The sequence below is a fragment of the Macaca mulatta genome, chromosome 12 (assembly GCF_049350105.2).
Source record: "Macaca mulatta isolate MMU2019108-1 chromosome 12, T2T-MMU8v2.0, whole genome shotgun sequence".
NCBI classification, from domain to species: domain Eukaryota; kingdom Metazoa; phylum Chordata; class Mammalia; order Primates; family Cercopithecidae; genus Macaca; species Macaca mulatta.
Genome location: NC_133417.1, coordinates 111,990,641 through 112,134,819, shown reverse-complemented (window position 1 = coordinate 112,134,819; position 144,179 = coordinate 111,990,641). Strand labels below are relative to the sequence as shown.

General features: G+C 40.1%; 3 protein-coding genes and 1 long non-coding RNA gene across 14 annotated transcripts; 1 reads left to right on the top strand and 3 right to left on the bottom strand.

Annotated features, from left to right (window-relative positions):
- Positions 1 to 7,735: 7,735 nt before the first annotated feature.
- Positions 7,736 to 9,867, bottom strand: LOC144333578 (uncharacterized). Its single transcript, XR_013402334.1, has 2 exons — positions 9,732 to 9,867; positions 7,736 to 8,068 (listed from the first exon to the last, which is right to left on the bottom strand). It is a non-coding gene; the product is annotated as an uncharacterized LOC144333578 (long non-coding RNA).
- A 60,982-nt stretch (positions 9,868 to 70,849) lies between these two features.
- Positions 70,850 to 95,366, bottom strand: FASTKD2 (FAST kinase domains 2). 3 transcript variants are annotated; one of them, XM_015110788.3, is made up of 12 exons: positions 95,315 to 95,366; positions 93,489 to 94,316; positions 90,784 to 90,887; positions 89,982 to 90,090; positions 89,275 to 89,398; positions 88,980 to 89,119; positions 86,908 to 87,080; positions 76,429 to 76,595; positions 75,172 to 75,393; positions 74,446 to 74,530; positions 72,672 to 72,786; positions 70,850 to 71,681 (listed from the first exon to the last, which is right to left on the bottom strand). In XM_015110788.3, the coding sequence occupies exons 2-12, from the start codon at positions 94,215 to 94,217 to the stop codon at positions 71,565 to 71,567; spliced, it is 2,085 nt and encodes a 694-aa protein (XP_014966274.2). In that variant the 5' UTR covers positions 94,218 to 94,316; positions 95,315 to 95,366; the 3' UTR covers positions 70,850 to 71,564. The 3 variants fall into 3 exon arrangements, with proteins under 3 accessions (XP_014966274.2, XP_014966273.2, XP_077812769.1); XM_015110787.3 differs by having other exon boundaries at positions 95,207 to 95,357; XM_077956643.1 differs by lacking the exon at positions 93,489 to 94,316 and having other exon boundaries at positions 71,414 to 71,681.
- Positions 95,367 to 95,653: 287 nt separating this feature from the next.
- MDH1B (malate dehydrogenase 1B) lies at positions 95,654 to 134,466 on the top strand. Of its 9 annotated transcripts, none has more exons than XM_028831042.2 (11): positions 95,654 to 95,703; positions 99,942 to 100,054; positions 103,601 to 103,735; positions 103,934 to 104,076; positions 105,477 to 105,973; positions 109,901 to 110,042; positions 111,737 to 111,900; positions 114,519 to 114,658; positions 115,580 to 115,631; positions 131,112 to 131,162; positions 133,719 to 134,466. In XM_028831042.2, the coding sequence occupies exons 1-11, from the start codon at positions 95,682 to 95,684 to the stop codon at positions 133,745 to 133,747; spliced, it is 1,488 nt and encodes a 495-aa protein (XP_028686875.1). In that variant the 5' UTR covers positions 95,654 to 95,681; the 3' UTR covers positions 133,748 to 134,466. The 9 variants fall into 9 exon arrangements, with proteins under 9 accessions (XP_028686875.1, XP_077812770.1, XP_077812776.1 ...); XM_077956644.1 differs by lacking the exon at positions 133,719 to 134,466 and adding an exon at positions 132,561 to 132,748; XM_077956650.1 differs by lacking the exon at positions 99,942 to 100,054.
- LOC144333325 (uncharacterized) lies at positions 124,190 to 125,963 on the bottom strand. The gene is given in 1 exon segment (XM_077956651.1): positions 124,190 to 125,963. A coding segment is annotated over 1 exon segment (1,101 nt). The 5' UTR covers positions 125,816 to 125,963; the 3' UTR covers positions 124,190 to 124,714.
- Positions 134,467 to 144,179: the final 9,713 nt, after the last annotated feature.

Sequence of the window (144,179 nt, the reverse complement as noted above, 5' to 3'; positions counted from 1 at the left end):
GATAGAGATTTTTTTTTTGACTTGTACTGACTTTAGAGATGGAACTTCTTAAGTGAAGGATGGTAATTTGAAATAAAGCTCCTTATGTCTATTTCCAAAGAATTATGACTTGGAAGGTTCATGTGAGGTGAAGGAGAACAAGAAGAAATAGACATCAAGTTGAGATGCCGTGCCAAACATCTGGAAGAGGGAATGAGAGCATTATGGGAAAACAGATGGAGGGAAGCTTGGCCAGATAAAATTAAAGGCAACGCCGCTCAGCATCTGATTAGCTAAGAGAATTCTATTTAAAAGGAAAGTATCTATAAAACCTGTACTTTAAATAGTCTTTTGACAGGAGAACACTTTAAAAAATTAGGGCTCTTATCGGGCCTTGAGGTTTACTTTGAAGGTTTTAATTTACTAATTACTGAGTACATTGTTGCTTTTTTCTTTTTATTAGAAATAAGACTCTAATTGACAACCAAAAGGCTTATAGATAAAGACCTACACTAAAAATTATTTCTATGCTATTTTAATTAGCCTACTGAAATTCCATTTGAAAAATTAGGGTCCAAATCAAGCATTTGTCGGTGTGAGTTAATTATCTGTGTTTGTCGAGAGACGCTGATAAGGCCTCTTTGGGAATTGGCTTTACCTCTGCAAGAAAGAGCTTACTCTGGTGTATGAACATTTTATCCATTAGCTATATTGAGCACAGGGCTGAAGACTCATAAGCTTTGCAAAGGTACAATAAAATTTTTAAGATCTGATCTTAAAAAATTTATTGGGTTCAAAAAAAATTAAACTCTAAAGTGGACATTGATAATAATAGCAAGACTATATCAGAATATCAAAAGCAAAGTTACAAAGATGTTTTCACATTTTTACACCAAAATACTGTGTTGTATTTAATGTGACAAATGTGATACTAGCCCTCTAAAATCAAGATGCCCAGGTAGTAAAATAGCCTTGCCAGAGTGGGGAAAAGCATCCTTTTGAGACAGCATGCACATTCTTCTGCTATACATTCCTTTTGTAGCCCAAATTTCCCCAAGTCCCCTAGCTTCCTGGGGCCACTCTTTCTTTTACTATTCAAATAAAATGATTGAGTCCCCAATTCATGATCTGGGAGGTACAGAGCATTCGCCTAATGATTCTGTGGTATTCCCTGGAGGTCTATTGATGTTCTAATGACCTCTTGTCAAGACTTTCTGCTTCTTGTGAAGTTTTTATCCTTGCTTACTTTCCCACCTCCTGTAGCTGCTCTCTCTCTCCTCTCCCTGCTGTTTGCAGCCACCCTTCTCTTCCATGCTTCCATAATTCACCACCAACTAAAAGCCATTGTGTATGATGGACTTTATTTGAATGTTTGGGATTAATGAAGAAGAACTAGCACTGCATGATATAATAAACAACTAAAAAGTGCACACAAGAGAATACTATACTTACATTTCCTCCACCACCACCACCGCCCGCCCCCCCTTCCCCACCACCAGGGGAAACTGCTTACTAGAACTTTCTGGCCTTGGCCTCTAGCCTGCCACCATGTTGCTGCGGCACACTGTACCTATCCAAATTCGCATTTTCCAACTCTCCTTTTCTTCCAGCTCCAAAAGCCCCCTGCCTACCAGAGAATAAATGAGCTTTTCTGTTACAGACTACCTAACTCATCACACTTAGTACTTTCTTTTGCATTCTGAATTATGCCCATTATTGGACTTTCTAGCAAAGACATATTTGCCCTTAATTAAATTTTGCCACATCTTTAAAATGTGGAAGCTGCTATATAGCTCTATAATTTTCCTTTTTGTTTTTGAATAGCCATCTTTCCCTTCCTATAACACTTCTAAAGAAGACTCACATGGGTCAAAACGACAACTGGCATATGCTTCAAAATGACTTATTTTCCTTGAATAATTTTTTTTTTTTTTTTTTGCTACGGCTTTGGAAAAAAAGAGTCCTTGGAGATGCAAATCCTTCATTACCTCAAAGAGGCAGAGCACTAAAGACCATAGTACCCAGCTTTTGCTTCCATAGATGAACATAGTTCAACTCAAAATCTTGATTGAGTCCAGAATAGGGAATTCAGGAGTGGATGATGCAGTGGAGAGGATCATCATCAGATGAATTAAATAGAGACAAACATGGGACTGAGAAGCCAATGACGACCCCCAGGGAAAAGGAAATATGTGAGTTGAGCCTTGAGAGAGAAGGAGATCATTTCCCAGGAATGCTAAGGAACCATTTTCTTCTACTTCTTTGACTCTGGACATCTTGACTGAAAATGTAGCCAAAAGAGTCCATTTTGTCTCAGTGATGTAGTTTAAAGGACAAAACTGCACTGTTGATTTACTCCACCATTAATGAAGAAAATGCTCAGTTACTTTCACCAAATTTGCTAAGCTATAAATGGGCTCGAAGTAATTGTTTATTCTGACATGGGCTCAGTGCATGATTTTTCCCCATTTAACAAACAATGGTCATTTATAACCTATGATTTTTAGTCCATTTTCTGTTGCTTCCCTATAACTGGGTAGTTTATTTTTAAAAATAATTTATTTCTTCCAGTGATGAAGGCTGAGAAGTCCAAGGCTGAGGGAGCTACCTCTAGTGAGGGCCTTCTTGCTGGTGGGGACACTCTGCAGAGTCCTGAGGCAGAAGAGGGCATCACGTGTTAAGGAGGCTGAGTGTGTTAGTTCAGGTTTCTGTTCCTCTGCTTATAAAGCCACCGCTTCCAAATGTAAATTAGTTCAACCATTGTGGAAGACAGTGTGGTGATTCCTCAAGTATCTAGAACCAGAAATACCATTTGACCCAGCAAACCCATTACTGGGTATATACCCAAAGAAATAGAAATCATTCTATTACAAAGATACATGCATGTGTATGTTTATTGCAGCACTATTCACAACAGCAAAGATATGGAATCAACCAAAATGCCCATCTATAATAGACTGGATAAAGAAAATGTGGTACCTATATACCATGGAATACTATGCAGCCATAAAAAGGAATGAGATCATGTTCTTTGCAGGGACACAGATGGAGTTGGAAGTCGTTATCCTCAGCAAACTAACACAGGAACAGACAACCAAATACTGCATGCTCTCACTCATAAGTGGCAGCTGAACAGTGATAACACAGGGACACAGGGAGGGGAACAACATACACCAAGGCTTATTGGGGGGGTTGGGGAGGGAGGACATCAGGATAAATAGCTAATGCATCCAGGGCTTAATACCTGGGTGATGGGTTGATAGGTGAAACAAACCACCATGGCACACATTTACCTATGTAACAAACCTGCATATCCTGCACATGTATCCCAGAACTTAAAATAAGCCACCAGTCCCTCTCTTGTGATAACCCATTAATCCATCAACCCATGAATTCATTAGTCCATGAATGGATTAATTAATTTATAAGCCAGAGCCCTCATGACCCAATCACCTCTTAAAGGCCCCACCTCTCAATACTACCACATTGGGGCTAAATTTCAACATGAGTTTTGGAGGGGACAAATATTCAACCCATAGCACACAGTAAGACATGGCGTCTTTGGCTGAGTGAGGGATGACACTGATGCAGAAGAAGACCTGCAAAGCAATCTAGTAAATGGCATAATGGGGGTGGACAGAGAGAGCCATGGACACAGAGGGTGAACAGCTCTCACAGGGGTGTTATAGATGATTCTAAGAGAAAGTGACTTCTGAGCTCCTTCTCAAAGGCTGAGTGGGAAATCAGCAGGTGAGAGGAGGAGGAGGAGAAGAGCAAAGAAGTGAAAGGAGGTAGAACATGCAAGGGCAGGAGGAACAATAAGAGGCCTGGAGTTTTAGCCGCGTAGGGCAAGGCTGAAGGAGAGAGTGGAGAAGCGGGCCATGGGCTTGAGGATGCTCACGTTCAAAACAGGTTCTATCAGATCCTGTGGTTGCCACTGACAGGACGGGGACTGGTCAAGGTCAAGGGGGCAAAAGATGTGGTGAGACAGGCTGAGAGGGCAGGACTGTGCCTGCACCCAACCCCACTTTCACAGAGCAGGGCTACTTGAGAATGTCTTACCTATTGAGATTCCATACTACATTTTATTTAAGATAGAAAAGAAACTGAAAATTTTTTTTAAAGCAGATGACAAAAGCAAGAAATGACAATTGCAGACTCGTGGTTTAGAAAAACAACTCCAGCATCAGTTAGAAAGTAGATTGGAAGGCATGAAAACCAATAAGGTGCCTACTGCAATGGTTCAGGCAAGAGAAGATAAAGCATGACATAGATTAGAAACAAAATGTAGCCATCACAAGATGTTCGAATATACTTTAGGGCATTTTGTAAGGCAGACAAGTTCAGTGATCTCAGATTCTGTTGGGTGAAGGGGGAGAAATGAATAGTACATAAAGCTACTGATTTCACTTAGACCCTGCACCCCTTACCATAGCAGGACGGGTGATACAGTTAGCAACAAAAGTGGCTGTCAGCTGGTTAAGCAGATCCAGGTAGGACTGTCTTCATGTCCTTGTCTTCTTTATTGGTGGAATTCAGCTGACAGTTGGTCATGGTGAGGGTCAGGGATGGGAGGACTTGGGTGGAAACAACAAAAAGGTGTCAAACAAAGATTTGGAATTACAAAAGCGTTTTGTCACTTCTCTGCCTCAGATGCAAGCAAGGGTCTCCATGCAGAACCAGAAGATCGCCTGCTCTGGGGCGTGGCCTCCCTGGTCTATTTGAGGCCTCCTGGAGTTCACCCGGGTAGGGGCTAGAGGCTTCCTCCTTCTTGCTCTGGTTGCACTAAGTGGCTCCCCACAGCCTCTCCCACAGTTGTGCTTCTTCTCAAACAGTCCTTTGGCCCTGCTAAGGCTGCTTCCTTCCTCTCCCTTCCCTAAGTTCCACTCCCCACCCCAGACAGTGTGATCCATCCTCTCTCTACACAGTCTGTTAAAGACTCTGAGCCCAAGGTGTATTAGTCTGTTTTCACACTGCTGATAAAGACATACCTGAGACCGAGTAATTTATAAAGAAAAATAATTTTAATGGACTCACAGTTCCTTGTGGCTGGGGAGGCCCCACAATCATGGCGGAAGGCAAAAGGCACGTCTTACATGGTGGCGGGCTACAGAGAATGAGAGCCAAGCAAAAAGGGAAACCCTTTATAAAACCATCAGATCTCATGAGACTTATTCACCACCATGAGAACAGTATGGGGGAAACTGCCCCCATGATTCAATTATCTGGGTCCCTCCCACAACACGTGGAAATTATGGGAGTAATTTGAGAGGAGATTCAGTGGGGATGCAGCCAAAGCATATTACAAGCGTCAATGTGGAAAAGGAAGGAGAGACCCTTACTGTGGCCAATGCTAAGGTTAGAAAATGTAAAGCATAATCTGCAAATCTTTGTGAACTACAGAGATTGAATTAGTGCTAGCCAGTCTCCTGTAGCTTCTAATGCCAAGAGTGTTTGCTTCCCCAACTTCTGTTGTGTTCCTAGATGGAGATGGAAAAATAATACATACATATATACATACAGTTTCCCTATTTCCTTAACTTTGAGAGGATCCTAGTTCTCTCAGAGAGAAGAGCTGGTACATCCTTCCTACCACATTTACAAACATTGTTTCTGACTTAAATAAATGAGTTACATAATTAAGTGCTAAAATATTAGATTTTTAAAAATTCACGTGTGCATTAGCAAGTAAAACCTAAAATAAAACAAAAGAAACCACAATCCAGAGCACCACTCTAGGAGATTTAGGGAAGGGCAGGAAGCATTTTTGCCCATCCCCAGTGATGGGCATTTTAACTGCTGTGTCTTCTTCGTTGGAAAAAAAGGAAACCCAGAGGTAGTCGTTAGGCAAAGGAAGTGGGGAGAGGCACTTTGTTAACTCTAGATCTTTCTACATTGAAGCCTAGAGTCACCATTTCTTTTTCAATAAATTCTACTCCATCCTTCAAACTCTCTCACATTCTCTGTAAATCTACCCCTTTTTACACTAATCCATAATGATTTACTGCTCTCTGAACAACCATTACAGTGAAGTTGTTAAGATCAGAGGGCCTTGGGATCAGTCGGGTTTGAGTGTGAATTCTCGTTCTGATATAAATTTATTGAGTGAACACTGGCAAGTTATTTAACTTCTCTGAGCCTCAGGGTCATAAAATCTAATATTTATAGGTCATTGACTCTATGTCAGGCACTGTTTTAAGCACTATACTTACATTATCTCATTTAATATAAACCCTATAAGGTAAGTTCCACGGTTATTATCCTTATTTTATAGACAAGGAAATGGAAACAGAGAGAGGGGCATCTGCGCTCAAAGAGTCACCTGGCTGGTAGCAGACGCTGGCACAATGACTCAATGTCTAGGAAGGAATATTCTCTCTCTACAGTAGGGAATGCCAAGAGACACCAGGGACCAGGACCTTGCAGTGTGATTCCATAGCCTGGCACCCACCACTGCACTTTACTGCCTCCCAACACCTGTGTACTGAGGCTGTGGGTTGTGGTTAGAATTCAAAAGAGCTAAGGATATAAAGTTCTTAGCATGGTGTCTAGAATTGAGCAAGCACTGCATAAATGGAAATGATTTTTATTAAGAGTAACTATTTAGATTTTATTAGTACCCACTTATCACTTAGATGCTAACTTGTATTATTAACTCTATCTCTGTCCTATCTTCTTCGCATACTGTGGTATCCCTGAGAGAAGGAGCCAGGTCTCCTCTCTAATTCCCCATAACACAATACTGGAAACCATGTGCTGATGTATATGGATTACAGATAATTCTAGACTGAGGCAGTGTCTGTTGCTGTTTTTTTCCCCCAGTTTAATCCAAAGAAATCAGCATTATGGCAGAGTATGTGTTTATACACATTCTTGTCTTGTGTCTTCATAATATGCACTGGCTTGAAAACACATATGAGTCATGGGCCCTGCCATAAACCAGAGATATCCAGAGAGGGAAAGAAATGAAATAAGAAAGGAGGGAGAGAGGGAGGGAAGAAGTGAAGGAAAAAAAAAAAAAAGAAAGGAAAAGAAATTCTGCCTCCTTTTCAAGAATTTTGAAGCATCCTTAAGACAAGCAGTGACATTCCTGTTTGATGACATTCCTCTATTTGTCCCAAACCCTAACTTCCAAGGGTGATTGCAAGTTGCATCAACCATGATGTGGGGAAAACTCTTATCCCTTTAAAAAATCAGGCAAAATCAAATATGTGACAGGTCATGAAATTCCCATCCTGCTCCAACAGAGTCAGTGTTGCTACCTTAGGAATCGGGAATGTAAGTCCTCTGCAGAGTTGTCAAGGAGGTTTCTATTTTTAGGCCTCAGTCTGTTGCAGCAGCAATGAGAAAAAGCAGGCCAGAAGAACACAAAAAAATAGTCGAGGGCATCTGTAATATCTGTGAAAGGGACACGGGAGGCACTTGCATATGTCAGTTGGAGGGGAAAATTGGAAACAAAAGGAAAATCTGGAGGCAGATGATTTAACATTCATTTATGCATTCATTCAACAAATATTTGCTGAGTGCCTACTTGATGCAAACCCTAGCACAGGGTGATCTTATGGAGGGTATAAATATTAAAGAGGCCCAGCTCCTGCCCTTACCTTACAGTCAAGTGGGGGAGGCAGAGCATGCACATATTTTTTATTTAGTGGTGTCATGTAAACATTTGAGGTGGGAATCTGTGAGCTAAAAGGCTGTATTAGCCATGTTCCTGACAGTGAAGACACAAACCAACCTGGCCCGCAGCATCATCTGCCAGCACGAGGCACCACCTTCCTGCTTTATTGTAAACCAACAGCACCAGGTCCTGTGCCGCGGGCCCAGACTCAGGCAGCGCAGTTACGGGAGCCTCTCGCCTTCAGGGGTAGCAATGTTCCATGATTTACACTGAAAAACCTGCATTCAGTGTCAGAGGCTTCCATACTCCAAGATAGGTGGCTTCAGAATTTCGGGGAAGTGGTGTTCTGTGGTGGTCAACACAAAGGCTTTGGAAGCACAGTCATGGGTTTGCTTCTCAACCTTGCCTGTTGGTTCCTTGGCAAATGAACCTCTGTGTCCTCCTCTGTAAAATGTCAGTTGAGATTCTCTGAAATAATATTGCAAAGTGTCCATTACAGAGAGCTCAAAAGACAGACATTAAAGTTGTCACAGTCATCTTGTGGTCAAAGAGCCCAGCACTACTATCCCAGGTCCTAGTCCCACAGCTGACTCCAATCTTCTTTCCGTCTTGTGTGATGCTAGGTTAACTATTTCATTGTTCTATTATTTCCCTTTTTTAATTGTTGTGGTAAAATAGACATAACATAAATTTTACCGTTTTTAAGTTCATTAAGTACATTTACATTGCTATACAACCATCACCACCATCCATCTTCAGAACTTTTACATTTTCCCAAACTGAAACCGTGCCCATTCATCTGTTCCCCATTTTTCCCTCTCCCAGTCTGCGGCAACCACCATTCTACTTTCTGTCTCTATGAGTTTGACTACTCTGGTTTCTCATTTAAGTGGATTCATGCAATATTTGTCTCTTTGTACCAGTCTTATTTCACTTGGATAATGTCTCCAAGGTTCATCCATGTTGTAACACAAATCATAGTTTCATTACTTTTTCAAGCTGCATAATATTTCATTGTATGTATATAGCATATTTTGTTTACCCATTCACCTGATGGGCATTGGGTTATTTCCACCTTTTGGCTGTTGTGAATAATGCTGTCAGAACATGGGTGTAGAAACATCTGTTCAGATCTTTCTCACTTAAAAAAATGTTTTAAAAATATTAATACTGTAACTTCTTATCCCTCTAAGTGACAATGTAAGAACTGATAAAGTAATTCTTTAAAGTATCTGTAGTCATGGTGGGAATATCAGGGAAGCTAATTTATTTGGTCCTATAGTTTTTCCACAAATCTTTGTTACCAAAAATAAGCACCCTTATAACCAACATAAGTCTTATCCATACAGGTTGGCTATGTTTAAAAGTAAATTATTAAATGTACAAACATTAGAAAATACACTATTGTTGAACTTTTAAAAAGCATTATATGTTCCCTATAAGGAAATAGGGCATATATAGAAACCTTATACTCTGATGTAACCATAGAGAACAGGGATTGGCTAATAATAGCCCATAGGCCAAAATCCAGCCCACCACTGGTATTTACAACCTGCAAACTACGAAGGTATTTTACACATTTTGAATGGTTAAAAAACATAATGAGAACATTACTTCATGATACATGAAAATTGTACTAAATTCAAATTTCAGCACGTGTAAATAAAGCTTTTTTGGAACCCAGCCACGCCCATTCATTTTTATATTGTCTATGGCTGCTTTCAAGCTACAATGGCAGAGCTGAGTAGTTGTTACAGAGACCATATGGCCCACAAACCCTATGTATTTATGATCTGGCTCTTTATAAGAAAAAAAAAGTGCAACTGCTGATATAAATCATTGATATAATCTCACTTCATAATTTGCAGTGGAGAAAACTAAGGCCCGGTTTTCTGAAGTCTCATGTCACACCAAAGATTACGAATCTAAGAGTGGCCAAAAGCAATTCAGCTGTCCTGAGTCCCCACCTTGAGTCCCTAAACCAGGTTCCAGTGTATTCCTGGGATACAGCATAGCAGCTTATCTTACAGCTATAGATCACAGACCAAAGCCACCATTTGTTCGTGTTAATAATGAAGACAGTCTGGTGCTGTTAATTTCCTCTGCTGGAAATAAACAGACGTATTCTTACCTTGGGAGGGCCTTTGGCGGGGTTGCGTTGGTTCATATCTCTATGTGCTGACCTTTGCCTATAATTTCTTAAGAACGGTGTCATATGATGAAACACTCCTCGTTGCTTTCAGGACAAAGTCTAAAACAGCTGTCCCCAACTCTTTTGGCACCAGGGACTAGTTTCGTGGAAGATAGTTTTTCCATGGACTGGGTCAGGGAGTGGTTTCGGGATGATTCAAATGCATTACGTCTATTGTGCACTTTATTCCTATTATCATTACATTGTAATATATAATGAAATAATTATACAACTCACCATAATGTAGACTCGGTGGGAGCCCTGAGCTTGTTTTCCTACAACTAGGCAATTCCATCTGGGGCTGATGGGAGACAGTGACAAATTATCAGGCATTAGATTCTCATAAGGAGCACACAGCTTAGATCCCTCGCATGCGTAGTTCACAGTAGGATTTGTGTTCCTGTGAGAATCTAATGATGCCACTGATCTGACAGGAGGCAAAGCTTAGGCAGTAATGCAAGTGATGGGGAGTGGCTGTAAATACAGATGAAGCTTCTCTCACTTGCCCCCGCCTCCCTGCTCACCTCCTGCTGTGCCGCCCAGTTCCTAACAAGCCACTGACGGGTACCAGAGGGCACCCTGAACTAAATGACTTAATATGTCATAAGGCTCTTCTTGACATGGCCCCAACTCACCTCCTCAGTTTTCTCTCCCCATCCTTCCCTTCCTCCCTTCTCCCTTCGTCCTCTACACTCACAGGAATGTCACAGACTCTCAGGACACCCTGCAGACACATCTCACCTCTCAGTCTTTGTTCATCATGTGCCTCCACTAGGAAAACATTTAATCTTCTCGTCTATCTAACAAAGTCCTCTTCATCCTCTTAAATGCCTTTTGCTTTGCATGGCCTCACCAATTCTACTACAGGCAGAAGTAATAACTCTCTACTCTGCACACTTTGGACAGACTGTTAACCATCTCAGTCATGAACTTGTATTAGTGTTTTCTGTTTACATTTCTGTCTTTCCTCCTGCATGTTGGAGAGAAGGAAGGCTGGAAGGAAAGAAAGAAATTCGACTGAACAACAGGTCTTCAGCCACCACTGGTCTTGTTATATATCATGATGTATAACTTCTGCACAAGTTTCACTGAACTGTAACACTGAGGTCAAAGAGAATAGAAGACAAATGTAAAATTGTAGACAGAGTGAGAGAAATTTCAATTCTTTATTTTTTTCTTTCTCTCAATTCAAGACTCAAGAAACATTTACTGAACATCTACAATGGCATCAGAAACAAAGAATAATAAAACTACTTTCTTGATCTCTAAGAGCTAAGGGTCTCGAAAAGGCAAATTTGGGTCTAAATTGAAAAAAGGGATCATCCACTAAAACAGTGTTTTTAAAACTTAGGGTCACAATTCATTAACAAGTGTGAAATTCATTTAGTAGGTAATAGCTACCATTATCTACAAATATAATAGAATACATGAGAAGCTATGGAATGCAAGGTACACAGTGTAAGTATTGTTTCATAAAGCATTTTTAGTGTTATGTATGTGTAGTTTGTATGTGTGTGTCCTGGATTGTAATGAAAAATGTATTTCTCACTGGGGATTATAGTCAAATCATTTGAAAAACATTGTATTACAATATTTGAATTTAATATAAGAATAGAGAAGTTATTGTTTATAAATTTTAGATCAAAAGGGATGGTCCATAGATATATCCACAGCTCTTAATTCAGAGAAACATGACTCAATGCTATTTGTATGGTTTTGAAAACACGTCCAAAAAATCTTTGACATTGTTTTCACTGAGAATTAGGATCTACATTCCCTTTCCTTAAATCTGGGTGGCCTCTGTGACTGCTTTCACCTATGGCGTACCATGGAAATGACACAGTGGGACTTTCAAGGCTAGGTCATAAAAGATCATAGAGCTTCCACCTTATTTGGTGGATTCTTGGGCCATCATGTAAATTCAACTACTTAGAGGTCTCTAAGCCAGAGTAGGCACATGCAGGCCCTTCTATTGGCAGTCCCACTTGAGCCAAGTTTTTTAGCCATCTCCAACAACATATGAGTGAAGCCATCTGGGGCCCTTAAAACCAGTCATTCTTCAGCCAAATGCTGCCAAGTGAACCCATTAATGCCATATGGAACATAAAAATTACGCAGCCAAACACTGCCCAAATTCCTGACCAATAAAATGTTGAAATTTAATAAAAACTGTTTTTGTTTTCAGCCACAAAGTAGCAGTTGTTCACTGCAAAGCAATATATGCCCAGAACATCCTCTAGGAGAGTTTTTAAGCTTATGCACACAATCCATGAATGGGACATGAAGTCAACTTACCGGGTAATGACCAGAATTTGTTTTAACTAGTGAAATAGAAAAGAATAAAATAAAAAATACCAGGATACGTGGTACACAGCAAAGGTATCATCGTAAGACACAGTTCCAGTTATATATACATATGTATGTGAACGTTGGGTTCCAATGTAGTTTTCACAGTGAATTGTAATCAAAATCATTTAAGAAACATTGTATTAAAACGTCTAAATTTATCATGAGAATACACAGGAAATTGTTTATAAAGATTAGCAGACAATACATCAAAGGGGAAGTTCTATAGACATTTCCCAAGCTTTTAATTCACAGAGACATGAATCAATGCCATTTGCTCATCATAATTCATAGAAGCTTGTACTATCTCCATGTGTTCTTATAGCAATTTTTGCCATAATGTTGAGATATGGTAACTAGAATTTCTGAGTCATAGTGCTTTACACTAATATGTATAAAACATTATGTTTTGAAAATAAAATATTTTCTAGTGTTTATTCTGACAGGGCATTCTAAAAACTAGAATAATGAACTCAGAGCCTCATTTTTATTGGCTCCTGCCCAATAATAAATTCTTGACCGGATTGAATTTCGCATTTGAATTCTCTTCAGTCTTGTTGGACTGATAAGACCTCAGTGTTGATGCTTATCAATTCAACGAATAAAAAGCTTCCTAAAGATGTGATGGCACACATATGAGACTACAGGGAGTTTATTTTTTGGTGTGAATTAAAGATTTGTGTCTTATTGTTTTATAATAAGTTACTACAACAACTTTAAGGAAAAGCCGAGTAGCATGTTCAATAGTCTGGATCATTTCTACCATCATTTCATTATCATCCTGTTGATTTTCTTTCTCTTCCCTAGAATGCACTGGGCAGAGGGACAATAGAATTTCCACCGGGTGACCTTTTGGAATAGCATTCCATAGTTTAGCACTCCTGAAATTTTCTCTAAAGATAATTGTAGAAGTAAAAAAACTGGTTTTCTCTCAGAAAATCTGGGTCTAAGTCTTATTTCTCTCAGTGACTGGGATTTTCATCAAGTCAATCTCTCTTTGGGCTATTACCTTACTGGTAAAACAGCAATAGCAATTCACACTTTTCAGGTTTTTTGTTTTTTTTTTTTTTGAGAGAGAGAGAAATTACGTGATATTTTTCAAAGTTGGGCATGCCAGTTAGTAGTATGAAACTTGGAGGGTATTTCAACCCAAACACAACCCAGCAGATGCTCATCAGGTACCTTTGAAGCACCACACTGTGTTGTGTGCTTCACACAACAGATAGAATAGGCACCGTCCCCACCCTTGCAGAGCTCATACTCAACTCTGAGAGAGACAGTAAAGAAATAAATATATCAGTAAAATTGTACTGAGTGCTACAAAGCAGGGGTCCCTAACCCCCAGGCTGCGGCCTGGTACCAGTCTGTGGCCTGTTGGAAACTGGGCCACACAGCAGGAGGTGAGCAGCAGGGGCAAGCATTAGCACCTGAGCTCCACCTCCTACCAGGTCAGTAGCAGCATTAGATTCTCATAGGAGCACGAACCCTACTGTGAACTGCATATGTGAGGGATCTAGGTTGCACGCTCCATATGAGAATCTAATGCCGGATGATCTAAGGTGGAACAGTTTCATGCCAAAACCAACCCCCCTGCTCCCTCATCCCTGGAAAAATTGTCTTCCACGAAATGGTCCCTGGTGCCAAGAAAGTTGGGGACCGCTGCTACAAAGGAATGAACAGGTTGTCCAGAGAGACAAAACACCTCTGAGGAGGTGGCATGTAAGGTTTAGTTCCCACAGGCTGAAACCAATGATTAAAAAATAATCGAAGCCAGGCTCCAATGAGACCCAGAAAACATTCTGCTCCTGGGACAGGTGAGGCGTTTGATCTCTTCATCTAAGCCACATACAGAGGAGGGGTTTGTACAACACACTTGACCTTTCCAGGTGGGACCTGGGGGAAGGGAGATGTACTTAAAACCCTGAAACTTCATGAAGCATGCCACTCATGCACAACATTATTTGGGAATCATGTGTGAAGAAGGATTTTGTACATATTCTGTAATAAAGATATTGAGAGTACTGAATCTGTCTTCCTGAGGCAACCCCAGGCCATACCTCTGAGACCGTGGCCTGAGACTTTGTAGCTTCATTCCTTCATTCCATAAACCTTTATTTTGGGCCCCACACTATATATGCCCTGGCACAAAGCTAGTTTCCGGAGAAAGATAAAGGCACAGTCCCTGTCTTCTGGAGGCTGAGATCCTAGCTCTGAATGCACAAGTAAACAGAAGCATCCGGTGGAACGCATCACAATGTAATGAAAGAAGTCAGTTCCAAGTGTGATCAAGGAGGGGAATCACTCAAACTAGTCAGGACTGAAGTTGGACAGAGACTTCCAGACCAGACATGCTATAACAGTACAAGGCATGAGAGAACACACCTGGTTAGTATGGTATAGGTGGTTCCATACAGATGGAGCAGGACCTCTGCATTTTGGAAAACAAAGAAGAAAAATTGGCTGGTGGAGAAGGCTGAAGAGATGGGCCTCCAATTTCCTTCTAAGGATCTGAGATTATTCCCTAAATGTTATGAATTACTAATAAATGAGTTTTTAAAAAATTTTTTTGTATGTTTTTGTAGCGATAGGGTCCTTTTTGTTGCTTAGGCTGGTCTCAAACTCCTAGTTTCATGTGATCCTCCCGCCTTGGTCTCCTGAAGTGTTGGGATTACAGGCATGAGCCACTGTACCCAGCCTAATAAGTGGTTTTAAACAGGCAAGTGATGCATCTCTTTTGCACCTCTGAGAAAATGTTACCATATTTTATATTTAATTTTTAGAATTTTACATACCAAAAAATGTATAAATCATAAGCTCAATGAATTAAAAATTATATTTTAGGGGAGATTTTCCTGTTCTATAGTAATTTACAGTCAGATGGCTGTTTTCTCATATTTTGGTACAACAGGTGTTCATTTCTTTCTGTGAAGGCAAATTTATACTAAAGTTTCAAATAAAAATGAAGACATTATTCTGGCCTAAACAATGATAGAACAGTGTTAAATTATAACAAGTTGTACATCTGAGGGCTGTAAAGGAATTCCAGTAAGCAAGGAGGAATTTCCATTCCTAAATGCGGTGTGGGTATCAGTGTTCATTTTAGCAAGGGGCTCGGGGCACTGTGTGTAATGAGTGTGGGTAGGACGGTATTACAGGAAATGTATAGAAGGCAGAGAAGCCCAGAAAAGGCAGGCCTGAAACAGATTACCTTGAGGACTCTGCACTCCTCTGGAAACCTGGCCCTCTTTGCTTCCATTCATTCTGCTTCCCAGCAGCAGAAGTTAATGGACTCTACCAGGTTGGGGACCCCAGTGCTGCTTTGCCTTGGCCTCTGCCTCTTCTGCCATCACCAAGCAACCCATTTTGCTCTGGGGTATTTTTCCACTGGCTTTTAGGTTTGCCAGTAAGTTCTGCTCACTTCTGACTCTAATTCATAACCTCGCTCTTGTGGCTCCTACAGCCTCATGATATTTCCCTGCGCATAAGCGAGTCCTGCTACCATCTGCTACTGCTGCTGCTGCTGCAAAAGACAGTGTCTGATGGGAGTGGTTTGTTCACTATCATTAACCTTGCTAGGCAGAGCCCTGTGCCGGGCCACCTTGCTAACTGCAGGCTGCATTCTGGCCACCCTGGTGTCTCTCCTGGTCCAACAGCTGGGCCAGAGCAACAGGATAGGTGAGGCAGAGTACAGAGTTCCCCTACACAGAAAGAGGCATGGGCTGCTCCTTAGACAGGGACTGTGAGCTTGAAGCTTTTCCTCCAAGTTGGGAATTGAGGCAGACGCTATATTCATTTGTTTGCTACAATGGCAACCACCTACTTTAAAGGAGTTCTATAGAAGCTCTAGAGCCTAAAAAATACAGTAGGCTCTGTGGGAAGTCAGTGTAGACAAGAGGTTTGCTTCAGAGGAAGGAGTAGATTGAATCTCATTACTGAACTTTTGCCCCTTTACAAGGCTCTGTCCACACAGCATCCTGAGTGATCCTTTAAAACAATGTGAACTTGATTATGTTTCTCCCCTGTGCAAAGTTTTCTCCGAACACAAACTACCCTCCCCACAGGGCCAATAAGCACTGTCTGATCAGACCCCTGCCTCCTGTTCAAGGTCAGCCTGGAATTCTTTCCCATTCTCCCTCCAAGCTTTAGCCATACTCACCTTCCTTCTGTTACTCAAACACTCCTATAGCTCTTTCCTCAGCTCAGCTTATTGGCACTTGCTGTTCCTACTGCCTAGAACTCTCATCCTCCAGCTCCCATGCGATTGGACTTCTTCTCATCCTTTAGGTCTCATCCTTGAATGTCACTTTCCCAAGGAGATCTGCCCTGGCCTACCAAATCAGAAACTCTGGAGATAGGCCCAGCACACACTGAACTTGGAGAACCACCAGCCAAGAGAGCATATGGAAAGAATGACAGTATCAGCCAAGGAGATTCTGAGTTCTAAGGGACTTATGCACCACTGCAGATTTATTCAGATAAATAAATATCCTGTGTGTATATTTACGCGTTGCTTAAGGGATAAGAGCTATAAAGAAAATAGAATAAAGCAAGGACTAGTGATGAGAGTGTGCCATGAGCCTGAAGGTTCACAAAATTTCATTCACTTATTCATTCAGCAGGGCAGTGGCAACAGCCAGGTGCAACTGAGATGGGGTAGTCAGGGAAGGCAGCCTTCGTTCCTGAATCTGCCTTGAGTTGGCATGTGAATCAGAGGTGCCAGAGGATCTGGGGGAAGGGAGGTCCAGGCAATGTCCTTGAAGCAGAAAGGAGTTTGGTGTGTTTGAAAAACAAAAAGGAGAGCGGCGTGCTTAGAGCACAGGAGCCAGGCACGGGTGAGGAGAGAAAGATGAGTGTGCAGAGCTAGGCACAGTCTAGAGGACAGGCCTGGCCATGGTGAACGGTTTGGATTTCAATCCCTTGCCATGGGCAGTCCCCAGAGTATTTTAAGCAGCCAGGTGACATGAAGGGATTCTCTGTTTTGAAAGTTCACTTTGAGTGCTGCGTGGAGAATGGATCATGAGGGAAGGAGTGTAATTGAGAATCATGTAACATACTTCGGAGACTCGCAGCATGCCCCGCACTGCATCAAACCCTTTACAAGCATTAACTCACCAAATTCTATAACACCCCATGATGTAGATACTACCACTCACCTTGCTTTATGAGTGAGACAACTGAGGCACAGAAAGGTCGGTAACATTTCTTAGGTCACACAGCTGGTAAGTAGGAGCCAGGACTTAAATCCAGGCAGCATGAATTCAGAGACTGAGTTCATAACCACCACGCTAAAATAGGCATACTGTTCCTGCCTCCCCATGACAAAGGACAGCTTTGAGCTTAAAATAGTGTGCTCTAGTAAAGTGCTTTGAATATTAAGCAGGGTACTGTGTGAATTTAACAATGCCATTATATAGTATAAATATAACTCATTAAATAACGTATAATGAATTGCCTCCTAATCTTCTGTATATTGTGGTTAAAAGCAACACTAACATTTGCAGCAAGGAAAACAATTAGCACATTCATTCAGTAGAGTCCTGCTTACACTTCACTCATTAACTTTAATCATCTATGAAATGTGTGAACTAAGCTAACCTGTCACCACCAGAGTCATTAGTGCCTGTCAGCAAATGATAATGCTTTAATTTTTTTTTCTTCTGAGATGGAGTCTCGCCTTATCACCCAGGCTGGAGTGCAGTGGCACGATCTTGGCTCACTGCAACCTCCGCCTCCCAGGTTCAAGTGATTCTCCTGCCTCAGCCTCCTGAGTAGCTGGGATTGCAGGCATGCACTACTACACCCAGCTAATTTTTGTATTTTTAGTAGAGACGGGGTTTCACCATATTGGCCAGGCTGGTCTAGAACTCCTGACCTCGTGATCCACCTGCCTCGGCCTCCCAAAGTGCTGGGATTACAGGCTTGAGCCACTGCACCCAGCTGATGCTTTAATTTTTAGGGTATGTTTTAATTTTATAGACTAACAACAACTTAGTCACTGTTTTCCCCTAATGGTACATATGATCAAGATATTGAATATTATTTAACTAAAGATGTATTACTCTTCACAATAGTATCATAAACTAGATCCTAATTAATAGTTGCATTTATTTTCCTTCACTTTCCCAAATTTTATAACTCCCTTTTGCCCTTTAATCAGCAATACACATTCTGAAATGGAACATATGGCTATTTCTCATTTGGTATAGTTCCTCTGTATGTCAACACAGAGAACTCCACGTTTCACACTGGATAACAAGGAACATTTAGAAGAGTGGTTCTTAATCTTTTGGGGTATCACAGACACTTCTGAGAACCAGAGCCCACTGTGATTTTTGGGCTCTAGAGCTCCTATAGAACTCCTTTAAAGTAGGTGGTTACCATTGCAGCAAACAAATGAAATGTTTGTTTGCGCACCAAAAAAATGTATGTATGTATATACAATTTAAAGAGGTTCACAAAACTCCGAAATGCGTCCTCTGGTCACTACAAATCCCAGGTTAAGAAATTGCATTTTAATTTAATTTGGCTATTTAGAAGCAACTAATGTTTACTTCTCTAGTTAGTGATAAAACCTCTGCTTTGGGTATATACCCAGTAATGGGATGGCTGGGTCATATGGTATTTCTAGTTCTAGATCCTTGAGGAATCGCCATACTGTTTTCCATAATGGTTGAACTAGTTTACAATCCCACCAACAGTGTAAAAGTGTTCCTATTTCTCCACATCCTCTCCAGCACCTGTTGTTTCCTGACTTTTTAATGATTGCCATTCTAACTGGTGTGAGATGGTATTTCATTGTGGTTTTGATTTGCATTTCTCTGATGGCCAGTGATGATGAGCATTTTTTCATGTGTCTGTTGGCTGTATGAATGTCTTCTTTTGAGAAGTGTCTGTTCATATCCTTTGCCCACTTTTCGATGGGGTTGTTTGCTTTTTTCTTGTAAATTTGTTTGAGTTCTTTGTAGGTTCTGGATATTAGCCCTTTGTCAGATGAGTAGATTACCAAAAGGATTATAAATCATGCTGCTATAAAGATACATGCACACGTATGCTTATTGCGGCACTATTCACAATAGCAAAGACTTGGAATCAACCCAAATGTCCATCAGTGACAGACTGGATTAAGAAAATGTGGCACATATACACCATGGAATACTATGCAGCCATAAAAAAGGATGAGTTTGTGTCCTTTGTAGGGACATGGATGCAGCTGGAAACCATCATTCTCAGCAAACTATCGCAAGAACAGAAAACCAAACACCGCACGTTCTCACTCATAGGTGGGAACTGAACAATGAGATCACTTGGACTCGGGAAGGGGAACATCACACACCGGGGCCTATCACGGGGAAGGGGGAGGGGGGAGGGATTGCACTGGGAGTTATACCTGATGTAAATGGCGAGTTGATGGGTGCTGATGAGTTGATGGGTGCAGCACACCAACATGGCACAAGTATACATATGTAACAAACCTGCACGTTATCCACATGTACCCTAGAACTTAAAGTATAATAATAATAATAATAATAATAATAATAAAAGAAAGAAAAAAACAAAAACAAAACAAAACAAAAAACCTCTGCTTTAAAGAGCAATGTTGGGTAATACAGAAGGAAGAGTAGAAGTAGAAAACTCACCAATGGGAAAAGTTTAATATGGACTTGATATTGGATGGTTTTTGGACTATCATTAACACTTTCTTAGGTATATAATAGCATTGTGTTATGTAGAAGAATGTCATTTTTAGGAGATGCATGTTAAAGTATTTAAAGATGAAGGGCCATAATATTGCAACTTATGTTGAAAAGGTTCAACAAAATAGATGATTGATAAATAATAGAATAGGAGACAGATGAAGTACATAGGGGAAAATACTAATACCTTAAATGGTTTCTACCGGTGGTAGGTATATGGTTTCTATTTTACTGTTCTTGCAATTTTCTTAATGTTTGAAAATTGTTATAATAAATATTTGGAGGGGAAACATCCTTGTTTTTGATCATTTGAGGTATTGGGCAAGAAAGCATTAATGTAATTTTGAAGTCTAGTGGGGAAAAGTAGGGTTCACATGGATATTCTAAAATAGAAGATGATGTTAGAAAATTTCAATGGAAAATAAGCTTCAGTGTTGCTCTAGAAGTAAGATTAGGGAAGAGGTCAATAAAAAGGGAATGCTTCAAGTGAGAATCATGAATTATCCCAACACATCTTAATTCAAATAAACTGAAAATTCTTTACAGATTTAGTTGATTTAATCTTTTCTATGTGTAGCTATAGCTATTAACCATTATCACTAGATTATACATTTCTTGAAGAATCTTGTTAAAAATACAGATCTGGTTAATAGTATTTGAGGATACTACCAGTCAAGGCAGATGGATTGATGTAGAACGAGGCCCTCTCACTGCAAACACAGAATCACTGCATGAAAATAATTTTAATGCATTGCCAGGATATATAAGAAAAATTGAATAAATTTAAATATATAAGAAAAATTGAATAAATTTTGGTGGGGTGGGGTTACTAAATATTGTAAAGATATCAATTCTCTCTAAATCTATAGATTCGATGCAATTCCAGTTAAGATCTTAACCAGATTTTTTATAAATCTTGATAAGCTAATTCTAACATTTGTGCTGAAGACCAAGATTGCCAAAAATAGAAACAAAAACTTCTACATAATGAGAAGAAAAAGATTGGGTGACTCATCCTAGCAGATACTAAGCCCCATTTACAAAAATAGCACAATAGCATGATATTGGTGTGGGATAAATAAATAAACCCATAAAACAAAATAGAGTCCAGAAACTGGCCCACACACATATATGTAAAATTAATATGTGATAGAAGGGAGTTTGCATACTGGAAGAGAAAAATGGACTTTTGAAGAAATAGTGCTTGGACAATTGGGTAGGTATATTGAAAATACAGAACCAGATACCTTAAAATATAACCAAAAATATATTTCCATTCGGGTTAAAGTTTCAAATAGAACTTTCCTTTATACTCTTAGGTTAGAAAGTAATTTTCTTCAATATGACTTTTAACAAACCAAAAAAAGAAAATACTGACATTATTTAACAGGTAACAACAATCCACCAATTGGTAGATGATATTTGCAATTCATATAATAGACAGAGGATTAGTATGCAGAATATTTAGAACCTCCTAAAAGAAAACAAGACCAATACCTTAATGGGCAAAAGGCATAAATACAGCTATGCAGGAAGCTGAGGTGGGAGAATCACCTGAGTCCAGGTGTTCAAGACCAGCCTGAACAACATAACAAGATCCCATTTCTAAAACAAAAAAGTTTAAAAATTATTTGGAGGTGGTGGCATGGGCCTGTAATCCTAGCTACTCAGGAGTCTGAGGGAGGAGAATTGCTTGAGGCAGGGAGTTGGAGGCTGCAGTGAGCTATGATCACACCACTGCACTCCAGCCTGTGTGACAGAGGGAGACCCCATCTCTAAAAAAGTTAAAATAATAAATAAATAAGGCATAAGCAAGCATTTCACCGAAAAATAAACACAAATAACTGATAAAAATATGAAATGTTCCCCCCTTACTATAAATTTAGGAAATGAACATTAAAATCACAAAAAGATACCATTTAGACTCACCAGATTAACAGAAATTATAAAGACACAGAGTCCCATGGATGTGGAGCATCAGGAACAGTTACACACAGCTGACAAAAATGAATATTAGCTCATCTGCATTTTCCAATAAAGTAAAAAATGCATATACTCTGTAGCCCAGCAGTTTAATTCCAAGCATATACCATGAAGAAAAGCTTTTCCATGTGCACCAAAAGGTGCATGCAACAATGTACATAATAATGTTGTTCATAATAGAAAACTGGAAACAACCTAAATAATCAACATGACACTAAGTAAAGTAGTTAAATTCACCCAATGGAATGCTATACAACAGTGAAAAATGAATGAATCAATTGAACTACAACTTCACACTTCAACATACATGGATCCTGTAAACATGGTATGAAGAAGCAAAATGCAGCAGGATTTATTTTATAAAGTATACAGACATGCAAAACTCAACCATATGTTTTTTAGGGATGCATGCGTATGGAGTCAAATTATAAAGAAATGCAAAGAAATGATAAACTCAAAATTCAGTATAGTGGCGACTTCTATGGTTAAATGAATTTTTAATTTAATTTTTTAAGCCAGATTGTGAGATGTGGTATTTATTTTATTGTTATTCTAAATCACTTCATATCAGAGTTCTCAAACTCAAATAAATATTTGCTGTGGGTGGTAACTGAGGCCAGGAGTCCGAGGCTACAGTGAGCTTAGATCACACCACTGCACTCCAGCCTGTACAACAGAAGGAGGCCCCATCTCTTTAAAAAACCATTAAAATAAAAAATAAATAAATAAGGCAAAAGCAAGCAGTTATGCAGTTGTATGATGGTCAGCGGTACCCTGGCCTCTACTGACTGAATGACAGCAGCACCATCCTCCCAGTTGTGGCATCCAAAACTGTCCACAGGCATTGCCAAACGTCCCCTAGGAGACAAAAATCACCCCCAATTGAGAACCACTGCCCTACACACAAATCTTTCATATATATTCGTTTGCTATGTATGAAATTACATTTTTAATTATTTAAAAAAATTTAAAGCTTTCATGATCTAACTCATATAACTAGCTTATTGACTAAATTAGACTTGAGAGGACAGGCAGAAATATTCTATTCTTTCTCCATTGTTTCTTCAACTCACTATGTGAACTTGATCATCTTTTCCTGTCTCTAAATGATACCTCAGACAGGTCCTATGACTTTTTCAATCTACAAAAAAGTGGTACTTTAAGATGGCTAAACCTAATAAACGGAGGAGATTTATCATGCTTTTGGATAAAAGACTCAATATAATGAAGATGTCATTTTTTCTCGACTTAAAGCACAGATTTAATAAAACTCTAATCAGTCTCAGCAGCAATTTTGTTAACCTTGATAATTATTCAAAAATCCATTTGGAAAGATAAAAAGACAAAAAAAGACAAGAAAGAGGAGGATAGAGACTTGCCCTATTAGAAAGCAAGACTTTATACAAAGCCAAAATAATTAAGATAATGCAGTAATGGTATTTGGATAGACAAATGAACCAGTGGAAGAAAATAGAGAGCCCACAGTCAGAACCATGGGGTATTCATCGAGGTAAGCTACAGTAACACATTAGTCCTGACATCTGAGGTTTAGCATTTCGAAGTTAACTTCTTACTCACACAGGACCTGCTGTTAATACAGATGAACACAAGGTGATGTAACAATCCAGGTAGCTCTATCTTGTGTGGGCTCTCTCATCCCAACATACATTCTTCATGCTTTCCAACACATGAGAAGAGGGAAACTGAAAGATAGAACAAGGATGTTTCACAGTCTCATCCCAGAGTTACACACATCATTTCTGCTCACAGGTCATTGGCCATTTCTAGGTACATGGTCCTGGTGAAGAGCTGAGAAGTAGTCTTTGGGATATCCAGGAAGACAGAATAGCCAGATATTGGTGAGCACTAGTCATGTACCCCTTATACGAGAGCTTGATATGGGAAAAAGATGACATTACAGATTATTAAGAAAATACTGGATATTCAAAAACTGGTAATGGTTAATTATTTTTCATATAGAAAAAAAAAGCATTAAATTAAATTAGAAACTCCCACTACGGTCGAACATTCCAAAGGAATTAAATATTTAAATAAGAAATACAAAATTGTAGTATTTTTAGTAGAAATTAGAGGTTATAATCCCTACTAAATCTTAGAAGAAAAGATTTCTTTAACAAGACAAAAACACCAATTACAAAGGAAAGGTTTGATTAATTTGACTATAAACAGGAGAGCACAATGTTTAAAAATAAAACACACACTTGAAGAAGATATTTGCATTATATAACAACAATAACAGCAGATTGTATTTGAAAACTTAAATAGCTCCCTCAAGTGAATAAGAAAATGAAAATTTAAAAATACAAAAAGTTGATATATGAATAGGTAATTTCTCTTCCAGGTACAAAGATTTTTTTTGAAACTTTGTTATAGTAGAGAAAAATTAGAAACAATTAAAATGTTCCAGAACAGAGAAATCGATAGGTGGATATATTGTGGTATGTCTCCAACAATGGAATTCCAAACCAGAGTTAAATAAGCCTTATTTAACCAGACAAAAAGCACATGATCAAGATGCACTTGTACTGATGTGGATAGGAATTGGAAAACATAACATTTAATTAAAAAGCAGGTTGTAGAATATGTATAGGAATGATGCTATTTATGTATATTTTTATTCCATATGCTGTTTATGCATACACATGTTTGAAGTCAAATAGAAAATCATGGAAAGGAAGGATATACATCAACTTTGAGATAAGAGTTGCTCTTGAGGAGAGAGAAAAATGAGCTCAGGAAAGTCCTTCCTGGATTCCCTATTCAATAAATGGTGCTGGGATAACTGGCTAGCTATATGCAGAAGATTGAAACTGGATCCCTTCCTTACACCATATACAAAAACTAGCTCAAGGTGGATTAAGACTTAAATGTAAAATGCAAAGCTATAAAAACCCTGGAAGACAACCTAGGCAATACCATTCAGGACACAGGCATGGGCAAAGATTTCATGATGAAGATGTCAAAAGTTATCTCAACAAAAGCAAAAATTGACAAATGGGATCTTAAACTTAAGAGCTTCTGCACAGCAAAAGACACTATCAATGGAGTAAACAGACAACCTACAAAATGGGAGAAAATATTCACAAATTATGCATCAGACAATGGTCTAATATCTGGCATCTATAAGGAACTGAAACAAAATTTACAAGAAAAAAAAAGAAAGCCCTATTAAAAAGTGGTCAAAGGACACGAACAGACACTTTTCAAAAGAAGACATACATGTGGACAACAAGCATATGAAGAAAAGGCTCAACATCACTGACCATTAGAGAGATGCAAATCAAAACCAAGATGAGATACCATCTTACACCATTCATAATGGCTATTATTACAAAGTCAAAAAATAACAGAATAACAGTTGCTGGCAAGGTTGCAGAGAAAAGGGAATGTTTATGCACTGTTGGTGGGAGGGTAAATCACTTTCCATAGCCATTGTGAAAAGCAGTGTGGTAATTTCTCAAAGAGCTAAAAATGGAACTACCATTATATACGCAAAGGAATAGAAATCATTCTATTGTAGATACATGCACGCATATGTTCATTGCAGCACTACTCACAATAGCAAACACATGGAATCAACCTAAATGCCCACCAGTAGTACACTGGATAAACAAAATATGGTACATATACACCATGGAACACTATGCAGCCATAAAAATGAATTAGAGCATGTCCTTTGCGGGAACATGGATCGAACAGGAGGGCATCATCCTAAGTGAACTAGCACAGAAATAGAAAATCAAATACCACATCTTCTCACTTATGACTGGGAGCTAAATGATGAGAACACAGGGACACAAAGAAGGAAACAACAGACACTGAAGATTACTTGAGGGTGGAGGGTAGATGGAGGGAGAGAATTAGAAAAAAATAACTCTTGGGTACTAGGCTTGGTACCTGAGTAATGAAATAATCTGTACAACAAACCCCCATGATATGTGTTTACCTAAATAACACACGTGCATATGTACCCCTGAACCTAAAATAAAAATTCAAAAAAAAAAAAAAGAAAAGTCCTTCCTAACTTTACCTAGAGTGTTTTGTTCTTCCCACTGTCCCCAATCCCCACCCCAAGATCTGAAGCAAACATGACAAAATATTAGCATTTATTAAATCTTCGTGATTAGTAGCTATGTTTGTTTTATATCATTCTTTATACTTTTCTAATGTGAAATAAAAGGAAGCAGAAAGTACTAGAAGATGTGATTTATTAAAATATATAAGCTTCTGTTTGATCAAATCAGAGATCCTAAATTAGGACTGATGTGCAGCCACTATATTTATCAGTAACATGATCTATGGGAGACAGATCTCCCAAACCAAACTGGGAGTTAAGAAGCTGACTTTACTCCTCTTAGAGCAGGTCTTAGTTTTCTCATTGGCTTCCTTTTAAGGATACAGCAAACACTGCATTGTTCGTAAGAACAGATTCTGCCTGGGCACTGGAAACCTTCAGAGGTGCATTTATGTTTGCAGGTCACTGGAATACAATTCCGTCCAGAGGAGCAATAATTTAAATAAAGTACCCCGATGACCTATGCAGAGTAAGCAATCCCACATATAGCCCTATTTTATGGTTACTCATATGCATGGGTCATGTTGCTGGTAATATGATGTTTTAAATTCTGAGAGAAAAAATAATTATAAAGTACTATTTGACATACTTTTTTTTCTATTTTTGGAGATCAATGGCATTTTAATAGCTGCCATCATTCTAGCCACACTATAAAGTCATCCATATATCATTTCTGTTTATGAGGCTCCCTGGACATCTGTTTCTTGCATTAGGTAATTAGTTTAGACCAAGTTATGGTGAATGACATATACTCAGTTGACCATCTGCCTCCATCATACAGCTCACTTTCAAGAGCCATGCTCTTGTTCTGTCATGCCATCAGTATTCACTGCATAGATATATGGCCCAAAGTTCCACTTCCACTCACTGATCATTTGTATCTTAACTCTTTCCAATAAGATTTACAGGGCAGACCCACAACTGCCACAAGAGAGATTTCGTTTCAGAGAGATTTAGTAGATGTGATCAAATCCCTTTAAAGACAGACTAGCCAAATGGTTACAAATGGATGTTTTTATACGTAATGTGGTTTTCCTAAATCAACAAATCTTATTTTCCATTATACATCACCATAACTATGACATCTAAGAGCGCCGCTCTGAAACAATTCTGAAGTGTCATGGCCAATATTTTGGCATCTCTTCTTGGGAAAAACAGTTCTTTTCAGGATAATGCAGTGACACCAGCTTTGAAATCATCTTGAATGTCTTGTTATTCTCAAAACTGCCTCACAAGTGCTAGGATAGCACATGGCTCCTTGTTCTATAAACCTTGTAAAAGTGGATTTCATATTATTCGCAAGGGGTTAGTTTATTGAGAAAGATCAAAAAGGAGGGGAGGAAGGAAAGACTGAGGGGGCAAGGCAGTCTTATTACTGTTTTCTAGAAGATTTGAGCTATAGAATGAAGTGTGTGTGTGTGTGTGTGTGTGTGTGTGAATCATAACATTCAAAAGTCACTTCATGGTGGCACTGTTCCAATTTTCAATTGCCAAATTGCTCTTCCTACCTTACTGAGAAGTGTACATGAATAATTCATCCCAATCTTCATTTGTCTATATTTTCTAAATTTCTTACAATGAGCTTGTATTAATTCTATAAGCAGAAGAAAGAAGCATTTTAAATGGAAAAAATGCTTTAAGGTTTGCCAAAATATTGTGATGTCATCATCTAAATGTTCTTTCTTCCTTATCTAGTTCTACTACTCACAAATATGAAATGTGGTGGTAACTGGGAATTACTTTATCTCTATCACTTTACTGTGAATTTGAGGTAAGTATGTAATACTGGCTACAAAATTATTATTTTTGTCCCTGTTGTTACTAGGAGACTACAACACTCAACTGGCAAATGTTAACAAGTAGCAAAGCAAATGTAAACACCATTTGCTTTACTGATATTTTAATAGGTTTACCTTGCTGTAAGGTCTCTTGACACCATAACATGATATATATGCAAATATCGTTTAAATAGTTGAATAAAAATACAATGTAAGTGGATCAATAATTAGATCCCTACAAATTTAATATACTAGGAGACTCAGCTAAAACAAAGAATGGAACAGAAAAATGTGATTTTATCTGCCAGATTAGACCAGCCTAAATAGATAAATATAGATGTTTCAAAGGTCAACGACCACAGAATTACACACATATGTAAGTGTGTCATACGTTTTTTTCTTCAAGGCCCTATTCCAATTGTACCTCTCCCCTGAGGTTTTTCCTGTTTTTTTTTTTTTTTGGAATGGCCTCTCCATGGCTTTTCCCATATTTTCTCCGTTTTTATCATAACATTTACTCCTGTCTCTTACTGTATTGTTCCCTTCCTGAGGCACATAATTACACACATTTTAACATTTCTGAAATTGAGATGCATCCTATAATTTATAAGTGTATTTAATGTGGTGTTGTTCTCCTTCCTTCTTTCCCTTCTGCACCCTTAATCAGTTCTCATTCAATCAGCGGCGGGACTAACAATTGATCAAGCTGGGAATAGCCTTGCAATCCACCTACCTGGAGGACAGGTAAAATGTCTGCTGATGCGTGTATTCTCTAAGAAGATGGACCAGAGTGCTTTCAGAATAGAGACCTGGGGGAACTGCAATTAATAACCACAGGTTCTCTTAGATGGAGAAAAGAGAAGACTTAACGAAATGATCACCATCAGGAGACATTTTTGGATTTGTATAACTAAAATGATATCTAATGATTTCTCCTTCATCTTTCCACATTTATATTAGCATTCTAAGTCTTCATCTCAGACAGCTCTATAATATTTGTCCTTATAAAAGCAAACAGAACAGACTTTGTATGTTTTCTGTAAGTGACTCAAAGTTCAAAGTCCTAACTTGCTTTTCTTTCTGTAGTGGACATTGTGTTGGGCCATCCAAATATCTCCTCCCTTTCAGGACTAAGACACTCATTTTCCCAGCTCCTGGGAGTACTGGTAGCTAACAGCTCATAATAGAGTCCTGCTGCAGAGATTGTTCTCTGCTAAACCTAAGCTCATCACCTACCTGGGAGCAGCCCCCAGTGAATGACTGGTCAGGTATATAAAGGCTGGGGCCCCTGCCCCAATTGGGGATGATGATACAGAGTGGCCACAGCTACACAGCAAACAATGGAATGGGCTGAGGTCTTGGTTGTGAATGCTTCACAGACCAGTTTCTTCCTCTATCCACTTTTGCTTTCTTCTCTTTCCCACAAAGGTTGAGCCAAAGATTACCAGCTCCCAGGGAACCTGATCTGCAGCAGGTAGGGTATTAGAAGTGGTCAAAACAACGACTCACAAATAAGATGTTGGAGCTGGATCACCCATGAGCCAGGCAGCAATAATGACGGCTGCCACCGATGGCAGTTAGATGCCAGCGTGAGGGAAGACTTTCACTGATGGTGAGCCAGCACCATATACTAGTGAAATGAAATGTTCAGCAGGTCCAGTGTATGAGGCATTTGAGAAACACGGAGGAAATAGGCATCATATGGGTAATTCATCAATAATTAAAATTGAGTACAAAAGCCAAAGGCGGCTTTGCAGCATTATCAAGTGACTCTCATTTCCCGCCACTGCAAGACAGACAAAACTGAGGATCAAGCCCACGATTTATAAGAATAAGAGTTGTGGCCAGGCGCGGTGGCTCACGCCTGTAATCCCAGCACTTTGGGAGGATGAAGCGGGCAGATCACGAGGTCAGGAGATCGAGACCATCCTGGCTAACACGGTGAAATGCCATCTCTACTAAAATACAAAAAATTAGCTGGGCGTGGTGGTGGGCACCTGTAGTCCCAGCTACTCGGGAGGCTGAGGCAGGAGAATAGCGTGAACCTGGGAGGTGGAGCTTGCAGTGAGCCGAGATTGCGCCACTGCACTCCATCCTGGGTGACAGAGCGAGACTCCGTAGCAAAAAAAAAAAAAGAATAAGAGTTGCATCACTCCCAATACCTCAAGATTCCTGGCAGGTCTATATACCCAGGTCAAGGTCCTGATTATGAAGGAATGAGACCTTGAGATATGATATAGAAATGCTGGCATTGATGCATTTAATCTGAGTCCCCAGATTTTTCTGAATCTTCTGCAGAAGTGGCCCCCTCTTTCTTTCCAATGTCCTGCTTGATGGACTACAAGGCAGAAGGACTCTTCTCTTGCTAGACAAGACAGATTCCACCCAGGATCTGCCCTAATCACCTACCTTCTGACCACTAAAACAGTAATTAGGTTTAACTCATAACAAAATTTGGCCTAAGAAGTGCTGGACATGCTAAGCAAGGAAGGACTGACAGGCCGCAGGAGCTGTAGAACCTATACAACATACATCAACAGAGGCCAGGAGAACATGTATGGGGCTGAATTCTAAGGATTAAGGTGGAACATAAAAGTGGATAAAGGAGAATTTATAGATATGAGAGTAGAGTAAGACTCAATTAACCCTTGGCAAGAACCCAGTTAGACGGTGATAATATGCTACCAGGAGCATCCTTAATAGCTTAGAAAAAGCAATGGCCCACACTAAGTAGTACAGAAATACTGTGGCATAGGTGAAAGGAAAGATTTAAAGCATCAGAAGAGTGGCAATCATGGGTATAGCAAATAAAGCTGAAAAGGACACCAGATGACTTTGATCCACAAGAGGGCCCAGAAAGCGTTCTATTAACAAATCCATAAGGAATGTCCCAGGGCAAGGGGCAGCAGTATCACCGGGAAGCTCAGTGTTGAGCAACTTCTGTAGTTCATGGTTGACAATAGGAGATGCTATCATAGAATTGAGCTCCCTGGCAGCAATGTAGATCACTGGATCCCAACATAATACAGATGTGGGAGGGGAGAACTTAGACATCAGGGACAAGGTAGATGCAATTACTGACCAAAGAACAGCAAGGACAGAGTGGCTGCCAAGAAGGACCAACCCTTAGAAAGATGTGGAGATGCTTAAAAGAATAAGGCATCCCTATGGATGACAGAGAGTCATAGGGGTTATAGTTCATCCCACTAAACTTCTACTTATAAGTTCACCCCAGGAAAAGAGGGCCACCAGAATCTCAAACGGGCTGCTCCCCAAACATATATGAAGCAAGTCAATATGAATGGGTCAAGGGGTGGACTGTACTGTATGCTGCCTTGTGCTATCCAGATCCTACTTTCCAGCACTGAAGGTCTCATTTCCCCAGCTGCTCAGAGTATCAGCAATGGACAGCTCATGCTGAGTCCCTCTCTAGAGATTGCCCTCCACTGAAGAAGGCCACACCCTCCAAGATTGTGTTCCCCTCCAGTGACTGGTCAAGGAGGAAATAAAAAGGCCTATCTCCCTTACCCTAATTCAGAAAAATATGCAGAGCTATTTCAAAGTTCTTCTTGGAATTGACCAAAGTCCTTTTCAATGATTGCTTCACAGTCTGACTTTTTCCTCTGCCATATTTTTTCTCCTTCACTCCCTACAGGTGTTGATCGCAAGAGTGCCCCCAATCAACTTTCTGCATGCAAATCTCTGTTTCATGGAGAACCTGACCAGCAACATGACACCTCTCACCACATCTTACATCAGCAGTTTCTAAATGTGTGCTGCAGACTTGCTATAGCAGATATGTTTTTCAGATTTCTCATGTTCACCCCATACCTACAAAACCATAATCTCCATGAATGGGTCCCAAGGATGTGTATTTTTTCAAAGCTCCCCCTCCGCTGATGAATCTGGTGTGTAGCTTGATGTAGAAACTACTGCTATACCAAAGGCTCAGCCTCAAATCAGCCTACAGCTTCTATCTTGCTCCATCTTCCTGTCTCAGCTAACGATAGAGTGGAGAAGCAATAAAAAGGTCAAAACTAGGTAAACAAAATGTGAACCAGTATATAAAAGTTCTTCTGAGCAACCGGTATGTTTTTGGCTATTGGCAACTAATCCCACTTCCTCCTTTACCCAAGAAGCTCAAAACAAACTCTGTGGCCAACCTTTGGCTTTCAAATAGAACTTTATCATTTCTTCTGCCAAACATTAACCTCACCCCTGGCTGCCTCTCATTTTTGCAATCCAATTTTCCTTTCACCTCAATTTCTTCATCTATTTCTTGTTTTTTTTAATATTTCCCATATTTCTGTAGGCAGCCTCAAACCCATGTTTTGTTACTGTGGGGGACAAGTGGGGAATCAATTAAATGAAGGAGAAAAAGGGAGGAAAAAGAAAGGGAAAGAGGAAAAAATGATCCTGTCAGTCCTAGGAGAAATGGAAGCAGGAGTGTGAATGTATAGGACTCAAATTATTCCAGGATACAGATTATCATGAGCTGCTTGTATAACACCATTATTTTAAAATGAGAACTCACCACTGAGGATTTTTTAAAAAATCGGATAGTTAAATTTGTAAGATGCATACTAAGGTGAAAGGGAGAGAAGGAGTAGGAGGATGAATTTGGCCATGGTTTGTTTGTGCCATTGCCCTAAGTGAAGTTTCTGGTTTCAGTGTTTGTCTTCAGGCATTACAGTGTTTGTCCTCCTGCCTGGCATTGGTCCTTTAGATTCAGAGTACTCACAACATCTGTACACAAGGTAGTCAATAGGGAACGGAAGGTGTCAAGGCAGGGATAGAGGATATGTTTAGAAATCATTCTCGCCTTGTCTATAGAGTGATCTTTATTATAATTTCAGATCTTTAAATTCCCTTCTGATTCTGTCCTTTCTCTACCCAGTAGCCCCTGTGTGTTTTATATTAAAATTCTGTGTCATGGGAGGGAAAGTGAAAAGCTTTCTCTGGAACCAATCTGGAATGGAAACCTAATAATGTTTTTTTCAGGGTGGATAAATGTCTTAAACGAAAGTGCCAAAAAGGCTGACGTTGCGTCCCTGATTACAAGCTTTTTCTCTCCTTCCGTAGTTGGTAATTATTAGGAAGAATGAAGCTATGGTTTCCAAATGTATCCGAAATTTAGAAATACAGCTTGCACACGTTGGGCTTCATTTTTTCCTTTTTGGAAGGTAAATGATCATGATTAATAGCAATTCCACCTGTGGGAATCCTGGGCCACTTGGCACCCTAAGGAAAAATGAGAAAATAAAATCAAGCTAAAATGCATTTGTCTTCATTTGAAGCGTATGTGTTATTCGTCTCTATTTATTTAATGGTGTGTTCTTCCTATCAGTCTTTCCAACATTCTTATGCCTCCTAGAGGACATGCAATGACCCTGCTACATTCCAGGGTTTGCCCCTGGACTAAGCTTGCCATGCAGCTTAGCTTCCCACCCTTAGGTGCCTTTTGGTACTTTAGGAACATCTGCTTTACAGGGAGAAGCAGGTTTGAGCCAGTTGGCCCATACCAAAATATGGGGTGAATCTCAAGGGTTCTTTCTTAAGCCCACAAAGGTCCTTGACTGCATGTAAGGGCTACCCTAGTCTGGGGCTGGGGGTCCATATGTGCTTATTAGAGCTGAGAAATCTAAAGCCAGAGGGCTCTTAGGACAGAGGATAAGCTCCTTTCTTGAGTGCAAATGACTTTTGAGAAAATTGCTCAGTATTTACCTGTCTTATCTGGAGCACAGAGATGGCCTCGCATGTGTATGGCACATTATGATTTATCATGAACTTTACAATATTATTCATGCCATCTAATGATAGAACCATAAAGGTGGCAGAACTGGTGTTATCATTTTCTTTACACAACCACCTCCCTTGCCTCAGCCCCAGATATTTATGTCTCTTGGTCTATGACATTTATGAATTTATGTTTAGAATACACAAAATAATTTATTTCATTCATCAGAAAGAATTCATTCCATTAGTAGAGCTGCTAAAATGTCATCATCACATCCCTTTGCATAGGATGATCATTTCTAGGCTCAGCCTCCTTAGCCTTAAAAATAAGGGGTTAGTTGTTTCCATATCTTGGCTATTGTGAATAATGCTGTAATAAACACAGTAGGGCAGATATCTGTTGAAGATGCTGATGTGGCAAGGTTATAGATATGTTAGCTTGATTGTGGTCATTATTTCACAATGTATATGTACATCAAAACATAAAGTTGTACACCTTAAATACATACAATTTTAATGTGTCAACTATACCTCAATAAAGCTAGGGGGGAAAGTAAGGGGTTGGAATTGTAGGATTGCTTAGCATTCACCTAGCCCTAATACTCTATTTGCTTAGAAAAAGGCCTAACCATAGTGCAGATCTCAGACCATCAACAGCAGAAAGCACATGACCATAACAGGAATTAGGTGGGGGAAATTCCCCCGAAAACACAGAAAAGCAGGATTAATTGGACAGGTGATAGCCTGTACAGGAAAATAAGCACCATAGAGAAGAGGGACAGCATGTGGTTAGACTGCTAATGATGCCACACATACCTTCTGGTTTGGGTGACATATCCATGAAACTTGGAACAGTGATGGATTAAATCAGAGACATTCGAATACATAGGGAGGGCAAGAGTGAATCCAACTTCTATTTATTTACTTATTTATTTATTATTATACTTTAAGTTCTAGGGTACATGTGCACAACGTGCAGGTTTGTTACATATGTACACATGTGCCATGTTGGTGTGCTGTACCCATTAACTCATCATTTACATTAGTTATATCTCCTAATGCTATCCCTCCCTTCCCTCTCTCCCCACTTCTTTTGAGAAGTGTCTGTTCATATCCTTCACCCACTTTTTGATAGGGTTATTTTTCTCTTGTAAATTTCTTTGAGTTCTTTGTAGGTTCTGGATATTAGTCCTTTGTCAAATGAGTAGATTGCAAAAATTTTCTCCCATTCTGTAGGTTGCCTGTTCACTCTGATGGTAGTTTCTTTTGCTGTGCAGAAGTTCTTTAGTTTAATTAGATGCCATTTGTCAATTTTGGCTTTGGTGGCCATTGCTTTTGGTGTTTTAGACATGAAGTCCTTGCCCATGCCTGTGTCCTGAATGGTATTGCCTAGGTTTTCTTCTAGGGTTTTTATGGTTTTAGGTCTAACATTTAAGTCTGTAATCCATCTTGAATTATTTTTCATATAAAGTATAAGGAAGGGATCCAGTTTCAGCTTTCTAATTATGGCTAGTCAGTTTTCCTAGCACCATTTATTAAATAGGGAATCCTTTCCCCATTTCTTGTTTTTGTCAGGTTTGTCAAAGATCAGATGGCTGTAGATGTGTGGTATTATTTCTGAAGGCTCTGTTCTGTTCCATTGGTCTATATCTCTGTTTTGGTACCAGTACCATGCTGTTTTGGTTACTATAGCCTTGTAGTATAGTTTGAAGTCAGGTAGCATGATGCCTCTAGCTTTGTTCTTTTGGCTTATGATCGTCTTGGCAATGCGGGCTCTTTTTTGGTTCCATATGATCTTTAAAGTAGTTTTTTCCAATTCTGTGAAGAAAGTCATTGGTAGCTTAATGGGGATGGCATTGAATCTATAAATTACCTTGGGCAGTATGGCCATTTTCACGATATTGATTCTTCCTATCCATGAGCATGCAATGTTCTTCCATTTGTTTGTGTCCTTTTTTATTTCATTGAGCAGTGGTTTGTAGTTCTCCTCGAAGAGGTCCTTCACATCCCTTGTAAGTTGGATTCCTAGGTATTTTATTCTATTTGAAGCAATTGTGAATGGGAGTTCACTCATGATTTGGCTCTCTGTTTGTTTGTTATTGGTGTATAAGAATGCTTGTGATTTTTGCACATTGATTTTGTATCCTGAGACTTTGCTGAAGTTGCTTATCAGCTTAAGGAGATTTTGGGCTGAGACGATGGGGTTTTCTAAATATACAATCATGTCATCTGCAAACAGGGACAATTTGACTTCCTCTTTTCCTAATTGAATACCCTTTATTTCTTTCTCCTGCCTGATTGCCCTGGCCAGAATTTCCAACACTATGTTGAATAGGAGTGGTGAGAGAGGGCAACCCTGTCTTGTGCCAGTTTTCAAAGGGAATGCTTCCAGTTTTTGCCCATTCAGTATGATATTGGCTGTGGCTTTGTCATAAATAGCTCTTATTATTTTGAGATATGTCCCATCAATACCGAATTTATTGCGAGTTTTTAGCATGAAGGGCTGTGGAATTTTGTCAAAGGCCTTTTCTGCATCTATTGAAATAATCATGTGGTTTTTGTCTTTGGTTCTGTTTATATGCTGGATTACGTTTATTGATTTGCGTATGTTGAACCAGCCTTGCATCCCAGGGATGAAACCCACTTGATCATGGTAGGTAAGCTTTTTGATGTGCTGCTGGATTTGGTTTGCCAGTATTTTATTGAGGATTTTTGCATCGATGTTCATCAGGGATATTGGTCTAAAATTCTCTTTTTTTGTTGTGTCTCTGCCAGGCTTTGGTATTAGGATGATGTTGGCCTCATAAAATGAGTTAGGGAGGATTCCCTCTTTTTCTATTGATTGGAATAGTTTCAGAAGGAATGGTACCAGCTCCTCTTTGTACCTCTGGTAGAATTTGTCTGTGAATCCGTCTGCTCCTGGACTTTTTTTGGTTGGTAGGCTATTAATTATTGCCTCAATTTCAAAGCCTGTTATTGGTCTATTCAGGGATTCAACTTCTTCCTGGTTTAGTCTTGGGAGAGTGTATGTGTCCAGGAATTTATCCATTTCTTCTAGGTTTTCTAGTTTATTTGCGTAGAGGTGTTTATAGTATTCTCTGATGGTAGTTTGTATTTCTGTGGGGTCGGTTGTGATATCCCCTTTATTATTTTTTATTGCATCTATTTGATTCTTCTCTCTTTTCTTCTTTATTAGTCTTGCTAGCGGTCTATCAATTTTGTCGATCTTTTCAAAAAAACCAGCTCCTGGATTCATTGATTTTTTTGAAGGATTTTTTGTGTCTCTATCTCCTTCAGTTCTTCTCTGATCTTAGTTATTTCTTGCCTTCTGCTAGCTTTTGAATGTGTTTGCTCTTGCTTCTCTAGTTCTTTTAATTGTGATGTTAGGGTGTCAATTTTAGATCTTTCCTGCTTTCTCTTGTGGGCATTTAGTGCTATAAATTTCCCTCTATACACTGCTTTAAATGTGATCCAGAGATTCAGGCATGTTATATCTTTGTTCTCATTGGTTTCAAAGAACATCTTTATTTCTGCCTTCATTTCTTTTTGTATCCAGTGGTCATTCAGGAGCAGCTTGTTCAGTTTCCATGTAGTTGAGCAGTTTTGAGAGAGTTTCTTAATCCTGAGTTCTAGTTTGATTGTACTGTGGTCTCAGAGACAGTTTGTTATAATTTCTGTTCTTTTACATTTGCTGAGGAGTGCTTTACTTCCAACTATGTGGTCGATTTTGGAATAAGTGTGATGTGGTGCTGAGAGGAATGTATATTCTGTTGATTTGGGGTGGAGAGTTCTGTAGATGTCTACTAGGTCCACTTGGTGCAGAACTGAGTTCAATTCCTGGATATACTTGTTAACTTTCTGTCTCGTTGATCTGTCTAATGTTGACAGTGGGGTGATAAGTCTCCCATTATTATTGTGTGGGAGTCTAAGTCTCTTTGTAAGTCTCTAAGGACTTGCTTTATGAATTTGGGTGCTCCTGTATTGGGTGCATATATATATATAGGATAGTTAGCTCTTCTTGTTGAATTGATCCATTTCCCATTATGTAATGGCCTTCTTTGTCTCTTTTGATCTTTGTTGGTTTAAAGGCTGTTTTATCAGAGACTAGGATCGCAACCCCTGCCTCTTTTTTGTTTTCCATTTGCTTGGTAGATATTCCTCCATCCCTTTGTTTTGAGCCTATGTGTGTCTCTGCACATGAGATGGGTCTCCTGAATACAGCACACTGATGGGTCTTGACTCTTTATCCAATTTGCCAGTCTGTGTCTTTTAATTGGGGCATTTAGTCCATTTACATTTAAGGTTAATATTGTTATGTGTGAACTTGAACCTGTCATTATGATGTTAACTGGTTATTTTGCTCGTTAGTTGATGCAGTTTCTTCCTAGCATTGATGGTCTTTACATTTTGGCATTTTTGCAGTGGCTGGTACTGGTTGTTCCTTTCCATGTTTAGTGCTACCTTCAGGAGCTCTTGTAGGGCAGGCCTGGTGGTGACAAAATCTCTCAACATTTGCTTGTCTGTAAAGGATTTTATTTCTCCTTCACTTATAAAGCTTAGTTTGGCTGGATATGAAATGCTGGGCTGAAAATTCTTTTCTTTAAGAATGTTGAATATTGGCTCCCACTCTTCTGGCTTGTAGAGTTTCTGCCAACAGATCCGCTGTTAGTCTGATGGGCTTCCCTTTGTGGGTAACCCGACATTTCTCTCTAGCTGCCCTTAACATTTTCTCCTCCATTTCAACTTTGGTGAATCTGACAATCATGTGTCTTGGAGTTGCTCTTCTCTAGGAGTATCTTTGTGGCATTCTCTGTATTTCCTGAATTTGAACGTTGGCCTGCCTTGCTAGGTTAGGGAAGTTCTCCTGGATAATATCCTGCAGAGTGTTTTCCAACTTGGTTCCATTCTCCCCATCACTTTCAGGTACACCAATCAGATGTAGATTTGGTCTTTTCACATAATCCCATATTTCTTGGAAGCTTTGTTCATTTCTTTTTACTCTTTTTTCTCTAAACTTCTCTTCTCGCTTCATTTCATTCATTTGCTCTTCAATCTCTGACACCCTTTCTTCCAGTTGATCGAGTCAGTTACTGAAGCTTGTGCATTTGTCACGTCATTCTCGTGTCATGGTTTTCATCTCCATCAGGTCGTTTATGGACTTCTCTGCACTGGTTATTCTAGTTATCCATTCGTCAAATCTCTTTTCAAGGTTTTTAGTTTCTTTGTGCTTGGTTCGTAGTTCCTCCTTTAGCTCTGAGAAGTTTGATTGACTGAAGCCTTCTTTTCTCAACTCATCAAAGTCATTCTCCATCCAGCTTTGCTCCATTGCTGGCGAGAAGCTGCATTTCTTTGGAAGGGGAGAGGCACTCTGATTTTTTGAATTTTGAGCTTTTCTGCACTGGTTTTTCCCCATCTTTGTGGTTTTATCTACCTTTGGTCTTTGATGATGCTGATGTACAGATGGGGTTTTGGTGTGGATGTCCTTTCTGTTTGTTAGTTTTCTTTATAACAGTCAGGACCCTCAGCTGCAGGTGTGTTGGATTTTGCTGGGGGTCCACTCCAGACCCTGTTTGCCTGGGTATCAGCAGCAGAGGCTGCAGAAGAGTGAATATTTCTGAACAGCAAATGTTGCTGCTTGATCATTCCTCTGGAAGCTTCGTCCCAGAGGGGTACCTGGCTGTGTGAGGTGTCAGTCTGCCCCTACTGGGGGGTGCCTGCTGGTTAGGCTACCTGGGGGTCAGGGACCCACTTGAGGAGGCAGTCTGTCCGTTGTCAGATCTCAAACTCTGTGCTGGGAGAACCACTACTGTCTTCAAAGCTGTCAGACAGGGACATTTAAATCTGCAGAGGGTTCTGCTGCCTTTTGTTTGGCAATGCCCTGTCCCCAGAGGTGGAGTCCACAGAGGCAGGCAGGCCTCCTTGAGCTGCAGTGGGCTCCACCGAGTTCGAGCTTCCCTGCCACTTTGTTTACCTACTCAAGCCTCAGCGATGGTGGGCACCCCTCCCCCAGCCTCGCTGCTGCCTTGCAGTTAGAGCTCAGACTACTGTGCTAGCAATGAGAGAGGCCCCGTGCGCGTGGGACCCTCTGAGCCAGGCGTGGGATATAATCGACTATTGTGCTGTTTGCTAAGACCCTTGGAAAAGTGCAGTATTAGGGTGGGAGTGACCCGATTTTCCAGGTGCTGTGTGTCACGGTTTCCCTTGGCTAGGAAAGGGAATTCCCTTACTTCTTGCACTTCCCAGGTGAGGTGGTGCCTCGCCCTGCTTCAGTCTCACTCAGTGGGCTGCACCCACTGTCCTGCACCCACTGTCTGACACACCCCAGTGAGATGAACCTGGTACCTCAGTTGGAAATGCAGAAATCACCTGTCTTCTGTGTCACTCACGGTGGGAGCTGTAGCCTGGAGCTGTTCCTATTCAGCCATCTTGGAATCACCCCCAAATCCAACTTCAAGACAACTAAAGCAGATTATGCATTTCAAGATTGAACAGGCACAGGAGAAGATCTGTTACTGATAATAAGATTTGGCGGCTTCTTCTTCTTCTTCTTCTTCTTCTTCTTCTTCTTCTTCTTCCTCTTCCTCTTCTCCTTCTCCTTCTCCTCCTCCTCCTCCTCTTCCTCTTTCTCTTTTTCTTCTTCTTCTTCTTTTAAGAGAAAGCATCTCACTCTGTCATCTAGGCTGGAGGGTAGTAGTGTAATCACGGCTCAGCCTCAAACTCCTGGGCTCCAGCCATCCTCCCACCTCAGCTTCCCAAATAGCGGGGATTATAGGCATGTGCCATGATGCCCAGCTAATTTAAAAAAAAAATTTTTTTTGTAAAGAAGGGTCTCACTTTGTTGTCTAGGCTGACAATCTGGCTTCTCTGACAATGCTGGGAAATTTCTTTTTTTTTTTTTTTCATTTACCTTGCTGGCCTCCCTTCTCAGCCTCTTTGCAGACTCCTCTTCCTCTATTATAATCTCTAAGTATAGCTGTGTCCCAGGGCTCAGTCCCATGGCTTTCTCTCTTCTCTACCTTCCATCTGTCCATATGTCATATCATCTAGGCTCATGACTTTAGCATCTCTATGCTGACGATTCCTGTATTTATATCTTTAGACCTCACTGCTGCACTGAGCTTCAGATTCATATCCAGTGGCTGATTGTGCATCTCAAATGTACTATGATCAAAATAGACTCATGCTCTCCTGTCTTTCCCCCAAACCCCACTAACATAAATCTCCCTCCTTACACATTCTTCCAATCTCAGTAAATGGCTCCACCTTCCACCAGTTAATTTGAGCCCCAAATCTAGGCATCATTTATGATTCTCTTTCTTTTTCCTTCCACCTTCACAATCACTTTATTCTATAAATCCTGATAGCTTCTGCCCATGAACATATTCATCCACTTTTCTCTGTCACCACTGCGACTATAACCCAAATTACCATCATCTCCTATCTAGACCACTGCAGTGGTAGTTACAGTAGCTCTAGTTTCCAGACCCATTATCCAACCTGTAGGTATAGATATTTGAACCTACTTAAGTCAATCTGATTCTGTCTCCCAGGAGTCTGAAATTTTTGTGTAGGTAAGAACACTTTAAAGATCCACCCGCTTAGTTACTTTTTAAGTATGTAATATAGCATTATTAGCTATAGGCACTACAATGAACCATAGACCTCTAGAACTTAATCATCTTGCATAACTGAAACTTTGTACCCTTAAAGAAATTTGAATCATCATCAAGGAAACACATAGAAATCCCCCTCCAACATATCTTAATTTTAGGAAGCTAGCAGGAACTGAGACATTTCAAGGTTAGCACCAGGTGGAGCCGATCCAAGGGTTCCTGACCTTAAGATCCTAGAGCTTTCTCGGGTATTGTTTCTCCAAGGTTTTGTCATTCAGTTCTCCGTTTAAATTGGTGAGCCACCCAGTGTCTCCCCCTAGGGAAGGGTGTAGTGAAAAGTTTCCCTTGGGGACCTGTGAAGAATCCACAAAATGAGCCCTAGTTGGATGTTTGCATGACAGATGACACAAAAGCCTGATTGGAACATCCATAGTTCTGATATTGGTAGACAGGGAGTTTTCTATTTTATTCACTATTATCTCCTTAGTGCTTAGGATAATACTTCCCTAATTCGACAATACATTAACCAAAAAAGGATTGTTAAATGAATTAACGAATATTAGCCAGGCAAAGAAGGAGGGAAGAAAGGGATTTCCAGACAGAAGTGTCATGTTGAGATGAGAGAGAATGGTATGTTCAAGAAACCGAAAGGAGATCAATGTGGATGTGGCCTAGATTGCTGGGGTGGTGGTGGGGAAAGGGGTTAAAGATACGGCAGGAGAGATAATCAATGGTCAGATTATGAAAAACTCTATGCCAGGTAAAAGTTTAAACTTCCTGGAGAAGGAAAAGGGGACATCTTTTTAAAAATTTAAGCAGGAAAGAAAATGATAAAATTTGCATTTAGAAAGGTCATTCTAGCTGCAATGCAGAGATCTGGGTTGGGAGAGGAGATGAACTGAAAATAGGAAAACCAGTCAGAATCTGTTGAAGTAATGTAGACAAGAGACTTTGGTGGCTAGCCTAGGGCAGCATTAATGTGCTGCAGGATTTTGAGAAGAAGTTTTAAAAGGGAAAATCATGGTGATGGGGAACTTCCAGGTGGGGACGATGTCCTCATTTCTGGCTTGTTTGCCAGATGCCATTCACTAAACTAGGGAACATAGGAGAAAAAGCAGGTGTTAAGTGAATGGTGATGAGTTGAGTTCTGGACAGGAAGAGTTTAGGACATGCAGGTGTGGAGGTCCAGGAAGCATCTAGAAATATGAGTCTGGAGCTAAGGAGAGATAAATGAGGTGGAGATGTGAATTCGATAGTCATCAGTATAATGATATAACTGAAAACATGGAAGAAAGAAGGCCCAGGACAAAACCTTGAGGGATACCAGCACTTAAGATCAGGCGAAAGATAAGAGATAAGAGACACGGGAATGATTTGGAAGCCAAGAAAATAGAATATTTCACGAACGAAGGAGAAGTCAAAAGCTGCTCTGAAATCAAGTGAGTAAAGGACCTCAAGTTTGCTTGGGTTTAGCAAGAGGGATATATCATGAGGACTTGTTGAAAATAATTTCAATGAAGGGAATAGAAGGAGGTCAGTGGGTGGAGTCCAAAGGGACAGGAAAAAGTCAAGAAGTCAGGACAGCAACTCTCCTTAGGAGTTTGTCTTTATAGGGGCAAGGGAGAAGGCAATTTCTGGAGAGGGATTTGGGCTTGAGGGAGATTTTTGTACATTTAATCTGCAAGCATGTGAGCATCTTTTAAACAGAGAAAGGAAGAAACCAAAAGGGAAAAGAGGGTAATAAATAGAAGATGAGACAGAAAGTGAAAAAGATTCTAAGTATTGCAAGCCAGCTCCCTATATTTCCCCATCAACTGTCTCTCCTATTTCCCACGGTAACTATTTTGAAGTTTTCTGCTCCCCAAAAGTATTGGACTCCCCACCCCCTCTCACTACCCACTGAAGATAGCTCCTCCTCCCTCTCAGAATACACAGAAGCCATCAGTCAGGGGCGTCCTGGACTTTGTATATCCATGCCCATCTTTTCCTCCTTTGGTTCTCATACACTGAAGGAAGTTTCCTAACTCCTATCTAGAGATACTGTCCCACTTCTCTTTCCCATCCATTCCCATCCAGCTCACACAGCCTCTACTTTGTGCCAGTGTGTGATAGGCCCTGGAAACACAAAGGGGAAAGGACAGAGTTCTTCCCATCAAGGAGTTCAAGGTTTATTGGAGAGAAAAATAGTTAACCATACTACTAAAAAAAAAAAAAAAAAAAGCAACCATACTACAAAATGGATAAGTGAAGTAAAATATTGTTAGTGCTGCCAGGCATGGTGGCTCATGCCTATAATCCCAGCACTTTTGGAGGCTGAGGCTGGAGGATCACTTGAGCCCAGGAGTTGGAGACGGGCCTGAGCAACATAGTGAGACCTGGTCTCTACAAATTAAAACAAACAACAACAACAAAAAATTATCTGGGCATGGTGATGCATGCCTGTAGTCCCAGATACTCAGGAGGCTGAGGTGGGAGGATCACTTGAGCCCAGAAGGTCAAGGCTGAAGTGAGCCATGATCCAGCCAGCCACTGCACTCCAGCCTAGGTGACAGGGTGAGACCCTGTCTCCAAAATATATTTATATTTATACCATTTATATTTATGCTGTTACTGCTTGCTCAAAGTGTGAAGAGAGTCCTGAATGACCCCACATGTCTCCTTTGGGCTCTCAGATAGTAAATCCTGGATGTCTCCTAAACATCCAAAGACTAGGCCCTTTCAATTCACCAGCCCCAACCCATCCAAAAGCATCATGGTAGTCCTAGGAAATATAATTTTAATATTGCAGAAGAAAACAAAACTCAGAATCCTCTGAGATGCATTTGACTTCATAGAAACAAAACTTTCTATAATATTTTGAAATACAAATGTACTCAATGTATTTTCCTTTAGTGTTAAACATACAAAGCCTCCCATTTCAGTTCAAGTGTTGTCATTATTTATTTCTTGGTAGCAAATCTTAATTGCCAGGTTCCAAGGACAGAGCTGTGGAACAACACAAGAAAATCCCCAGCGCATACATTCAAGCTTCCCTTGAATATGGCTTAGGGTAGGAAGGTAAGTATGATAGACAATGTAATTACCACCATGTTGAGTCTGCCACATTAAGAGTGAAGTGTATTCATGTATGAATAACTTAAATGTATGAAATATTCAAACTATGTCAGTTTAAACATGACATTTGAAATATATAGTTTCCAATGGTTTCTTTCTTAGTAATAAATAGTCACCATCTGGGCATCATCAATAAGATATGGGGACAGCTTCCCAAACACCCGTGAAATGAAATTTGAGAAAGAGAGCAGTCACTAAAGCAAACTGAAAGGACTGTGCAGCAGAGACTGCTATATGCCTCCCACTATCATTTTCCTTAACTTCCTTTTAGTACTAGAAAACTTTTCAGTTTTAGCTGGAGACATGGCCATCCAGCTAGAGACTTTATCGTCCAGGATCCCTTGCAGGTAGGCCATGGGACGAGCAGCTTCTGGGTTATATCATTAAAAGAAAGCTGGTTGCCCTTAATTTTCTGTTTCCTTCTTCCCTTGGGTTTGAAAGCAAATGTGATGCTTATGACTTGACTTTGACCCTGCAGCTCAGGACAATAGTCTGGGAAGGGAAAGCAACAAGTTCAAAGAAACTCAAAACCCAAGATGGCCAGTAGAGCACAATTCTTTTCCCACCCTGGACCTCTGCTCATCCCCATCTCTGGACTGTTACGTGAAAGAAAAGTAAATTTCTAGCTTACATGTGCCATGGTATGTTTGGGTCTCTTTGTTAAAACAGCGTAGTCTGATCTTGACTAATAGAAACTGGTTCTAGATAACTGTCTCCAAAAGAGGAAGCCCTGCTGGTTTCTAGCACAACCAGCTGAAGATAACCACGTACCTAGTGGAACCCAGTGATCTTCATAACCTAGAGAAGATCACCAACCCTCTGGAAATGGTCACATCTTCCTTGCTTTCCCATTTACCCTCCCCACCCAACCAGAGTCTATGGAAAGCAACTGCGACAAGGACAGCAGTAGCATGACATACACAGAGCACAATGGATTTGTGTGTTTCTAATTACATCCAATGTCATTGAAGCAGTTCAGTATTTTTCATCAAGGTATTTAAGGGAGAAAAAGAAGCGGGAATTGAAGGTAAAGGTACATTTCACCTCTTGCAGCTACATTCCATCAGTCCATCAAAACAGACAACAATCTAGCAGTGAGGGATTTTATAGGCAAAGCTTATACAGAACAAAGACTTTTAAAAGCCCACCCCTTGTGTACACTAACTTGACAGCAATACGCTACTATGTGTTCTAAGAACTATTAGCATTGTGCTCCCACACATGGGAGTTGTTCACTGTTTTTCCTAGTGACGTCCTCCACATTTTTTCTATTATCCACTGAATGTTATACTAAATTCATATTAAAATACAGTTTTTTTCTGAAAAAGAAGCTCTTATATTGCTAAACTGGTACACCAAAACATTTTCATTTTTCATAAGAGTTAGGATTTGTTGTTGATTATAAAACCAATAAACAAGCATCCCTTTATTGCCTCATTGACGGTTGCATAATATCTCTACCCTTTTACCGATTGAGTTTTATGGAAACATTTCAACAGAGTAGACATTTATCATCACAGAAGAAACTCCCATTTAGACATTAACTACCTTAGCTGTACTAGAAACTCATTCTCCACAGATGTCCAGCTATGATTTGCTCCTTTTTAATCAGGAAATAAATAAGATCCGGTAGTAGCTTCCTGTGGCAGGGGGTCCATCTTTATTATACCCCAGGAAATAGATACCAACCAGTCAGAGAACAGCCAGAGGGCTTGCCCTTCTTACCAATAAAATTGGATTTTCACTAAACCGATTGCTATCAAGCTAATTTTTAAGCAGGAAACAGACACTTAGGATACTCATAAGAAGCACCAAATACACAATCTATGAGATTTTCAAATGTGCATTGATGAATGTTCAAGTATTAATGCCACTCCTTCTCTTGTCTTCTGGCCTAAGCCAAGAATCTTGGCATCTTCCTCACCACTAAGCCAATCAATTATCAAGTCATATCGGTTCCAACTTGTATTACCTTCTGAATTTGTCTACCTTTTATATTTCCAATACCACATGCTACAGTAGTCACCGTTATCTTGTACCTGGTTCACTGAAACAACCAACTCCCATCCACCCTGTTTTTTCTCTGCCTTGCCATCCCAACGGTCTTTTGAAAATGGAAGCTGATACCTTTTAGGAAAGACTGGAATGTGTAAGTGTGGTTTTAAAAGTCTGCATGATCTACTCTCCTGCCTAGTTTTCTGGCCTCCCGTAGTACCTCCATCTACTCCCTATCCTGACCTCTGATACGATGTTCTGTTTATTTATAAAGCACTTACAGTTCCCTCAAATAGAACAAGTTCACTTTGCCTCCGTGCCTTTGCAAGCACTGTTTATTTTGCCTATACACCCTTCCCCCATCCTCTCCACTCCCTTCCACCTTTCCTTTAGCTGCTTTGCTTCGGTTTTCAGCATTCATATCACCTTCCTAATGAAGACATCTGTGGTTTTTCAAGACTAGACTAGGTCCCCTTCCTACATTGTTCCCAGGCATCTAAGTGAATGCTCAATAAACTTTATCGATAACAGCATTCCTAATATTATCTAGTTAATCTTGTGGGATCTTGTTCAAAAGATTCCCAGGGGGTTGTGCTCAGCCATGGTTATTACTCTGATTTTCAATTCTGATACACATAATGCCAGCCCATTGAACTTGATGATCTCACTAATATTGCTAGGGGCATCAGTTAGAAACTGCAATAAGCTGCTAGTATCAGAGAACAGAACTAATAGAGGCTTAGACAAAAGAGAAGCTTATTGCTCTCTCACAGAAAGGAAAGTCCAAAGATGGGCAGTTCAGGGCTAGTGCTGCAGCACACACAGTCATTGGGGGCTGCAGCTCCATCATCTTTAGTGTGTGACTTCCATTCTCAAAGCTGCAAGTGTCTCACCTTCATTCTAGATGGGAAAAAGGGATACAGTAAGGGGATTCTTCCTGATGCCTTACTTACTGCCTTGGGTTTACATCACATTGGCCACCCATGCATGCGAGAAATATTGTGGAATGTAGTCTTTTAGTTGAGCACTCTGGCGGCTCAAATAACATCTTTCTAAGAAAGAAGGGGAAAGTGAATACTGCATAGAAAACTACCAGTTTATTCCACGGTCAGTCTAGTTTCATAATTCATTCTTTAAGCAAATAATTACCCTGTTTTATAAATTCAAACTTTACATAATCTAATAAACAATAAATTGTTAAGAAAGAAGAGTCACAGCAAAGACTTTTAAAATAACACATTTCAAATATGAAAGAGGCATTAGACAATTCAAATCACCCGTGATCTTTCAGGAACACATCGCTTGTGTATAGAGAGGGCCATTCTCATACAAATACCTCGCTTATTCACCATGTGTCATCCACAGTGAACTATTATTAATGCGTAACGCTGCATGTCCCACCTTATTCGCTCCTCACCTTATGTAGCAGGATTATCATCCCGACTCTGTAGATGAGAACACTGAGGTGAGAAGAGGTTAAGTAACTTAGGCCGAAGAACATTGCTGGTGATGGCATCAGCATTCAAAGCCGGGTCTGTGTGACATTCTCTTTACTCTGCCATAGAACCTCCCTACATAGCCCACTCTCCAGACTCCTAACAAGAACTAACGATTCTGTTACTCCAAGAATAACATTTCCAGAGTGACACCCATGAACTGAGCCCACGCTGGCCTGTCCTTAGTGGAAATTATTGGCCACTTTATTGTGCTTAAGCATATGATGGGCAATTGAATGAGGTGACTCAGGGTATTAAAGCTGCAAGGGTCTGTATAGATCATGTAGCATCACTCTACTAAGTTTTGAGGTAAAAACATTAAAACTGGCCAGAGTCACACCAATGAGTCGTACCGCTAAGGATTGAACCTGAGGCTCAAGTCTCTCATTATTTCTAGGTGCTCTTCCTCTGCAGCACGTTACCTCTCAGTTTTCTCTTTCCAAATCTTTTCAAAACCCAGCTTAAATTTCATTGTGTTCTTACAGCATTGCATGATTTTCCAAATAAGAATTGGTCATTCTTTGCTCTCAGCTTACATTATACTTTACACCTTTGTTTTAGCACTTCATTACTTCTGCTTTACATTAATTTTTAAATTAAGGGTCTCCCCTTCTAGACTATAAACCTGTTAAGAACTTATTTTTGTATAACCTTCAAGTGTCTAATTCATTGTTTTGTCCATACTAGGTGTTCAATATGTACTTATTGAATAAATAATGATTTAATAATAGTTTAGCATTTCTTTAATTTAAGTGTTTCCATCAAAAGTTCTCTCTCTCTAGGCTGGAAAATAAGCACAACTGTGCTGATTTCTCTGTATTTGTTCTTTTCATATTGTGCTTTTTTGGTTTGTTTCCCCATTTGAAGCATCCTTCAGTAGAATGCAAGATCTGCACAAACAAACTTATTTACGTTTGCCCCTACCATCCCTAAGGCTCAGTGTTGTTTCTGATACAGAGCCAGCACCCAAACACCCAATAAATGATAAACAAGTGAATGAATCGTCTCTTCCATTTCACAGACACTCAAGGTTTTTGCAGTTTTGATCCAAGTCTTTCAGAAGCATGAACTCGCCAGAGAGAAATACCTCAAAACAGCCATTGCATTCTTCCAAAGAAATCACTGTGGGATGTGTGAGAACATCAAGTTGGCAGATACACAACATGTCTTAGGAAAAATGGGAGTGTGACTGTCAAGGAGAAAAGATGAGAACAAAAGTCTGAAGCTGTATCATTAACTGTTCCCACAATAATGCTGACTATCAACCAACCACAACACTTCAAAGGCATACAACAATAAGCAGTCCTTACTCATGCCTCTGGGATGGTTGATTAGGTAGCTCTGCTGATCTTGGCTGGGTTGAGTGGATGGTTCTTCTGGTCTCGGTTGGACAATATCACATGTTTAGGAAGATGTACTGATGTATACAGGTCAGCTGGTTATCAGCCAATATAGGATACTCTTAGCTGGAATGACTGTACTAATTCATCTCTTTTCCAAGTGTCTCTAATCACCCAACAGACTAGCACAGATATTCTTATGGTGATGAAAAGGTAAGAGTGATAACAAGCCTGATTTTTGCAAGTACTTTCAAGCCTTTGCTTGACCAGTGACTTGCTTTTCAACAAATCATTGGCCAAAGCAAGTCTTATGGCTAAGACCAGAGTCAGAAATGGAAGAGCACTCTAAAGTTATGAAGCAAAGATGGAGAGGCAAATAATTGGAGACATTTTTGCAAATCTACCACAAAGGCAAAGAATGAATATTACTTGCTTAAAATCTTTTGCTCCTAGTCCATACTAGTAGGCCTAATAAATATTTGTTGAACAGATACACAGATTAATGGATGTGTAGATGGCTGGATGAATTAATGAAGCTAGTTTACAGAGCTCTTCACGGAGACAAGTCATCAATAACTCCACTAGTATCTTGATGATGCTAGCAGGAAAACATTCTTCCAAAGCTATCCACAAGATCTTACAAAAACAGAAACAAGCACGAAATTACTGGGCCCATCAAGCAGCTCTGGGGATGGGTTTTCAAGGATGCTTCTGAGAGGAATATGAGGTTTTTCCAAGGTGTCCACCTTCTTTACCTCTCACAAACCTTCCTGCACAACTAAGCTGAGTTTTTCATCACACTGGTATTGAGGACATTCTAATATCTCCAATTCTTGTTTTCTTTACTAAACAAAAACAGGGCATCAGAGAAGTATTTTTGTTCTCAAAGACAAGCTCTTATTGCAAGAGCAGCAACACTAAAAGCCTCCAGAATCATAAGTAACCTCTGAAAAGGCCATGCAACATTCTCTGAAGCTTTCAGGCAGATCTCTGCACTAAAACTGGAGAATAAAATTCTCTATTGGTGATTAGACTGCAATAGAAAATTACAAACTTAAATTCAGAACTGTGATAGCCTCCTCTATACTCCCTTTCTCTAAACCCAGGGGCAGTAAGTAGCATTCTGGTATAACAGATTTAATAAAAAGTTAATTCATTCAGGTGAAAGGTCTGGGATGGCAAGACTTGACTATTATACTTAAGGGAAACAGGGAAAAATGACACACATCTTTCAAGAAATAAAACGAAGAGCTTTGGTGAGTTATATATGATAAGCAAATGGTAGTTATCAATCATCAATACTATTTCACATTTTAGATTGCTCTGAAGGACATGAAAAGTTAGATATATATTCACAATAATAACTAACATTTACTGACTTAGTATACGCCAGGTTGTATACTAAGGACTCTATTTATTATCGCATTTAATCCACAAACCACCGTGTAAGATGGTATTTTTCAAATGTTTACATTTTTTCCTACACATTTTACAGAGGAAACAGCTTATTCTACTAAGAGTTGGGTGACCATGCATTCTGGTTTGGCCAAGACAGTCCTGATTTATACATGTTATCCTGGCATAATTATTGATGACATCACTATTCACTCTCAAAAGTATCCTAGTTTGGGTGATTATTATGCTCATCCTGGTTAAGAGGTTTGTCCACATAACTTGTAAATGGCAGAGCCAGGGAGAGAAGCTGGGTCAGCCTGACACCAGAGCTAGCAACGTCACCACACTGAAAACCTCACTGTCTTAGCAGTTCAGCCATAATGATGACTGACTAAAGTCTATTCCTCTGGTATCTGCCAGCTTACATCTGGAAACTGACTTAAGATTTGGAGATACTCAAGTGCATTAAGGCTAGTAAATAAAACTTCAGTAAATTCAGGTTGTGTTTCAAAAAGGCTGGAAAAAAAAACCTGAATTGCGCAAAAACCTGGAGAAAAAAAGGAGAGAGAGAGAGATGCTATTCAAAGCAAAGTCTCTGAAATTATTGGATAGAATTTAAAACAATCATTTTACATACTTAAATATCAACTTATTTATTTAACTGCTATTGTATTTATTGAATTGGCACACTCAAGAGTCCAAGATTCTCTCCCTGTTCTCAAGTAAAAGGAACAGCTTTACAGTTGGAATATCCTTGCTCTTTTCCATTTATTTTACTAACAGTAAATAGCAACATTTATCTCCTTTTATGCAACAGAAAGGATAGCTTGTATTTCCAAAGAGGGTCAATTTGGGTAAAATGGAAGTCAACAAAAACATAAATTCCTTCTTTCACATTCCTCCCCTCTCCCAGCAGTAGGAAATATATACATTAGCAGCATAGAAATGTAAAGGACCTAAGGATGAAAACTGTAGGGATAATGCAAATAGGATTTCTTATATTTATTCATTATGAGTAGATTTCTTGAGAAAAGAGACAATCACCTGGGTTCTTTAGCTTATAATAGCTGTTCTTGCCTATTGCTTAAGACTAGGAATTCAAGCATATTCTCCTTAAGCAAATCAAATTGCAAAAAAGATAAATGAACTTAGAGAGGTGGTTGTTTGCTCTTATAAAAGAATCACCATTAAATTATTTTGATAAAATATATTGACTAAATCAAAGGAGGGAGAAATAACTAGCCAAGAAAAACGGTAATAGTTGAAGTCATAGCCAATTATGAGAACAGAGATTTTAAAATATTCATGGGGGGAAAAGCAATTTGAATAAACACTAGATGTGAAAGAAGAGGACAAGTAGAAATAAAGCCTTCTTATGGACTAATTAGAGAGTGTGGTGGTGACATTAAGACACTGCTCTCCCAAACTAGAATATACTGAGTGAAGTCAGAGAACCTGTAACTCATAGGGGATAAATCCATTTTAGACAGTGAAAAACAGATGTTTTCCGTTGCTCGATTGCCCTGGAGAGAACTGTGGAAACAATAATGTACACCCCACCTAGGAGACAGTTCTACTGAGTCCAAGGAGAATTTAAAGATAGAGATAGGAAATTCACTGACTCATAAGGGAAGGAAGGAATTGGGTGGCCTCTCAGCCATCTGCCTAACATGACCCAGAACCACACCTAAACCATCCCAAGCAGATGAGAACTCCAGAGATGTAGCTCCATGATCTCCCCTGCTCACCGTGTTCCTGGGTGGAACATTGGCCAGAACGTTTTCTTTCTTACTAATAGACAGTCATGTGCAGATTACTCTCTCTCATTCTGTGTGCTGTGGAAAGAAGAGCAGGCACGTCTCTGGTCGTTTTATTTTCTTATGGGGTCTGACAGGCACTGGCATTACTCTCCAGTGTCGAGATACCATTCCTGGATGCACATTATCAAGAGCTCCTATTGCCATCTCTAGGTTTATTCATTCGAGCCCTTTAAGGCTTTCCCCCTGAAGGGGAATTCCTAGGCTTTAGGAATTAGTGCATTTTGAGAAAATAATTTTTTTTTTTTGGAGTCTCTCTGTCGCCCAGGCTGGAGTGCAGTGGCGCGATCTCGGCTCACTTCAAGCTCCGCCTTCTGGGTTTACGCCATTCTCCTGCCTCAGCCTCCCGGATAGCTGGGACTACAGGCGCCCGCCACCTCGCCCGGCTGATTATGTTTTTGTATTTTTAGTAGAGACGGGGTTTCACCGTGTTAGCCAGGATGGTCTCGATCTTCTGACCTCGTGATCTGCCCGTCTCCGCCTCTCAAAGTGCTGGGATTACAGGCGTGAACCACCGTGCCCGGCCAAGAAAATAATTTTTAAAAGTTAACAAGAATGAAATAAAGCCTCTCATAATTAAAAACACATTAAGACAAGACACTTGGGAAATGAAACTTCATCCCAGTGGTGGCTCTCCAGGTATGGGGTCCGGCTATGGAGCCACCCAAATCTGTTAGACAACAGAGAAGCAAAGAACTACAGGCAGGCCAACCTTTGATTAAGGTGGCTGTGGATTTTGACAGCTTTTTCTCTTGGCTCAAATCCTGTTTTCAGCACCCTTTTTGGTAGAGCAAGGACTAGTTTTACTAATCCTATACATACTAATAATGATGATAATGATAGAAAATTCCATAGTTACCATTTATTTGTGCTTACTATGTATGGCAGGCAGAATAACGACATCCTCCTTCACGCGAAAGATATCCTAATTCTCAGGAACTATAAATATGTTACATTACATGGCAAGAGGAACTGAGGTTGCAGATGGAATTTGGTTGCTAATCAACTAGAAGCTTTCCTCCTAAGATAAGGAACAAGAAGCGTTCCTGCTAAGATAAGCAACAAGGCAAAGATGCGCCCTCTCACCACTGCTTTTCAACTTTGTACATTTGTCCTACATAATGCACTGAGACAAGAAAAGAAAATATGCCAATTGGGAAGGAAGAAATAAAACCATTTTCATTGGCAGACGACATGATTGTCTATGTAGAAAATCTGGAAGAATCAACATAAAAAATCCTAGTACTAATAAACTATTATAGTAAGGTTGCAGGACAAGGTTAATAAAAGCCAATCACTCTCTTATATACCAGCAACGAACAAATGGAATTTGACATTAAAAGCACGTTATCATTTACATTAGAATCTCCAAAATCAAATACTTAGGCATAAATCCAAAAAATTTTGTATAACATCTATATAAGGAAAACTATAAACCTTTGATAAAGATATCAAAGAAGAATTAAATAAATGGACAGATATTCTATATTCATGGATAGGAAGACTCAATATTAACAAGATGTCAATCCTTTCCAAATTGATCTATAGATTCAGCATAATCCCAATAAAAATCCCATCAAGTCATTTTGTAGCTAGTAACAAACTAATTTTAAAGTTTATATGGAGAGGCAAAAGACCCATAAGATTACAGGTGGAATTAAGGCTGCTAAACTGACTTTAAAATAGGGAGATTATCCTCAATGATCAGAGTAGGCACAATGTAACCACAAGAATCCTTAAAAGTGGAAGAGGGAGGCAGAAAAGTCAGTAGCAGAGTGAAGGGATAGAAATACACTCCACTGGACGCTGCCAGCCTTGAAGACAGTGGAAGGGGCCATAAGCTGAGGACTGCAGGCAGCCTCCAGCAGCTAAAAAAGGTTAAAAACCTGATTTTCTTAGAGATAGCAGAAAGGAAGACAGCCCTGCCCACACCTTGATTTTAGCCCAGTTAGACCCATTTTTTATTTCTGACCTCCAGCACTATGAGTCAATTACTATGTGTTGTTGTAAGCCACTAAATTTGTTACAACAATAGGAAACTTATACACTGTGCCAAAATTGGAGCTACACGGTTCATGTCCAATTAGCTCTAATTCTTACAAACACTGCGAGAAAGGCATAAGCATCTGGTTTATCCAAATGAAGACACTGAGGCCCCAGATGGTAAATGACTTGCCCAAGACCTCAGTTAGTAAAATGCAAAGCTAGAGTATAAGTCCAGGCTTGTTGGACTCCAAAGCCCATTTCTCTTCTTCTCCACTCAAAATTAACCCATGAGACGTCAAACCCTGAACAACCCTTGCTCCATGTCCAGATATGTACTGCTCCACCTCAGCTGTTAGACTCACTCCCTAGAAGCTGAAGGAAAAAAAGAAAAATCCAATTACCATTTAAAAATAGCTCCCTATCGAAATGGCCAAATGAAAGTTTTATTTTAGTCTAATTGGTCCAACTGGCTCTGCTTGATACTTCACTTATTCAATATATAGGATTCTTCTGAGGAAAAACATAGAGGGGCCAAGGGGTGACTCGTGAATGCAGGCTAAAAGCTTGGCTGAAAGCACTTTGAATCAATAAGCAAGCCAATGCTTTGGTCTGGGAAATTTACTAGAGTCAGGTTTGAAATGCATTTTTGTTTTTGCTCTTATCATTAATTACTGTTGCTAATGCTTTTTGTTATTATTTTTAAAATTAATTGCCAGGCATTGATAGTAGCCAGCAATTTTTCACACATTGCTTAAACATACTGAGATAAAAAATCAGAATCATAACTGGAGTGCATGTTTATGGATTACTAAAATGCTCACATAAGAATTACACACTAATTCAACTACAATAAAAAAAAAATTACACTTGAAGAGCTTATTATATACTATTCCTTCCCCTTCTGAGAAACATTTGAGCAGAAGCCTAGCATGGTTACCATAGCAACTATAATGCAAAATTGGCAGTAACTTTATGAATTGCAAATTCCTCTAAGGGTGTTGGGGAATTTTTTTCTACTTCCATTTTTAACCATCTCATATGCATTATTCCAGCAATATGTTAAACAAGGTTTTTGGGAACTCATGCATCACTTCAAAACAAGCTATGTTTTAAACCTTCAAATTTCATTATTCTAACAAGAGCAGACTTACCAGGAAACACCCAATTTACTGTCTTTTAAATTTTCCATTGTTTTTATTAATAACTGAGTTCTTAACACATTGGATCACTGTTTCTGAAGAGAATCCAGGTAGTCAAATAAATGAAATTACTATATTATTTACCATCATCTGCCCTTGAATCTTTCTGAGAATGGAGAAAGGGGATAGTCCTAGTTTAAAAAAAAAAAAAAAAAACCCTTGTAATTTCACAATCTGTTTCTCCTTCTAAGTAATATCAGTTGACATTTTGCATCAAAACTTCAATCAAACAAATGGTCAATCTTTGTTGTTTTCCTTTCTCAGTCCCATTTTCTCTCCTAGATGCTCATGAGCATGAAAATGACCCAGAGAAACAGCTTGAGTAACTAGGCAGTTAGTCCCAGGATGAATTGTTTGCTTGGGTAGTTCAGAGACTGGCTAAGGTAGCCAAAACTATTGTGCTATACTACATATGCATGTCTAAATATGTGTAATTGAGAGATGAGGTTATTCATATAATCATAAATGGTTCATGTCTGATCATTGCCAATTTCCTAGCTCTCCGACTTTGAGCAAGTCATTTGTGAGTTTTAGCTTCCTCATCTATAAAACAGGAACTTAAATTTTTCCCCAGTCCATTTCATAAGCCTGTTATAAGAATCACGTGAGATGGTATGTTTGAATAAAACATGTCCTTTTAAAATACTGCTATCAATTCTTCTCAATTTTTATTTTAGATATTCAATACTAATAATCTCCAAAAAACGAAGATTCTTTATTTTCAGAATCTAGTATCAAGAGGAAAGGTGCTAATTCACGGATTGGGTATCTCAGGGTTGGAAATAAAGGTAAGTACAAAAATGTCAGAATTAAATCCTATTATATAAAGATCTAAATTATTGCCTCTGGTCAGTTTCTCATTTGGGAGACCTATTTGTTTGCAAAACAGTAACACAGAAAATGACTGCACCCAAAGCACATCTCTCAGACAAGGGTCTATCCAGATTCTTAACGAGTCCAGGGAGCATTTTGTGGAGACAAGCAAGTCTATTGGCTTGTTCTTTTTTTTTTTTTTCTTCAACTCTTATTTTTGGTTAGGGGGTACATTTTCTGTCCTGTTTCACAGCAACTTCCTGAGGTCAAAGGAACATTAGTTGTTTTCCTGCCCTTGAACAATAGCCTTCAAAGAGGATGTAAGTATGGCCCAAACCTTTGATGGACATAAATTATGATATGCAACATAATCGGATAAACATGGTGAAGAAGGATTAAAAGATGAAAACTCTGCTTGGCTTCTGAGGACTCTGTTTATTCATACACTCTGTCATTCGTTCACTCAGCATTTACTGAGAGCCAACTATACACTGCTTCAGTAAAGAAAGGGAAGAATCAGACACATATTTACTCCTGAAGAGTTCCCCAGTTTACTGGGGGAAGATACAGCCCTTCTTTCTATCCCTCACTGCATCTAAGGGTCATGGGAACACAGAAATGGCAAAGACTAACCACAAATGGGGCAGGAACAGGTGAGGAGAGAGAACTTAGGAAAGTGCTGTTCAATCTACACTCATATAGGAGAATCTTTCCAGGTGGAGAAGAGGTGGCAGGGATTCCTCAGAGTACAAAGCATGTGAAAAGGCTCCGAAAGATGAAATCTGAATGCTGGGGAAGACCTCCGAGTAGCTAGAGCACAAAGATGGAGAATAATGACCAAGGAATCTAAAAAGTGGGTCAGGCCCAACTGGACAGTATGTGCATAAAAAATGAGGAGTCTCCTGCCTGTAATCCCAACACTTTGGGAGGCCGAGGCGGGTGGATCACCTGAGGTCAGGAGTTCAAGACCACCCTGACCAACATGGAGAAACCCCGTCTCCACTAAAAATACAAAATTAGCCAGGCATGGTGGTGCATGCCTGTAATCCCAGCTACTCGGGAGGCTGAGGCAGGAGAATCTCTTGAACCTGGGAGACGGAGGTTGCAGTGAGCTGAGATCATGACCATTGCACTCCAGCCTGAGAAACAAGACTGAAACTCTGTCTTAAAAAAAAAAAAAAAAAAAAAAAAGGAGTCCTGAATTGTATAAATAAGGGAGAAGAATAACATTGTCAGATCTGGGTTTTAGGCAGAACCTTTTACGGGTAGCAGTGACGACCAAAACAAGTACAAATAGTCAATCAAGTCACCGATATGTCCAACAGGAGAGCCTGCTCTCCCCAGGACAGAGCTAAAGCCCAGTGGCCTCACAGGCACGAGTGTCTGGGAGCACTGCAGGAAGGAAGTCAGAATCCACTGGACTCCACAACTTCCTGATGAGTGAGAAAAATTTTGGAAAACTGTCAGCATTATCTCAGAAGGTGAGCACACAGATTGCAGAGTATTTTTACCTTTCCAAGCTTGGCAATAATACAAAAATGTGGTTGATTCTCTTCACTCTGAGTAACTCACACCAGATGCTGATGCCCTTAGACTCTTTCACAGCTACAGTTCCCCAAATCATTTCTATCCAGAGGTCAGGCATATGGAGCTCATTAAATTCCACATAGCAACATTGTAACTGTGTGAAACTTTTTGTTTGCAGCGCAATTTAATGTTGAATTTGATTTATGAAGCACTGCACATTCTTAGTCCTAGGATGACAGCATACACTTCTACGAGCTTTAAGTCATGGTTTGGGGCAAGGGGGAAGGCCTTTGACCAGATGTTGGAATTGGAAATCTGGGCTTATGCTAAGTATTTGTGAAGAAGGGAGAGCGCCACATCTTAGAGAAGGTCTATCCCAACTTCATTGCTATATCACTGAGGAAACCAAGACCCGGAGAATTTATTTTTCTTTTTATTTATTTATTATTATTATTATTGAGACATCGTCTCTCTCTCTTGCCCAGGCTGGAGTGCAGTGGTGTGATCATGGCTCACTACAGCTTCAACCTCCCAAGCTCGAGCAATCTTCCCACCTCAGCCACCTGAGTAGCTGGGATTACAGGTGTACGCCACCATGCCCAGCTAATTTTTGTATTTTTTGGAGAGACAGGGTTTCACGATGTTGTCCAGGCTGATCTCAAACTCCTGGGCTCAAGCAATGTGCCCACCTCTCAAAGTGCTGGAATAACAGGCATCCTAGAGAATTTAAATGACAGAGGCAGCAGCTGGCACCCAGGTCTCCTGATCCTCAGCCCAGTGGCCCTTCTTCTCTCTCCCTTGCCTCTCTACTATTCAAAATACAAAAATGAAGGGCAATTGGGCCTTTCTCATTCATTATGAAATTCATTCCAATGTGATAGAAAGGTACCCATGTAAAATGTATTGTTACCTTCACATCCTAGTATATAAATAAGAGAAAATCGATAAAGCTTTTGTTTGAAAGTGGCTTGCTTTCTGTTTGGTTGGTACAAGTTATGTCATATATGATATATGGCTCTGGGATCAAATCTAAAAATTTAAATTACTTGCTCAAAGCCATGTGGCTGGTAAGTCTATGTCTGAATTTGTTCATCTATAAAGTGGGGATTAATAATACTTACCCCAAAGTTGAAGTGTTTCATTTAATCAACCTTTGAGGAAAAATGGTGACTACCGTATTTTACGTTGTGTCTGTAGGTTTAGGTTTCAAATAGTCTTCCTGGGAGACCTGCCTTACACTTATTCCCGTGATGCCGTCATTGTTAGAAATATTTGGGTGCACTTTTCTACTGGAACTGCCTTCAGAGTTCGTTTTTATCTGAAGAGAAAATTAACTCTTCATGCCTACATTTAATCAAAAAGAGTGTATCATTCACGAAAGCTAGATGGGAGGCACTTTCAACCATTTGTTTAAACCAAAGCCAGATATAAAAGTTGAAGATTTGCCATGATTGAGAATTTGCCCACAAAATTTTGCTTCCTTAAGCGAAGGGGAGACATATTTTACTGGCTGGACTGAGCTCAGAAACCTTGGGAAAGTCATAAGCCACAGAACCAAACCCTGTTCCAGAGCTGAGAAGGTGGAAAACGGGTGTGTTGATGACTCAAGGTCAGCCCTTGGGAAGCTGGAATTCTCCGGAACTTCTGAGAAAGAAAGACAGCCTTTCAGAAACAATTACATGTCCATTTTCACAAGCGAGTAAGATCCCTGTAGCTCTAATCAGGATTTGTTCTCATTCAGGTGGGAGGAATGGAAGGAAAAATAAGTCTTTGAGAGCCCTAAGCTCTTGAACTTGAATGCAAAGCAGGCTTTGAAAGTCAGAAGAGCACTGGGCCACTCCTATCTGGTCCTTGTTCAGGATAAATGTATCCCCTATACCATGCCTTTCCCCCAACACACACCACACACACACACACACACACACACACACACACACACACACACACACACACACACCACACACACACCACTAAAGAATAGACATCCCGCCTCTGTGTTCTACCAGAAACTTTCAGCATCTAGGGTTAGCATCTTGCCTTCCACTGGCACCTCTCAAACATTTCATTCTTCATGTTATCATTATCACCCTATCATTACACTGCTGGTTAATCATGATTAAAACAATAAACAAAGAAATAATTTTTCCCTGGTGAGCATAAATAATTGCAGATGAATACATCTTGTTCGGGTCCGTGTAACATTATATGCCATTACAGACAGTATGAGAGGATGTTTTATTGTAAGAGATAATCTTTTCTCATTGTAATGTTTACTCCCTTCAGATTCTTCCTTCTGAAGGTCCAACAAAGTCACCTAGAGGCAGTTTGCAGCTCTTGCCTGCAGTTTAGGGAAAAGTCGCTTTTTCTACTTGGAAATAACTCTAAAAGTGAAAATGTGAAATCAAGTGAAAGAGGCCAGGGGGTGTTTTTTGCACCAGATGTTAAAAGAAAAAGAACACATAGGATCTAAACTCTAGAGTAAGCCCCGCTGCTGGGGGTGACAGAGCAAGAAGAAATCCAGGGGTTCATTCGATTAACTTGGAAGGCTCTTACTAGGGGACAGTAGCTAATTGAATGGGCTGGGTCAGTAGCTCCAGCAGGCTGGAAAGAGCTCCATCTTCTTCCCTCCCCTGCCCACCATGCTGGCTCTGCCAGCTCTCCCTTCCCACCTCAGAGAGGCCATCTCCGGCATATGCCAGAGTATTTTTGGTTGCACATGGCTATTAGAAGAGCCTCATTTTAAGGTATTAAAAAGCTCATCACCTGATCTATTCTCAAAATATTCAACTCTTACCCAATTTAAGATTCCACCCAATTTAAGATTCCTTCCTTTCTTCCAACTCCGTAATGAGCAGCAGAGGGAGGAGGCCGTGGAATCGTTTTTTGCTGTTTGCCCACCTTGTTCTGTTTTCTGCTCCTCCTGCCCAGCTCACTGTGCTGCCTCTGGCGTCTCCAGGACCAGACAGGGAGGAGAGACTGGAGGTAAATGGGTCCGTTCACCGGTGACCTTTGCAGAGTCTGCGAGGATGCCCTTTGTGTGCTCAATGTCCAAGTGCTGGCTCCTCCTCACATGAGTGACTTTTGTGGGTTCTTAAGAGACACCTCTACTCCCACCTCTCTTTCCATGGCGTGTCTTTCTTACACCACAGTGTTCCCTGACCTGACCCCCACAATGCACATCAGGCTGACTGTGAAGACCCCATACAGCCTCTTTTTGCTGCGATTTCTGAGCTTGGGCAGGACGTTCCCTAGGACAGGTGCCTGCCTTGAGACAGGATGACTCAAGCCTGCTAGTTTCTTTGGCACTCGTTTAATCCACAGGAAATATTATGCATCCATGCCATTCCTTCTCCCCTGCAAAACTTGGAAGCCAAAAGCCCTCTTACAGCCACCTGTTTTTGCTCTGCCATCAGAAGCAGCTCCAGGCAGCCTTCTGCCTTTGAGTTTTTCCAGGCAAGAGTCAGGTTTCTATCTCCAGTGACCCTCCCACACCTCCTACTCTCACCCCGCACTCCCACCCCCGACCAGTGTTTGAAGGGTCTACATCAAGCTTTCAAAGGAACTTGGAGTCTAGGCTTCTGGGTGTCACTTTGTGAGTTGTGTCTCTACCCCATTAAGTGAACAAATCTAAGCCACCGAACATGCCCTCTGGGATTGGGGTCATGCCCCCATCCTTCCTCTCCATGCTCTGGGCCCTATGCATGGCAGGTGGCTCTGTTAAAGATTACAGATCATTTTTCTCTTGAGACTATTGTAGCTTTTACATTGCTAAAAATTTTCAGCAGAACACCCTTCTCTATCATCATCTTAGGCAATTTACAGAGATAAATTTATGATCTTGCATCTATAACACACCAACTATGGATTTTTAAAGATTCATTAGAATATATAATTCTCACATAAAAACATTTATACTCATAAACAGTATTTCCATAAAGATGATCCCATTAGATATAAAGTTTATCTCTGATGAATTAAAGTTAATCCTGAAAATCTTGTCAACCACACATAATATATGGCACCTAATGTACCTAATACATTCTGAAAGGGATAAGTGGATGAAATATTTTTAAAGCACCACATCTAGTAAGGCAGCAGAGAATTAGAAACGGATTTTATTTCTTATTCTTCAATATAGTAATTGGTGACCTTGAGAAATGCCATTTAACCTTTTCATGCCTCAGTTTTCTCATCTATAAATAGATATAATCATCACAAAGACCTGCTGTGAGCAATAGATGAGATAATCTTGAGAGCTCTAAAGCTCTACATATAACAGAAAGGCATCAGTGGGATTAGGGCAGAGGATCTGCAGCTCTGCTGTTGCCTTGAACAATTTCCAGGACTCTGTGACTCACTTTTACTACCTGCAGAATAGACACTGGAAGGCACCTCTCCAGTTTTCCTCAGAAGGCAGGTCTGCATAGGAGAAAAAACTGATTTCAGGGTCCAGCAGATTTAATTAGCTGTACAACCATGGGCCAACTCTCGAGTGTGAAAGAGGATAATGATGACTACCTCATAGGGTTGTTGTGGGAATCAAATATCTTAAAGAGAACAGAGCTTAGTAAATAGCTAACAGTGCTCAGCCTGTACAATTGTTAGAATCAATATTGGGTTTCCACTGAAAATTACCATGGGGTTACCTCGCCGTCTACTGCCTAGGTCCAGTTATTTCTGAATAAGATTAGTTGCTATGGTTACCTTCCCAAAACACCACAGTTGAAAATGTGTTGGGAGATGGGAATTGATGGCAGGAGGCTTTCGTGGAGGACACAAAGCAACTTCAGCCACTGAGGCATTTTAATACATGCAAACTCCTTCCCTTGGAAACCAAAGTCACATTTTGCCAAAATGGAAATGAACTCAGGAAGTGGAGTTTCAGAAGTTCTGCATTTGGCCAGCCTCCTTTCCCCATCACCAGGTCCTCAAGGACAGGTGCATTCTGGCCCTGAACCAGCTCCAGAGCATCTCCGTTTCTTCCCCCAGGATCTGGCAGTTGGAAAGATGTTGGTTGCCAGGCAGAATTCATCAGACTCACTTCCCAGATGCTATCGCTTCTGATGCCGAAAGAAAAATAGGCTGCCCAGCAATTGAGGTTGGAAAGGACAGGTGTAGCTGAGAAATGCAGTGTTGCACAGAAAACAATAATGGGTTATTTTTGTTAAAATTCATTAACATGTATATTTGTATATTTCAGGGGTCCTCACATCCCGCAAACATACTTAGTCTCTGGAGGGGCTAGCACTAACCTCCCTGGCTAAAGTGTCCCCCACAGGAGTGTTATAAATGGTATTTGATCTGTCAGAATCAGTCACGGCTCCAACAGCTCTCAGCAAATGAATACAAGTTGGCCTGACCCTTCTTCCTGTTTCCAACTAAAGCAAACCGAAGACCCGACGGGGTCTCATGGGTAAGAGTATTGTGCACCCGCTCCTAGTGAAAAGACTCTTTTCTGTCTGGTCTTTTTTCCCAGACATCCCAGGGAGCTGTCCTGCTCTTATTTGAAATTCAAACCAGAGGGAAGTCACCTCCGCAAATACCAAGTGTCCGGCTTGCACTCAAATGATGATTCAGCACCACCTAGGGGCCATTGTCATTCATTTCTTGCCACACTCATTTCTTGCCATATTCATTTATTGCCACAATAGAATTCCTTTTTAAGTATTGCAGCCGCACCTGCCACCGCCCCCTCACCACCGCCATCCACATAAGAAAAGTATAGAAGCTTCTCTACACACATTTTCCAAGACTCGGTTCCACATCTACTTTAGCTGGAAATCCTGGTCCACTAGCTTAGCACACAAGGATGACTGCTGAGGAGTGGTTCACATTTACCGTACACCACAGGGACTTTGCTTCATTGTTAGAAGAACTGCTATGAGCATCTACTACATGACAAGGCATACATAGTTATTTCTAATATATACAATAGTCCTCCAAATTGGGTATTAATCCATTTTACAGATGAAGAAACTAAGGCTCTGAGAAGAGATTTATCCGGATCCCAAACCAGGGTTGACTTACTCTTTTCACTGTAAAATGCTGTCTCTCTTAATCTTACTGTGCGTAGAGCCCACATGGCAGTGAGGCTGCTCATTTTAATGATTCTAAAGCAGAACATTCAAGTAAATCTTGTCCTTCAAAGGAGTCACTTTGAAGCCTATTCTATCATGCCAATAGCTAATGCTCATAACAATTGAGACTCTGCTATAGGAACTGCCTTCAGAGCTATTTGTGATCTGCACAACCTAATCTTATTACCTTAGAAGCTTGTTATATGTTTCACAAAAATATGGTAGATACCATTGGAGGAGTGAAGGATGTGCCATCCAAAAATTTGTATGTTGATTATTTCTAATGGAAAACAATGGAGAAATTCTAGTTTCAGAAAGGCAGAGCTGATCTGTCTCTTCCTGTATGGAGCAAGGGATAAAGAATCCTCTGGGATGGATACTCTTCTAAGGCCCTGAGATTTATCCATACCAGGGTGAGAAAAGAGGCCTTATCACCAGAGACTTGGAGACTTGGAGGCTGCAATGAACCTGAATAAACAAACACATGAACAAAATAACCTCTATCTTCCACTTGCTTTACACCCCCTCATATATCTCCTGTGACTCCCCTAGAAAATTTTACTGTCCTAGCCAAATTTTCTTTCTCCTGTTGTTTCTTCTCAAATGTATCACTCTTTGTCTAAAAAGTATATCTTACTTTGGTCACTTCTTCAGACTTCACTCTCTTGTGAAGATCCCCCAGGTACATGTAAAACTAGTAAAATTTATACATTTTTTCTCTTGTTAATCCGCCTGCTGTCAGTTTGGCTTCTAGATCCAGCTGACCAGCCCACTAAGAGCTAACAGAAGGGCTGGAGTTGATCTCTGGTTCCCCAGTACCAAGCTGTTCAAGCAGTGTAATCTCTCAGGTCCCTCCTCTGTAAATTTTGATTCAGTATTGCTGGGACAGGCCCAGCAGTTTGTGGTTTTGTCAAGTACATGTGACTGTAATCACCAGGAAAGCTTGAGTAACACTGGTGCGATGATACAAGCATGAGCTCTGGGGTCACAAGGACTTGGGTGCAGATCTGGCTCTGGCTTTTTTCTAGTTGTACACCCCTAGGAAAGGCAGTTAAGGCCCTGAGTATCAGTTTATTCATCTATAAAATGAATATTAGTAATCATTAATAACCACCAGACAGGGGTGTGGTAAAGACTGAATGCTATAATGGATGTGAAATGCTAGCACAGTGCCTGGCACATAGTAGGCACCTAATACATGCTCATTTCTATTGTTAACTTAATCACCCACTCAGCTTAATGAATTTGCCCTATGAGACTTTTTGTTTTTTCTAAAAATTAAATCCACAGTGAAAGGATATGAGGGTACATAAAATATACTATGATAACATATATTGTACTTCATTAAAACAAGTAAAGATCCTTAGGAAAAATGATAGATGACAGATCACTAGATAGATAAACTTTAGGATAGGAAAATGTTCTAGAAATGAAAAACCAAACACTTAAAACAGTTTAACACTCAGGAGAATAACAAGTTTCTAGAAATACACACACACACACACACACACACACACACACACACACACACACAGAGATACAAAAGGTAGAAACAATCCAAGGGCCCATCTGCAAATAAACAAAATGTGGTATATACATACAATAGAATATAATTCCATCTTTAAAAGGAAGGAAATTTTTTTTTTTCTTTGAGACAGGGTATCACTCTTTCCCCAGGCTGGAGTGCAGTGGCATGATCATGGCTTACTGCAGGCTCAATCTCCTGGGCTCAAGCCTTTTTAATTTTCTTGTAGAGATGGGGGTGTTGCGATGTTATCCAGGCTGGTCTTCAACTCCCTGCCTCCAGTGATCCTTCCATCTTGGCCTCCCAAAGTGCCCGGGCGAAGGAAATACTGCCACACGCCATGACACGGGTGAGCCAGAAAACATTATGCTAACTAAAAGAAGCCAGTCAGTAAAGGATAATACTGAGCAATTCCACCTATAAGGTGTCTAGAGTAGTAAAATTCACAGAGACAGAAAGTAAATGGTGGTTGCCAGGCACCGGGGGAAAGGGGAAATGAACGTTACTGTTTAATGTGTCAGTGTTTCCGTTTTGCAAGTTGAAAAGATTCTGGAGCTGGATGGTATAGTGGTTGTTACACAACAATGTGAATGTACTCACTGCCACCAAACTGTCCATTTAAAAATGGTTAAGATGGTAAATATTATGTTGCATATTTTATCACAACTTTAAAAAATTTTAACAAAATCAAGATGATATCAAACCACAGTTAAAGATGAGCTTCAGAAATATCTTGTTTGGGTTGTGTTGCTACGAAGAGCCCCATGTGAGTGGCATACTTCTAAGTGTACAGAGTACGTCCTTTGGAAAAATGAGCAAGTACATTCACAAGTAATTTTGCCTCTGTATTCTCAAAAAATGTGACCGCACTGCTTAGTTGCTGTTTTTCTTTCAAGCTACTCATTTACAAGATCACTCAAGAAATGTTACTGAGCTAAACCTGTTCTGCCTTAACCCCGGCCTGGGGGATGCTTTGAAAAATGGCTGTAGCGCATGGAGCACTCTAAGGAAAACACTGAGGGGTGTTACTATCCTCTCTTAAGGCACTGTGGTCTGTGCAGAGCTCTGCCCTGGGGCAGCTGGGTAAAAAGCAGGTACATCCAAGGCTTGGCTTGTGGCCTGCACAACGTGGAACTCCCGTTACAACAGCCTGCAACAGCACAGGAGCAGGGGCCGTGGGGGGAACTTCATCTGAACCCAAGCTGGTGAACGGGGCTTTGCCCCTCTGTTTTATCTTTAATTGATTTTCTTTAACACTAGGTTTTCTTCAGGACTCACATTTAATAAGATAGAAGGAATATTCTTCTGATGAGTATAAGCAACATCTGAGCACTTCAAAGGTCCTCGAATAGAATAGCATTGGCTCTCTGTCTAATTTAACTTAAAAGTTATGACAAGGTGAAAGCTCTATTTATACATTTAATACATTACATGTGTTTCTTCTATTCTGCATTTTTTAAGCAAAAAAGAAAGAGAGAGAGAGAGAGAGAAATGGATTGCCTGGAATAATTGGGTGAAATTTTGACACTATCTTCCCTTCCCTCTTCAGGATTAGGTGGCCCCTGGTGTAAAGAGATTGCCTGAGAGGAGCCTGGCAGAGTTGTAGTGAAAGCATGGGGAAGTGCGGTGAAAACTGGGTGCAAGGAGAACAAGTGGAAAATAAAGGCAGGTGTGTTGGCTTCTCCCTTCCTCTGCCTCGGAAGCTTTATTACTGCCTAGAGAAACCTGCTCAGGGTGGTGTGACACGTAAAAGCAGCCAGCAGTATACATAGGTGTTCCTAGTGGGTCTGCATAACATCAAGTGTCTATAACCCTGAGTGAAATTCTAATTTTTTTTTCTTTTTTGAGACACGGTCTCACTCTGTTGTCCAGATTGGAGTGTGGTGGCATGATCTTGGCCCATTGCAGCTTCGACCCCCTAGGCTCCGGTGATCCTCCCACCCCACCTTTCTGAGTAGTTGGGACCACAGGTGCATGCCACCACACCCAGTTAATTTTTGTATTTTTTGTACAGGTGGGGTTTTGCCATGTTGCCAGGCTGGTCTCAAACTCCTGGGCTCAAACAATCCTCCTGCCTTGGCTTCCCACAATGCTGGGATTACAGGTGTGAGTCACTGTGCTCGGCCCTGAGGGACATTCTTTAAAAGCAAAATACACAAACTTTTAAAGCAAAGTATCCAATTTTTTTTGATTCTATAACATATATATGTGCACATATTGTAGTATCTTTATCAATCAGGATTTACTTCCTGGTAACAGAAACCACTGTAACCTAGTTTAGACACAATGTGCTTCTGTTAGTTTCTGGCCACGCACAGAAGCCTCCTGCTTATAAGATGAATGGAAGAGCTGAAGGAGCAGCCTTTAGTCTGACTTCCAGGAATGACTCCCAGAACACAATCACAGAACTGGCTGTCCAGAAGAGATGCTATCTCTGCTTATAGCCTGGAAGCTGGGAAGTCATGAACATGCCACCCATTGCTGGCTCCAGAGCCACATTACTTTAGCCACAATCTCCACCAGCAAAATGGACGCTCCTTGTCCTGCCACACCACACCCTGGGGTCTCTGTTATTGCTATTCTAGAAAAATTAAATGCTCTGTGGCTGTTTGTTGGCAGAAACATCATCTCCATTTCATTTGGCCTTCCCAGTTTCAAGTAGGTACATCTGCATGGAGGAAGCTAAGTCACATTTGGAATTCAAGCTGAAAGGGACTCTGGGAAATGTAGGCTTCAGCTTTTTTTTGGATCCACCAGTGAGTCACAGCACACCTGTGTGCAAAAATGGGTTACAAGTGCATAAAGAGATAGCCATCTCTTGTCTTCTGGGTAGTTACTGCCCTCCTGGCCAGCAAGCTCCACACCTAGGTCTCCCTAGAAGGTAGCCCAAACAGGCTGGAGTCTTGATGGTCTACCTCTCAGGCCCTATGAATAAAGAGTATGAGAGAGATCTGTCCTTTGCTGCCCTGTTGTGATGTGCTGTGTGAAGACAAGGCTGTGTCCGGTCACCTCGCCAGCTACCTAAGTGGCTCACAGCTGAGTGAGCCACTGGCCATCATAACTGCTGGGTAATTTCATGGAAAAGTGCAGTCGGTTGGGATTTGAGGAATGCCAGCTCCTCGTAGGTACAGTTCCAAGTAGATGCCCCAAATCTCTATCCTACAGAAACTTCTATTTGCTTAGAGATGTCCAAGCTAGTTGCAGGGTGACAACTGTCACAATGCGTAACATTCTATAAATTGGAATGTCATTGTTATTTGGAAATACTCGATATGAAAACTTCAATTGTATTTGAGGTCCACTTGTATTATCACAAAAAAATACCATCACATTTTGTCAATGACAAGAAGAGTTGTTAGGTTATGTATATATAACATTTTCAATTTTTGAATGTTTTTTAAAAGTTCTAAACTGTTTCATCACCTTTGTGTAAAGAAAGTTTCTATTCAATGGTAACTACTAAGAATTCAGAGAACTGAATAAAACACCTCAATCAAGAATTGAGCTGGGCACAGTGGCTTGCACCTATAGTCAGTCCTATCTACTTGGGAAGCTGAGGCAGGAGGATCCCTTGAGCCCAGGAGTTTGAAGTCAGCCTGGGTAACACAGCAGGACCCCATCTTTAAAAAACAAAAAATTAAAATTAAAAAAATAAAAGAATCGCATGTAGCCACTTCAAGAATACAATTTTATATCTTATAGTTATATTTAGAGCAAGATCAAGCTTCTCATTAAGGATTCTGAAAAAAATTATTTGGATATCTCACACAAAATTAGTATTTAATATCTTTCCTAATACTTTTTCTATGTGTGCCATAGATCAGTGGTTTTTAGAGGACAGAGGAAAAAGCAAAGACAGAGGAATCTTTTAGAGGTGATAGATATATTCATTATCTTGATCGTGGTTTCACAGGGGTGTGTGTGTGTGTGTGTATGTCAAAACTGATCTAATTGTACACTTTAAATATATGCAGTTTACTATATGTCAATTATACTTTAATAAAGCCATTTTTTAAATTATGGGAGAAGAAAACTCCACAAAGTACATTCCAGAAAGGTATTAATTTACAGTCTACCAACAGCTTATGCAAGTGCTTGCCTCATTACACCTTCGTCAGCATTGTAATTCTTAAAAGAAAAAAAAAACCACTGCTAATTTGAAAGGCAAAACCATCTCATCTGTTTGAATGTGGATGTCTTTACAAGTAGAACTTTTTTCATGTTCATCAGCTCTTTGCCCCTTTCTCTTTCATTGCCACAAAGCAATGAAGAATGCTAACACTAGAATGCTAGTAAAAGAGGGATGCCTTTTTATCTGCCAGGTTAACTATAACAAACTGAAAATTACTACCCTAAAAAGTGGTCATAAATATTCGCAAATTTGTCAAATCCTTTGAAGAGGAGTCATAATTAGCCACCCAAAACTAATGCACACTCAACATTTAAAGAAAAAAACCTTAGTTTCTTTAATAACAGAATATTTGCATCTTGTTCTGAAGCTTATGAGGTTAAATCACTTGGCCAAGTGTACAAAACCAGAGGTTGTCCAATCTGGAACCAGAAGCCTGATCTCCCGGGACACAAGCTGAAGAGCAGGCAAGGATGAAATGATGTGGAAACCAATGGCATAGTTGAGACTTCAGGAAAGGAAAATTCTTTGAGCCTTATCTTCTTCATCCATAAAATGAGGGAAGTAACAATTAAATAATCACTACATTTCCTTTCAACCTTTTCTAAATGCAAGCTGGATAAACTGATACAACCTGGCAGCTGTTGTCATATTCTTATAGTTTTTGCATTTTCTTTTTTTTTTTTTTTGAGACAAAGTCTCGCTCTGTCATCAGGCTGGAGTGCAGTGGTGCCATCTTGGCTCACTGCAATCTCTGCCTCCCGGGTTCAAGCGATTCCCCTGCCTCAGCCTCCCAAGTAGCTGGGACTACAGGCATGTACCACCACGCCTGGCTAATTTTTTGTATTTTAGTAGAGATGCAGTTTCACCATGTTGGCCAGGATGGTCTTGATCTCCTGACCTCATGATCTGCCCACCTTGGCCTCCCAAAGTGCTGGGATTACAGGCGTGAGCCACCGCGCCTGCCCCAGTTTCTGTATTTTCTTACGAGCCCATGTCAGCTCACATTCAAACTCTAGCCCTCCCCTACTCTGTGTAGCCTTGGGCAAATGACCTATCCTGATTTTAGAGAAGAGGAAATGAAGACACAGAGGGAATCATAATAGTAGCTACACCTCAAAGGGTTCAGATCATGAAAAGACAGCACACAAATGAATACTTAGCAGTGCTTGTCAAATACTAAGATGTCTAGTAATTGCATGTCTGTGTACTTGGGGGTAGAATAACACCAACTTGCAAAACCACGCTGTAAGTTCCACAAAAGACCACACCTACTCATCACTATATCCCCAGCGAGACACATACCAGGTAGACAGGCATACTGAACAAAGTAGTTGAATTTGGACAAATATTTGAACAAAGAATGAACACACATAATTGAAAAAAGAGTCCTCAGGTCTGATTCACAACACAATTCCGCTATGTATTTAATTTAAAAGACTTCATGAAATTGTGGGACGGGTGAGGGGGAAAAAAGAGAGAGAAAGGAAGGACCCAACAACAGCAAGACTCCTTGCCATCTACACATTATCTCATCCGTGTTTCTCTTATTATAACCCATGAAATATCTCTACCTGCGGTGCTTATTACAAATACAAATACCATCCTCATTCATTTTCAACAGGCTACCTCACTAATTCTTACACACTCGACAACTTCAGAACCTAGTCCAATTATTATTTGGCCAATGCTTGAAAATGATTTAAAGGCATAACCCCAAGTCTTAGGAATAGCTGAGAGCAGGAGTATCAATATTCAGATTCCAAACACAAGGACTACTCAAATCAACCTGCCTGTGACCCCTCACAACTAAGAAACCAGTTTTTAATAGATCAAAGATGAAAAGGTGAAATGTACAGCTCACAAATTTCTCAAATATCTGGGCACTAGAGGGAATAAGTGTGGTTGGAAAAATAACCCTTCTGGAATTTTCTCAGCATATTTTAAAATGGCAGTAACAACATTTCTTCCATTCTTAAAATTAATTTTAATAGTGAACTGAGGTAAGTTTTTTTGTCTTAGCAGAGAGGTTAATACCACTGACAACTGAATTGTCGTCTTTATTATTTTTACAAATGCATGTCTCCTAATATGAAAGGTTGATTTTCACTTGATTATGTGCTTTGCAAATTTACAGCAGCAACAGGAAGAGCTTCTACTGAATAGATTTTAGTCTTCAAAAATGTGATTGCATCTTCCATCTCTAGTTTGTCCATCTCCCAGTTATTGACCTTACCAAAGAAAGAGGAAAACAATCAGTTTGTGAGACGATGCTCATATTACAGCTAGTTTAGAGATCCAAACATAGTAAATAACATGAGGAAAATAGCTTTTTGAAAGTAAATGTGACCTTACAACTACTCATATTTTAAAGGCATAAGACTACATGTTAAGGTTTAAGAAAGCTTTAACTGTGAAAATTATACAAATTTTAAAGGTCCTCTAAATGGTGCAAAAATTGCTTTTCTTGAGAAAATCTTCCTTAGAATATACATAATCAGCAATATAAAAAACAAAGTCTTAAATAGTAGCCCACTAAGAGAAAGAAGTCATCTTAATCTCAATAGTCCACACGTAATCCATTTCTAGATACTGAAGTATAATAATAGATTTGGAATGTTTACATCTTACATTATGCGCAGGACCAAATGAGTGGCATTTAGATAGATTCCAACAGCAACATATATATAAATGTATTTGTAAGGTTCCTGCTACCTAGAAACATCTGAAGAGGCTGTTCAAGAGAAGTTGTGGTGTACAAAATAAAATTGAAGCGTAAGAGGGAAGAGAAAGACCCATCCTCTTAGAACCATCCAGCCTTTTCTGGCAACAAACATCCTGTAACAGCTTCACACAGGCCATGAAAACAAAGGTTTAACATCTTTCCTTCCCTTATTCAAGATAACCTGGAAATTAAATATGGTTTTGTGTGTCTTAAATATGAAAATATATTATTTGCATTCTTCCTCTTAGCAGAAAAGGATTAAAGCTGACCAAAACAACATTTGTAAAAGCTCTAATAATGCCAGTAATCAGCTGAGCAGAACCCAAATTGTGTACTAGCAATGTTCTTTTTCAAAGAAACAGTAACTAAAGCACTTATTCCAATAATGCTGACAATTCCTCTAATCCTAGTAACCAGTCTCAACCACAGGATTCCTGGCAGCTGTTAGAATGTACATCAGTAATTAAAGAATATTTCATTTGCATTTTTTTCTTACCAAGATCACATGAAAACCCATTGCATTCAAATGCCGCATTTTCATAGCAAGGAATCCTCTGGGATGGCTTGAACCCAAACAATAAGCAGATCTAGAAACACATAGCACAGCTACTCTGAAAACAAAAATAAACAAAACAAGAACAGTTATCGATATTACCATTTAGTCTTGCTGCATTCCTGTTCTTTGGAGATTTCCAAGTTGAGCTCTCCACTGACCGCAATCCTCGATATTCCTGTCTTAGTCCTTCACTTCTCTTACTTGGCCTCTGCAGATATTCCACTATACAAGGCTACTTTATAAACCGAAAATATACCACATTGTACACAGTTACCTCTCAGTTCCCTTTAAGGATGGCTACATTTTTGAAGCGGAAAATTTTCAGATATGAAAGCACCAATTTTAAGGGTTTTCTATGCAGTGCTGATTTCTGATCTCAGTATAATTATTTATTCTACCAGTAGTAGTAATGGTGTAAATAATACCAAATAGTAAATGCTCTTCTTGCATATATTATCTCTCAGAGAAAGCAGCATGTAAAAAACAGAATTAGGAGTTTAAATACAAGAAAGAAAACACCAAGAGAAAGGCAAGACTGTTAAAAAAATAAAATCTGTAAATGTAACAAAAATGTGGAAGGTGTAATTTGTTTTTTCATTGTTTCTGGCGCTTTGGAAATACTAAGTTCACTGGGAGAAAAAAAGAAAAAAAAAATACATTTATATCCTTACTGCCTTCACCTATACTCTGGCTGTTATATGACAAATGTTATGTCTTTAAAGGAATGCTCACATTCTTCACTTCTCACGACTTTATGCCGAGAACAACGGTTATTTGATTATGCCAGAATAGTGCAGTACCTGAAAAAGAAAAGTGATCTTGGAATGAGGCCAGAGAGAAAGCCTCTTCTGAGGGGAGATGGGGAGCATTGATAGGAAAGACAGCACTTGAAAAGATGGCCAAGAAATAAGCTAGATGCATTCAGAAAGAGGTGAGTCACAGAACTGTGTGTGAATGAAGAGGGATGGGCAGATAAGAGTTTGGATCCCTACAGATTTTTTTCTGTATGTTTCTGTCGTACTTATGTGTGTGTGTGTCCAGTGGAGTAACAGGAGATCTAAGTCCCTTGGGGCCAGGATCCATGTAGCAGAGCCTTTACATAAAGGGTAACTGGCCCACGGGTGTGTGCAATGATGGCATGATCTTACGCATCTACTGAAGAGGCAGGATGTTCTCTCATGGCATAGCATCCGATTTCTCCCCAGAGACACTCTATTTGTAATGTGTGAGCCAAGGAAACAACTTAGGATTAGCTTCAATGTGCTCTGACCCATAGAAATACAGTTTAATTGAAAAACTACAGTTTCTCTACCTCTGGAAAAGTCTTGGTGGTAGAGCAAAATATTGATTGGGTATTTCTGTAGAAGCCTCAAGTCTTTATTCTTTATGATCACTATTATATTATCTTGTCCAAAGTTTACAGTGCATTGATAGTTTCAATTATATTAGTATTGTTTTATTGAACTGTAGCTTCAAAACTTAATTTTAAAAAGTCTGTCTCATTAAATGGTCCCACTGAAGTCCACTGTATTCAACCATAATGTCCACATTGACACTTTCTAAGGAATACACTGATGGATGAGAAGTCTCTTGGTGTGCTGCAGGCTCCATACAAACATCAAGTCTTAGCTTTACTACCGCTATTTAATGTCAAGTCTTTTATAATTAGGATTTAAATTCGGAAAACCCAGCAAATGAAATATATGTAAGCAACCTTTGAATAGCTGTAGCAGAAGCTGTATCCACATCAGAAAATGGAAGCACTTGATTCCTGTTAGTGTCCATTCTGATTTCAAAATCTGAAAGGAAAGAATTGATATTAATTTTTCAAACATTGCTCCAAGTGACTTTCTTTTTTTTTTTTTTTTGAGATGCGGTCTCACTCTGCCATCCAGGCTGGAATGCAGTAAAATGATCTCAGCTCACTGCAGCAACTTCCCAGGTTCAAGCAATTCTTCCACCCCAGCCTCTTGAGTAGCTGGGACTACAGGGACATGCTATCATGCCCATCTAATTTTTGTATTTTTTTGGTAGAGACAGGATTTTACCATGTTGGTCAGGCTGGTCTCGAACTCCTGAGCTCCAGTGATCCGCCTGCCTCAGCCTCTCCACATGCTACCGCGTGTGCCACCGCGACCAGCCCCAAGGGATTTTCTGTTTCAAAATGTTTAATAGTACTACCAATAATGATAATAGCAGTAGCTAAAATATATTGAGAGCTAACCATGTGTCAGATACTAGTCTTGGGATTTTAGACACATAAAAATGTGTAGAATTTCATTTACTGGTCACAAGAATTTTATGAGGCAACAATCAGGCCAGTTCCACAGGCAATGCTGCACTACACTAAACTGCTGCCACAAATACTTATTTTTTTTATCTGAAAAAAAAGGGAAAATAAATACAATAAAATGAAAGGAAATCATATAATGTCCCATACCAATATGATAACTGTGTGGCAAGTGCACATCTTTTGAGAAGTATCCTTCACTTCCCAGAAGGCTGCTCAGCACCTCTGCCACCTTGGCATTTGGATGTGACGGTGGCAGCTCCCGCGGAAGCTGTGGGAGTGACAAGGCTATGTCCTTGAGACAAACAGTATCATCAAGTTTTAGACAAGTATCCAAAATATGCAGCTTGTGAACATTCTTCTTCATGTCATCTAAAAGATAAAAAAGAGAGTATATCATTAAGAAGAAATAAATGCAACATTTTAAAACTATATTAATATATATTTAGTAATAGATATAAAATAATAAATATATATATATATAAAAAAATGCACTTGTATTTCTAATGATCTCTTTCTTATCACAAGGACCCTTTCTGTGTCTCCCCGGCTTCCACAGGGTCTAAGTCAAAGCCCTGCACTTCATAATGTTTTAAGGCCTCAAATATCTTTAGGGGTCATTTAGTCTAAACTCCTCAATTTATAGATAAGGAAATGCCCAGGAATGTTAAAAAGCCTCGTGATTAGTTAAGGCAAAGTTGGAACTAGAATCCAGGTTTTTGGGGTTCAAGGCTGTTTCTCCATTATTACACTGCCTGAAAAATCAGCACGTGGTATTGACTGACTCTTCATAACTCAACTTTGGAATTTTATAACATTTTTTTTTTAAAAATTCTGAACTACTCTATTCTCAGACACATCCTCAAATTTTGTACATCTACCTGGATATTGTTTTGCCTTATTTAATATTAAAGACTAAAAGTCAACAGTGAATTTGGTTCCAAGAGTAAATGAACTAATCAATTTGGTGGCTGTTTGGTTTCTTGATCTAACAGGTGTTACCTCATCACAGGCCAGGAGTGACTAAGTGTTTGCAGCTGCAAAAGTTGACTTAGGTTGGCTTCAAATGTGGTAAGAAAGGATTAGGAATTACAAACAGCTCTGATCAAAGCACAAAGAACAACCTGAACAGTTAGCCTTTGTATAGATTGATAGAGTATAAATACAAGGAATAATGATGCATTTCTTACTATTTTTTTCTACATGTAGGACTTGTCATTAAAGAAGGGTCTGTAGGTTTGTTGCTTTGAAGCACTATCCTTTGACTTCACCATTGTCAGCCCTTTCCCAGTAACACCTGCTCTGCAAATTTCAACTAACGCTGCTCCAACTAAGACCCCACTCAGAGTCATATGGTAGCTAGTGGTAGTGTCTTATTTTGGTCACAATTCTGCAGTAACATCCTACCTGATGTCAGCAGCTCACTGATGACGTCTTTTTGCAGAAGCTGATTAAAAGAAGCCAGGGGAAAGTAATTCATCAAGCAAAATGAATACACTGCATCCAATAAGTTTTCAGAAGAAACAGAGTGAAGATAACCAGTCAGAGCACTAGCCATAACTTCCAGGAACTGTCTGAGGAACAAAGAAAAGTCAGTTTCCCAACATTTACAGAAGGCCAATATCTTTAAGGATTCCAGAGAAAAGAGATAAGAAGATCAGGCTTGCAAGTAAGTATCCATACATCGTTCTGGACAGTTGGTTATCTCATAATAAGTATATGCATTCAATAAATATTGGCTATTGCTATACGTCTTGCACGAGAAACATTTTATAGACTTTAACTCACTTAACTCACACTAAAAAACTCTATGGGTATTACTATCATTCTCCTCATTTAAAAAAATGGGTACACAGGCTTAGAGGTTGAGTAACTTGTCTAAGAATACACAGACAAGGAAGTAGCAAAGGCAGTATTAGAACACAAGGTGTCAGGCTCCAGAACCTTTTCATAATTATGCTAGGTTTTCTATAATGCCTGAACCACCACTACAGTTTTATAACCAACTAAAACTATCTAGCTGTCAATACTATGGGTTAAAAGAACTACAAGCTTAATCCTACCACCCAGAGCTAATTAATGTTACAAAGTATAACAATGTGATTAAGCACAAATGAAGACAGAAAAGATCAAAATCAGGTGCAATCGCTGGGCCAGAGTGACACCACTAATAAATGGTAGCTACCCTTTCAACATATGCCAATCTGACTCTCAGGGCATATGATACATATAGTTATGTAAGAAAAGAAATACACGTAAAGTACTGTGATCTCGCAAAGAAAATAAACAGAAGCTTTTGGGAGAAGTTGAATAGGTGAAAAAGATGGAGTAAGGGAAGAAGACCTCAGCAGAGCCCTGAAAGCGCATGCTACTTGCCTGATAGTGAGCAACTGGTGAGATGGAGGTACAGAGGAGTGATTCTTAACAGCCGGGCAAATATGCCTGGACGCAAGCTCTTGTTAACATTGAGACTGAAATCAACTGAGAGGTCCATGGGTAGGGGTAGAAGGGTTGGGGAGGATGAAGGGCTGTGATAAGGCCAGGAAAACTGCAGGAATTACGATGAAATGGGAGGAATATAACAGATCATACACACAACAGCAAGGCAGCACTTCTGAAATTGGTAACTGATTGCTTTTGGAACACGCAGTGGGAGGTGGGGGCAGGGGATGGTGTGGACAAGGAAGTTGGGAGCCTGGGTAGTGATCCCCTCTCTGGTCTTCTCTTGCCCCACTCCTCACCCTGTACCTCATGCTGCGTGCTGTTCCCTGCATGTGCTCTGCTGTTTCCTTCCTCCAGGCCTCGCGTATAGAGGGCCTTTCACTTGGAATATTCATTCCTGCTTATCTTTCCATGGTAAACCCCCATCTCTCCATCTTTTAAGATCAATTCAGATACCATCTCCTCCAGGTAACACTGCCTGATATGCCCTGACCCTCCTCTTCACCAGGCTGGCATCCTGACATATCCCTCCTTTATTTCCAAATATCCTAGATGATATGGTTTGGCTGTGTCCCTACCCAAATCTCATCTTGAATTGCAGCTCCCATAATTCCCTTGCATTGTGAGGGACCCAGTGGGAGACAGCTGAATCATGGGGGTGGTTCCCCCATACTCTTCTTGTGGTAGTAAGTCTCACGAGATCTGATAGTTTTATAAGGGGAAACCCCTTTTGCTTGGCTCTCTCTTGTCTGCTGCCCTGTGAGAAGTGCCTTTTACCTTCTGCCATGATTGTGGGACCTCCCCAGCCATGTGGAACTGTGAGTCCATTAAACCTCTCTCTTTTGTACATTGCCCAGTCTTGGGTATGTCTTTATCAGCTGCATGAAAACAGACTAATATGCTAGATCACTCGAATTTTCATGCTATATTTAATTGCCAATTTACATATCTACCTTACCCATTACACAGAATCCTCTGGCAAGAAGGACTGTCTTATTCATCTTTCTTCTAAGTGTCCAGGTGGTTGGCAAATGCTGACTAAACAAACAAATAAACTTAGATGAGGAAGACAGGAGGAGGAACTTGTCATTGGAAAAGGATGAGTCCAGAAAAATGAGCTGACTTCCAGAATTACTGAACTTGAGACACTTTTGGGATGTGCAGTGACCATATGCAACCCACAGAGACTCAGGTCTGGAGTTCAGGAGCACACTAATGACCACAGATGCAAATGTGGGATTATCCATAAGGTGGTAAATACAGATTAAGAAAAGAAGAAACCAAAGGACCAAAACAACAGAGCTTAAATGTTAAATAGTTCTTCCTTGGGTTCCAAGCCCAGCAAGATACTCTGGATTTAACACACCCTCTCCCCCATGGGCCATCAAAAATGAAATAAGGATTAATGTATAGCATGTGGATATACAATAAGCTAAGCCAGATTTCCTACCACTCTCCTATCTAATCCATCTCTTCTAGTCAATTCTCTTCCCAAATACTTTGAGTTATTCTGCTTCCAAAACCTTTGCCACTCCAGCCTAAGTTGCCATCTTCCTTTCTCCTTCCTCCATAAAGCACTTACTTGGTGCCCACCGTGTACTGCCTTCCTCTGGATATACAAGAGAGTTGTTTTGATCAGTGGTCTAGGAAGAACAGGGAATACAAACTTCTTTTTTTATAGCCCTCAAAATACCAAATCCAGGCAACTGTACATTCATGAGCATTCAGGAAATGGTGACTAATTAATCTTGCTGTATCTGCCATATTGCCCCTACTTTTCCTTTGAAGAAATGTTGAGGTGTGAGGCTTAGAATTAGGTAAGGGTTTCTCAATCTCAGCACTACTGACATCTGGGGCTGGATAATTCCTTATTGTGAGGGGTTATCTTGCACATAGTAGGATGTTAGTGACACCCCTGGCCTCTATCCACCAGAGGCCAGTAGCACATACCTCCCTCCTGTTGTGACAACTAAAAACCGTCTCCATACATTGCCAAATATCCCCTGGGAGGCAAAATCATCCGTGTTTGAGAACCACTAGGTTAAATGAAAGCAGAATAGACAGACAAAAAGACAAATTCATGATTCTCCTCCTGTACTGATTTTACTACTGCCATTTTATTAAATGTCTCAGCCTTTGTTACTTTTGTTATCCCCCCACCTATTTCCAACATAACAATTTTGTTGGAACAAGTTATCTCTTGGATTGCCTAGAGTCACGTGAAAAACTCTTACCTGCCCAGTAATTACTCTCTTAATCCCTCTGGGCCTGTTTCTGGAGTTTTAATTACCACTTAGCTTGATATTATTGTCTAGAAAGAGCAAGGGATCAACGGGAGCCAGCCTCAGAAGAAAATCAAGCCAGGGGAGTATAGGGAGGTTGAATTTGGGGGATATTTTTCTACCTTTATTAAATGTCTACTCTTTGGCAGGTCCTGTACTAAGTTCAGAAAAACAGGCAGCTGGGTCTGACTCTGGAGAGCTTACCTAAACTGAGGAGCAGAGAGATTTACTGCCACAACAAATGATGTGACACTTGTCATGTCTTACCCAATCTCTGGTGGAGCCTTGACAACAAAGTTGTAGTCAAGTCTCCACCAGAGATTGGGTAAGACATGACAAGCACAGGGACCCTGATGGGAACAATTAGGGAAGACACAGAAAATGCAGTATGAGCTGAGTCTGTCCATTCAATGGACAGTACAGTGGGAAGCTGCTTTTTAGTTGGCCTGACACCACTTCATTGATTAACTGCCCTTAAGGGATGGGCATTTGACCCAAACTCAGTCAATCAGATGTTCTCTTTTAGAAATCTAAATCTGGAGGGAAAACTAAAAGGAAAGCAAGCAGCTGGAGTCAAGTCATTTGATGACAAACAGATGGCCTGTGCATCTTGCCACTGAGACCTTCAAAACTGCCCTAGTTTGTTCCCCCAATGCCTCTGTGACCTACACTCTAATTTTTTTCAAATCTAAAAATTACTATGTGCTGGGCATTGTCATAAGAACTTGACACAGATGAACTCATTTAATCCTAGTAACAACCCAGTGAGATTAGACACAGCTCATCTCCATTTTAATAAGTGAACAAACTGAGGCACAGATAAGTAATTTGCCAAAAGCCAAGCAGCTAACAAATGGCAATGACGAAACTCAAACCTAGGCAAGACTCAAACCTAGCTCTAGAGTCCATGCTTTTAATCACTCTTTTAACAAATGATATTTTATATGCTTTTCTGATTTTTAATGAACCGTGAGTGATCCAAAGGGTAAGAAAAGATGTTCTGGGTAGAAAGCAGAGGTATGAAAGAAGCTGGCACGTTTGAGGAATTACTGTATTTAATAATAGAAATGCATGGCTATGGTTAAAATGAAAAGAATAGAAAGCAGCAGCTTGAGACCAAATGGATAGTTAAGGTCAAAACTGAACTACAAGAAGGTCCAGCTCTCACAGCTTCTCAGAATCATTGATTTAACAGGGACACATAGACAAAAATACCTTATGAAAAGTCCAGAAACCAATTAAGAGATTGTCATACTCCAGACAAGAACAAAACCAAGAAGAGTTGCACTGCAACAGGTTAGAAGGACATTTTACCCAGGTTAGCCCCTCTCCAAAGCCAGCACAGCTCAGCACCAGAGAAATCACCTTGGCCTAGGACTTCTCCCTTGGAGGAAGAGAACAGAGTGTGCAACCAACATTTGGCTTTTTCGGTGTGCTGCCCTAGGGGCTGATTTCTATCTCAACTCACATGGAATACTAACAAAACCAGCAGGGTTCAGATGACTGAGGGCAGTTAAGAACAAAGGAAAAGGGGTGGACAGCTTCCTGCACCCAAATCTCATCTCAAATTTTAATCCCCACATATTGAGGGAGAGACCTGGTGGGAGGTGACTGGATCATGGGGGCAGTTTCCCCATGCTGTTCTCGTAATAGTGAGGGAGTTCTCACAAGAGCTGATGGCTTAAAGTGTGGCACTTCCTTGCCCTTTCTCTTGCTCTCCTGTCACCTTGTGAAGGTGACTGCTTCCCCTTTGCCTTCCGCCATAATTATAAGTATCCTGAGGCCTCCCCAGTTATGTGGAACTGTTGGTCAATTAAACCCCTTTTCTTTATAAATTACACAGTCTTAGGTAGTACAGCAATGTGAGAATAGACTAATACATTCCCCAGTTAAAAGACACAAAATGGCTGAATGGATTAAAAAAAAAGACCAAACTGTAACTTGTCTACAAGATACTCACTTTAGATTCAAGGACATACACATAATTTGATAGTGAAGAAATGGATAAAGATATTCCATGCAAATGGTAACCAAAAGACAGCAAAGGTAGCCATACTTACATCAGACAAAATACACTTTAAGTTAAAAATTGTCACAAGGACAAACAAGGTCATTATATAATGATAAAAGGGCCAATTCATCAGAAAAACAGATCTGAAGGGAAAAATAGATGATACAATAATAGTAGGAAACTTCAATAACCCCACTTTCAATAATTTATAGACCATCCAGACCGAAATCAAAGACAACAAAGGAAGAACACTATAGATCAGTGGTCCCAACATTTTTGGCACTGGTTTTATGGAAGACAATTTTTCCACAGACTGGGGATGCTGGGGGTGTTTCATAAGGCATTAGATTCTCATAAGGAGCACGCAACCTAGAGCCTTCACATATGCAGTTCACAATAGGGTTCATGCTCCTATGAGAATCTAATGCCATGGCTGATCTGACAGAACTCAGGCAGTAATGCTCACCCGCCACTCACCTCCTGCTGTGTAGCCAAGTTCCTAACAGGCCACAGACTGGTACCAGTCCATGGCCTGGGGGCTGGGGACCCCTGCTACAGATGAAATGGCTGTAACAGACACATACAGAACATTCCAGCCAACAGCACCAGAACACACATTTTCCTCAAGTGCACACAGATCATTATCAAGGACAGACACTATATGTTAGGTCACAAAACAAGTCATAACAAATTTAGGAAAACTGAAATCAGACCAAGTATCCTTTCAGATCACAAAGAAATACAATTAGAAATCAACAGAGGGAAAACTAGAAAATTCACAAATATGTGGAAATTAAACAATACACTCTTGAACAACCAACGTTAAAGAAGAAATCAAATGGGAAATTAGAAAATATTTCAAGACAAATAAAATTGAAAACATAACATACCCAAAATGATGGGATGCAGAAAAAGCAGTACTAACAAGAAAACTTATAGCAATAACACCTATCTTAGAAAAAAGAAAGGTATCAAAAAAAACCCCTAAATTTACACCTCAAAGAACTGAAATAAGACAAATTAACTAGGCCCATAGTTAGCAGAAGGAAGGAAATAATGAAGATTAGAACAGAAATAAATAAAATAGACAATAAAAAGTAGAAAAAATCAATAAAATGAAGACTTGGTTTTATGAAAGATGAACAAAATTGACAAACCTTTAGCTAGACTGACAAAAAAAGAAAGAAGACTCAAATAAATAAGAGACGAACAAAACATTTTAACTAGAAGTAAAAACCAATGCCACAGAAATAAAAAAGGCTCATAAGAGACTATTATGAACAACTTTATGCCAACAAATTGGATAATCAAGAAGAAATGAATAAATTCCTAGAAAAATACAACCTACCAAGACTGAATTATAAAGCAATAGAAAATCTAAACAAACCAATAATGAATAAGGAAATTTAATCAGTAATCAAAAACTTCCCAACAATGAAAAAGGCCAGGACTAGATGGTTTCATTGCTGAATTCTACCAAATATTGTGAGAAGAATTAACAATACTTCTAATGTGCTTAAATTTTTCCAAACACCTGAAGACAGAGAACTCATTTTATGAGGCCAGCATTACCCTGATACCAAAGCCAGACACATGCATTATGACACAAGAAAGCTACAGGTCAATATCCCTGATGAACACAGATGTAAAAATCCTCAACAAAATATTAGGACTAGAAGGATCATTCACCACGAATAAAAGGGATTTATCCCTGGGAGGCAAAGACGGTTCAGTATACGCAAGTCAATTAATGAGATACACCACATTAACAGAATAAAGGAGAAAAATCATATGACCATCTAATTAGATGCAGAAAAGCCATTTGATGAAATTCAACAACATTTCATGTTAAGGGCTCTCAACAAATTAGTTATAGAAGAAATGTGCCTCACCATAAGTAAGATCATATATGAATAACCATAGCTAACATCATATTGGATGATGAAAAACAAATATTTTCTTCTAAGACCAGGAACAAGACAAGGATGCCTACTCTCATCACTTCTATTCAACAAGGTACTGAGAATCTTAGCCAGAGTAATTGTGCAAACAAAAGAAAAAGAAAGAAAAAACAACCAAATCAGAAAGGAAGCAGTAAAAATATCTGCTGCGTTCCTATACACTTAAACTATTCAAAAAGGAAATTGGGAAAACAATCTTGTTTATAATAGTATCAAAAAGCATAAAATCTTAGGAATAAACTTTTTTTTTTTTTTTTTTTTTCTTGAGACAGAGTCTCGCTCTGTCCCCCAGGCTGGAGTGCAGTGGCCGGATCTCCGCTCACTGCAAGCTCTGCCTCCCGGGTTCACGTCATTCTCCTGCCTCAGCCTCCCGAGTAGCTGGGACTACAGGCGCCCGCCACATCGCCCGGCTAGTTTTTTGTATTTTTTAGTAGAGACGGGGTTTCAGCGTGTTAGCCAGGATGGTCTCGATCTCCTGACCTCGTGATCCACCCGTCTCGGCCTCCCAAAGTGCTGGGATTACAGGCTTGAGCCACCGCGCCCGGCAGGAATAAACTTAATCAAGGAGGTGAAAGACTTGTATACTGAAAACTACAAAAAAATGGATGAAAAAAATTAAAGACACAAATAAATGGAAGGACAGTCTGCGCTCACGGATTGAAAGACTTAATACTGTTAAAATGTCCATATTAACCCAGGCAGTCTACAGATTCAGTGCAATCTCTATCAAAATTCCAATGGCATTTTTTTACAGAAATAGAAAAAAAAATCTTAAAATTCATATAGGACCACAAAGGGATCTGAACTGCCAAAGCAATTTTGAAAAAGAACAGAGCTAGAAGTATCACATGTACTGATTTCAAAATATATTACAAAGCTACAGTAATTAAAACAGTATGGCACCAGCATAAAAAAGACAAAGCTGCCAAGACTACACATAGTAAAAGAATATGCTCTTCAACAAAAGGTGTTGGGAAAACTGGATATCCACATGGAAAAGAATGAAAATTGGAACCTTATTTTGTAACATACACAAAAATCAACTCAAAATGGATTAAAGATTTAAACATAAGACCTAAAACTATAAAATTCCTAGAAGAAAATGTGTAGGAGAAGCCTCATGGCATTGGTTTAGTTAGGCAATGATTTTTTTGGATATGATACCAAAAGTGCAAGCAACAAAAGCAGAAACAGACAAGGAGAACTATATCAAACTAAAAAGCTGCACAGCAAAGGAAACAGTTAACAAAGTGAAAAAGCAACCTACAGAATGGGAGAAAATATTTGCAAACCATACATATGATAAGGAGTTATTATCCAAAATATATAAGGAACTCCTGTAACTCATATATTTATGCTTACTGCTATACGTTTATATAAAACTTAATGCTATAAGTTTTCTTATTAGTACCGCTTTTTCTGCATCCCATAATATATATATTTCATATATATTTATAGTATGTTTATATATTATAACATACTGTAACTCAATAGCAAAAATAATAATATGATTTAAAAATAGGTAAAGGACTTAAATATTTCTCCAAAAAGGACATACAAATGGCCAATAGGTATGTGAAAACATGGTCAACATCACCAGTCATCAGGGAAATGCAAATCAAAACCACAATGAGATATCACTTTACACCTGTTAGGATGGCCATTATCAAAAAAACAAAACAAAACAAAACAAAACAAAACATAACAAGTGTTGGAGAAAATGTGTAAAAATTGGAACCCTTGCACAATGTTGATAGGAATACAAAATGGTGCATGGAAAACAATATGAAGGTTCCTTGAAAAATGTAAAAGTAGAACTACCACCTAGTAAAGAAAAGCCCAGGACCCAACTGCGTCACTGCTGAATTCTACCAAACATTTAAGGAAGAACTAACACCAATCCTACTCAAACTATTCCAAAAAGCAGGGAAGGAGGGAATACTTCCAAACTCATTCTACAAGTCCAGTATTACCCTGATACCAAAATCAGACAAAAACACATAAACAAACAAACAAACAAAAAACTACAGCGCAATATCTTTGATGAAGATTGATGCAAAAATCCTCAAAAAAATACTAGCAAACCAAATTCAATAATACATTAGAAAGATTATTCATTATGACCAAATGGGATTTATCCCTGGGATGCAAGGATGGTTCAACATATGCAAATCAATCAATATGATACATCATATCAACAGAATAAAGGATAAAAACCATATGATCATTTCAACTGATGCTAAAAAAAAAAAAAGCATTTGGTAAAAGTAGAACCCTTGGTAAAAGCAGAATCCCTGTATGATCCAGGGATTTCACTTGTGGATATATTTCAATTCATAAGAATTGAAATAAGACTCTCAAAGAGACATCTGCACTCCCATGTTAACTGCAGCATTGTTTGCAATAGCCAAGATAGGGAAACAACCTAAACGTCCATCAACAGATGAATGGATAAAGAAAATGTGATATATACATATAATGGAATATTATTCAGCCTTAGAAGGAAATCCTGCCATATGCTACAACATGGATCAACTTGATGGGCATTATGCTAACTGAAATAGGCTAGTCATAGAAGGACAAATACCACATGACTCTGCTTATATAAAGTATCTTAAAAGGTCAGTCATAGAAACAGAGATTATAATGTTGGTTGTCAAGGGTGAGGAAAGGGGGAAATAGGGAAGTTGCTATTTAACAGGCATAAAGTTTCAGCTATGCAAGATGATTACGTTCTAGAGATCCACTGTACAATATCATTATCTATACTGTTAATAATAAAGTCAGCAATATCGTACTGTACACTTTAAAATTTACTAAATGTTCTTACCATAATAAAAAAATCAAAAATTTTAAAAGACAGATTTTTCAATGTTTTAATAAAATTAAACTGAACTATGAACTCAGGAGCTGAGAGGATAAGCTGGGAGGGTTTGAAATGAAAACTCCCATGATGAATTAACTCATATATTATAAAGAACAAAGAAACAAACAAGACAAAGGGCAGCAAATATAAAATAAAATTTTGTTTAACTTCATAAATGAGTAAGGAACACTATGTTTTATTTATTGGCATGGATGATGACTAGGGGTGTGTTCACTTGTAATAATTCATTAAGCTTATGATTTATAACCTTTTCTATAAGTTATAAGGCAATAAAAAAGGTAAAAAAAAAAACCAAGTACATACTCTTTGTTCTGGCATTTGTAGACATGATTGAGAGAAGAATAAGTATGAAGAATAGATAGAATGTTTTTCATGTTTAGGGATTCAGGATCTTCTACTATTCTCTTCATAAACAGGTCCATTAAACCAACATGTCGAAAGCCAAGGTTTTCAAATAAAATGAGGATAAAAAGAACCTTAAAAAGAGAAAATTGAGGGAAAACTCTTTAATAATTACAGTACGCTAATAGTAATTTTTTAGATCTCAAAAAATCTAAGCAGCAATTCAACTGTCCTGATCAACAGAATATATCCTGAAACAGAATATTTCCCTGAAAAGGAACAATTATCTTTCCCTCACAAAATCTGTTCTATTAATTCTTGAATTGGGTACCAAGTTAATAAGCAATCTTTTTATAAGCTGAGAAGCTGGGCATACAATGATTTCTATATTTCCATCTGATTTAAAAATAAATCTTTTCCTACATGCTTTTCATACACCAGATCTGAAAATTACTTTTAAATATGCCTTTTCTGAAGGTTTTCAAAATGACCAACTCAATCTTGAACTCCTCGCATTTCCAAACTTAAATACTTCCTAGATTCTAACATGTATGACATAACCCCAAAATTTCTATATTTAACATTAAAATCTATAAGTGAAAATGGAACTGAAACATTATGATTAAAATAAACTTTGAAGTTCACCTCCAATTTCCTTCTCAATCTTTCTTACTTAGGATTACTTCTCTTTCCATAACCAATTTCCACAGTAAACTCAGTATTTAACTTACTCTCCAAAATAAACTGAACCTAGAGATCTAACAGTTATCACCTATTTCATTGAAAAAGAAGTTTTTACTAGCTGCTTCATTAAATGTTTATATTCTTAACAGAGCTCCTGATTTTAAAGGCTTTTACTCTGGATAAAACAATGGATGTGATCATTAAGTAGTGACATTTTATTCTTCAAAAACCATAAGCCTGTCACATCACCCATCTTTATTATTCAAAATCTAACAAGAACAAAGTATAAACATGGAAATGATGCTAAATATCTAACAAAAGTACCATACAACCCTTTTTTCTTTTTTCTTTTTTTTCTGAGATGGAGTTTTGATCTTTGTTGCCCAGGCTGGAGTGCAGTGGCGCGATCTCAGCTCACTGCAACCTCCTCAGGTTCAAGTGGTCCTCCTGCCTCAGCCCCCCTAGTAGCTGGGATGACAGGGACACGCCACCATGCCCAGCTAATTTTTGTATTTTTAGTAGAGATGGGGTTTCGCCATGTTGGCCAGGCTGGTCTCGAACTCCTGATCTCAAGTGATCCACCCGCCTCGGCCTCCCAAAATGCTGGGATTACAGGCGTGAGCCACCGCGCCTGGCCCATATAACCCTTTAAAACCAAATAGAAGAGCAAATTTTTGTTTCAAATAGAAAGATGACCAAAAGATAGAATAGTATACAGATGGTCCTTGACTTATGGTGGGGTATATCCCAATAAACTCACCATAAACTGAAAATATTTTAAGTCAAAATGCATTTAATACATCCAATTTACTGAACATCATAGCTTAGCCTAGCCTACCTTAAACATGCTTAGAACACTTACATTCACCTATAGTTGGGCAAAATGAGTTAACAAAAAGCCTATATTATAATAAAAGTGTTGAGTATCTCATGTAATTTATTGAATACAACATGCCTTGTTTATCCTCACGATTGTGCAGCTGATTGGGAGCTGCGACTTGCTGCCACTGCCCAGCATGAAAAGAGAGTATAACACAACATATCACTAACCCAGGAAAACATCAAAATTCAAAATTCAAAGTATGGTTTCTACTGAATGCGTATTGCTTTTGCAATATCAAAAAGTCAAAAAATATTAAGTCAAGCCATCCTAAGTTGGGGACTATTCATATTAGCAAGTAGCCCCCAGACAAGAATAAGGAGCAAAGTTTTCAAAAGTCAATAGAGCATTGGAATATTTTGGTATCTTAACTACTATAAAGGTGAAAGAGAAATACTTAAAATGCTAAATGAATTAGTATGTGTTTTAAAAGTTTGTGAGGCTGATTCTAAATTGTTAATGTACTCACTTTTTTCAACTTCCAGACGTCGAAAGTTGCAGCCACATAATCTGCGAGTCCATTGAAGAGATCTAAATTATAGTATTGGAGGTCTTTGCAGGACTGCAATATGTTGATTATTATTTTTGAAGGACACCCATGGATATTATCTTGAAGAATGAGTTAAATAAACAAAAATTACCAGATTGTTTTGAATACAACATGCTTTATTCTTTTTTCCATATAAAAGCAAAGTTTTTAAAACAAAAATAGTCTAAAACAGCAGCTCAGGTGTTACAAATGATGAAAGAAAAATTCCCCTTACCTAGGACCACCTTACTGCATTCATTCAGGAGTATAAGAGATCGGTGATTCATGGCAGCTAGTACCTCAAACATGCGCTGGCTATTCAAAAGAGAAAATCTGTCTAATTCCCTCAAGGCTTTCATCTAAAGAAAAACAAACTTTAATTTAATTTACTATGTGTGGCAAAATAAATTAAACTTTTACTTTTATTGAGACAGGGTCTTGTGCTGTCACCAGGTTGGAGCCTCAACCTCCCAGGCTCAAGTGATCCTCCTGCCTCAGCCTCCCATGTAGCTGGGACTATAGGCATGCACCGCCATGCCTGGCTAATTCTTTGATTTTTTTTTTTTTTTTTTTTTTGCAGAGACAGGGTCTTGCTCAGTTACCCAGGCTGGTCTCAAACTCCTGGGATCAACAGATCTCCCTGCCCTTGATATCCCAAAGTGCTGGGATTACAGGTGTGAGCCACCATGTCTGGCCTAAACTTTTATTTTTAAATAAAAAGGATGAAGTTTGGGTAATATGACCCAGACAAATAGATAAATAAATATACATGTATATATACAGATAAATAAATATAAGGGTACTTCTATTCATTAACTTTAGCGAAGCTAAACCTAAAAGCCCAGCAATGCCCCCCTAGAAAATTGACTTCAGGCGGTGATAAAAGGTTATAAGAAATAATTTTTTCAAATCTCATCCACTAGAGAAAATCCACGTGTTTACCTCCAGTTTCCTCTTAAGAGCAATCGGTGCATCTTTACCAATGCACTTCATCACAACTTGTAATGTGAAGACATCTTCTATTTTCCAAACTTGCTGATCAACTAGTATTCTGTTATCAAACACAGTAAATATTAAAATCACAGAATCTTCAAAGCAGAAGAAAAATCTTAAAATTTTATTTGGTCCAGCCCCTTCTTACAGGCAAGGATTATGAAGCCCAGAGAAATGATCTACCTGCCCGAGAGAGTGTAAGTAGTTAAAGATCGAGAACCAATCTATTAATAGTGCTATTTTCTCTCACATTGTTGTGCTCTCTTTACTAATGAACAAATTATGTCAGGAGATTATAGTAATATATCCTAAGCATAGTCAATGTAAAAGGGAATTAAGTGTTACTCTCACTAATCTATGACATTAGATCATTTGAATCAATTTTATAAATTCCTTTTCAAGCTGGGCCAGTGTCAACCCTCACATAGTCCCTGAATAACTACTATCTGAATTAAATATACATATCAATTCTCTCCTACCCCACATCAGTAGTATGTTTTAAAATAAATTAATTTAGATTTCAATGTTACTCACATCTTTGTTATTATGGACCCTAAAAGAAGTATTTCCAGCCTTATGTCATCCAGAGTCAGGATTTTAAGCTTAATAAGGCATGAAAGACTGTAACTACCAACAAAGCCTTCCCAACTTCTCCCATCAAGAAAGCAGTTTAGTTTTCATCTCAACTTTTTATTCCAGATATAAGAGGAACAAAGAAAACCACATGCCGAAAGCATAAGAGAGTTCTCACCTGAATCCCATTTGTAGAACATGAACATTCTTGCATGGCTCCATTACCTCCAAAACACTTGATAAAACTGAAAGGCATATCTCATCATACTCATTGATACGTTCCTATTGAAATATAATTTCAAAAACACTACAGGTGATGAGCCCATAGTAAACTATCTCACCCAAGCAAAAACCCTGAACTGATGTACTGAATAAAAGGATTGAGTATCAAACCAACAATTCTTACAGTCAGTCCACAATAAACAGCATCTTTGGGAAATAAAAAGTCATACTTACTGAATTTTCCAGCTAACTGATACACATCCTTTTATGCATCAACACTTTTTTACCTTCACCATTATCACTGAAAACACATTTGATATTTATTATATTCCACTACTTCTGAAACAACTTTTATTAAACATTATTGTTACCTCTTCTTGTAACTCAAGGTCATCACAAAGGCAAAAACAGTTAAAGTGCAGGAATATAAGAACTACTGAGGTACAGCAGGTAACTAGCTCGTCTCTAAAGATCCTTAAATGGTTGTGCTCTTACAATTTCCCTAGATCCTTTCCTGGGTATCAAGCTGAAACTTTAGTTGTGAATCTTCTAATTCATATCTCCTGCCACATTCTACCACCGCTATCCGAGTCTCAAGGGAAGCTTATACCCCACGGATTCTTCTTTCAGGTCTCTTTACTTAGGGTACTAAGTTTGATTCCAGAAATAATAGTGGGCATAATTTGGAAAGTGAATAGTAACAACACAGCTTAACTAGTAGTACTGTACAGTTTAATCACAACTAGTCTATACACCTCACAAAAGATCACATCTGAGGAAACTTAGCCTGAAGAGAGAGATGTTCTTTTGCTAACATTACATAACCAACAAATCACAAAGTCTTAAGTCAGAACCAGGTAATAAGAAATGGTTATCGTTAGAAGAAAAAAAAAGGTTTCTTTCCTATGAAAGGGTTTCCTTAACAATTTTACAGCATTCCATCAATATCTACTATGAAAGAAAAGACCACTTGTCTATGTGTTTGAAGGGCAAATTCACTGATGGCACACTGTCCTTTCACCTCTAAAATGTCTTTACATTATTCCAACAGGTCAGTGAGACCCCATCATCCATACAGATGTTTTGACTACAAAAACCTGCTACTCATACCTCACCAACAAAGATGTCATCCCGATGCGAATATCTGTCCAAAATCTAGTAAGAGTATCACTGACCAGGTAAGGTGATTTATTATAGTCACTTTTAAATAACTACATAGGAACTAATATACAGCCTACAAATAAACAGGGATATTCTGTGGTCTAAACAAATACACACACATACATACTAAATAAAAATTAGTTAGTCCTTGAGGACATATGGAAATCACAGTAATGTAAAAAGTTAAAAACTTTCCCATAGCTATGAACCCAATTCTTGAATTCTATAGCAAGATAGGATATATGCCAGATTATCCCCAAGAAATTCCTGTCTTTTAAAAAATTATTATTATTATTTTCAGACAGGGTCTGGTTCTGTCACCCAATCATGGCTCATGGCAACTTCAACCTCCCAGGCTCAAGCGATACTCCCACCTCAGCCTCCAAAGTAGCTGGGACCACAGGTGAGTACATCACACCCAGCTAATTTTTGTATTTTTTGTAGAGATGGAGTCTCCCTATGTTGCCCAGGTTGGTCTCAGACTCCTGGGCTCAAGAGATCCTCCTGCCTTGGCCTCCCAAAGTGCTGGGATTACAGGCATGAGCCACCACACCTGGCTAAAAAATTACTTCATTAACATTGACTTTATAAGTCAGCAGTGTACTCTTAAAACATAAATGATTAACAAGCTAATCCTTCCTTCCTTACATTTGGCACCATTTCAGTGACATTAAACAGGACACTGGCATTCCTGCTTTAGACTAAAAATGGCTCCCTCCATCCAATTTCAACCTTCTTCCAATCCATTTTCCACTCACTCAGTGATCTAAAATACAAATTTGAGCACGTCAACCCATTGCTTAAAATTCTTCAACGGACTCCCATTGCCTACAGGATGAATGCATACTCCTTAGCTAGCCGTAAGAGGCTCTTTATGATTTGGTTCCTATTTTTCTAGCCTCTTGTTCTGCCCCAAGCCGCTTGCCCCTCACTCCTTGCCTTTGATCACCATGTACAAAACTTGTTCCCACCCCCACAAACATACAACTCCATCATTCTGTGCTTCAGCTACACCAAACTACTTTCAGCTCTTCAAATTCGCCAAACTTTTCCTCTGGGAATCGTAGGGCATGCAATCCTCTCTACTTGAAACACCATCCTCTTCACTATCATTCTGCTCATCAGTCTGGGCATCATCTACTGGGCCTGAATCCCAATTCTACCATGGACTAAATTCTCTTCTTTCCCCTTCCCTTCTCTCCTTCTTCAACTACCCAGGCTTTCTTTGTATATCTTGCATCTCTCCTCATTTTAGTTTCTTCACCACTACTCAACCCTGGGGATGGTAAATGGGGAAGGCTTTCATAAATTTCCATAGCAAAAGGAAGAAAATAACTAGCTAACTTAAGGCCTCTAAATCATATAATATATGTACAGAAATAAATATAAAGGAAACTACCATTCGATAGTCTCTTTTAAGAAGGCTACATATCTATTTCCCTTCATTCTTTCAAAATATTCTAAACCAAGTAAATGCATGAAATCTCCTTTTTATTTTACCTGGGTCACCCTCAGCAAAGTCTGTACCAAAAGAGTGTTCTGAGGGATTCCAAGCTTCACTATGGAGTAAAGACTGAACAGTAGGCACTTATACTGTATGATCTTGGCTTCTCTCATCATATGTTCACAGAGCTGATTAAATGCAGGGTGGCTAAACATCAGTCGTTTTTCAAAGCGCTTCTGGTCATCAGTCAGTCTTTTGGCAATTGTCCACATTGCTGTGAAATAGTTGCTACTAGGAAAGGTAGGCGCTTTTGTAAATGCATCTAACACATCACTCAGCGAATTACATTCCTCAGACAGTTTTCTACTGCTGATACGGTTTGGTTTTGTTTCCTTGGTAAGAACACCTTCACTGGAGACTTCATGATGAAGGTTTACTTTCTTCAATTCACCATTAAATTTATCAACAGAGACAAGAGAATGCTTTGAGTCAAAAAACAGTCTTTTAGCATAAAGCAGTCTGTCAATTCTAAGGGCGGTTACAGTGCTTATGCCCCTTGTTTGAAAGCCAACATCTGATTTTAAAATGAATGCATCCTGAAAGAGATATCTAAAGATATCAGTTGATCGCATTCTGTTATGAAAGTTATTTAAAAGGTTCCAGTTTGAATGAACTATTTTTGTTTTGCAAAGTCCCAAAGGATATAGCCTCCTAGTTCTGCTTGTTGGAACTAATGTACTGAATTGTCTAAGGTTCCATAAAAAGGAGCCCGCTTTGTTATTCATTTTGCTCTCCACTGAAACACTTCCAAACGGCTTTAATGTTGTCAATATGAAACCAATGTCGCTTCTACTAGTGAAAAAGAACACGTGCTGTGGTTTTTCCTGTAGGGGAAGAAGTAATTAAAAGAATAAAAATTAAAACAAAACTTTTACTTAAAGATATGAAATGCATTTAACAGAAGAGAAAATGGGGAACCTATGGGGCCATTAAAGATTTACATAAAACGGTAAAAGTATTTTTATCAAAATGGGCTCCCTCCAATCTACCACAATGTGTCCAGTTTCAAAGAAGCCAGCTCACTTTGGAAGTAGTCATTGTATTAATGAGATTTTTCTGGTGTAAAAGCGTTCCATAAAGCTTTCTCTATAGGAGAGATTTTTGTGGCATTGTTATGGAAATGTCCTCAGTGAAAATTACGGTATCAACATTGATAGATCATTTTCTTTTTTCTTTTTCTTTCTTTTCTTTTTTTTTTTTTGAGACAGAGTCTTGCTCTGTTGCCCAGGCTGGAGTGCAGTGGCGCGATCTTGGCTCACTGCAACCTGCACCTCCCAGGTTCAAGCAATTCTCCTGTCTCAGCCTCCCAAGTAAGCTGGGATTACAGGCGTGTGCCACCACGTCCGGCTAATTTTTGTATTTTTTGTAGAGACGGAGTTTCACCATGTTGGTCAGGCTGGTCCTGAACTCCTGACCTCAGGTGATCCACCCGCCTCGGCCTCCCAAAGTGCTGGGATTACAGGCGTGAGTCACCGCGACCGGCCGATAGATCATTTTCAACATGACGATTTAGCAACGGCCGAACCCAGATTATCAAGGATAGGGACTTGGGCAGGTAGAACGGCTCAGTAGAAGAAGCAGAAAACGAAAGCGATGTCTGCATGTGGCCTGCGCTCAGGACCAAGATCTTGTACAACCAGCCAGCCTCACCAGACCCCAGAACCAACTTCAAGAGCCTTTCCTTCCGCAGCTGGGCCGCCCAGCATTAACCCACCTCCTTTAAACTTAATTTCGGGACAACTCCTGAGATCTTTCTTCGCGAAGTAAAAAGTCTAGGATGTGATACAAGCAGCCGCTCAGCCCATGCTCGTCCTCCACTCACCTTAGAGTACAACCCCGTGGCTACGTACAGGAGCGGCCATGACAGCGTCCCCGAGAAGGTGCGCGTCTCACGAGATCTTACGGATTCCCTCAAAGGTCAAAAAGCATACGTTCGCGGCTGTAGCTGAAGGACATACTTAGAAGAAAGCTTACAGAAGAGAATGACTAGGGGGATCGGCGATACCACAGAGCTTATAAGGGCGATGTTTGATCGTGTATCGCAAGATAACTCATTCAAGTCCTAACTTTATAAACACCTAACTTCTGCTGGGCTCCAGACTTCGTAGTGCGCCTGCGCCTTGCCCTTGGCTGCGTGGTTGCCAGGAAACCGCGAAGCCGCGGTCCCTGCCTCCGAGTCTCTCTCGACCATGGCCAAATTCGTCATTGCGGGTGAGTAATCCCCGCGTCCGCCCGCAGATTGCTCAAAACGCCGACAACAGCTCACCTCCCATGGCCACTTGGCGTGGCAGCCTCTATACGTACAGCTCCATGCGTTGCTGTGGATTTATTCAAAGTTATTTACTGGCCCGTCACGGTGCGCCAAGCACTGTGGGACACTGGGGATGCAATGCAGGGAAACATATCCCTGCCTTCGAGGGGCTTTCAATCTCATGGGGCACAGAACATGTACTTTTGATACGGTGTGATTAATGCAATGAAGGAGACCTGCACAGGCCTCTGGGAGAGTAGACTCCTAATCTGGGTTTGGGGGATGAGGGAGAGGTGGACACAAGGAACTGGCTGGGGAACGTAGGAGCTGAGTTGTGAAGGTGTGAGCTGAGGAGGCTATTCCAGATAAAAGCAGAGAGGCTGGAAGCCTCCTGGCCTAACAGAAGATCTGGATATGTGGGGCGTGACAGGACCAGGGGCTACAACAGGAGCGGGAGCCAGGTCCTTGCATTTCGTGTACATCAAGCAAAGGTGTTTGAACTATATCCTGAAAGCAATGAGGAATTATAGAAAAATTTTAAGCAGGAGAGTAGTCTTAATGAGTTTGCATTTTAGGAAGCCTGTCTTGGCAGCAATGGAGAGAATGATTGAAAGTGCTGGTTGACAGCAAGGACTCAACTGAGAAGGCTTTTATTACAGCAATCCGTGGTACCTGCCTCCCCTCCTCCTAAAGTTTCTTAAAAGAGTAGAGTGCTCTTCCATCTCCAGTTATGCCTTCCAGTCAATCTTGGAAGAAGGCTTCTACTTCTGCTTCCTGGCAGAAACTCTGTCACCAAAGTCACCACTGAGTTTTATAGAAGCTGTTTGGTCTTTGACTTATTTGATCTCTTTGATACATTGAACACAATTGACATCTACCATCCGCAGAAGTTTTTTTTTTTTGTTTTTTTTTTTTTGTTGTTTTTTGTTTTTTTTTTTTTTGATACAGGGTCTCACTTTGTCACCCAGGCTGGACTGCAATGGCACAATCATGGCTCACTGCAGCTTTGACCTCCTGGGCTCAAGTGATCCTCCCACCTCAGCCTCCCAAGTAGCTGGGACTACAGGCATGCTAATTTTTGTATTTTTGTAGACATTTTGTCATGTTGCCCACGCTGGTCTTGAACTCCTACACTCAAGCGATTTGCCTGCCTTGACCTCCCAAAGTGCCAAGATTACAGGCACACGCCACCGCACCTGGCCCAGAAGAATGTTTTTGAACACTGACTAACCGTATGGTGGGAAGTCAGTGGAAAACACACTTACAGAGAATGTTGCATGTATGACATTGGCAGGGCAGGGTTCTATAGGAACGATAGCAGGGGACCTTACTTAATCAGGTAAGGGCTTCCCAGAGGGAGAGATTTTAAGCAGATACCTGAAAGATGATAATGAATTACCTAACAGAGAAGAGGTAGAAAGGAGGGGAGCAATTTAGGCATGGGTAACTGGGAGTGGGGTTACAGCAAGGAGAACTGGTTTGGTGATAATTGAGAATATAAAATAAGCATAAAATTGAAATAAGTTTATTAGGACTGAAGCAAATAGTACAAGGAAGAGAATGTCATAAGGTGAGGCTAGAGTTAGATAATGTAGATTCTTTTGAGTCACATTCAGTAGTTTAGACTTTATTCAGAGTACATGAAATGTTTTTGGAAGGGGAGGAGGTCCTAATCAAATCTGAATTTTATCTGAATGTTATGACTGTAGTGTGGGGGAAAAAGACTGGATGCCAAGAGACCAGTTAGGAGAATAGTGCTATAGTCCAGGATGGAGTTGATGGTGACCTCACCTAGAGTGGCAAACAATGGAGATGGAGAAAAGTGAATGGATTGGAGAGATATTAGGGAGGCAGAATCTATAGAACTGGATGTCTGATTGAGTGGAGGAGAGCAGATAAGGGAGAAAAATGAGTTAAACATTGTTCCCAAGCAGATGTTTGAATAACTGCAGAGATTAGGAGTCACTGAAAAAAAAAAAAAAGTGGAAGAGTAGGCTTAATACTCTAGATACTCTTACTACTCTTAGATAATTAGGGAAATGAACATAAAAAATATAAGCGACTAAGTAAATTTAGTACGGGAATGGTGAAAAAATACATCATAGACCATCTGAGTGTGTATGAGACATTTTGAAGGAGATGGGAAAATACAGGAGGGTGTAGGCATCTAGATAAGGAGATAGATCTGAGCTGGAAATATAGATTGCTACTTGAAGCCAAGGGAATGAAGCAGATTGGCCAAAAAGAATATATAAGACATAAAGATAAGATGCTTCTCAGAATGATACCTTTTAATGGGTTGATAAAGGAATGGAAAACTACAAAGGATAGAAAGGAGTAACCAGAGAAGTAGGAGAACCTGAAGAATGCCCCCACCATAGCAGGTGTTTCAAAAGGTTGGAAGGGGGCAGTAGTGGCAGATGCTGCCAAGGGTTAACAAGAAAAGGATCAGAAAGTATCTGTTGGATTTAGTGGCATGGAAGTCCTTGGTGACCTTCAAGAGAATTGTGGGGTGTGCTACATTGCAGTGGATGAGAAATAAATGGAAGTGAAGAACTGAGGATGGCAAGTATAGAGAACTCTTTCAAGGTAGTTTGATCAAAAAGGACATATGAAAGGCAATAGCTAGAGGGGGAGATGAGTTTTTTGTCTCTTAGGACAGGAGGAACATAATGAGTATATTTAAATATGACAGAAAGGGACTATTGGAAACAGATACAAGACTCTAGAAAGAGAGGATAATTAAGCAAGGCTCCTGAGAAGGCAGATGAGGGTGGGATTCAGAGCATAAGTGGTGGGATTAGATTAGACAGGAGATGGAACTCCTCTTCCATTGAAATGAAGAAAGGAGGAAAGGATGAGTCCAAAAGCAGACAGGCATGTAGATGTGATGGAGGAGGTTGGAGGTTTTCCAAACTAATGCCATTTTGTTTTGTTTGGATTGGGTTTTGTAAAGTAGAAAGCAAAGTTGTTTGTTGTGTTCTGATAATACAGAAGAATGTTGGGGAGAAGGAAAAGATTTGCAGGAAGAGGAAAAAGTTTGGAATAGTAATTGTAGAGAACAGAAGAGAATGCTGATAAGGGAAACAAAGGGATCTCCACACAGGGTTGATGGCCAATTAAAGCTGATGACGATGAATTTTAAAGGTGCCCTGTGCTTGGTTCTACCATGTTTCTGTAGTGGTGCCTAGCAGGTAGGACCCAGCTACAGAAAAGGCAAGTAATTGAGTTCATCCAAGATGAGGGGCTTTTATCAGGCTCATTTCCCAAAAGGACAGTGGGGAGAGATAATTTAAGACATCGACCAGAAAGTGGTTTGAAGAAATGAACCATAGATTTGAACTGGACAGGGCGGCTGATAGACAGGTGTCACTTCAGACAGGTTGATAACTTAGGAGTTTCCATGAGGCCAAGGAACTGGTGACTAGGAGTTACTGAGGAAGAATGCTACAGAGAGGGCTCTGCATTTTGCCCCATCCCTCCTGCTCTATCAGATGCCCAATTCCATCTGGTGTAGTGGCTTTAACTTCCTGGGTGTTGATGGCTACAAACTGTGTGTCTGAAACCCTTACATGGCACCTGCACCTACATATATATATATATAGCTACTTGCTGATCATATCCACTTAGACATACTACAAATACCTCCAACTGCACTTGACTAAAGTTAAATTTCTCATTCATGATTTCTCTCTAGTTAAGGTCAGTATCATCTGCCCAAGCCAGAAAATAGAAGTTATCCCAGATTCATCTTTCCCATCCCCACAACTTCCTGACACGCATCAAATCCAAAAGTGCTTTTACCACCACTCCTTACTTCAAACTTTACCTTTTGGTGGCCATTAGTGAGTAGTTCATTATCAGCACTAATTCACACTGAATTAGTAGTAGTTAGCAGCCTCCTAGAGGAAGTGAGGTCCAGCATATTACTAGAAGAGAATAAATATTCAGTAGGGTTTTTTTTTCTTTCCACATTTTATTACTTAAGATTCTGACCTCCTATGAAGTTTATTTTATTTGTATTAATCTAATAAACATCAGAAGTTTATGTCATAGCAGTTTCAGTTTATACTACAACTTTATGTTACTAAATTATATCATAACTATGACTAATTCTGTAATTACATAGCAAATACTTAGAACTACATAATAATTTATGCATGATGAAAGAAAACATTGCTAATTTGAACTCTTTTAGGTAGAGCAGATTGTCCATATTATGCTAAAACAGAACTTCTGGCAGACTATTTACAAAAGAATCTTCCTGATTTTCGGATACATAAAATCACACAACGTCCTGAGGTTTGGGAGGTAAGAAGCCTTTATAGTTTGTTGAACTCACTTGTGCACAAAATGTGTTTCAATTTGATTAAATATTAGCTAGTGTATTAGATTGGCTTCTAGTAATGACTGTTCATGTACAAGTGATATTTGAATACTAGTAAAACAAGTCCCTACTTACCGGTCTCAAAATAATGTTTATGTTTTTCCCTAATACCTAGTAGTACAAATGAGACTCTAATCAATAAGTGGATGAGTTTGGCCGCACCCCCTGAAGAATCCAGGTAGCTTACACTGCACTTGCTAACTTTTCATTCTCCCTGGTATTGATTTCCAATTACTTCTTTGGGATACCCTTCTTTGGGATACCCTTCTTTGGGACTCTGTTTCCCCAGAAACAGACTTTGAGATGTAGATTTTGGTGAAGGGTCTTTACTGGGAAGTGGTCTTGGGAACAGCATCCTGAAACGGAATGAGGGCGGCAGGATTGGGTAAAGGAACAAGTTGAACTTCGACATAGCTGCAACAGAGGGCTCAGCGGATCCCACAGTGAACTCTTTATGGCCTTTCAGAGGTATTCCAAACTGAGGCAAGGTAGTTGAGCTTTTGTGCTCCCTCCTCAACCAGCCATTGGATATCAGCTGCCCCTGAGAAGGAACCTAACCTTAGGCAAGGCAATTTTCTTTGGCTGAAGTCAATTCCTAGAGAGAGAATGGAGTCAGACTTTAAGTTACCAGCCTCTAATACGCCGGGTGCCTGAGAGAGTGAGTGCCTCATTTGTGAAGGGGGAACCTGGAGTGTACATGACAGCACTGGCTACAGTCTACCTGTTGTGCCTTTTGGAGCCACATGCTCCCTATAATCAGTTCACACCGTCTTGGAACAGCTCCTTGGATTCTGGTTGCCATCTTTCCCTGGGGAAACTTTACAAGAGAAAGGTTAGTCAAATGAACTATAGTCTCCACTGCTCATAATTTCAGGGACAAACCGACAGTCATCACCTCTTTTCTCTCCCTCTCTTCTCTACCATCCATTGTAGATTTCCCTCACTCTCTGCTGGTCTGGTCTTCAGCTAAGTTATCTCGTCTGCTGGGTTGTTTAGTGCTTCTGTCACAATAAATGTTCTCTGGTTGGCACTGCCCACTGGCCTCTATTATTTCAGGATTTTATCATCTCAATTGCCAGGGAGTTCAGGTGTGTAGCAGCATGTCCTTTAACAGCTTTGGCCACAATCATATGAAAAAATGCTCAACATTACAGGTTATTAGAGGAATGCAAATCAAAACCACAATGAGATTCCATCTCATACCAGTCAGAATGACTGTTATTTAAAAGTCAAAAAATAACAGATGCTGGTGAAGTTGTGGAGAAAAAGGAGCACTTATACACTATTGGTGGAAGCATAGAAAGATAGAAATAACAATCAACCCAGAAATCCCATTACTGTGTATATACCCCCCAGAATATAAATCATTCTTTTATAAAGACACATGCAGACATATGTTCATTGCAACACTATTCACAATAGCAAAGACATGCAATCAACCTCAATGCCTATCAATGATAGGCTGGAGAAAGAAAATGTGGTACATATACATCATGAAATACTACACAGCCATAAAAAGGAATGAGATCATGTCCTTTGCGGGGACATGGATGGTCATTATCATTATCCTTAGCAAAGTAATACAGGAACAGAAAACCAAATACCACATATTCTCACTTATAAGTGGGGGTTAAATGGGGAGAACATCTGGACACAGGGAGAGAAAAAACACACACTAAGGCCAATCGGAAGGTAGAGAGTGGGAGGAGGGAGAGGATCAGGAAAAATAACTAATCGGCACTAGGCTGAATACCTGGGTGATGAAATAATTTGTACAACAAACCCCATGACACAAATTTACCTATGTAACAAACCTGCACTTGTACCCCTGAACTTAAAATAGAAGTTTAAAAAAAAAAAACAGCCTTGGCTTAGAACGGACAGCCACACTGGGCTTCTCAGTGACACTGGGACCCCTCTTACCAGTGCATTCCTTATCACTTAGGTGCATGTTGTATCCTGCAGTCCCTTCCAGAGAACATGGTTGAATGGTGGGCTTTCTAGCCTTCCGTAATACCATGTTCACTAGTCTTTTTTTTTTTTTAATTAATTTATTTTTTTTGAGACGGAGTTTCGCTCTTGTCACCCAGGCTAGAGTGCAGTGGTGCAATCTCAGCTCTCTGCAACCTCCGCCTCCCAGGTTCAAGCAATTCTCCTGCCTCAGCCTCCTGAGTAGCTGGGATTACAGGCACCCACCACCACGCCCAGCTAATTTTTATATTTTTAGTAGAGATGGAGTTTCACCATGTTGACCAGGCTTGTCTCGAACTCCTGACCTCAGATGTTCCCTCTGCCTCAGCCTCCCAAAGTGCTGGGATTACAGGCGTGAGCCACTGCACCCGGCATCACTAGTCTTTTGATCCATTCTTCTACTGTCTTCCATGAAGTCTGGCATTTCTATTTTATTTAATTACCTTCTCCAAGTTTCTAAGAGCCAGTCTGGCAACATGTTGTTCCTGTCTTCTGAGGTCCTTGCCAGGGTATACACTCTTGAACTGCAGAAAAGTGATTCATACTAATGAATTCTCCCTTGTCTAACTTCATGTTCCACTCTTGATTCAGCACTGTAAGGGTCCAGTCCTTTACACACACTCGCAGCTCCTGCTGGGACATTAACATGCTCTGCAGGGTGCGGAAGGTTTTTTGGGGTAATGTTTCTTTCCTTCATAGGCCCAGTACTTCATTGGTCTGGCTATGCTGTGGCTAGAGGGGCCATGCTGGAATCCTCATAGCAGCACTGTTTGCTTTAAGTGAGATAAAGGCAGGCATATCTTCAATATCAGCAAGGAAATTAGTTTCCAGGATTTTACTGGTAAGGTGGCCTCATTACCCATGCCTCCAATGACATGGTTTTTAAGACTGCTGCCATGTACTTAGCTGATAAAAATGTTGCTGTTTGACTCTACTCAAATCTTGTCATTGGAAGGCCTAGCCTATACAAACCAGATAATGATAATTTAAACTTTTTCTGATAAATATTATCGGAAATATCCAAATAACTTTTAGCTTGTTAATTTAGTCTGAACTACATAAACCACACTCACAGATTTGAAAAACAGTATCAAATGTTATATGCCCCTAAGACTGGAAATATTGCATGTGTAGAAGAATAAGGGCAAAACTAGTTGAATTTTTAGAAAAATCAGTTGAGTTGGAACATGTAACCTCTCTTTAAGCTAAACACTTGCATTCCAGATCTCCTCAGCAAAAAGAGCAACTTTCAGTACCTTTATTTAGTCAATTAATTTGAAGAATATGCTTTCTTATCTAATTAATCTGCTACTAACATCATCACTATTTTCTATATTTACATTTTAGTCTTTAAAGATATCTAAATTATATTTTATATATATATATATATGTAGTGACATTAAAAACAACCTGGTATTTTAATGTTTGAATTCTAAAGTATTAAATTGAATTCCCAGGCAGAGTTAATATATGACTTCACTTGGAATATCATTCAACAGGATTGGCTAAAAGATGTGTGTGAAAAGAATAAGTGGAGTCACAAGAATTCCCCTATCATATGGAGAGAGCTGTTGGATCGTGGAGGAAAGGGTTTGCTTTTGGGAGGATATAATGAGTTCCTGGAGCATGCCCAGGTATATAAGTTAACTTGACTTATCTGTTCTAACAATGATAATTCTCTTACATTTTATTTTTCAATTATCTTGCTTTCTGAGACATTCTCTCATGTCTCTTTTTATTGTATTTTGACTTTAAACAAAAACTTTCCATTATAGCCAATTTCAACTAGTTATCTATTCTCTCATGTTGACTTTTTCTCTCCCAATATTTAGCTTTACTATGATGTCACCTCTAGCATGACGACTGAGTTGATGATGGTAATTGCTCAAGAGAACCTGGGGGCACATATACAAAAAGAGCAGGAGGAAGAAGGCCTGAAAACTTGCATCAACCCCTTGCAGGTCTGGATCACTAGGTAGGACAGTCAAATCCCAGGATTCACGAGATTGACTTTTTATATTTAGAAAGGACAATGAGGTGGGATTAATTTCATGATGGAAGAATAGCTGAATGTGTATGTATACTTATATGTATACACATATACATATGCCTCTGTGTGTGTGTATATGTGTGTGTGTTTGTATTCTCCATATAACTCATAAATGAGTTTTAGGTTTTACAGACACACACACACGCATATACTTGGTCTAAAAACAACTCTATAGCATGGCTGCTTTGCAGAAGCTCACCCTTTCTGACTGTTGCTCTCTCCCTCTTTCCCACTTGCTAGAGCTTTGTTTGGCTTTTCTCTATGCACCCACTCCCTCTCTGTAACCCCACTCCCCTCACCTTGCTCCCTTTTGCTTTTCTCCTTCTCATGTGTGCTCCTCTTTGCTCCCAGTCTGGGTACATGCAGTCCTTGTTGTCACACTCTCTTTCTTTCTCTGCACGGTCACTCTGTCTCTCTTGCTCTCTGTCTCCCACCCCCTCTCCTTTCCTCACCCCTCAGTTTGTCTTTTGCACTTTCCTGCTCATACGTACGTATGTATCCTAATATATACACTCATCTTTAAAATTGTTATTATGAAATATTTTAAATACAGAAAGGAATTGAGAATGATGTAATAAACATCCATGATCCTATCACCCAGATTTAATAACTATCACATCTTCTTTAGATGTTTCAAAGGATTAAATCGGTACAGATACTGTTGAAACCCCTGTTGTACACCTCCCGAAACCCACTGTGAATACCAGAAATGCCCAGATACGTTTCTGAACTTCCCGTGGTGGGCATTACAGTTCACAGTTGATAGTCACAGCTGTAGACAACTGCAGAATTGTGGCTACAGATACACCTTACATAGCCTGTGTTGATCCCAGCCATCTTTGTAAGGATTTTTCTGTGTAAGAATTTGGAAAAGGTAGCCCTTTCCAAAAAAAAAAAAAAAAAAAAAAATGTCATTATTGTGTAGATGAGGTTGTATTTTTTTAAAAAGAGCTATGGCTAACTGAAACTTTTATCGTTATCTTTTTAGGAGGAAATATAAACATGTAATTACAGCAATATAATACAGTTTTTTTCTTTTGATTTCTGTATAGGGGGAATTCTGTTTTCTTTGAAAAAACTAATGAACAGATGTATTTATTATTTGGGGACTGATTTCAGATGGTCAGAGCAAGGGATTGGTAGTGAGAAGTTTTTGTTCTACTACTTTTGGCTTCTAGCCTTAAAATGTCAATGCAGCTGTGTGTATGCTTATTTAAATATTAAACCACCCTATTGATGCACATGCAGAAATATCTATTAAGAATAAAGGCTTAAAAGGGACAAAGGATGTAACTATTCACAGTCCAGCTTTGCATTTTTATCAGTGCCTCTGCTCCTGCCTGCTACAACCTAATTCCCATATTGACGAGTGGCGAAGTGTTTGGGATGCATACAGAAATTAGCATAACTCTATTTGACAACAAGCAGGCAGAAGAATATCTCAAAAGCCTTGTGATGGAGACCCAGGACCTGGCATCACCCGTCCTGCGCAGTGTCTCCATCTGCACGAAGGTGGAGGAGGCCTTCTGCCAGGCCCACGTCATTGTGGTGCTGGACGATAGCACCGACAAGGAGGTGTTCACTCTGGAGGACTGCCTCCGAAGCAGGGTGCCTCTGTGCAGGCTCTACGGGTACCTGATAGAGAAAAATGCTCATGAGTCCGTCAGAGTCATCGTGGGAGGGAAAACCTTTGTGAACCTGAAGACAGTTTTACTCATGAGATATGCCCCACGCATCGCACACAACATTATTGCCGTGGCACTGGGGGTGGAAGGTGAAGCGAAAGCCATACTGGCCAGAAAACTGAAGACAACTCCTTCATGTGAGTGAACGTCTCTTTATGTTTTTGTTTTTATTTTGAAGCAACATTTCAAAGCAGCTAGGAAGAACACTGTCCCCTCTAGGAACATTCTGAGTATCTGGAATAGGAAGTATAAAACAGGCATAAAGAAGTTATTGCGTGATTTGACTACTGTGCAAATGTTGTTTTTTTGTTTTTTTGTTTTTTTACTGGCTTTTTCCATCATTATAAAAATCAATAAATGTTTAATACAATACAATTTATATTATGCAGGTGATAATTTGACACATCGTATTCCATTTTTTCCCATAATAATAGTCAATTAAGGTAACCAGTGTTTAAAAGAAAATCAAAGCTATGTGTAAGTGGCTCTGCCCCACTTCCCACCCGTATGACCTTGAGCCGTCATTTAGTCTTTTCGGTGTGTCGGTTTCCTCATCAGTAAAATGAGGACATTAACAGTGCCTATCTCCTAGAATTGATGTGAGGATTCGGTGAGATGTATTCCTAAAGTGCTTAGAAGAGTGTATGGCACATAATAAACATTTCCAAGGATGTTAAGCTTATTAATAGGATTACGATATCTGATCAGTTTCTGCTCCTATTAATCTTTGAACTGGTAAATATCAGAATCATATGAAGATGAGAAGATGAGACTAAATCAGAAAATTGATCGTTGCATTTGAAAAGGGAGATAATTTTGGACATATTTTAGCTACTTTTGCCCTTAGATGGAGCAGGTACAACAGTGTCCATTGAGAAGGGAAGGAGATGCTAGGCATTCTCTCAAGCAAAATTGGAAAGACAATGAAATGTGAGCCTAGAATGTTCCCAGTCAGGACAAAAAAGGCTTCAGTGAACCCCTAACATTATAGCCAGAGCTGTATTTTCTTTTTTGTATCAATGAAACTCTGTAAATAATAATTTCTGGTATTCTTGCATACATATCTTTAGTATTTTATCCCCACAATCACTAAAACACTCAACCAAATTGATGCTAAAATTATTCAAAAGGAAACGAAAACTTTTTTCTATATTATCTCTGTCATCAACCTTATAATTACATGTGTAGACAGTGACTTATCACAGAAAGTCTATGATACACTACTGAAAAGTATCAAGAAGAATCTAAAACAAGGTGTATGTGTGGGTTAGGGGGTTCCGGGGGTTAGGGGCTTTCAGCCAGAAAGCTGCTGTCTTGTGGGTCTGCTGCTGCCATGACTCTAAGCTCCACTCTACTCAAATCCAATAAGCATGTGAGAAGCAGAAAAAAGAAAAATGGAGGAAAGTTGGTAAAAGGAAAAAGGCATTAGAGGGACAGTAGTCCAAGTAGAATTGTCAGTGAGGCAGCAAGGAGACAGCCAGCAATGACCAAAGTTCAGCAAAACATCATGAAAGAGAAAAGCCACCAAGGAAATTATTCAGGGATTATTTGAGATTCCAAGAGGGTGGCAAACCTTTTCAGAAAAGCAAGATTCATGATAACCCCTAAGTTCAGTTCATAAATCGCACTATTTATCAGACCGTATGTATTGGCTCGTCAGGACTCCTTCTGTTGCCAAAAAAGTCAACTCGAAGTGACTGAAGTCATCAGGTACCATGGCTTACACCTGTAATTCCAGCTACTTGGGAGGCTGAAGTGGGAGGATCACTTGAGCCCAGGAGTTTGAGGCTACAAGTAAGCCATGAGGCTGCAATGAGCCTGGGCAACAGAGCAAGCCCTTGACTCAAAAAAATACAAAAGGTGATTGAAGTCAAATAGAGAACTTTTTTCCCCACATAACCGAAAAGCACAGGAGGTAGTTCTTATTTCAGACATAGCTGGATGTTGGAGCTCAAACAGTGGTGCCAGGACATACCTGTGCTCTCTCTGCTGGCCTATCACTCTGCTGTGCTCTCCGTGTTGGTCTCCTTCGCAGTTCAGCCCTAAAAGGTGGCAGAGTGGTCATTGGCATCCCAGACTCACATGCTTGTAGTTTACATACCCCAGGAGAATGAGGGTTTTCTTTCCTAGTTGTTTGTGCAAAAAGGAGTACAAACTTATCGTCCAGACTTGGACCGCTTGCCCATCTCTAAATCAACCATCACGGCCAGGGGTGGATGGGGGGTGGGTGGAATCTGCATCTAATGCCTATAGGTGGACCTAAGGCGTGAGGACAGTCCCACTCGACACATAGATAGGGACTGACATTGGAGAAGTAGTAGTTATTTAAAGAAAAATCAGGATGCTCTTAATGAAAAAAAAAAAAAGAAGAAGAAGAAGAAGGAGGGGGAATTCATGCTGAGAGGGAAGAAAGCAGATGTCCACTATCATTTTCTGTAGCGTAATTTAGGGTGTTTAGAGCTATCAAGGTCCTCAAAACTGGTAAGAAAAATGAAACCCAGCAAGATTAAAAGGCTTCTTTAGGCTGTAGGAAGGAAGCCTACCATATGCTTACCTGGCCGAAGAATTATTTTCCCCATGTGGGGAATCCTATGTGGGATCCTATGAGCTCCTACATAGGGACCCGGGAGCCATCACTAACTTCTCTGAGAGTTGGGTGGTGGAGGGAGAACTAGCTATTCCTACTGCATGAGTCATTCTGATGGGGGCGGGACTCTCCCAGGATGAAGGTAGACAGTGGCGGTGGGCTACCCAAACTCTGTTTCCCACCCTCTTCTCCTGCTAGCCTCTCTCTACTATAGAGGCTCAAACAGTCACCCCTTAGCTTCATTGCAACTAGGAATGGTTGAGTGATATAGTCTATTTGGGGTCCCCTGGGAAGAATATATCACTTTTTGAAAAGAGAAAAGGCCAAAGAGGAAGCTTCTACCCTATCCTTTTCCCTATTGCCTGCCCTTGAACGCAACTGTGTGAGGGTGATACCTGAACACAACTGTGTGAGAGAGGGTGATAGTTGGAGCTGCTGCAGCCATTTTATGACCATGAGGGGAAGGCCAAGAGAATCACATCTCTGAGCTGCTGAACCAGCACATGTCACTGCCTACCATGACTTACCTGAGAAAAGTAGTCCTTCTAGTTAAGACAAGTCAGTAGGATGTTCTGTTAGTTGAAGACAAAAGCAATCTTATACAGGAGAACAGGGAAGAAGTTAATCTCCACAGTAAGAAGTGGTGTGGACTTAAAAGTGATTAAGTTTTTAGGCAAATAAATAAGTTAAATAAGTAAATAAATAAAATTATTTATTTGCAGTTTTCATACAACCTTCCTAGACAGTTCACAATGATAAAATCATATTGAATGCTAATGCCTATTTCTCTCTAACCACTGTGGTCTTATTTTACTTCTTAGCATGTATCACTTTGTATAACAGTTGTTTTCTCATCCAATTTCCACCACCTCTAGAATGTTGCAAGGATTTGAGCCGATTTGTTTTCTTCTAAACCTAGTACCTTAGAGGTGCCTCACACATAGAATAGAATTCATAACTATTTGTTGACTAAGATGTTGCCCAGGGTCCTCTTACAATATCCTCATTTTGCCAGAGATGAAACCCATCAGAGTTAAGTGATTTGTCCTAATTTCTATTCTAGTCTAGAAGCAAGAACTCCTTGTCAAAAATCAAAGCATATTAAAAAGTCCTTTCTCCCTCACCTCTCTTGACCTCTCACTCACTCTCTCTCCACCTCTCTCTCTCTCAGTGGCAAGCAAAGTCAGGACAAACACCAGTGAAATCATTTTCAGTAGCAGTTTCTTTCAGGGAACATTTCATTATTTCTTTAATTTAATTATACACCATACCATTCACAGAACATTATTAGGTACTGCCAAACTATGATAATTAGGGAGGTGATCCACACATTTTGCACAATTTTAGGAATCATAAACTTAGATTCATTTTATAACAAAAGAACAAATCTTAAAACAAACATGCACACAAACAAAAAATAGGGTTCAAGTAATTTTTATATTAATATACATTTTTTTTAACTTTCCGTTCTTCACAGACATTAAAGATGTGATCATTTGGGGTAATATCAGTGGAAATAATTACGTTGATCTGAGAAAAACAAGGGTGTACAGATATGAGAGTGCCATTTGGGGACCTCTTCATTATTCACGCCCTCTTTTAAACTTGATTTTTGACAGGTATGGTGTATTTTTAAGTGAAGCATACTGACAGTGTTAAAATAAATGTTTAATGTTTGTAATCTTTTAAATCATCTTATAAATCTTTGTACAAAAATAACTTGCATTGTTCACACTCGTATTTGTTCATGCTGTCTACCACAGAAACAGAAAATTCCACAGAATATCAACTAGGTAATTGATTTGATTTTGAAATTACGAATTATTCTATTTCAGATCCTTCAGTAGCTCATATATTCAAGTAAGGTTATCTCTAAAGCAAGCGTGTATAAGGGAATCTTACTAAGTGTAAAGACAGAGCTATCTATCCAGGTTGAAATTAATTGAAATGTTTTCAAGCAAGGAATTAAGATGATGAGCAGGCACAGGCCAGGCTGGGCATTGTGTGGCAGGAGGCCGAAGCAAGAGGTTGTGAGGCACACGGTCCCAGGACCAAGCCACCCAGGCTGCGATTCTTACTTAGCCACTTAGTAGCCGTGTGACTTTAGAGAAGCTGCTTAGCCTCTCTATGACTCAGTTTCCATCTGCAAAGTGGAAATGGTAACATAATAAGGGCCCTCCCTATAGGGTCTTGGGGAAGATGAAATGGATTACTCCCAAAAAAGGACTTAGAGCTGTGTCTGCATGATAAGCCCTAGCAATTATGATGAGGCAGAGGAGAAGCAGGAAGGAGCACCTCTGAAGCATTTTTTCTAAACTTTGCAGCACTTTCCCAGTGGTAGCATTTTCTTTCCACTGCCCGTTGCTTTCCTTTTCTTCCTCAGACCATAGGAACTTCACCCCTGCCTAGGGAGGATGTGTCTGAAGTTCGCTATTTTGAAGCATGATTCCTCTACATTTGCTGCCTGGGCAGGACCAGTGTTGCATAGAGCTGTATCGTGCAGGGTTAGCAGAGACTGACCAGCTGGACTATTCTCTGAGTTTAGACTTCAGATCATAAAAATATAATTGTTTTCCTAATTCTCAATGTGAATCCAGCTTGAGCACCCCAATCCAAAAATCAGAAATCTGATCTGAAATGCACCAAAAACTAAAACTTTTCGAGCACCAACATGATGCCACTAGTGGAAAATTCTACACTCGGCACCTTTGCTTTCTGGTGGTTTAATTTACACAATCTTTGCTTTGTGCACAAAATTATTAAATACGTTGTATAAAGTTACCTTCAGGCTATGTGTATAAGGTATATGTGAAACATAAATGAACTTTGTGTTTAGACCTGAGTTCCATTCCCATGATATTTCATTGTGTGTTTGCAAATATTCCAAAATCTGAAACACTGTGGTCCCAAGCATTTAGGCTAAGGGATACTCACCCTGTAATTCAATGTTTTATGAAATTATTTTGTTTAATGTGTAGGGTACTACTGGTTCCAAGGTAGTGTCTACACAGGATCAATTCTTTGTAATGAAAATAATGGTTCTTGCCATTTTTAGCCACGTTTCTGTGTTCCATGTTTATAGTATCATATTTTTAGTTTGACATCTTGGGACTCCTTTCTACTACCTTTCACTATTTTTCAATTGACTTTTTTATGGGGATTGAAGACACCTGAGGAAAGACACTAGAAATAAAGTCATATTTCTATTTTGACTGTGTATTAGGTTTCTGATACTTAGTTCCATTGAGCCAGGGAATACTCTTTTTCACTTTAATCCTCTCCATTGTAAAATTGTTTCTTTCTCTCCTTACAGTGAGTGGATAAAAAGAGAATTTGTGGCAACTCTTAAAAACTTGACCGCCACAGGAAGACAATTTGGAGGCATTTTGGCTGCACACAGTATAGCCACTACATTGAAATACTGGTATCATGGCTCACCGCCTGGGGAGATTGTATCTTTAGGAATATTGAGTGAAGGTAAATCTGGGTTTTTCGTGTCTTGTAAAATCTTAAAACCTATGTCTATGCCTTGTGCTCCTAATTCTGTGTCCCCACCCATCTAGCTCTTAACGTGGTCCATAAGCTGCCTGGACTTTTACAATTTCATAATAATTCATTCATTCAATTATTCATTCAGAAAGTCAACAATATTTTGTATGAATGCATTGGAAATACACATAGGAGTTAAGATGTGGCCTCTGCCTTCAGGAAACCTACGGTGGAATAAACAAGAGCCAGATACATAAACAAAATCTGTTGTTAGGTTTTCCTAGCATGAGATAAGGGGAAAGCAAGTTCTATTCTAGGCAGGAAGCAGGGGGAACCAGTACAGGCTTCATAAAGAAGGCGACACTCCAGTAAGCCTAAAGTATGAGGAGTGTTGACCTGGAAGACAAGTGTGGAAAGAACACTGGGCACAGGGAGCCATAGGAGCACAGACACAAAGGCAGGATAGAGAGGGACACTTAAGGACCCAGATCTCAGGGTACCAGGCAACACTGGGGATGTGGAAAGGTTGCTCTCCATCCACAAATACTGCATATAAACTTTTACAGCCCTAATGTTTTAATCTGCTAAAAACTATGCAGAAGACTTCTACATTTTTGTTTGTTTGCTTGACATGGAGTCTTGCTGTGACACTCAGGCTGGAGTGCAATGGCGCCATCTCAGCTCACTGCAACCCCCGCCTTCCGGGTTCAAGTGATTCTCCTGCCCCAGCCTCCTGGGTAGCTGGGACCACAGGCGCAAGCCACTATACCCAGCTAATTTTTGTATTTTTAGTAGAGACGGGGTTTCACCATGTTGGCCAGAATGGTCTCAATCTCCTGACCTTGTGATCTGCCTGCTTCGGTTTCCCAAAGTGCTGGGATCACAGGCGTGAGCCACCACGCCTGGCTGACTTCTACCATTTTTACACAACAGGAAAGAGAATAGCTGCTGTTCTGTCATCTGTAAGGTCTATCTTAAGCATCTCTTCCCTTTGGGTTCTACTTTCTCCCTTAGCAAGCTTGTCCACTCCCAGAGCTGCAGACTCGGGCCTCTCTGCCTCTAGCTTCTGAAACATTGTCACCTGGATGTCATGTTGTCACTTCCATCCAACATATACCAAACTGTATGTACTGTCTTCCTTCCCAACTGGTTCCATCTCTTGTATTCTTTACGTTATAAGTAGAACCACGATCTTCCCTATTGTTTCAGTGACACCAGTGCAGGTTAAGGAAATCTCCCCAAATCCCTCATGTCAGAATGAATCTCTGTCTCTCCTCTGTATCCCCACATAGCATTTTGTTCCCCCGTCACAGAGAATATTATAGTCTGCCTATTTTTGATAGTGTGATTAGTTGCATATGTCCCCTTCATTGTGGCACTCTGAGGGCAAAGGCTTTTTCTGGGCCACCTCTTTGCCTCTTCACAGGAGAAGTATTTTATATCCAGACACTCAGTGAATCTTGTTCAACTGAAGTTAAGGTGCATGAACATTGCCATAGTGTGAATTCAGATCAGCAAATTATCTCCTTAGGGAAACAGGCATTTAAAACCTTACCTTTATTTGTAGAAAGAAAGTTTAATTAATCTCTGTAGGAATTATATTCAGAAATAAACAATGCAGTACTTGGGGGAGAGGGGTAGATGATTGTCTGTCTCTGTGAAACCATACCAAACAGGTAAACCCTCAGACCTTGTATGCCCATAAGGCTAGCTCTTCACACATTAAACAAAATACAGCATTACTTGAGGACCTGGGAAGCCCTCTAAGGAAAAGTCTTTTAGATCTCGGTTTCTTGAATGTCTTCAATGTTTTTTGTTGTTGTTGTTGCTTTTTTGTTTTTGTTTGTTTGTTTGTTTTTTGCCCTGGTGACATTTTTGTTGTTTAGAATGGCAGAAATAATTTTCTTATGTGATTGAGGCACCAGAAACGGGGACAGTTTTGTCTGAATGGTGCTCAGTTAGTAATACATACGGTCAATCTTTTTATTTAGAGCACATCCAAATATAAGTATTTCTGTATATCTTAAAGAAATTAAATGTGTTATTAAATGAAGGATGGCTTCTGCTTAAGATGTAGAAACATGTAAAGGAAATCATCCCACATGATGCAAACACACACCAAAACATATGGCAAACTGGAGGCTGCAAAGGAATAACCAAATTTCCTGCCTCCCCTCCTTTCCCTTCCCAGTTCCTCATACTCTGGCTGTGTGAGTGCCATAGCAGGCGAGAAGAGTGGAAGGCCAGATGGACAAATGACTTAGGCTCATGGGCTGCATAGGGGTCCACAGAAAAGCCATGCAGACAGACAAAAAGAATACAGACAGGGTTCAAAAGAGAAAGACTGCACTAGCCTCTGGATGAGAGAGAAATACAGATGGCAGAATTGTTAGAACTTAGATAGTTGCTTAGTCAATCCTTCTAGAGGGAGTGTTTCTGTCCTCCTTGGAGAAGAACTCCCAGAAATTTAATTCCATCATTATCATTAAAAATCCTGTATTATGTTTGTCCTTTTCTACAGTGCTTAACAGAAAAGGTGCATGTTTCTAAGTTCTGCCGTGTTGCTTTGCTTTGTGTTTGCTCTGCTTTGTGTTTGCTCACTGCAGGCCAGTTTGGTATTCCTAAAGGGATCGTCTTTTCTATGCCTGTGAAATTTGAGAATGGAACTTGGGTGGTTCTTACGGATCTCAAAGATACTGAAATAAGTGAACAAATAATGACCAGAATGACAAGTGATCTAATTCAGGTAATGTCAGAATAGATGCAAGGGGACTGACCTTGATAATGATCTTAAACTGATTCCCCTAGGCCAAGGCATATATTGGTTTTTCTATGGATTCAATTTTTTTTTAATTCCTAAAAGTAATGAGATAATAAAAGTTTGAAAAACATCAGTGAGGCTGGGCGCGGTGGCTCAAGCCTGTAATCCCAGCACTTTGGGAGGCCGAGACGGGCGGATCACGAGGCCAGGAGATCGAGACCATCCTGGCTAACACGGTGAAACACCGTCTCTACTAAAAAAATACAAAAAGCTAGCCGGGCGAGGTGGGGGGCGCCTGTAGTCCCAGCTACTCGGGAGGCTGAGGCAGGAGAATGACGTGAACCCGGGAGGCGGAGCTTGCAGTGAGCTGAGATCCGGCCACTGCACTCCAGCCTGGGTGACAGAGTGAGACTCCGTCTCAAAAAAAAAAAAAAAGAAAAACATCAGTGAAAGAACATTACTCATTTGGTTATACAATTTCTGGTATGTTAGAAATATTTGTTCGTTATTTAAAAATGAAGAATCAAAGTGTTTTTCTATTAAAGAATAGTTAAGTTGCCAGATGCAGTGGCTCATACCTGTAATACTTTGGGAGGCCAAGGTGGGTGGATCACCTGAGGTTGGGAGTTTGAGACCAGCCTGACCAACATGGAGAAACCTTGTCTCTATTAAAAATACAAAAATTAGGCGGGCATGGTGGTGTAGGCCTGTAATCCCAGCTACTTGGGAGGCTGAGGCAGGAGAATCACTTGAACCCAGAAGGCAGAGGTTGCAGTGAGCCAAGATTACACCACTGCACTCTAGCCTGGGCAACAAGAGCAAAACTCCATCTAAAAAAAAAAAAAAAGAATAATTAAGTTAGGAATTGTGGTCATTTAATTCTGTGATTATAAAATTTTTCAACAGGAGAAACTTGTTGCACTTGGAGACAAGATACATTTTCAGCCATACCAATCAGGTAGGCTCTTAGATGTGACGTTTTATTGGACTGCTATTAAAAGAGTATTAACATAATTATTATAACTGAATCACTGTTAATATGAATAACTCCCATTTGTATTTTATCATTTCTAAACTAAATTCATGACAAAATAAACTGTTAAGTTCAATGTGTCCTTTGAAATAAAACATCTCATAAGAATGTTAAAGAAAACACAACTTAAGAACACTATGATCTTACAAATGTTGTAGGTATCATATTTATTAATTTCCTAGGACTACCATAACAAATTACCACAAATTGGATGGCTTAAAAACAACAGAAATTTACTTGTTCACAGCTCGGGAGACTAGAAGACCTGATGTGAGGTATCGGCAGGGCCACACTCTCTCTGAAGGCTCCAGAAAGAATTCTTTCTTGCTTTTTCTAGCTTTGGGTTGCAGTGCTTGCATTCTTGGCTTGTTGCTGCATCACTCCAACCTCTGCTTCTCTCTTCACATGTCTGTCTTTCCTCTGTATATGGCTATGTTTCCAAATCTCTCTCTCTCTCTTTATAAGGATACCAGTCATTGCATTCAGGACCCACCCTAAACCAGTATGATCCCATCTTAAATTGATTATGTCCGCCAAAACTCTATTTCCCATAAGATCACATTCACAGGTACCAGGCATTAGGATGTCAACATATCTTTTTTTTTTTTTTTTTTTTTTTTTTGAGACAGAGTCTCACTCTGTTGCCCAGGCTGCAGTGGTGCCATCTCAGCTCACCACAACTCATGCCTCCCGGGTTCAAGCGATGCTTCTGTCTTAGCCTCCTGAGTAGCTGGAACTACAGGTGCACACCACCATGCCTGGCTAATTTTTGTATTTTTAGTAGAGACGGGGTTTCTCTATATTGGCCAGGCTGGTCTTGAACTCCTGACCTCATGATCCACCCACCTCGGCCCCCCAAAGTACTGGGATTACAGGCATGAGCCACCACGCCTGGCCAACTTCAACATATCTTTTTGGAAACACAATTCAACCTACAACACCAGATTTATTTTTAGATAACTTTATTAAAAGCCAACAAATTTTAATAAGCTTATATTTCTTATTGGTATTTTCTCCACTCATAAGAAATAAGGGAGGGCTGACATCTTTTCTTTGCCTTAAAGATGATCTCATCTTAGGTATGGTTATATACATCTAGAAATAAAGCAATTTATTTATGCAAAGGGCTTTAGTCAAGTGTCTTGGAGCCCAACATTCCTTCCTTCTGCTAATGTGTGTGCAGTACCAACTATAAGCTAGTGCTAGGAGCTAGAAATACAGAGGTGAATGAGATAGACCTGATCTTGCCCTCTCGGAACCTGCAGTCCATCAAGGGGCTGGCCACACATTATATAGATGACTGCAGTTGTAGTGCATTGGAGGAGTAACTGCTGGCTGCCATGCTGTCAGAGCTCATGCCTGTGGATAGAAGGGAAGGACCTGAAGCAGGAAAGTATATATCAACTTGTTTGGAAAAACTGTGGAAAAGCTTATGTGGCCAAAGCCAGAAGAGATGGAGCTGAGAGATACAGCCATGAGGAGATGTGAGAGCTACAGAAGATTTCTAGATGGAGAGAACCTGGTCATATGTGGGATTAGTTTGAAAAACATCCTGGAATAAAGCAAGACTGGTATTGGGGGATAGTGCATACAGCCAAGACCAGAGGCAGTAGAAATTTCAGAGATATTTAGGAGGTAGAATTATCAAGACTTGCTGATGAATCTGATTGGCTCTGGTGAATCCCAACTGGCAACTGGGCAGATTTACTATTGATAAGGGGAAAATGGTACTGAGCAACTGGGCAGATTTACTGTTGATAAGGGGAAAATGGTAAAAGAACGAGAGAGAGAGAAAATATGAGAATGTGGGAGGTGTGTGTGTGCATGCATGCCTGTGGATGGAAGAGGAAGAAGCATGGTGCCAGAGTAGAAAAAGCATGAGTTTCATTTCTTACATTTTGATTCTGAAATACCTGTGTGATATCTAAAATGGAAATGTCACATGGAAAACTGCATACTTCTTGGAGCTCAGAAAGATCTGGACTACAGTTGCCAAATGGGGAGTTGTTGACTCATAAATAGAAATGAAGCTATCTGTATGATGGAGATTGTCTAGAGAGAAGGTAAGAGAAGAAAGCCTGGAGGAACTTAGCCTGTCATGGTTAACTGACAGAAGACCATGAGAAAGGGGTGGTCAGAGAGTCAGGATAAGCCCCTGAAATCTGATGATGTAAAAGACCTGAAGGCAGAGGGTGTTTCAAGAACAAGGACTGGTCTACACTGTCAGATGCTACTGGTGTGTTAGATAAAATGAGACCTGAAAAATACCCAATGGTTGTATGACCAAGGTCATTCGTGACTTTGATGAGACTGATTTTGTGGAATGGAGAGGGCAGAAATGAGACTAGAGTAGAAAGGAAGGACCTTAGCCTTAGGGGCCAGAGTGTCACTCTGGAGCTGGCATGCTCAGTGCTGTGGGCCAGAGGAATGTGCTATGCACCATGACAGCAGTGGGAAGGGCCCCATCAGGGCTCTGACCTGATAGAAGGGCTTTTGGGAGGAGGTAACATCGAAACTGAGTTATGAGAGGAAGGAAGGCCAACAGTTGGGGGCATGGTAGGGGTAAATGGGAGAGTTGTTCAATTCAGAGAAAGCAACACATTCAAAGATAAAGAAGAAAGAAAGAACTTTTGAAGAACTGCCAATTTGCTTTATCTGGAAAATAGAGTTTGAGGAATGTCAGGAGGCCAGTAGGTAAGTAGAGGCCTTGTTAAAACCAGTGAAGGACTTTAGGCAGAAGAGAGACAGGAGCAGCTTCTAACTTAAAATGATCACTGTCTGCAATGGGAAGAATGAATTGGAGGGGGAGAGACAAGAAGCAGGAAGACCAGTTCTGTTGCAGGTAGAGAAATGATGAGGACCTTAAGCAAGCAGTGACTGTGGGGATGTAGGGAAAGAGCTATATTTGCAAGAGATACAATTGACAGAACTTGACCAATCTGAGATTGAGGATAAGAGAGCGCTCAAGAGAGTCAAGAATGCCCCTGATGTTTTCAACATCTCAACACATGGTGATGGTGTTATCTGAGGCAGAACTTCCCAAACAGTGGGCCACAAATGAATTGAATGTGTAGAACTCTTGATCTCCTCAGTCCTGGGGGCAGAATCTGGGGCAGCTGGAGTCCCCAAGCTGGTTGCCTCTCCTGTCCTTGTCACTTACTATGTGCTCTGAGTCAGGAAAATGACTGGGAAGATGCAATTAATGTAATGAATACAGGAGAAGGAGCAGACTTTCAAGAGGCATCTAAGTGAAAGTTCTGGTGGATAACAGACACGTATCTCTGGAGCCCAGGAGAGAGCTCTGGGCTGGACGTGGGGACACAGAGTTGTCAGCAACTGATAGTAATGAGAAGAAACTGATAACTATCATGACCTCCTGGAGGAGGACCTGAGTGGTGGGGGAGGGAAGACTTCTGCAGTTCAGGGTCTCTTGTGCCTCTTGGATTTTGTTCCATGTGCATGATATACATATCCAAAAATACAAAGAGATGGATGGATATCTGGATCGTTGGATGTTAAAGTTTAACTACTATTAGAGAGGAGAGGGTGAAGATAGAGGGGGAGTGAGCAGAAGGGTTCTCTGCTCAAGTAGAACTCAAGTGCCAGAGCACAGGGTCAGCTGCAAACTGAAAGTGTCTCTGCTGCTAAGGCCAGAGGAAGGGGAGGTGATGGATGCAGATGCAAGTCAGTGTGTGGAATGGAGGAATGCGGAACCAAACAGGCAGCGGGACCAGGTCCTGAAGGCCAAAGACTCAGGGAAAGGCTGGGCTTCTAAGGAAGGACATGAAGGTTTGAAATACAGGCATGTGTGCATAACGACATTTTGGTCAATGGCAGATGGCATGATACCATAGTGGTCCTGTTGCGGGCCAAAAGAGTGAGGGTCGTGATCAACTCAGTGAAGGCTATATGAGTAAACAGCAAACTGTTCTCATAAATGCAGAATGTTAGCAAACTGACGAACTGCGTCTGCCGCCCAGAAGGAATGCTGAGGGCTATCGCACCCCAAGTGCAGTGTTTCTTGTGATTAGGCACATCTGAAGCTTGTTAGCTATAATAATGGGAACCTGTGATCAGTCAAGCAGCTGACCAACCATTAGCTCCTCCCTCCTCTTTCTACCCAATAAATACGAAGGGCTGTAGACGCTCAGGGCTGCCTTTGCTCACTAGAAGCAAGAAGCCCCCTTCTTCCCCTGACCCCTTCTTTTTCTTTAAAACAAATCCTTTTTCTTTGTCTTCATTTCTATGTTCGTCCTTCTTTGTTCAGTCTGGTAGTAACTGGGGCAAACCGTGGCATGGTCTCATAATGTAATGGAGTTGAGCAATTCCTTCTGCCTAGTGACCTCCTAATGATCCTGACGCTGTGTAGGCCTAGGCTAATAATGTATGTGTTTGTGTCTTTGTTTTTAACAAAAAAATTTGAAAAGAAAAAAGTAATTTTTAAAAATAGAAAAAAGCTTATAAAAGGACATAAAGGATCTAAAGAAAAAGGATATAAAGAAAAAATATTTTTGTATAGTTGTACAAGGTGTTTGTGTTTTAAGCAGAGTGCTAATACAAAAGAGTTGGTTTTTAAAAACATAAAAGCTTAAAAATACAGTAAGCTAAGGTTAAGTTATTATCAAAGAAAGAAAAAAAAATTTCAGTGTAGCCTAAGTGCATGGTATTTATCAGTCTGCAGTAGTCTACAATAATGTCCTAGGCCTTCACATTCACTCACCATCACTCACTGACTCACCCAGAGCGACTTCCAGTCCCACAAGCTTCATTCATGGTAAGTGCCCTATACAGTTGTACCATTTTTTAATCTTTTATGCTGTTTTCTTTTCCTATACCTTTTCTGTATTAGATATGTTTAAATACACAAATACTATTATGGTTACAATTGCCTACAGTATTCAGTACAGTAACATGCAGTACAGGTTTGTAGCCTAGGTGTATAGTAGCCTATACTATCTAGGTTTGTGTAAGTACATTCTCTCATGTTCATGCAATAACAAAATTGCCTACTGATGCATTTCTCAGAATGTATCTACCATTATTAACTGACACATGACTGCAACTGTTAAGAGGAAGGGAGAGACACAAAGCAGAAAAAAATGTAATTTTTTTCAGAGTTAAGGGCTTTGTGACAGACAAAAAAAAGACTTGATTTTATGCTGTGTTTTTATTAACAAAGGTCAAGGTGTGTGTATGTGTGTGTGTGTGTGTGTGTGTGTGTGTGTGTGTGTGTGTGTTTGATCTTAACTCTGTCACCTTTGGCTCTTGCCCCTGCAGAGAAACACTCTTCCAGATATTCCAAAATCAGAGACTCTCACAGTGTGGAGATCTCTGCTTACTAACATATCAATGAGATTATTCTTGTGTGAGGCTTGTTTAATCTCTTCAATTAATGCAATAATAAGTTTCCTGATTTTAGAAACTGAACTACGTAAAAAAGATAAAAGGATCTCCTTACCCATCACAGATGACAGCCAGAAAGAACAGGTCTCAGATGGTAGGTACACTTACACTCAATTTTTTAAACTGCCCTTTTTATTCAAGGGTTAATAGTACATTGCAAAGAAAGAAATTTGATCACCCACCAACCATAAAGTGGGACTTAAGTCATCTTATATTCAAAAAATAGGATTATATTTAAAATCTGTTTAAGTCTTTGGAGAAAATTACCAGATAGTCACTGTGCACCTTCTATCTGCTGGTCACTGTGAGAGACACTGGGGGCACAATAAGGAAGTGATGGCCCCACTCACTGGGGAAAGAAGCCATGAGAATATGAAAAGGTAAATGCCAAGACACACAGTGAATTAAATGGCTTAATAAAACAAGGGAAGACAGGTCAAAAGGAAGGAAAGTACATAATAAGTAGTCTAAAAACTCACATGAAAAGGAGAAAGCCTGTAGAGAGGAGAAAATGTAATTGTATCTTGAAATCTAGTTGGGACCTAAGATGGCTAAAGATCTAAAAATGGGCGTTTCTTCAGAAACTGAGCTAGTTCAGTCACAGAATATGAAAAATGTCTGGAGATCTTCTGTACAACAATGTGCATGTCTTCCGAATACAATGTCTTCCAGATGCATATAGGATGGATGAGGCTGGAAAGGTAGGTAGGGGCCATCTGTTGTTTGGCTGAGTGGTTAGTTAGCAATATGACTGATGAATGCTGGATGATGGCACTGTTGATGAAAAGAGTCAAACTCTGTAAGATATTTTAAAAGATTTATTCCGAGCCGAATATGAGTGACCATGGCCCATGATAGTCCTCAGGAGATCCTGAGGACATATGTCCAAGGTAGTCAGGGTACAGCTCAGTTTTATATATTTTAGGAAGGCATGAGACATCAATCAAATACATTTAAGAAATACATTGGTTTCATTCAGAAAGGCGGGACAAGTCAAAGATGTAGGTGGGGCGCCTCCAGGCTATAGGTAAATTTAAATATTTTCTGGCAGACAATTGGTTGAGTTTGTCTAAAGACCTGGGATTGGTAGAAAGGAATGTTTAGGTTAAGATAAAGGATTGTGGAGATCGAGTTTTATTGTGCAGAGGAAGCTCTCAGATAGCAGACTTAGAGAGGGCAGGTTATAAATTGTTTCTTATGAGACTTTAAAGGGTGCCTGGCTCTTAGTTGATTATCTCCTGAATCTGGGGAGAAAGGAAGGAAAACAAAGGGGAGAGGAGATTCTCTATAGAATGTGGATTTTCCCGCAAGAGATTTTGCAGGGCAATTTCAAGGTCTGGCAAGGAAATATATTTTGGGGTAAAACATTTTGATTGTCTTCCTTGTCATGGCAGAGTCAGATTGGAAAGTAAGTCATGATATACAGGGTTAAATATCTGATGAGAATTTATGGTTTATAGGGCATGACTTAGAAAGGAATTTAGGTGGCCAGGCACAGTGGCTCACGCCTATAATTCCAGCACTTCTGGGAGGCCAAGGCAGACAGATCACCTGAGGTCGGAAGTTTGAGACCAACCTGATCAACATGGAGAAATCCCGTCTCTATTAAAAATACAAAAAAATTAGCTGGGTGTGGTGGCACGTGCCTGTAATCCCAGCTACCCGGGAGGCTGAGGCAGGAGAATCACTTGAACCTGGGAAGCGGAGGTTGCAGTGAGCCGAGATCACACCATTGCACTCCAGCCTGGGCAACAAGAGCAAAACTCTGTGGCAAAAAAAAAGAGAAAAGAAAGGAATTTGGGCAAGATAAAAAATATCAGAGCTTAGTCCTCAGGACAAAGCACAAAATAGATGGGGTCAGGCTTAGAGAATTAATCCAGCTGTAACATGAGCCCTGTAGGGGATTATCAACAGCCCAAATCACTGTCCTGACAAGCGTGGTGAACTCAGTCCCACCTAGACAGTGTCTCTCTAGATATCTGAGTGGCAGCACTATTATTGCATTGGCCCAATTGGTGTTAAGCACCACTTAAGATCTCAGGGCACCAAGGCCCTTGTCAGAACTGAGGAAAACTGTAAGATCTGTCACGAAGGAGATGGCAGCTTTCCAGGGTGGAGGAAGAGAAGCCAAATTGTAGAGTGTGTATTCCTGAGACTACTCGCATCAGAACAGTTTAAGTTGCTAATTACAGTTTTAGGTTCTTAGACCTCTACCTGAACAAATCATAAGCTTAGTTATGATAAAAGAGAGAAAATGGGGTTGATTTAAGGTTGTTTTGCAGACCATTTGTTGAATAAGCATAGAATCAAATATAACCAATTACAGTGTTTTCCACATTTTGAGAAACATTTCCATATGCTTAGGTGGATTGTAAAAAACATACAGTGATTAATGAAATCAATTTAATCACTAGCATTTTTCTCACTGAAATAGAATGAAATTGATAAGAAAACAGTAAGGAGACCAGATTTTTTCCCCCAATGAACTAGAATAGAATAGAAAGAAAAAGGCAAGTAGAAAAAACAAGAAAAGGGTAAGTAGGACTAGATTAGTGTATTAGTCAGGGTTCCCTAGAGAGGTAGAACTAATAGGATATATAAATATATATAATATATAATTATATATTATATTTTTTATATTTTATAATATATAATTATACATTGTATATTTATAAATATATAATTTATAATTTATTATATATTATATATTTATATATTATATATATATAAAGGGGAGTTTATTAAGTAATAACTTACATGATCAAAAGGTCCCACATTAGGCTGTCTGCAAGCTTGAGGAGCAAGGAGAGCCAGACCGAGTCTCAAAACTGAAGAACTTGGAGTCCAATGTTTGAGGGCAGGAAGCATCCAGCATGGGAGAGAGATGTAGGCTGCGAGGCTGGGCAGTTCTCACCTTTTCACATTTTTCTTCCTGCTTTATATTTGCTGGCAGCTGATTAGATTGTGCCCACCAGATTAAGGGTGGGTCTGTCTTCCCTAGCCCACTGACTCAAATGTTAATCTCCTTTGGCAACACCCTCACAGACGCACCCAGGATCAATACTTCGCATCCTTCAATCCCGTCAAGTTGACACTCAGTATCAACCATCACAAATTCACCCCTTGTCAACTTAAACCCATACACATCTCCTGAGATCATACATAATCTTCAAATAAAGACAATAATAAGGTCATAATTATGCCTAACATAATACAACTATCCTTCATACAACTGGAAACGCACTAATTTCCAACCCAAATACTGTTACATAAAGTTAACAATACTTAAAATGGTAATATGAAGTCAATAAATCTTATTTCACATGATAAAACAAAAGGAAATAAAATGAAGATATTTTCTAAGTGTATACATGCACAAACATGTTTTTAACAAAAGGAGGAAACACTCATGACATTTACAGTCCTCATTTCTGCAGCTGGTCACATGGTTGTAGCTGGTATTAATGACTATCTTCTACTACACATTCTATATTCTCTTTGCCTTCAGCAAGCACCTCAGCAGGTCGTAGTTTTTTCCCTGGTGGAGCGACCCAAGCCTTCATTCCTGAGGGGTCTGGACCATTTGTAGTCCTGCCTGGATTGGGCTATTGTAGTTTCCCACTGGCCTTAATCACAGGGCATAGTAATACTAAGATAGGCCCTAATGAATCTCCTGTATTCCATGCATACTCTTCCTTACCTCCATTATGGAATAGTAAACTGATTTCATCTTGATAGTCTGGGTCAGTCACCCCAGCTAACACTGTAACTCCTTTCTTAGCCTGTTGACTGAAAGGTAGGAGGAGCCCAAAGTGTCCAGGTGGCAATCTTAACTTCCAGTTTAATGGAATGGTTGTATCTCCTGGTGACAGTGTTCTTCCCTCTGGAACTAAGACCTCTAGGCCAGCAGAACATAATGTCGCAGGAACAGGAAGCAAAAATGTTGCTAATGGATCACTAGAGGTGACGGTGAGTGGTGCCATTTCCACTTCCACCCCTTGATTCCTAGACCTGTGATTCCTGGCTATGGGAGAAACAGTATCATATATTGGATGCTGATTCAGATCATACACGGCCTTCTGGAGAACTTTGCCCCAGCCCTGCAAAGTATTGTCACCTAGTTGGCATTGTAACTGTGACTTCAAAAGGCCATTCCACCGTTCTATCAATCCAGCTGCTTCAGGATGATGGAGAACATGGTAAGGCCAGCGAATTGCATGAGCCTGAACACACTGCCCCACTTCTTTAGCTGTAAAGTGAGTGCCTTGGTCAGAGGCAATGCTGTGTGGAATACCATGCCAGTGGATAAGGCTTTCCATTAGTCCATGGATGGTAGTCATGGCAGAAGCATTGTGTGTAGGATAGGCAAACCTATATTTGGTGTAAGCATCTATTCCAGTGAGGACAAACCTCTGCCCTTTCCATGAAGGAAGAGGTCCAGTATAATCAACCTGCCACCAGGTAGCTGGCTGATCACCCCGAGGAATGGTGCCATATCAAGGGCTCAGTGTTGGTCTCTGCTGCTGGCAAATGGGGCACTCAGCAGTGGCTGTAGCCACATCAGCCTTGGTGAGTGGAAGTCCATGTTGCTGAGCCCATGCGTAACCTCCATCCCTGCCACCATGGCTGCTTTGTTCATGGGCCCATCGGGCAATGACAGAAGTGGCTGGGGAAGAAGGCTCAGTGGTGTCTACAGAACAGGTCATCCTATCCACTTGATTATCAAAATACTCCTCTGCTGAGGTCACCCGTTGGTGAGCACTCACATAGGATGCAAATATCTTCAGTTTTTGACCATTCAGAGAGGTCCATCCACATACCTCTTCCCAAATTTCTTTGTCACCAATTTTCCAGTCATGCTTTTTCCAAGTCCCTGACCATCCAGCTAAACCACTGGCTACAGCCCATGAATCAGTATATAATTGCACATCTAGCTATTTTTCCTTCCATGCAAAGTGCACGTTACACTGCTCGAAGTTCTGCCCACTGGGGGGATTTCCCTTCACCGCTGTCCTTCAGGGATGTCCTGGAAAGGGGCTGTAGTGCTGTAGCTGTCCACTTTCGGGTGGTGCCTGCATCTCGTGCAGAACCGTCTGTGAACCAGGCCCTAGTCTTCTCTTCCTCTGTCACCTGATCATAGGGAACTCCCCATGAGGCCATCAGTGCAGGCTGGAGAAGAGAAGGCAGGGTGGCAGGAGTGGAGACCATGGGCATTTGAGCCACTTCCTCGTGGAACATACTTATGCCTCCAGGACATACTTGAGCCCAATCACATATATACCACTTCCATTTGATGATGGAATGCTGCTGAGCATGACCCACTTTATTGCTAGATGGGTCAGAAAGCACCCAGTTCACGACAGGCAGTTCAGGTCACATGGTGACTTGATGACCCATAGTCAAATGTTCAGTTTCCACCAAAGCCCAGCAACAGGCCAAGAGCTGTCTCTCAAAGGGACAATAGTTATCTGCAGAAGATGGCAGAGCCTTGCTCCAAAATCCTAGAGGCCTCTACTGTGATTCACCTATGGGGGCCTGCCAAAGGCTCCAGACAGCATCCCTATCTATCACTGACATCTCAAGCACCATTGGATCTGCTGGGTCATATGGCCCAAGTGGCAGAGCAGCTTGCACAGCAGCCTGGATCTGTTGCAGAGCCGTCTCCTGTTCTGGACCCCACTCAAAACTGGCAGCCAGCCTTTCAGGTCACTCAATAAATGAGTGGAAGTAACACACCCAAATGAGGAATGTGTTGCCTCCAAAATCCAAATAGGACCACTAGGCATTATGCCTCTTTCTTGTTTGTAGGAGGGGCCAAATGCAGCAACTTATCCTTCACCTTAGAAGGAGTATCTCCATAGACCCCACACCACTGGACCCCTAGAAATTTTACTGAAGTAGAAGGTCCCTGAATTTTAGTCAAATTTATTTCTTATCTTCCGGCATGTAAATGTCTCACCAATAAGTCCAGTGTGTTTGCTACTTCTTGCTCAATGGATCTAGTCAGCATAATGTCATCAGTGTAATGAACCAGTGCGATATCTTGTGGAAGTGAAAAGTGATCAAGGTCGCTCCGAATAAGATTATGACACAAAGCCTGGGAGTTGATATATCCCTGAGGTAGGACAGTAAAGGTACATTGCTGGCCTTGTCAACTGAAGGCAAATTGCTTCTGGTGGGCCTTATGGACAGGAATGGAGAAAAAGGCATTTTTTGAGTCAATGGCTGCATACCAGATACCAGGAGATGTGTTAATTTGCTCAAGCAATGAGCATCTGGTACAGGAAGCTGCAACTGGAGTTACCACTTAGTTAAGCTTACGATAATCTACCGTCATTCTCCAAGATCCATCTGTCTTCTGCACAGGCCAAATGGTAGAGTTGAACGCGGATGTGGTGGGAATGACCACCCCTGCATCTTTCAAGTCCTTGATAGTGGCACTAATCTCTGCGATCCCTCTAGAGATATGTTATTGTTTTTGATATACTATTTTTCTAGGTAGAGGCAGCCCTGATGGCTTCCATTTGGCCTTTTCCATCATAATAGCCCTCACCCTACCAGTCAGGGAGCCAATGTGGGGTTTCTGCCAGCTGCTAAGTATGTCTATGCCAATTATGCATTCCGGCACTGGGGAAATGACCACAGGATGAGTCCAGGGACCCACTGGACCCTCTGTAAGTCAGACCTGAGCTGAAATTCCATGAATTACCTGACCTCCATAAGCCCCTACTTTAACTGGAAGACCACAATTATGTTTTGGATCCCCTGGAATCAATGTCAGCTCAGAGCCAGTGTCCAGTAGTCCTTGAAATGTCTGATTATGTCCCTTTCCCTATTGCACAGTTACTCTGGTAAATGGTCAGAGGTCTCTTTGGGGAAAGATGGGAGAAAGATTCACTGCATAAATTGTCAGTAATGTAGTGGGGTCCTCCCTCAAGGGGGCTCGGTCTCCCCTTCATTCAAAGGGTTCAGGGTCTGTAAACTGGCTCAAATCTGGAAATTGATTGAGGGGCCATGATTCTCTGTTTTATAATTCAAATGAGTCTTTTATCTATTCAGCCTAGAAGTTTTCTCCATATATAAATTAAGTAGGAATGCAGTAGGCTTCCTGTCAATTTCACTTCTAGGAACACCATGATTAATTAGCCAATGCCAGAGCTCTACACAAGTCAGACTATTCTGATTGCTGCTTTGTCTCTGCTGTCCATTATGGCAGTTATACCCACCTTAGCTTTTTTTTTTTTTTTTCTTTTGAGATGGAGTCTGGCTCTGTTGCCCAGGCTGGAATGCAGTGGCATGATTTCAGCTCACTGCAAGCTCCGCCTCCCAGGTTCACGCCATTCTCCTGCCTCAGCCTACCAAGTAGCTGGGACTACAGGTGCCTGCCACCATGCCCAGCTAATGTTTTGTGTTTTTAGTAGAGACAGGGTTTCATCATGTTAGCCAGGCTGGTCACAATCTCCTGACCTTGTGATCCACCCACCTCGGACTCCAAAGTGCTGGGATTACAGGTGTGAGCCACCGCACCCGGCCCCACCTTGCCTTTGACGGTTAGTTAAGTGCCACAAGTTGGCCCCTGCCACCTTGGGATCCAGTTATTCCCAATGTATTTAAGTTTTGTAGTTGAGTGACTATGGTTCCCACTGTTAGATCTGACATACAGAGTAGAGCAATTACGAGGCTCTTCAAAGATGCAGGTGCTACCCTCACAAATCTATTTCACAAGGCATTGGTCAAGGGTATATCTTCTGTACCCTCCCAGCTGGGATGAGTAGGTCTAAAGTGACTAATCCACTCCACCATGCCAATCTCCCTAAGCCTTTGGATCCCTTCCATTAAACCAAGGGAGATCAGGCATTTCCATCTCACTCACAGTGGGCCATCTTTTAATCCATATTTCAGCTAACCAAGCAAATAAACTACTAGAACCTTTTTTAACTTCCTGAGCTGCAACATTAAATGCAGAGTCCCTACTTAGTGGTCCCAAGTCAATAAATTCAGCCTGATCCAACTCTATGTTCCTTCCACTATTATCCCATACCCTTAATATCCATTCCCATGCCTGTTCTCCAGATTTCTGTTTATATAAATTAGAGACATCAACTGGGTGCAGTGGCTCACGCCTGTAATCCCAGCACTTTGGGAGGCCGAGGCAGGCGGATCACAAGGTCAGGAGATCGAGACCATCCTGGCTAACATGGTGAAACCCTGTCTCTACTAAAAATACAAAAAAAAAAAAAAAAAAAAAAAATTAACTGAGCTTGGTGGCAGGCACCTGTAGTCCCAGCTACTCAGGAGGCTGAGACAGGAGAATGGCGTGAACCCAGAAGGCAGAGCTTGCTGCACTCCAGCCTGGGTGACCGAGCAAGACTCTGTCTCAGGAAAAAAAAAAAAATTAGAGACATCAAGCAGCTCTTTTTGAGTGTAGCACACTTCTTCATGGGTCATACTCTCAATCTCACCTCTAGAGGCCCACTGAGACTTTAGTTATAGGTCTAGAAACAAACAAGGGTGTTAGGGGTGGCTCCTGAAGAGAATCAAGATTATCTTGCCTGGCAACTGCCTCAGGGGAGGCCATCACTCTTGCCTCAGGAAGCACACAGGGTTTATCTCCTCAGACAAAGGTGGAAAGACTGATGACAGCATGGGTCGGGGAGGGGATGTTGCCGCTCCTGGTATGGGGAAGCTGTTCCTTCTGGCAAAAAAGTTCATCAGAGTTTACAAACTCAGTATCCCCAGCTTCATCAGGGTTCTCCCACATGTCTCCTTCCCAAGTTGCAGGGTCCCATTCTTTTCCAATTAATGCCCTCACTTTAACAGGAGACAATTGGCAAGGCTGTGCATGCACCTTTCACTGCACCTTTCAGCCACTCACATGATAAGAGCTTGTGTCTGTTTTTCCACAATTTCAGCTATTTCTCTACAGGAGATAAGACTCACTTAGGGCAATCTTTGCAGATTTGAGGCTCAGTATCTACTTCTGTAGCCAGGAGACAGAATCTCTGAGTTCATCATTTTCTTTCATCACTTTGTCTACTGAACTTAGGAGCAACTAACCAGCTTCATTATGTTCCCTTGTTCACCACATATAGTCAAAGGTATTATGCATAGAGTCATTAAACTCCCTGCCTCTCATGAGCAGTGAATCAGGAGTGTCAAATGCATTTATTTTGTGTAACTCATTAAACAGTTCATGCCAAGGACTATCAGTGTTCTCCATACTATTAGAAGTAGAGTCCTTAGCATTTGGGGGTCTAATCATACTAACCAGCCAACTCCAGAAACCCAAAAACCAACAAAAGAACTCCATCCTTAATATTCTGTTTCTCTAGAACCATTCCTGGTACCAAAATCTATATAGTCAAGGTTCCCTAGAGGGACAGAACTAATAGGATACATATGTATAAATAAAGGGGACTTTGTTAAGTATTAACTTACATGATCACAAGGTCCCACAATAGGCTGTCTGCAAGCTTGAGGAGCAAGGAGAGCCAGTCCACATCTCAAAACTGAAAAACTTGGAGTCCAATGTTTGAGGGCAGGAAGCATCCAGCATGGGAGAAAAATGAAGGCTGGGAGGCTGGGCAGTTCTCACCTTTTCACATTTTTCTTCCTGCTTTATATTTGCTGACAGGTGATTAGATTGTGCCCACCAGATTAAGGGTGGGTCTGTCTTCCCCAGCCCACTGACTCAAATGTTACTCTCCTTTGGCAACACCCTCACAGACACACCTAGGATCAATACTTTGCATCCTTCAATCCAATCAAGTTGGCACTCAGTATTAACCATCACAATTAGAAAAGGATAAGTATTATTTCATGTAATTTTGTTTCATTAATATGTACACAAATGTGCACACTGGACTATAATGTAAAATATGTCTTTTATTGTGGGTCATAGTCACTGAAGTTTGAAAAACATTGACTTAGAACATCTCATGACCTAGTCAGGTTGTTGGTTATATTCTAAATCCAGCATGTTTAATTTAATTTTGATTTCAGAACATAAAGATCTAGTCCCTCATGAAGAAAAAAATCCAGTTATGTCAGACGGTAAGTCAGTGGGGTTATAAACAGTGTCTATATTGCTAATAATCATGACTCATATTGTCCAGTTGTTAGGGAATAATGTTATGGCCTAGCAACCAAAGCAAGTCTTAAATAACTTCATATGCTTCACAGACACTTTGAAATGGGCACAAAAATGTCAACTTTTTTTTTTAAATCACTCAAACTGCTTCCTTGTCATATTCACCTCAAACTCTCCCAAAATACTCTAACTTCAGCTCCAGTCCCTTGTGTCTGTTGCTTCTCACCTTTCCCTTTTCTTCTCAATTCTTTATTATGAAGCCCAAAATAACCAATATGGCAAGACAGCATCTTTCTCAGAAGACAGGTGAGAGGAAGAGACTGAGAAGGCCAAGTTAGAATTCTCCTTAACAGGGAAAATCTGGGAATTTTTATCTCATTATGTGTATATATATATCTCATCATATATATATAATTTATAATGTATTACATAAATACACACACATATATATGCTGTTGACCCATGAACAGCATGAGTTTGAACTGTGCAGGTCCACTTATTACGCAGATTTTCTTCCACCTCTGCCATCCCTAAGACAGCAAGATCAACGCCTCCTCTTTCCTCCTACTCCTCCCCAGCCTTGTCAACATAAAGAAAATGAGGATAAAGAACCTTATCATGATCTATTTCCACTTAATGAATAGTAAATATATTTTATCTTCCTTATGATTTTCTTAATAACATTTTCTTTTCTCTAGCTTTTATTGTTAGAATGCAGTATATGATACATACAACATACAAAATATATGTTAATCAACTGTTTTGTTATCGGCAAGACTTCTGGTCAACAGTGGGCTATTAGTTAAGTTTTGGGGGGAGTCAAAAGTTGTATGTAGATAATTGATGACACAGAGGAATGGTGTCCTTAATCTCCAGATTGTTCAAGGGTCAAGTGTATACATATAATGTGAGTGCTTGCACATATTTATGTAGAGGACTGTATTTTTTCTAAAGCTGCCTATACAAACCGTATATCCAAAAAATAATAATTTAGTCTGTTTCCATTTTTACAACTTCACCTGAAACTGTCTATTTAGAAGGAAGCTAGCAATCATTGAGAAGTTGCCTAGTGGTTTATGGGGGCCAGGGAAGGAGGCTTCATAGGGATGTTGGTAGAAAGATGCTATCCTGAGCAGTTGACTGAACATCTGCTTGTTCATATTGTCCACTCAGAACATGGATAAGTCATCATCATGGTTGAGACTTTATATAACAGTGGTCTGGCATCTTGTAACTCCTAGGAGAGCAATGCATTCAGAGAAACTTCAGAGTGGAAGGAACAAGATAGAAGAAAATGAAAATAACTGCAAAAATTATTGCGCTTTACATAGTAAAAACTATTCTTTTAACTCTATTTGCAGCAGCATATTTTCTAAATCAGATTCCTCAAACCACCTTTGAAAAGCCACAGAGTCTTGAGTTCCTAAATGGTAGGTGGTAGACAAAACATTAACTAATATTTTCTTGTTCTACAAGTGGAACTGGGTAGTAGAGGATCAAGTTTCCTTGCAATACTATTCTTGTCAAACCCTCCCCACTTCCCACATTCCCCAGGGACCCAGCCTTGGTTGCTTACTCTCCTGGATCCTAGCTTCCCACTTTTTTTTTTTTTTTTTTAAAGACAGGGTCTGCTCTGTTGCCCAGGCTGAAGTGCAGTGGTACAGTCACAGCTCACTGCAACCTCAGCCTCCTAGACTTGTGATCCTCTCAACTCAGCCCCTCAGGTAATTGGGACCACAGGCATGCACCACCACACCCAACTAATTTAAAAAAATTTTTTTTTTGTAGATCTAGGGTATCACAGTGTTGCCCAGGCTGGTCTCAAACTCCTGGACCCAAGTGACCATCCACTTTGGCCTTCTAAAGTGCTAGAATTACAGGCATGAGCCACCTGCCTGGCCTGCTTCCCACTTTTGCAACCAAACCTTTGAGAACCTAATCCTTCCCTCAAGATGAATCAGTAAGGAAATTGACACAAGGAATCTGCATGTCCAGAGTTCCCAAGTATATAACTGAGTTGAAAACAAAGCTGATGTAGGTTTCTTTGTGGTTGACCAGTCAGGATATTCACCCAAGCCCCCACCCTTTTATTTAAATGTCCAATAAAATGAACAAAATCTCATGTACCTTTCATTCTGAAATATATGGTATGATGGACTTAAGAATGGGGCTAATCGGGAGAATTAGAATTGGTGCATAGAGGAGCAGCAAAGCCAAGAGCAGAAATGGAGCTGACAACATAGCTGCATACACAATTTGGAATGAAAAGCAAGGTGCCAGGAGAGAGCACATAAAATAGCTTGTGGCCAGGGAAGAGGCCACAGTTAGTTTTGCTATATGAAAATACCTAGCTATGATCTCGTGGCTTTATTTCCCCATAGAATCACTCTCACGCATGCACTTTCTCAGCTACTGAATCATGAATACAGGAATCCAGCAAACAAAAAAGCTAATAAAAACATATGCTACTAACATGTTTTGGAAATAGTTATATATTTTCATTTCTTTTCCTTTTACAGGCTTTGAAGGCAAAACTGTGGAATCCTAACAGATCAAATTGGATGAAATACATAATTACTTGGTAGCATAATAAATATAGAAAGAATTTACATAAATGTCTATATTGAAGGAAGAATAATTTGAAAGATTTATGTCAGTCTTAGATAATACCATGCAAGGCAATTAAATCACTGTGACAACATAAAAGTCAGAGTTCAGTTATTTTGTGTTACTTGTATCCACTCATGTTTGTTTAATAATAATTGCATTTTCTCAGAAATATTTTTGTGTCAAATGCTATCTTTTATACTACATTAAAATAGAGTTGTCAGTCATTGCATCTGCCCATACATCTTCTGAGAGAACCTGCTTCCTTCCACCAGCCATACCTAAGACCTGCACCTAAGTGACCATGTTTGCTCAAATGTCCTCACCACCTTGGTCTCAACTAATTAAGCCAAACAGATGTACCTCACTCAAGGATAACCAATCATATTTTCTCTCTCTCTCAAAAAAAAAATTGAACTGAGACCAATGAGTAAGTTGGTGACTGGGTCAGGTTGATGGCAGTGAACTATGTGCCTGTGAGCTCTTCAGAGCTAGTTGGGTTCACCACCTTCATAAGACCTGCCTCTGTACCATTTTTCCCTGGATGTGCTTTGTTTAAGTGTCTGTATAATAAATCACACATTTTTAAAGCTCAGATTGAATAGGTTTCTGCTCCTTGACAACAGATATGGCCTGAATAAAATGAATTTTGAAAGAAAAGCATAATATTTTTACTATATAATTGCATGGTTTAAGTAAAAATTACAGTCTTTTATTAAAGCAGTAATAGCCAAACCAGTATGTTCAGATATTTTCCAGCTAATAAGACCCTTTACAAATGCCAATTAGGAACTTTCGAAAGCCCAGGAGTCATGTGAAAAGCTGCTGATATCTGTGCTTTCTCTGTATGCTTAATAACTCTTAAGATATGAATCATATTCTGAAAATTCAGGGAAATTGCAGATGCATCTTCTGCATTGCTTCTGCACCATTATAATGCAATGGGTAGTTTCAAACCCATTACTGACTTTTGCTTGTTTCCAAAGTCAGTACTTCATGTGATGTTATTGTGAAGAAAGCTTAATATCTGTGTTAAGGACATTGATTTTGTGCCCTAATCCTACCAATACCATTGCCTGACTTTGTGGGGTCCTCAACCCAAGGAATGTGACCACAGAGAACAATACCTGGATGGAAAATCAAATGGCGCTTCTCACAGAGCTGAGCACATGGCGATTTTGCCCCTCAACATGCAGGGCTTCTTATGAGAAAACTAAGCAAGATTGGAAACCGTGATTCAGACCAAGAAGCGTAAGCTAAACTTCCTGCTCCATATCCCTTGAATCAGTCATGTGACTCACTTGTTACCCATAACCAGATAGAAAGGCTGGAACAAAGAACACAACCACGAATACATCATCTTTCAATGTAGTGGCCTGCCTCTTAGTGATTTTCTTCCCATGAGTGCCAAGTTGTGAACAATGAGATAATGAGCTTCTTCTCCAATTGGTGGACATCTAGGAGAGGGCTAGAGGAGATCTAGACAGAGTTCTGTCCCTTTTTGGGACATACTCATCCCCATCCCCAGAAGTCTGTACTTCCAGCATGAATATGAACTGCCATATGTTTGGACCACCATAGGATGACAAGAATGCTCTAGAATAGACTCCTATAGGAGAGTAGAATGGATTGATTTTAATCACCATATCTACTACCACACATTTGTCCCAAATTAATATATGGAATTATACTGGGAGGAAAGTGTTAAGTGTTTGCTATTTATTTAGAAATAATAATGATGCCACTTCAAAAATATTTTTCAGGGTGATCTGGTTTGACTCTGTGTCTCCACCCAAATTTCATCTTGTAGCTCCCATAATTCCCATGTGTTGTGGGAGGGATCCGGTGGGAGATAATGGAATCATGGGGGCGGATCTTTCATGCTGTTCTCATGATAGTGAATAAGTCTCACAAGATCTGATGGCTTTAAAAATGAGAGTTTGCCTGCACAACCTCTTTCTTTGCCTGCCGCCATCCACATAAGATGTGACTTGTTCCTCCTTGCTGTCCACTATGATTGAGAGGCCTCCCCACCCTGTGGAACTGTGAGTTCAATTAAACCTCTTTCTTTTGTAAATTGCCCAGCCTCGGGTATGTCTTTATCAGGAACATGAAAATGGACTAATACATGGGGCACAGGGAGTTGTTTTTGTTTTTTTGTGTGGTTTTTTTGTGTGTGTGTTTTTTTTTTGACTGATGCACTAGTTCTCATGGTAGCCTGTTATATATAATAGACCAACTTGGGAAATCTCAAGTCTGATTTTCCCGTTAAAAGTAACTTTAATGTGAGGTTATTGTAAGTAGTTTCTCTATGTTGTTAAAGCTATCATGGTAAAGCCATGAGGGAGGAATATTCTGTAGAAAAATTAGAGTATTGTTTGGAGAAAGGCATTATGTGTATAAAGTAATTAATTGGTCACTGAAATATGAGTTAAGCATCTATAAATCTTTGTAGCTATAGCAAGCACTATTAGTTGCCCTCCTTACAGCCCGGCTTCATTCTTGTGACCAACAGAAGTCTGATTTTGTTGGGATGGCTGGTGGGCCCAATAAATGGTAAGATCTAATTTAGTCCCATTTGCCAGTGATTGGTCTAGGGGTAGGCATATGGCCCAGTTTTGGACACTGATAGATAAGTGTTCTGGAGGCCTGCATGAGAGAGAGAGAATAAATGGTATGCAAGGAGAAAGCACTTTGGCTCCCACCTACTTCCTTCCTGCTTAAATGCTGTCCTGCTGAGATATAATGCTCACAGCTTCAGCAACCATTTTGTAGCCATGAGAAGAGACATCACCAGCATAGGAGGGTAGCAGTAAAGAAAGACAGAAAAAGCCTGGCGCCTAATCCTGAGGCCTTGATGACTTCAAAGAGCCTCTGAACCAACCCTGGATCAACTCCAGAACTTCTGTCTAACAAACAATAAATAACACTAGGTTTTAAGTCCATGTTAATGATGGGTTCTATTACTTATAGACAATGGCTGCATACTTACATATGTGGCTATATATGCTTATAGCTAACAGCTATTTAACTTAATAGAGAAATACCTTTCAACTATTCGTTTTAAGTGAAATAATAAGGAATATATTTAGATCATTTGTTTTTTAGAGACAAATTCTCGCTCTGCACCCAGCCTGGAGTGAAGCGTCACAACTGTGGCTCAGTGCAACCTAGAATTCCTGGGCTCAAGCCACCTTCCCACCTCAGCCTCTCAAGTATCTGGGACTACAGGAACATGCCACCACACCTAGCTAATTTATTTTTGTAGATGGGGTCTGGCTATGTTACCCAGGCTGGTCTTGAACTCCTGGACTCAAGTGATCCTCCCGCTTCAGCCTCCTGAGTAGCTGGGACTGCAAGCATGAACAACCACACTCAGCCCCTAGACAAACTGACTTTTCTGACTCAGCCAGGCTTAAAATCTATACTGACTGTTATATTTGTTCTATCTTCCCCTATTCCAGTCAGTAAATGCCATCAACTTACTTCAATTCTAGACCATGATTTTTGACATTAGCATGAATCAGAATCACTTGTTAAAACAGATTGCTCGGGACCGGGCATGGTGGCTCACACCTGTAATCCCAGCTACTTGGGAGGCCAAGGTGGGCAGATCACTTGAAGTCAGGAGTTCGACACCAGCCTGGCCAACATGGTGAAATCTCATCTCCACTAAAAATACAAAAATTAGCCAGGCATGGTGGCACCTGCCTGTGGTCCCAGCTACTCCAGAGGCTGAGGCCAGAGAATCACTTGAACCCAGGAAGGGGAAGCAGAGGCTGCAGTGAGCCAAGATCGTGCCACTGCACTCTAGCTGGGGTGACAGAGCAAGACGCTCTCAAAACAAAAAAAAACAAAAAAAAACAAAAAAAACCCAACAAACAAAAAAGATTGCTGGGGACCATCTCCAGACTTTGTGACTCAGTAAGTCTTAGTTCTAACAAGTTCTCAGGTGAGGCTGATGCTACTGATCTAGGGACCATACTTTGACAACTACTGCCCTACACTATGTCTTCAAACTTCATCTCACTGAAGCCTCGATAGATCTTACACAGTGAGGTGGCCTTTCCTCTCTTGGCCAAACCATTACTTATTTCTTTTTATTTCAGGGAGATGAACATTATGAGACTCCAAGAGACAGAAATAGGATAAAGAGCTATTCCTCCATCTACACCCTACCAGATGCAACTGGGAAATAATGTGTAACTTCCATTTGCTCCTTTGCTGGCCTTAAAACTAACATCTTTAACTCTAAAACAGTCCTGGCCCAGAGCTGAAAGCTTACTCAGTCTGCAGAGGACACAGAAAGGTTACCCAAGCTTGCAGCTGAGTTTCTGGAAGCAAACTGGTGACTCTCCCAACAGTGAGCAGCTGTTCTGCCCCTCATATTAATTTCTTCTGGGCAGAAAAAGGGAGCCCACAGAGACATCTAATCACAAGTCTCTCAGTTTATTGGTACAAAGAAGCATGATTTCTATACAGAGAGGCCATAGCAAAGGTTTTGCAGAGTCCTGGCAGCCTCCTCCTTTGTAGGTGGGCTACCCATCTCTGGGAAAGCAGCCACAAACCCTAGTGTGTCTTGCTCAAGAGCAACACACATAAGTCATACTTAAGCAATGCCACCAAAATTACGTTTTCATCTACAGTCCCCAAAATTACCACCATGTTTGCAAAATCCCATGATGAGCCCTCAGTCCTCATGCTGACTTGACCTATCAGTAGCATTTGACATACGTCTTAGGCCCTTCGTGCTACTATAACAAAGTACCGTTGAGCAGTAGCTTAGAAACAACAGAGATTTATTTATCACTATTCTAGAAACTAGGAAGTCCAAGATCAAGGTGGCAACAGATTCAGTGTTAGGTAAGAACACATTTCTTGGTTCGTAGATGGTGCCTTTTCACTGTATCTCCACATGGTGGAAGGGGCTAGGCAGCTCTCAGATGCTTTTTTTAGAAGGACACTAATCCTATTCATGAGGTTACTACCCTAATGACCTAATCACCTCCCAAAGGCCCCACCTCCTAAAGCCTGCTGTGGTTTGGACGTTCATCCCAACTTAACCTTATGTTAAAATTTCGTCCTAATGTTGGATGTGGAGCCTAGTAAGTATCTGGGTCATGAGGGTGGATCTCTCATGAGTAGATTAATGCCCTCCCTTGGGGTGAGTGAGTTCTCTTGCTCTTAGTTCCTGCGAGAGCTGATTGTTGAAAACTGCCTGGCACCTCCCCACTTCTCTTGCTTCCTCTCTCACCATGTGATCTCTGTATATGCCAGCCCCCTTTTGCCTTCCACCATGAGTAGAAGCTGCCTGGGGCCCTCGCCAGATGTCCAATCTTGAACCTTCCAGCCAGCAGAATTATGAGCCAAATAAACCTCTTTTCTTTATAAACTATCTCAGGTATTCCTTTATAGCAACACAAAGCTAACTAAGACAGCATCACATTGGGGATTAGTTTTCAAAGTATTAATTTGGGTAGGGGGAGCAAACATTCAGTCCATAACAACATAGCCAATCATTTCCTTTTCTCTGATATACTTACTTCACCTGCCTTTTAGGGCATGAGACTTTCATGGTTTCCTTCCTACTTCATCCCCATGAAGTGCTTTACTATTTTTTAGTCTCTGTGCTGATTTATCCTCTTACACCCTTATAATATTGGAGTACACGAGGGATCTGTCCTTGATTGCCGTCTATAGCTACTCATGACTCCACCCAGTCCATCTATATGCAAGTAATCCCCTAATTTATATCTCCAGGCCAGTCATCTCTTCCAAACTGAAGATTCCCCTATCCTACTTGCAATTTGCACTTAAACGGCTGAGACGCGTGAATTAGCATGTTTCAAACTTATCTCTTAATTCCCATATCTCCTACCTGCTCCTCCAACAAAATCTCAATAAACAGGAATTTCGTCTTTCCATTCACTCAAACCAAAATTCCTGGAGTCATCCTTACCTTCTTTTTCTTTTACACTCCATGCTCAATCACAGGAAGTCCTGATAGCTCTACCTTCAAAATGGTTTTCTGGATTTACCAGAAGCCAAATTTTACCATTACTCTCTGGGTCAAAGCCTCTACTATTTTCTGGATTATTGTAGAGCCTCCTAAGTAGCCTCCCTTCTTTATCCTTGGCGTCTTACAGACTATTCTTAGGATAGTAGCTACTGTGGTTTGTATATTTGTTTGAAATTTCTAAATGTCATTTTGAAATTTTATCCCCAATATAGATTCTAACAGGAGGTATTGGGTCATGAGAGTGGATCCCTCATGAATTGCTTTGTGCCATCCTCACAATGAATGAGTCTCACTTTGTTAGTTTCCACGACAGTTGATTGTTGACAAGCATCCTGGACTTCCCTCTTCATTCTCTTGCTTCCTCTCTCACCGTGCAATCTGTGTAGGCCAACTTCCCTTCACCTTCTGCCATGAATAGAAGTTTCATGAGGCCCTCATCAGAAACAGATGTTGCCACCATGCTTCTTGTACAGCCAGAAGAACTATGAGCCAAATAAACTTATTTTCTTTATAAATTATCCTGCCTCGGGTATTCCTTTATGGAAACACAAATGGACTGAAATGGTAGCCAAAGTGATACCCTCTTTTAAAATGTAAATCAGGTGTAAGGAAGGGGTCCAGTTTCAGTTTTCTTTATATGGCTAGTCAGTTTTCCCAGCACCATTTATTAAATAGGGGATCCTTTCCCCATTGCTTGTTTTTTTCAGGTTTGATGAAGATCAGATGGTTGTAGATGTGTGGTGTTATTTCTGAGTTCTCTGTTCTGTTCCATTGGTCTATATCTCTGTTTTGGTACCAGTACCATGCTGTTTTGGTTACTGTAGCCTTGTAGTATAATTTTAAGTAAGGTAGCGTGATGCCTCCAGCTTTGTTCTTTTTGCTTAGGATTGTCTTGGCTATATAGGCTCTTCTTTGGTTCCATATGAAACGTAAAGTAATTTTTTTCTAATTCTGTGAAGAAAGTCAATGGTCATTTGATGGAAATGGCATTGAATCTATAAATTACTTTGGGCTGTATGGCCATTTTCACATTTATTCTTCCTATTCATGAACATGGAATGTTTTTCCATTTGTTTGTGTCCTCTCTTATTTCCTTGAGCAGTAGTTTGTAGTTCTCCCTGAAGAGTCCTTCATGTCCCTTTTCAGCTGTATTCCTAGGTATTTTATTCTCTTTGTAGCAATTGTGAATGGGAGTTCATTCATGGTTTGGCTCTCTGCTTGTCTATTGTTGGTATATAAGAATGTTTGGGTTTTTTGCACATTGATTTTGAATCCTGAGACTTTGCTGAAGTTGCTTACCAGCTTAAGGAGTTTGGGGTCTGAGACGATGGGGTTTTCTAGATATAGGATCATGTCATCTGCAAACAGAGACAGTTTGACTTCTTCTCTTCCTATTTGAATACTCTTTATTTCTTTCTCTTGCCTGATTGCCCTGGCCAGAACTTCCAATACTGTGTTGAACAGGAGTGGTGAGAGAGGGCATCTTGTCTTGTGCCGGTTTCCAAAGGGAGTGTTTCCAGCTTTTGCCCATTCAGTATGATATTGGCTATGGGTTTGTCATAAATAGCTCTTATTATTTTGAGATATGTTTTATCAATACCTAGTTTATTGAGAGTTTTTAACATGAATGATGTTGAATTTTATTGAAGGCCTTTTCTGCATCTATTGACATAATCATGTGGCTTTTGTCATTGGTTCTGTTTACATGATGGATTACATTTACTGATTTGCATATGTTGAACTAGTCTCACATCCCAGGAAATGCATGCAGGACTTAAAGCCTAAATGATGGGTTGATAGGTTCAGCAAACCACCATGGCATATGTATACCTGTGTAACAAACCTGCATATTCTTTGCTTGTATCCCAGAACTTAAAGTAAAATAAAAAATATATTAGGAAAAGAAGATTATCCTTTGGGAATTAAACTGCAGTCATCACATACAAAATGGATTGCAAGAGAGATATACAAAAAGGAAAAAAGAATTTTCTTTTCACGTCCAAGAATAGGATAGTAATGAATTATATTTTGAGGGTGAAATGACCAGTCATCTTAAAGCAACAGAATGAATCCCAGGCTTCAGTTAATAGCTAACCTTGACTATAAATTTAAAATGTTGGTACATCTAAAAAAAGGAATTATCAATCAAAAAGGGATTGTATCAACCATGGAAAAAAAGAAAATCACAAAAATTGGTGATATTCATCCAAATAGTTTCCAACAGAGTAACAGCTTTCTATAATACACTATACATAGTATAACCCCTTTGGTAAGGTTATCTCTACAGAAAGGATAGATGAATCGGATGATTTTTAACTTTTACCATTAAACAGATACTTTATTAAAAAAAAATGTGAATCAGATTGTAGCTCAACTACGTTTAGGAGCTCATAGAGGCTCTCCACTACAGAATAAAAGTCAAAGTCCTTATGATGGCCTAGAAGGCCACATGATCTGTTCCCACCCCCACCTTTTCATGTCTCTGATCTCCTCTCCTACTACTATTTTTCATGCTTATACCACTCTGCTGTCACCACATAAGCCTCTTGGTTGTACCTTATATCTTCCAGGTACACTCCCACCTCAGAGCCTTGCACTAGCCATTTCCTCTACATGGAACACTCTTTTGTTAAATGATATGTGACCAACGCTTCACTTCCTACAAGCCTTTGCTCAAATTTCACCTTTTTAGTAACGCCTATACATACCATGCTGTTTAACACTGCCATCTGCCACTCTCAGGAATCTCAGCCCCCTTTATCCTGCTCTACTTTTTGTTGTATTCCACAGCGCTTACAATCTCACATTATTATTGTTAGTTCATGTATTACACTTTTTGCCCGTTGTCCTTCTAACACACTAAAAAGAAAGCTCTATAGTAGTAATACTTATCTGCTTTGTGGTGTTTTCTAAGCACCTAGAATAATGCCTAGCACACAGTTTTGATCAATACATACTTTGGATCCCTCTCTTCTAAATTCCAACAATACTCATTTTTTTTTTTCTTAATCCCCTGGGCACCCACCCCTGAGTACCATGCACTGGCCGACCCCTGGAGTTCCACCTTGCCCCATTCCTGAGTGCCCTCCATGTGTGCCTCCCCTGACCATGCCCTCTGTAGGGCCCTGGGCACCTATTCCACCAACTGGGTGCCAGTCCTTAGCCCACCCTTTTGGATGTCCATTCCCTCCCACTCTGGATGTCGGCAGCCTGGGTGCACTTCCCTGCCAGCATGAATGGGCTGTCTATCAGGCTGATATCACCTTGGTAAAATTCGCCACCATCGTCTATTCTTCACCTTTGCAGGATTAGAAGTATAGTTTGCAGCTACCATTAACGTCCCTCAGATAACCAAGCCAACAATACTAATGATAGAACAAGAATGCCAGCTTACCAATCTTAGACTTAAAATAGAAGTACCAAAGTTACCAGATGTCCACAGCTCTAAAAGTCCATTAACTTCCTGCACAAGCTACATGGAAACACAAATTATAATCAGAAGGCTCAGAGTCAGAACAAGAAGTATTTACATGATTTGGGTATCTGATGGTGTTGGATGCTAATTAGCTTGTATCTTCACAAGGGAGCCATATCCAGTGTCTACTGGTAGAGATCACAGGCAAGGCACTTACCCTGCACAGTGCTAACCAGCCTCTCCTGATTCATTTATTCAACACATTTCTTGGGTGCTTATGATGAGTCATGTAGTGTGGGAGGCAGGCACTGAATATACAGGGACAAATAAGACAAAATAGCTCTTGTTCTTGCTTTTGAAGAGTTTGCTTTCTAGTGAATAAGGCAAATATTAAGCCAATAAACATATAATGAAGCGAGATGATCACAGGCTGTGCTGGGAGCAATAACTAAAACAGAGTGATGTGTTAAAGCTATTCCAGATAGGGTTGTCATGGAAGAGCTCAGTGGAGCCTGGAGATGAATGTGAGGCAGTCGTGAGATGAGCTGGAGGAAGCTTTCCCACCAGGGGCAGCAGCAAGTGCAAAGGCCCAGTGTAGGGGGTAAAAGAGCAGATGGGTTACTTTTTAAAAGCAGAAAGAAGCTAGCCAGTAGAAGTGCAAGAGAGGTATGGGATATATTTGTACAAAAAGGCAGGTCTTGGAAGTTTTCACAAAATCTTGGTAGGTAATTTGGATTTTCAAGGCACTAGCAAGTACATTCTGAAGAAAAATTTAGAGGGATGTAAGAATAGATGGTAGGATACCATTTAGGAGGCTATTATGAGAGTTCATGCAAGAGATGCTAGTGGCTTAGACTAGGAAGATGGTAATAAGGATGAGAAGCAGAAAAATTGAGATATATTCTGGAGGGATATATCTCACTCATAGGATTTCTTTTT

Bases quoted from the DNA above. Each gene is read 5' to 3' on its own strand.
- FASTKD2 (XM_015110788.3), bottom strand. From the start codon at position 94,217: ATGAATAACAAAGCGGGCTCCTTTTTATGGAACCTTAGACAATTCAGT. The intron at 89,120-89,274 runs GTAAGGGGAATT...TCATTCTTCAAG, and splicing joins ATGCAGTAAGGTGGTCCTAG to ATAATATCCATGGGTGTCCT. The intron at 74,531-75,171 runs GTATGGGACATT...CTTTCCTTTCAG, and splicing joins GCCACACAGTTATCATATTG to ATTTTGAAATCAGAATGGAC.
- MDH1B (XM_077956644.1), top strand. From the start codon at position 95,682: ATGGCCAAATTCGTCATTGCGG. The intron at 105,974-109,900 runs GTGAGTGAACGT...CGTTCTTCACAG, and splicing joins ACTGAAGACAACTCCTTCAT to ACATTAAAGATGTGATCATT. The intron at 115,632-131,111 runs GTAGGCTCTTAG...TTTTGATTTCAG, and splicing joins TTTTCAGCCATACCAATCAG to AACATAAAGATCTAGTCCCT.